Source organism: Chanos chanos, chromosome 1 (assembly GCF_902362185.1).
Source record: "Chanos chanos chromosome 1, fChaCha1.1, whole genome shotgun sequence".
Classification (NCBI taxonomy): Eukaryota; Metazoa; Chordata; class Actinopteri; order Gonorynchiformes; family Chanidae; genus Chanos; species Chanos chanos.
Window position 1 is genome coordinate 4,134,330 of NC_044495.1, and position 139,786 is coordinate 4,274,115.

A 139,786-nucleotide genomic window follows, 5' to 3' on the forward strand; every position below is an offset into this window, starting at 1 on the left:
TTGTCTGCTCGGTAAATGACTTCCTGAAAATCTCCTTAAATACTGTTGTGTCTGGGATAGCGTTCCCAGCCGAGGACATTTCTCCCGCTTCATGGCCAACACAACTCATGCGGCTCATTAGAATTCTCTGCCAGCTAGGCTCGGGTTAGTGGATGCACGTGCACTCACGCAGAGGTGCTGAGATAAACACAGGCCTCCATGATTCAGACGCTAGATTAGTTTAGTCAAACCCCCATTTGGTGCACAGTAGTCCGGAACTACTGAATTCGCCGAATTCGCGCATCGTGCACATTCCGTAATTAACTTGATAATTCGACAATGGAGTTAATTGAAGTAAGTCATCATTATGGGGCAAGACGATTACAGTGACCTCAAGCGTTACGCTAAAAACGCTTCTTTTTTTTGTTTGTTTGTGGTTTTGTTTTTTTGTGGGGTTTTTTCGGGGTTTTTTTTTATTGTTTTTTTCGTGGGTTTTTTTTCCCAAGCGGGTTCTTTTATTTCTTTCACGGGTCTCTGATGTCTGTTCTTTCTCCATCCCTGGCTGCAGTTTGATTTCTTTCTTTTATCTTTACCGCAGACAATGGACGCACTGTTTAATTTCAGCTCCAGGAATCATGGTTGTCTTTCAAGGTTTCCTGGAGTGCACACGGACACGATCTTTGGGAAATCAACAGGTGGCCCGGATACAAAAAAAGGCAAAAAAAAAAAAAAAAAAAAAAAAAGCCATGATTTATTTCAATAGAACATAAACACCGAATGCGACAAATCTGTTCATATCTTCTCAACTCTCGAGAAGGATCTGTTTCCACGAATCTCTCGAAAAGCCACAAAGGTCCATTTTGAATGTTTATTTGTACTCACAGCAACAAGGTTTCATGTTACGTAATTTAGAATTACAAGAATTATTTACTGACTCTGTAAGCTCTGTTGAGGTCATATGCAAAAAGTTAATATCTGATAAAGAGATTGAGAAAAATCAGGGGTTCTGTGATGCTCACATAGCGTCCACCGTATCAAACTGAGAGCTACTTAAAAGGTAAATCAGGACATGCGCGAGAACACACTCCAGGTATTGCACTTAATCTGAATAATCTGAACACAAACAAAAGCGAATGATACCGTTGTTTATTCTGAAGACGGGCAGAAGCGTTAATCTTAAAGAGGACTTTTGATACTCTAATCCCCCTTTGTGGAACTCCGGAAAAAAACGTTGAGCGTTCCACGTGAGATTAAATGAGAACTGGTTTAATATAAAACACGTTTAGCTGTTCTGTTAGTGCTCTCAGGCAGGCATTGAAAACCAAGGTAACATTACCTTTTGCAGTAGAGGATCTCGGAGACTCTATATTTTTCTCCCACTTTTACAAGCAATAGCAGCACTAACATTTAGTCCTTTTCATTACCCAAATTCTGCATCACCCAACAGATCTTAAAATTGTACCGCTTGACCTGTGCTAGTCCGCATAGCATACGGTAACTGGAGAATGTCATACAAGCACACAACACGCTGCGCAGTGATTTGCTGAGTAAAGGTATGTCGGATATTGACAGAAGAGAAGACCTGACCCTTGTGCCTCTGATGAGAAGTGAAACTGAAATTGCAGAACTTTTTCAACATGACAAAAAGTGGGGAGCAAAGGGGTTTTTTTTTTTTTCAGTTCGATGAATTGCAATGACGTCTTTTCAAAGTCTCACCGTGCCTTCAGCTTTCTTGCACTAGCACGAATGCGCCAAGGATAAAGCTCTTTTAGAATATTTTTTAGCTCTGTGTGCGCGCGCGTGTGTGTGTTAGGGTGTGTGTTTGTGGCTCTTCTCAAAGACGTCAGTAAAAACGTGGACGGCGAATTGCCACGCACTTGTGGTTAGGGGTAAAAGATGTTTTGTCCAGTGACTTTATGAAAATCCCTCCCACCCCAGCCTCCCGTTTCGGGGTTCGTTATTAATTGACTAGCATCAAATATTCTCTAATTATTCTAAGAACAGTTTCTTCAAAAGCACAAATTTCCATTGTGCTCCTGCCAAGGCAAACATGGGACCATCTTTTGGGAGAATAATACAGCTTTTCACATGGGGTACTTGCTTGTGAAACATTTTGTCAAGCTATCCAATTGAGTTAGCCGCGCTTTATCTCATTTGGACAATTCAGGCAAGTCAGTTATTCCCAAGCAGGGTACAGTGAGTTTGTGAGGTCAGAGGTGACAGCCCCAACGTGTGGCAGCATGCCCAGGTCAGCTGGGGACTAACCATTCGTTGGCTCATCGCCTGGAGGTGGAGCATGTTCTGCATCTAGTACTGGGTTTACCTAGCAATAGGATTGGAGATGCTTCTAATGACAGCTTATTTGGTTGTTTTTCTGTTTGTACAAAGTTTAGTTAGCACACCGTTTTACTGCTCACACCCTTATCCACATCCAATAGCACAAGAATATCAGTGCACACAAACAAACACACACACACACGTACTTCTATGCACACTTGCTTACTCACACACACTCATTTGCTCTCAACGTAACATGTCATGCTCCCCTCCCTACCATTCCACATCCCATCCCATCGCTCTCTCTATCTCTCTCTCTCTCTCTCTCTCTCTCCCTCTCTCCCCCACTCTCTCTCTCTCTCTCTCTCTCTCTCTCTCTTTCTCTGTCCCTCTCTCCCCTACTCTCTCTCTCTTTCTCTCTCTCTCTGTCTGTCCTGTCCCGTCCCATGTCTATTCCACAGCCATGTTGACATGTCGCTCACTGTGAGTCCGTGGTAAACATAGGCACGTGAGCTCCCCCTGGGGAATGACTCTGAAAGATAGAGGCAATGCCAGTTCCTCAGATCTGTTCTGTTCTCTCACAGCACGTGACAGTCATGTAACTGATATTTAAAGGTATTTATGCTATTAAAACTTCTGCCTGTCCGTTTTATTGTTGCTTTGAGAATCTTTGTATTAAGTTCTGCTTGACAAACTGTTTTTTGGGGGGGGGGGGGGGGGGGGGGGTTTGTGTGTGTGTTTTTAGATTTTTTTTTTCTGTTTGTTGCATTGCAGACTACCTTTTTACACACTGTGCTGCATTTGTTTGTTTGGTTTTTTTTTGTGTATGTGTGTGTGTGTGCAAAAAGAACTTTTTGAGCGCATCTGTTTATTACTTAATCCCTAAAAGGGGAAAATTCCGAGCAGTGGACACGGGACATGGTTTCAGAATGCTAACGTTATCAGGCCTCGGATCATCGGGGTGGCATTCTCCCTCTCTCATTTGCCTCATTCATTCCTGCCCAGAATGTTCTGTTCAAGGTTTTTGTCCTCCGCTAAGGTCTTTTCATCCCGTCCACGGACCAGGCAGATTTCAGCTCAATTCGGCCTCTGTTCGCTCGGCTCATTGATTCATTGAAATTCAGTTCACCGAAATCACCCTTAATTAATCCATTCACAAATGATGTTTCAATCCAAAAATCAAGCTGTAACGGATCGACCCCGACCACGCTCAGAGGAAAAAAAACTGTCACCTTTACAGACAGCAACCTGTTATTTGTCTCTCGTGGTTCTGGGTTTGAAGCGTCTTCTCTTTTTGTCTGTCCGTGTTTACCCATGTCTGACTCGTGACCCTGTGTCTCTAAGCATGTTACGCGTCCCGTTATCCAGTATGTCTGCGTTCGTCTCGGGTGGCACAGACAGAATGCCTGTCAGGGGCACTGAGCCTTTTTTTTTGTTTGTTTGTTTGTTTTTTCTTTTTGTCTTTCTAAGCCATTTTGCCAGATCTGTTATTGTTCATTACTGTGTAATAGTCCATGTACATTTCTAAGTATTGTAAATACCGCTTTGCATTTTAGCTGTGGCTCAATAACCAGAACTCAATGGAATATTGTACTGCTCTCTCCCAGGTTTGCGACAGTAGTTAGAGAAGTGGGCCCTGTTGTTTTGTCATCACTAAGTGCCTAATTTTGGGACTCATTAATACATTTTTCATGTGAACTGATGTGTGCGTGGGGTCAGTGTCCTTACTGGAGATCAGCTCGCGTTCAAATTTCAGCCTCACTGCGGAGAAAACCATCATTTTTTAAATTTTTTTTGTTTGGCTTTAAGAAAATCTCGCTTACCTCTGTAGTGGGTGTTTGTGGCCAAAGATCTCTATTTTCACTTCATCGCTGAGAACAGCCATAGGTTCAAATCCAAGTGTGGGGTCCGTTTAGGAAAATTTAAGTGTTTGCATTTGTTGATTGTTCTCAGAAAGGCGTTTTTGCTGGCAACCTTTCCAAATCGCCTTTTGGCATGAATGTTCCTTCTAATTGTAGATCTGTAGACCCATTGATCCCAAGATTCGACCAAGTTATATAATTCTCCAGCTGTGGCAAGAGAATTGTTTTTTTTGTTTTTTTTATATCCCCCTTTTCCTCACTCTGCACTGCAGCTAATTATGTCCGAGTCCATAGCAAGGTTTATAGGTTTTTAACTCCTTAATGATTTCATTCAGTCTTATGTTTGTTTAAGCTTTTCTTTCTGTGCACTGTGTCGGATTTATGGAAGCCAGTAAACATTTTATTGTCTTTCTCCGAGGTGAGGGCAGAGAGTCAGGTTACATATGCGTGCCCCTATGGTTTTAACCCGCGGTGCATACAGCTCCATACAGCTCCTTAAGACTTAGGTGAACTCGAATGTTAACACAGATTTTATTTCATTTTGATTTCATTCATGTAAAAAAAAATATTCCAACATGGTTCCCAAAATGGTGCAAACCACTCTGACACTGAAATTTCTCGGTATGAAGAGAAAGTGCAATGGTAAAAGAAATCAGAGATTATGGTCATTGTAATTATTTTAAACTTCTCATGTTCCTGTGGAGGACTGGATTGATACTGAGGTAAAGCAGTTCCTACACTGTTTTTGTGAAGTGCATGTAACATTTCTTTTAAACTACTGTATGTTTTCAATTACCTATTCGTTGTACCTGTGTATGGTGATTGTTTTGATTACATCTAGGCTTGGATTTGGTTTTAGATCTCTTAAACATTGACAAAGACATCATGACAAAAGTGAATGACTTCTTGCTGTTGTCCAGAGCCCATATCTGATGTAGCTTCGCTGAAGTTGAATGCATTAAGCTGTCATAGGTTTGTGATTCTTCCCTACAATTCGAGGGCTTTGCTTTTGGAGAAATATGTCAGTTTGAAATAACTAAACATACAGTACAGTTTCGTTTGGTGTTGAAAAGGGCCATTGTAGCTACAATGATCTGTCCTTTCATTGGCTGCCAGTCAGTTCTAGAATTTATTCTTGATTCTAGAACTGGTGTTAAAATGACTTAATCGATGTCCTGTCTGAGTATACGTCTAACATACACTTGTGGCATGCTCCTCAGGAACAGGTCTGTCAGTGTCTCTAGCGCCTAAGAGACTGAGGGGGAGGGGGCAGCTTCTGGTGTTTATGGTCCTTGGCTCTGGTACAGCCTTCCATAGGATCTGGGGCCATTGCATATCGATATGTTTAAGTGAACTCTTAAAACAAATCTTTTTGGCCTGGCATTTACAAAGGCTATTTTTAATATACTTTTAATTCATTTCCTTAAGATTTCTTGTTTTTTTTTACCTGTCCCCTTTAACTTGACATACACTGTTATATTTCATCTATCTGTCTATCTATCTATCTATCTATCTATCTATCTATCTATCTATCTATCTATCTATCTATCTATCTATCTATCTATTTTTTTCTTCCTTAAATCGTTATCTGTTAAGAAGCAGCATTTCGAATGACATGAGCTGAATCCGGTTTAAATCCAAAACAGCTGTATTTAACAGCCTGCTTTTGTATAATCTTAATGGCCTCACATTTTCAGGCTGTAACATTCAGGGTATTTCAGACACCTCCCCTACTAGAGTCACTGCCCTTACAAGCCTTCTGACCTGCCTTTTCTCCCCCCGCGGGGGCGTTTCCTCTGCCTGGACAGTACGAAGGATTGGTGCTAAGCTCTGAGTGCCTGTTCTGAGAGAGAGAGAGAGAGAGAGAGATGTTTTACTTAATCCATAACCCTCCGCTAGTACCAGGTCAAAGCCCATTAAACGAAACACTCCACATGCTCTCTGCTTTAGTGCAGATCAGCCCCTGCCCTGCCTGCTCTCTCCCTGGCTAAAGTGACATAAGGAACACTCAGCAAAAACGCCAAACAAAACATAATATTTCATCTGTTAATATCCCGAAATATGCTGATATCTGTCATCATACAAATGCTATAGTGCTGAGTATTATATGATCACAAATCCCTTTTAGTCTGGATTGTAATCTGCTCTCTTTCTTCCTGTATGCGAGAGAGAGAGAGAGAGAAAGAGAGAGAGCGAGAGAGAGAGAGAAAGAGAGAGAGAGAGAGAGAGAGAGAAAGAACGAGAGATAGAGGTAATGTTTCAGGACCTGGTGTCGTCTTTTCAGGATTTGGGTATTACTACATGGATTACGTTTACGCTGCAGGAAGTGGGCCATATTTATGCACATGTTATTATTGTTTTCCCATTAGACATTCTGGGACGTATTTTTAATGCACCCTGGCTGGCCTTTGAACTTGCATTTGAGCTACGGTGGAATTAAATGTCAGGCATGCCCCTTTACTCTTAGAACAGATTAAAACATAGTAAAGATTCATTCTCTTTCATTAGAGTAACACCACCAAACCTGCTCTCACTCTCTCTCTCTCTCTCTCTCTCTCTCTCTCTCAACAGACCTCATCCAACCCGCATTTAATATATAATCGTTTTGTCTTCAAAAAAAATCCAGTTCCCAAAAGTCTCAACCCACGCCCATGTGAGATGACACTCACGCTGAACTGTAGCCCACGTCTTTGATGCTGTATTAACGAAGATCCCTGCGGCGGAAACAGATGATGGTGGGATATAGCGTTGAAAAAAAAAAATGCCGTTCTTTTAAGTCCTTTGTGTTGAGACAGGAAGTAATCCATGAGAACCCTAAATGCTAAAGCGCTAAGTGGTTCAGTATTCATTTCCTCTTTGAGAACCTTCTGTAGGGATAGAGATCTCCAATCCAGTTACCGCAAAAAAGAGGGGGAAAAAAAAGCCGTGAAAAATGAAAACGTGCTTCGTTACCACATTTCACTGATTTCAGAACCCCCAGACATGTATGTGCCACTTGCATAGCATGGGGGATTTTTTTTGTTTGTTTGTTTTTTGTTTTTTTTTTTTGTTTTGTTTTGTTTTTTATGGTGCCATGTTTTGGAAGAGAATTTATGCTGTATTTTGAAGAATTTGATGTACCCACCTTCCCAGCTAGAAAAATAAAAGTCAAATTATAATAAGTAAAAAAAAAAAAATCATAGAATTCATAGTTGTGTTCTGTGTCTGTTTTTAAAATATTCATTGTCTATAAGTTTCATTTTCATTCATTTTAGAGAGTGTCTTTTGCCCGATCGTATAGTGCAATCATGGCTTTCAGGAGGGAAATATACTATGTTTGCACCCAAGTTATTTCACTCTGAATTCAAAGCCAAAAAAACAGGAGCTTGTGAAGTCCTCTTCCTCCTGGACGTACGTTTGGTTTTCCTGGGAATATGATTGGATAGGTCTTGATGAACTTAGCACGCCATTGTGTTGATGCTTAACACGTTCTGGGCAGTTTCTACTCTGCATTAGATATGTTTCAAAACAGTGTCCCGACTTTTTCACCTTCGTGTCGGTGAGGTGACGTCACTGAAGATGACACAGGCAGCCTGAATAAGAGAGTTAAACAAACTCTCCCTGCTGTCAGCCGGAAAATCTGACTGATCTCCCAAGAAAACCCAAACGTATTAAGTCATGGCCATTGTCCCTGACACGGTTCCTCAGGAAGCGTTTCTTCAGCTCTAAATTTATTAACCTTAAACGTAAAGACAGAGTCATGATCCTTCATACCAACTGCTTTACATTTCTCAGTTTCCTCAGATAAACCTGCAACTTCATCAGATGACCTGCTCCTCCACTGATTTTTACTCTGTAGACCGACACAATGTACCCCTCAGCATCAGGCAATGGTGTTTATTGTATATTTTTATCATAGCTGTATCATTCCTTATGTGCCTTAACGTAGTATTGTATTGATTATTGTGTCTCATTGTGTATCTGTTTTTGTCTCTCTCTAACTGTGCAGGCCGCAATGACAAATGAATGTTCCTTCCTAGGGACCAATGATGAGAATAAAACTTAACTGCAGGAGCGTCAACGCGGGATCAGATTTGAAAGACAGGCAGTTCTACAATCAGGTATGTTAGTCATCTGAAATTACCAAAGGGATTCATTGATTTAAGATTCAAAAATAATTTTTCATCCCTTCATAATGTACCGTTATCGTCCCTCAGACTGAAATAACTGACTGTACAATCTATGATTTAGTATTTGTGAATTTTATGAGAATTTCAGGGAAGATTACACAGAGCCCTCTAGTGGCCAAAGTGTTTTTTTCTGCACACTGGGACTGAGGAGAAAAAAAAACCCTTCAAGATAAAATAATGCTGTTATACATTTTGTTGTTGCTGCTGTTGTTGTTAACTTTTGATTTGTTAAATTACCCCATTTGTCGGTTATATAAATAAAAAAATTCTGACGTGATAAAATATGAAGGGCTAAACTTTTGTGACGATGCGAGGAAAGGGGACATTTCTGTGACTCTGTAAGCCACACTAAACTTGATTGCGGTTCTGTTTCTCACAGATATCATGAAACATCCTGATTTCATGGTGACAAAAATAGAAGTACGTGATAGAATGCCAAAAAGTTCTATTTTAGAATGCGCCAATGGCAACATGGGAAGTTTGTGGTGTTACATCACACACCAGCCCATTCCATGAACAGACCGCTCCTCTCTAATGAAATGAGTCTATTTCAGAAATTCTCCTCCCTCACAGACACTCTTCTACAAAAACCAGCCTTTCCTTTAAGTGGCCAAGACTGCAGTGTCTACAGTTTTTGTGTCACAGCTCCATGGTAAAAAACCCATCAGAGTTTTGATAAGAATTGTGTTTGTGGAGAGGAGCAGTGGCATAGAAGTCAGCTCAGTGTTTACAGTCAGCTGTGTTTGAGAGCATGAATACACATATCAGTCTAAGGCTTGTTTAATCAAGCAGTTTCATCAACAGTTGTCCAGTGAGAATTCATCAGGTTGGGATTGGGATGATACTTCATAAATGCCAGTTGTGAGTAAAGCAAAAAAAAAAAAAAAGAACCCCACACAGTTAGTGATCTACAGGACCATGGAAAAAAGTTGTGTGTGTGTGTGTGCGTGTGTGTGTGTGTGCGCGTGTGTGTGTCTGTGTGTGTGTGCGTGTGGCAGGGCTAAAGAAAATGACTGGCCTCAGGGCTTATTTACTGGGGGCTTTTTTACAGCTCTGTTGTGGTGTAGGGAGCATTCTCCCAGAATGATATAGATCCACTTAGTGGTTTTCAAGGGCTATGTAAAATGCCAATAAACACAAATCCATTCTGAGTGAACCCCCTTATCCTGTGATAAAGTATTTCTATCCAGATGGAAGTGCTGTCTTCTGTGAAGATGGAAGCCCCAGTATTCACAGGACACAAGTGGTCATTTGATGAGTATGGAAAAAAAATGTTGTAAACCACATAATCTCAACCTGTATTGAATAAATATCTTCTGGAATAGCGCCCCCCCCCCCCCCCTACTATGGCCCAAACATCCTGCAAGGACTGCGCAATATGCAGCAGAATGTAGCATACTCTAGTATTTAACCTGTCCATATTCTTGTATATACATTCTCACATACAGTTATTTTATTCTGTTTTATCTTATTTATTTTATTTCATTATTCTACTATATATATACATTCCTTTTATTGTTATTTCATTTTATGATGTTCTCTTTCTTTTTCTGACTTTTGCCTAATCCTAGTGTTCTGTTATGTTTTTCACTGCACTGTATCACCAAGTTAAATTCCTGTGTGCATTGTACATTTGACGAATAAAGCAATTCTGATTCTGATTCCGATTCCGATTCTGATCTCAGGTGGCTCTTTTCTACCCACATCAACAAAATATAACATTATGAGATTTCTTTTGGAAGAATGACATTGACATATTCTTTTCCAGGCACTTGCAGGCATCACTTCTGGCCTAAAACACTATTTATACTGTACTGTATAATGTACAGTGTGTTGGTGTTCCTTTTATTTTGGAAGTTATCAATAGTTGCAAAGGCCTTAAGCATCTGTTGAAGTGACTAAAAATAATCTCACCTACGTCACCATACATCTCAAACAGAACAAAAATATTTTGTGTCTCACTGTTAAAGCGCTAATACTTTTTTTTTTTTTTTTAGCAAACACACATTGACAATAAACTGAAGCAAATCTGCTGTTGGTTTTGGGCAGAAAATAGAAATCCACATATTTCTCTTTATTCATCCTCTATAGACGCTCATCACTTAAGCTGGGATAAAAGCCAATAAAATAAAAGCTAATGAACTTTGCCACAGACAAAAGAATGTTCAAATAGAATTTGTTCAGTTACAAACCGATAAAAATATTATCATAATTATTATTAATATTATTCTCCTGATGCTGACAGTAACAGAGAAATGAAATGGGAAAGAAAAAAAGATTTGTTATACATTCCAGAGTTCTACGGTTGCTAGGTAAGGTTCCTTTCTGTACACAGGGCCATTTTTGTACAAACAAATCTAGATATATAACACAAAAGAAAAACACAGAAAGCATTATGTACAATATTTAATATAGCCACATAGCACAGGTAACATATGAAAGGACACTTGTCATTGAACATTTTGGAGATCTTAAGTTGAGCTTTCAAAAAAAAAAGAAAATGAACGGTAATGCCAGATGAAAAGTCTGGTAAAAGAAAGAGAGGTAAAATGAGTGGAAAAATAATCCTAAAAATAAAATAAAATAAAATAATTATATTTTCTGTTCTTTTCATACAGGACTTACGTCTGTGTCTAAACAGCAGCAACACAATCAAGTTCAACAGTTTTCCAACACAAAAACAAAAACAAAAACAAAAAATTACAAGCTGATCAAATATATCTCTCTGTCACTATAGTGCCTACAGAAAGCTTTTTTTTTTCTGTATTTTTTTTTTTTTTTTCCAGAGGAAAAATAAGGATGAATATTTTTTTTTTTTGAGTGTATAGTGTATGTTTTTATGTGGTGGGGGAGCAGGTTTGTTAAAAAGGATTACATATTCTAGCAATAGCATTCCAGTATACATTAAGTCAATCATGGGACAAAGACAAAAAGAAAAGAAAAGAAAAGATAAGATATGGGAGTTCAAACAATGGAACAGAGGACAATATACACATGAGAGAAAGGGCAAACAATCCCCCCATTTCAACTAGATTCATGATCATACAAAGAATGACCACACATCAGCTTACTACTGACAACAGAACTGCTCCACTGAACCAAACGTGGCGAGACAGGCACACACACACACACACACCCAACACAAAAAACAGCTTTCAAGTTTTCAGGAAGTGCCTCTAGGTAATTTACCAACAGGCTTTTTATTTTATAATTGGAATTCATCCACCTAAGAGAGAGAGAGAGATAAAGAGAGAGAGAGAGAGAGAGAGAGAAAGAGAGAGAGAGAGAAAGAGAGAGAGAGAGAGAGAGAGAGATAAAGAGAGAAAGAGAACAAAGGAACAATCGCTATGTCATCTTCTCGCTGGTATGTCTGTAATGGACAGTGACCTCCTTCTTCATCATACCCAGTTGCAGTAGCGTGTACACCATCCGTTTTCATTGAAGTGCACCGAGATTAAGGGGACAAAAAGAAAAAAAAAAAAAAGAAAAAAGCCCCTCAAATGAAGCAGCGACAGTCACACTCATTCAGCACAGCGCATTCACAGCCGAGCCTTAAGCATCCGAGCCAATACAAAACCACACGATTCTGCACGCCAGCATCATAGGCACTCTTAATATTATTTTGGGAGCGAAAGAAAACAACACGACGGGGGGGGGGGGGGGTTTCTTTTTCCTTTTTTTTTTTTTGTTTTTAGCTTATTGACTGAAAATAAAAGTCTTTTCAGTCTTAGACAAAAGTGCTGATTGAGAGAGTCACAGAGAGAGAGAGAGAGAGAGAGAGAAAGAAAGATAGAGATACAACCTCAGTAAAGAAGCAGGGGGGAAAAAATCTCACAGACAATAACTCGAGGCTCTATGGATCACTGGCAGACAGCTGCGCAGTCGGTACTGGACCTTTTAAAAATGTTTCATTTGGGGGGAAAAAAAACAACCTGTGTCCCTCCAGACTGCTTTTCCTCGCTCCTCTTGCGTTCGTAAAAGAACTGGGCAAGCAGAATCCCTCTGGCAGCCACGTCGTAGAGACGGTCACAGAATGAGGCGAAGGTTTGTTTGGTGCGTTTTTGGTTTTTTTTTTAATCTTATGACTAATACCCATTTAGTCGTTTCAGGTCTGCTGGAGAGTCAGGGCCACGGCGGTGTGGCGACAGTCCCTAAGGGCTGTTCTAGGTTTTTTTTCTTTTTTCTTTCTTTTTTTTGACATCATCTTGTTATCTGGAACTGGTCTCGACTGTGAAAACAGGTGTTTGGAGCTTTTCTGCCAGACAATGAAATACAGTTGACAAAGAGGGCAGGGGGCTGAAGAATAGTTACCTCTCAGATTTGTGGACTGCTGGCTTCACTTCAGTAATTAGAATGAGTATTCAGAAAAAAAACCCCTAAAACTAACGATGACCTAATGCAGAGCTCTATGTATCAGATTTTCTCAGAATAAGACCCCTGGTCTTGAATCAGTTTTTGTCTTTTAACATTCTCATAAATAATATTATATGCACCTAGAGGAGCTGATCCCAGATCAGAAATTTTACTCTCGAGACACATAATACACATGGGCCCAGAACCGTTTTGTGATGAGGCTGTGAAAATGGTAGGAATGTGGTTGTCTTAAACAAACAAACAAAAAAAAATATAAAAAGAAACATTTATGAAGTTGATCTTAACAATAGCTGTTTTTGCTCTTTTAAAAATGGTACCATTGTTTGAACCATTAACGTTCCACAATAAAGAAGCCAGACAAGGGATCTAACGGTTAAATAAATGTGTGATTTTTTTTTTTTTTTTATGGCACAAAAATGACTTATGTAAGAAACATAATCCACCACAGAAATCAGTGTACTCAGATAGGCAAAGTTAAATATTAAACACAAAAAAAATATACACGGCCAAAGACAAGCCTTCCATACTTTGCTATATGTCCTCGTGACCAAACCTGTTCAACACGGATCAAATATTTCTACGGTAACAGATAAATTTCAAAGACAAAAAAAAAAAATAATAAAGTTGGCACTGGCAACTGTCCTTGTGACTGAGGAAAAGAAAGCACTACAAACAGCCTCAGGTCCCATAACTGTCTTCCTTTTGACAGGATGAATAGAAACCAAATACCCATCCCCTCTCTGCGCTGTCTGCTTCATTCGTTTCTTGGCTGATCCTTAATTGTCATACTGTAAAGAGCTACAGGAGCTTTCTGTCGTTGTTTTTGAGGAACAAACAGAGAGTTAAAAGAGGAAAGAAAGAAAAAAAACAAACAAAAAAACCCCCCAAACAAACAAATGAATGAAAAAAAAAAAAACCCCACACACACAGAAGACAAGAAGAAAACAGAAAAATATTCAAAGGACCAAATACTAAAAGTGCTTGTTCCGGCACCACCAAAATTAAAACCTGAGAAATTATCCAAACTCTACGAGCGGGAGGATAGACGTGGAAACCATGCTGTTCGTGGGCTGACTTCTTTTTGGGCGGAGTTACAGAAAGAAGAGGGAGGAGCTTCTGACGCCATCGGAAAAGGTCCATTGTCATGGGCAGAGCCATGTGGTGAAAAAGAGGGGGCCGAGAGACCTGTGTCTTGTGGGCGTGGGCCACAGAGGAACGAGAAAGGACTATTGGAAATGCTGTGACCAGGGGTTATAGCCCAAAGGAGGAAACTAATGGCTGTCGTGATTGGTGATCATGTCTTTTGCGCGCCGATGTGACTCCAAGGCTTTCACGGTATGAACATCCTGCGGTAACTCGGACTTGCGTCGCACCAGTGGACGATCTTTCCTCTGATCCTTCTGTATCTACCAGAGACACAAATACAGTACACGTGACACTTCAGAAGAAAATCAACATCCCTTAAAAGTTTAATCTGTCAAAACAAGTTCAGGTTAATGCTGCAAGTTTGGTGCTCTTTCTGTCAAATTATGCCACATCTCACTTTGGGACCTAAAAAGCTACTGGTTTAGCAAGCAAATAATTTGACGCAAACAGTTTTTTCAAAACACAAAGACATGTACACAGTCACCCACTTCTCACTATACTCTTACTTATGACAGCATGCAAAACAATGGGTGCAGTCACGTCAAGAAATTAAAAGCCTAACAAGACGGGACCAGGATCATGAGAACTTAAAAAATATGTCTAAAACCTCTATTCTGACATAGCGCAAAATCCAACTCTTTCTACTTCTTATACGAAATGGCAAAGGAATCCTTATCAAGTCAACAATTCTGCCTCCAACTAGCAGTTAGCGAAATCCTGACTTAGCGTGGATGAGAAAAGCTTTTAAACCCACAAGCGTCACGGAAAAAAAACGTCTACTGGCCTTGTCCATTTTCTCAGGGTCTCTTGAGAAAAATCCATATGAAGACCCAATTGCCCCCCCCCCCCCCCCCCCCCCCCATTCCAAACAAATAAATAAACATGCTGACTAAAACAAACTACTATGCTTATGACGCGATATTAGTGGAGATTAAGGAATGGTCACGTTAGCATGAGATATGCTAAAGCACACCATACATCTATAGAATGTACTCTCACCAAAGACAGTAAAATTAGAGTGTACAGGGGTTTTCGTCTTTCAGAAAAGGACTTTCTTCTCTTGGCTGCATTACCGGTAAGTCCTGAACCGTGCTACGCTCACTGGACTGTCCAGGAGTAACACGCAGACCGCAATTAATAAGACGCCTACTTACCTCTTATTAGCTACCTCGGAATGACTAGCCAATTCCGAATTTAACCAAACTCCAGAATAACACAGAGGGCAGTGGTGATGTAACTATGGGGTGTTGAGCAAGGATGTCCAGTTCAGAGAAGTGGCATGCAGACATGTTACAGTAAAATGCACAAGTGAAGGGGTGTAGAATGAGGAGAGAGGTGATTGGTAAGTGGGTCTGATGGAGGAGTAGTAGAGTATTTCTTTGCACAGGGCAAAATACCCTTAAATAGAGCCTAAGCAAGTGGACATACACACACACACACACAGCCCTTTTGCCATAGTGAGATGTGGAACAAAAAGACCTACTGTTTTTGGGTGTTTATGACTAAAGACATGCTAATTCCACCTATGGCACTACTGTAAGACAGAAAGAGAGAGAGAGAGAGAGAAGAGAAGAGGAAAACTGATTTGAAATTAAGCTTGAGGAAGACATAGCATGCACTGTTAGCTGATAATAACGTTGATAAGAAATCATCTAATATTGGTTAAAAAATCATGCCAATTCTATTATAAAAAAAAAAAACTCATGTCAGAAAAAAGAGACAGCTACACTTTCAGTGAGTTAATACGCTTGTCACAGACTCAAGCCCATAAGCTATGATTTGCCTTGCCACGCCTTCCAGGAGTAAAAACTAGTCAGTCCTATTTGATTGACAGACAGAAGTGGTGGTTACCTGTGTGGCTCCATCCTTTACTGTCTTTTTTAACATGTGAATATCTTCTATCAAATGACCATCGGTCTCCATTTCTACTGGACTATTGAGGCCAGAGGAATCAACAAACATATGGAACTAGTGCGACACAAGAGAGGAAAAGATTTGAAGTCAGAAAGAGAGTCAGTTTCAGACAGAGAAGACAGAATTTGACAAACAGACAGTGTTAGCGTACTATTAGTGACATTCTAATCATGTTAAAAGATGAGCATTCCATAAATGATAGCTTCTAAGTGGCATGCTGTGTCACTGGAAGGTTCCTTGGTTCCTTTTAGACACGTCACACATCACGGCATCACACCTCACACATGTCAGAAAATTGATCAGTTTATTATTGTGTTATTCAATGGAGACAAACTGAGATAACAGTAAACTAGAAAACAACCACACACACACACACACACATACACATATGCAAACATGCAGTCAAATTAGTTGTTTTGGGTTTTTTTTAACTATTTTAAATTTTACTGACTTTAAATTTACTGACTACATTTTTTATTCTGTATTGGAAGGGCACCTACATATGATTTAATGAATACCTGAAACAAACCAATCCTACTTTACTGACTAAAAAATCTCTAGTCACACTTATTATTCTAATAAAACTTTATTTATGACATAAATGTAACGGAGGATCATTTCAATTTTTCTGAAAAAAAAAAAACTGTGGCATTTGGTGTAAATATATTCACTGAATACAGCATGGACTGTGGAACACAAAGCAACATTAGTCAGTAAAAAACAAACTAAAAATAAACATACACAAGCTTGCAGTTTACACTGAAATGAACACTTGGTGTTGACAAACGCTGTGTTAGCATTGCACTGCGGTGAAACCCACTGCTACCAGTGAGAGTGAAATAACCCGAATCATTTGCGATATGAACACACTACACTGTACATGCCGAAAATGTTTTACAGGAGGCAAAGAAGAGAGCTTACCTGTGGGTTTGATTTAGCGAGATTCTCAATCTTTAGCCAGGCCTCTTCCCTTTCTTTTAACTTTGCCTTCTCCCTGTTTTTTTTTTTTTTTTGGTGGGGTTGGGGTAAAGAATATTTGAATCACATTCAGTTCACCTTCCAGAGAGTTCTATGTAAGGTAAATTCACGTAAATGCACAGGAAACGCACGGGGCAGCGCTTCACGTGCCGTTCACTCACTTGTTTTTCTCCGCCTTGAACTGCTGTGTGCAGTCATCAAAGAGTTTCTGGTTCATCTCCATAAAGAGCTTCAGCGCATTATAAATCAAACCGTGAATCGTCCTGCGCAGAAAATAAAGACAGAGAGAGAGAGAGAGAGCACTTAAGGGTGCACTTTTAAAAATAAGACTCAATGACAGGAGACAACCTGCATCACATGATCAAAGCAACTCTGGGGAGATTATGGTGCATGTAAACTGAATTTTTCAGTCACTGTCAGTGTAAACGATTTCAAGTGATTTTCTTTACTTTTGCATGGGGGCCGGAGGGGGGTTTAGTTTTTTGTGTTTTACAGTTTTTAGTTTTTTGTGTGTGTGTTTTTTTCAGAGATCGAATTGCCCTTTAATACATATAGGAATCTGCAATGTTAATCTCTGATATTCTATTCGTAATGAGTGCAGAGGGCCACGCTGTGTCTTACTTGTTCCAGTGGGTCTTTGAGTTACGGTACAGGGCTGGAAACATGATGGGGAGAATCGTGGCCGCGTTGTCACTAATCAGACTCATGACGTATTCGTTATTCCAGTAATACAGCGCTCTCTCTGCCACCTACAACAGATTTAAAAACACACACACACAACATCTTCATGCATTCAGGAAACAAGAACCACAGGAGAGCATAAATACTAAAGACAGAATTAACAGGACAGAACCCCAAACTGAAAACAGAACAAAACCAGTAGAAATAAAAAAGAAAGTTTCCAATATTTCGTAAGTAATCATATCTTGAGGAGCATGGTTAAGGTTTTTTGTTTTGTTTTGTTTTGTTTTAAGCTATGTAGTACCTCAGCTATGTACTGTACATGAGCAACTGCATCCAATATGTTAGGAGTACTCTATCACACCACAGTAAAACAAGCTCTCAGAAAAAATCCCACAGATTCATTATTATGATGATGTAGGAGCATTAGGCTAATGATGGTGTATTTTGCTGCCTTTCTGGGCGGTTACCTGAAAGTGTGGGCTGGACACACACTTGGCCAGCTGGCGAAAGAGGGGCTCCATGACCTTGACGAACTCGGACGGCTCAATGACGTCCAGAATCTCTTCCAGCTCGTTGAGGAACATGACTTCCTTTGGGCTGTGCGTCTTTGGCCAGTACTTAAGAAGGGCCATCACTACCTGTCCGCAGGGGAAAAAAACCCAAAACAAAACAAAACAAAAAAAACACGAGGTTTCTTCTTTGAATGTGGGTTTCTGCATAGAATTCAGTTTGATTACGCTCAGACCTGCTCTTGTCTCTGGATTACGGCTAAATGCGAATGTAAAAATGACTGTCGTCTTATCTGATCTGCATAAGTCCTCTCTGATTAGACCGTGAGTACATGGATATGGAGAACTTTGAGTGCCGAAACCGATGAATAAGAAAAGGGAGATACCGGTCAAAGTCAAACGAGGTTTCTTAATGATAGAGTAGAAATAAAATAAAGTTATAAGATACACGATATTTATTCATACGTTTGTCTCTTGACCTTTTTTTATTTAAACTATTTAAACTCTTTTTTTTTTTAAATTACCTGATTTATTCCTTTGTTTTGGGACTCTGAGTCCTCTAAGATTAACATCACATTCAAAGCATTCTAGGCCTCAGTGTATATGATAACAGTCATTTTATCAGAACGGAATTTCTTACTGGTTCAGTGAGTGTGCTGTCCTTCTCTAGGAATTGCACCACACAGTACGCCAACTGCAAACAGAAAGCAACGAGTTGAGAACAGTGTTTGACGTGGAGACGAATGAAATGCTGACATGCACACAATCATGCAGGTACTGGCTACAACACATGACAAACCTGTCTGCCGAGAAGAACGCCAAACAAAACTAATCTGTTTTCTGTTTCATGAGGGGGGGCGGACCCCACTTTTCTTTAACTGCTTTTTTTTTTGAGTGCAAATGGGGGACACAGCCAGAACTGCGGAGTTTGACAGCGATCACCATTACTTAGGACACGGGGGATTAGAGTGGGCGACCCTGACACTGGAGCTTTCTCTACCTGTTAGACTAAGAACACTGAACCGCCGCAAACATGCCACAGGCACCAGAAGGCCTCAATAATTAAACCGGGTTGTCGGCGTCAACCGTGACAAGGACACACCATCTCTGTCATTCCGTGCATGGCGCGGAGCGATACATGAAAGTCTGACTCACCTGAGGATGATAGACACTGAGTGACTTGACTTTGTGCAATGGCAATAAAACCTTCAGCAGAAAAATCTTGTGCTCTTCTTTTAATGGTAAGGCAAAACCATTGATTATACTGGGAGAAAAGAGTAAAAAAAAAAAAAAAAAAAAAGGACAGTCAAACGTCTGTGGAACATGAACCAGTTGACCTGGAAAGTTCAATTATCATCCAGTTTATATTACACCCGTCACGACTGTGACTGTAGTTTAAGGAAATGACTGTCAAACAGTGACACAACCCACGCACAGTACATGACGTCAGTCCAAAATAGGACATATGCAAAGATTTTACACGTAAAATCAGAAATTCTTTTTGGCTGTACCTTCCAAGTATTTCCAGTAATTCGGCTATTCCATTGTGATGCTCTGTCTCATAAATAAATCTGTAGAACAAAAAAAAAAATTACTAATGTGCAATACACAGAAAGAAAGTGTTTTGTATTCAAAAAAAAAATTGGAATTTTATGGTCAGTGGCCACATCAATAGACTTCAAACGGAAGAAAACCAGGAAGAACGATGTAATCAATTAACATTTCAATGTACTCTCACCTATAAAATATATTATTGATCTGTTTTCTGATGTAAGCCCTCAGTCCAAGGAATTTTCCATATATTCTGTGCAGGGTAGTCTTTAGGAAGTCTCTCTCTCGGGGGTCTTCACTATCAAACAGTTCCAAAAGCTGCAATTTAAAGACCAAAGAGCCCATCAACCACCACACACACCTGGCCGTAGAAACTTCGATGCAGAACAGAAAATATACAATGAAAGAAACAGCGCGTCTGACCTGCATCACAAACTTCTGGTCAATGTATTTCTTCGCTATGTTGGGCTGGAAATCAGGGGATTCAAGAAATCTAAGGAAAAATTCATAAACGAGCTAGAGAGAGAAAAAGAGAGAGAGAAAGAGGGGAGAGAGAGAAAGAGAGAGAGTGAGAGACATAAAATTGAAGCTGAAAAGTCTCAGACAATCCATTTCCAGGGAGGATCGATGATAATACACTTAAAATGATTGGCAACAAATACAAAACACATGGATGAGTGGGGTTTGTCTTTCTCAGTAGATCTCTGTATATTCATTTCTTCTTTCTCTCTCCTTAGTGAGAACTGAGAAACACAGAAAGGTCATTTTTCCTTTATCTCAATATCACTGACAGAAAAAAATAAGGAATATGGAAATAAGTCTCGTTTTTCCATTTTTGTCATTTTCTGAATATGAACTGGATTCCAGTTTGTAAGCTGCACAGGCAGGAGAGAAAAGCATAACCATGGATCAGTGGGCCCCAGATCTTCCAGGGACACTGTGAAGAATTGAATTTTGCAGCGGACAAAAGATTCACACTTCCATTTGATCCGCCGGTCAAGAAACATTAGGGGAACTTTTGCTCATCGCACGACCAAAACAGCTTCTTGTTTTGATCAATTGTTTTGTTCCCTTGTGAATAAAAGCTTAAGTCAAACTGTATCACATTAAACATCCAGGTATTTTAATATCGTAATTAAATCAAATCAAAGATTAAGATTCGTCTTCTTAACAAAGGAGTTTTGAAACATTTCGCTTGTTTAAAGCATTATTGAGAAACTGCTTCAACAAAGTTTCAGCAGTGTTCTTCAGGGCAAGGAACGGAAGCCGTGAGGCCGAATTGCTATATCGAGGATTAAGGGCCGTCTACTGTGATTAGGGTTAGAATCAGAAAACCTGATCCAAGAAGAGCACAACAAAATCTCTATCACTTTGCTTTTTTATCTACAATAAGAAAAAAAAAAAAACCCATCTCAGCTGATTTCTATTTAAAGGGAAACTCAAAGAAACCAATTTGTTTTTCTCTGGGTCATAGGATGTTCACGGCCGCATTGCTCCAAGTCAAAAAGGCAATTTCCAAAAAAGGAGGACTAACAACACTCAGTCATGAGTTCTTATGCCCCCCCCCACCCCCTCTCCAGCACCACAGTCATACCTGGAGGTGTGGCCAAGCTGCTTCCAGCGTCGGTTCATCCTCCTCGGGATCAAACTCCGCCCCCGTGGGGTTGGAGGAAGGCGGTAGCGTCCGAAACATGTTGATGGCAAACTGGGGAACGGGTGAAAGGGAGAGGGATCCGTCATTAACGTCGTGACAAAGGTTTGAACGGCCATAAGACGAAACATCACGATTTTACAAAGCGTATGAAATTCTTTGCATACAGATGGTTACGCAACAACATAAATGTGTGTGGTCCTGAGATTTGTAAATGGAATATAGATTAAGAAAAAGTACAGGGTATTAACCCTACATGTTCTATTTAAAAAAAACAACAACAAAAATACCCAGAATGAAAACACTTATCTAAAGAATAGGCTCACAACAGACTGCCAGCTAGAAATTATCATTATAATACGTCTATTAGCATTTCCGCCAGTCGCAGGTGCTTTGATGAAGGAACCGAAGAACATCAAAGTCAATATGTGCTTTAAAAAGGAGAAGGAGATACTAAAAATGAAATCCAGCATTTCTGGATGCATTCCCATTTAAATTCATCAAATCGTTTTTTTTTTTTTTTTCTTTTTTCCCTTTCTCTCTCTCTCTCTCTGTATTGATCCAATGACTCTCTTTCTGTTGGGTGAAAGCCCAGGAGCGCAGCGCCACAAAACAACAACAGATGTTCCTCACCATCGTTATTATCATTGTCCTTTACATGGAGCTCTCGAACATGGACATCGCTTAAATCAATTGTACTGTATACACTGATGCATATATGTGTACTATACGTAGCCTATATATCTATATATTTTTAGATACTCCTTTCTGGGCATCACATGCAAAAATATCCTTAAGGCAGCACTGTTGTTTCTGAGGACACCTAACGACACATCCTGTACAGTAGGCACTCCCTGCCGGTTTAAGTCAGTGTGCAGAATGCCTGTTGGGAGAGTCACATGTGTTCATTTATATCACATATTTTAGCTCCTGTGAGGAGCAGTGTCTCCTACTGAACACAGATGTGTGGATTTCCACTTCTGCTTAGATGCTACTGCATTTCATCGGCGTTGTACCTGTACTCTGCACAATGACAATAAAGTTGAATCTAATCTGATCTAATCTAATTCTTCTATAAGTACAAATGAGGTGCAAGTTCACCGTTTGGTGTGACTTAAATGTCGTACTGAACGATCTAACGACAGAATCCGTTTTTTTAGGGGGGGAGGGGGGCGTAAACCACAGTTCGTCCCTGTGTTGTTTCGGATGATTCTGTCCTCCCACGTTTCCTTGTGTTTGCTTACATATTCGTAATAATATGTCTTTGTGCGTCATCCTTACAGCTGTCACTCACGGCTGCTTTTGACTCACCGACAGCTCATCAGTGCGTTTTCCGCGTTTGTGTTCAGAAAATCCGACTGCTCCCTAGAAGAGTTAACATCTTACGGTTACGAAACTGCCTAAACGCCTCTCTGTCTCTCTGTTTGGCAGCACAACAACTGGGGCTTTTATGAAACGATCTGATGCCGAAGCCCCTTAGGCGTAAACCCAGGTTCAACTGAAGACACCTAAACAGGAGGAAAATCTTCAGAGATATCTCTCTCTCTCTCTCTCTCTCTCTTTGTAGATCTCCTCCTGACCAGAGAAGGAGAAAAACAAAAAGGATGGGGCCCTTCCACCCCGCACCTCCCTGGCGTTCTCCGTGACCTACCATGTGCACCACCTCGGGGTAGATGGGTTCGGTGATGACGTTCCTGTTGTGTGTGATGTGTTCGACCATCTCACTGAGGGCAGCCCGCTTCACCTCCTTCCATTTCAGGTCACTTAGCGGGTCGGACACGAAGTCGAAAAGAACGCAACACTGCCTCAGCTTCTGAATAAACAGCCGCTCCTGTTCGGCCGGCGCCACATCTGCATCGGAACGAACACAACGGAGAAGGGTTGAGCAAAGTCCCGCGACATCCGAACACAAAACACACACACACACACACTCACACACACACACACACAGATAGTCGAACAGTTTGAAATGTCAAACCGAAATATGAGAAGTAGATTTTACAAAATTTTACAAAGTCGTTAAAACTCATTCTTTGATCACTCAAAACAGATATGATCCAGACATGTAGCGTGGTCTTTTTTTTTTTTTTTTTTTTTACAAAAAGCATTGACTCTAAAGCAGTAATACAGAATCTCAAACCCAAGTCAACAAGCCCTCCACTCTCTCAACCTCTATAAAAAAACAACAACAAAGGGTCAAAGTTCAAAGTATTAAGGCAAAAACATGTGGTAATGTTGCTGAGAGCATTATGACTGTCCTCAAAACAACAAGGAGGTTTTTATTCAACGTCAAGTGTAGACCGGGATGTGAGACAGCTGACAATTTCACAGTTTAAAAATGTATGGAAACAAGATGAAGGGAGTTTTTTGAAGCCCCTGACAGGCTGCCGGGCGGTGAGGTGGATGCAGGAGGAGACAGGAGGTGGGAAATAAGGTAGAGGAGGTCGTCATATCATCTCCAGGAGAGCAGAGCAACAAACCGAAACACAGCACAATCACGGGGCCAGGTTAGAACACAGTTTAACAAGAGTTTCCTTTGTTTGGTGAGAGAGCAAGTGTGTGTGTGTGTGTATGCGCGTGCGTGTGTGTGTGAGTGTGTTTGTGTGCCGTCAAAAGCAGACAGCTGCGTGAGTGTATCTAGGCAACAGGAAGCACTGACACAATCCTGTTGGTCAGGTGAAATGGTGTTGACGCTGTGTGTGTATGTGTGTGTGTGTGAGAGAGAGAGAGAGAGAGAGAGAGAGAGATGGAGACCAAAAGGAACAAAGTGTATTCCTTTTGAAGTTTCCCAGAGAAGACCATAATATGTTGAAGTGTTTAATATGAAAGAAATGCCAGAACCGGGCCATTTGTTCTGAATATATATGATTTATCCTGCTATTTGACAAGCCGTCACTGTCAGGAGAACACTACTGAAATGCGCAGCGAAAGCCAACACATGGCTAACACATTGGCTTCCCACTGGTAAATATAAGCTTGAATCAAAGCCAGACATCTGTATAGAAAAAGCCCTATGTATTGAGACCATTTCACAGTGGTCTTTGTTGTTAATGCAATTAGGAAATTGACAAAAGGTGTTGTTCACGTAAAACTACAGAGAACACCTCAAGCCATCACAGCTGTCTATAAGGTGAGCGTAATGATTTAGTTTAAGTTCAGTTAGATATACAGAGAGCTGTTTCAACCTGAAAACCTTACCAGGCCGGGAATTCACCATGCTGTAGTTAATGAGTAAGTGTCCTGCAACTGACCCCCAACCTTTCCATCAAAGTCTAGCAAATATCTTGCCACAAACTGAGTTCAAAAAGCATGAAATGCATTAGACTTACATAAGACCTTTTTGCGAGAGCAAAATGAAAAAAAAAAAAAAGAAAGAACAAAAACAATTCAATCCCCAAGACAAAGGAACACAGAGAAGCAAGTTAGCCAGAGATGTGGCTGACTTTAGTATGTCGACCTTAGACAGCGCCATCGGATTCCATAAAGCCAAACTTTCGAGCTAACCAGAGATCAAAGTCAAATCAAAAGACAAGACTGTTCAACAGGACTGTTCCTTAACGGTTCTCTAACTGAAACATCGCCTCAGTGAATACCCACTGTATCTAAAAGATATCTGAATCCCTCGTATTGAAAAAAAGGGGGTTTTCTAAATGTTAGCCAAAGCTGACATCATCTGTGGAAATAGCTCGTCTTTCAGCCCCCACGAGCATTTTGATTGAATTGTATCACGATACGTACAGTATCGCGATATACATTTAGTGAGAGTTCAAATAACCCAAAGGATCTAATGAACTAACAACGCAGCACGCATGAGCTCTTTGGTTCGGTGTCCTTTAAATCCGATACCGACAGCTCTGCCTGCTGGTTTATGCCATGAGGAATTATTGATGAACGTGGAGATGAAAGTTGTGCCGGTCCTGCGGCGTACTGCTTGATAACACGGCGAGCCCCACGTCATGCGCTAGAATTAACACGTAAAACGAATTCCCACTCACAGGCCTGTGTTAGGGACCCAGACGCCGTGACATAGAAAAGGTCGTCATAACGTTCACATTCTATAAACTGTTATTTTTGGGAGCAGATTTCTATGATGAAAAATAGTAGTTAAATAAATGCATTTATTTACCCACTGCGGAAGCCTTACATTTATAGTCAAACCTAAGGTCACCGCCCACTGGGGCTGTAATGGTATACACGACTGCCAGTTTCATACATTACGTCGTTTTGGGGTCAGGATTGTTGTGTTTTTGGTACAGAGGGCTAAAAAAAAAACCCCATAATGGATATTTAATAAAATACATAAATAAATAAAAGCAGGAGGTGATTTAGAAAAGTAAATGCTGCTACGTAGCAACATCAACCAAGATGAGTTTGAACTTGTGATAATGAAGTGTTAACAGACTAGTGAGAGAGTCTAACCTGGACTACTTTTTTTGATGGCATTGGAGGAGTTGGTTGATTCTTTTCTTTCCTCCGAGAGCCGAGGGAGCACCCCGTTTCTGGCAGAGTGAGCGAGAATCAGAATCATCTCTACCTCGACACGGAATCCGAACATCAAGGGGTCAGATTTAAGGATTTTAGCCACAAGCTAACCGGGCATTTTAACAGGGTAAATGTTTGGGAACGATGCTTCGGGGGGTCTCGCAGCTCTGACCTGTCATCTCCGCTCTCCATCTCGGAGAACCTTCTGGCAGACCAACAAATGTCTAGGCTGTTCCCATAGTGAAATCAAGCAATGCATTGTAATCAGGATTTTGAGTAACGCTCAGCACGCATATTGTCATAGCTTGTTTAAGTAAAAAGAATGTATAGTTACGTGGTTTTAAGAGAGACTCGGGGTTTGGGATAGAAACATAATCGTTATGTCGTCACAGGCGGTTGTCCATGTGTAATGACTCAGAACACGTGCGTCGTTTTTTTATACAAGGCGTTAATCCTGCCCCACTGACTGTGAAATCGTTTCATTCTTTCTTTTAAAACGTGGGTGCAGTTCCGAGTGGATCGGCACCAAAACAAGAACCGTTACATGCCTGCGCACTCAGGTGTTGCGGCATCGCTCTAGTCAAGTATACTGAGAGCGACGTGTTGTTAAGAAAACAAAGTTTTATTAAAAACATTTTATGGCAGTTTACTGTTTGACAGTTCCACTCATTCACTTATCTCTAAACAGTCTCACCATCTCACTGACGGGGGTGCTGTAAGGGAGGGGGGGGGGGGTGTTAGTACGATTCCAAGGGCCCAACACTGACAGGGGGCCCTCCTAGAACACTATCAACAACACTATTAAGGTTTGGGGGGCCCAATGTTATATTCTTTCATAGGGCCCAAAATCTCTAGCACTGCCTCTGCTCACTGACAGTGCCATGATCAATTCATTGTCTCAAGTCAACTCAAATGCTTAAATTGGCACATAGGTTCCTCACCCAAATACCATCCAAATAACATGCAAAAGATGCCAGGGTCATCTCCTCTTTTTCTGATCACTGTAAAATTAGTGATCTCCTGCTCCTCCAGAGGCTTCCGAGGACAAAGAGAGGCATTAACTTGCCTTCCGTAATTTTTTGTGCAAGATGATGAGATGCATATCAAATTTACGGAAGAGCCATCAAAGTAAATTCCAGGCAATGCCAATCACAGAAACAAAAGCACCAGAGAGGCCTGAGAGCTGACTGGACGGTGCCTTTAAAGGCTCTCTCTCTCTCTCTCTCTCTCTCTCTCTCTTTCTCTCTCCCCCCCCCCCCCACCCCCGACAGACACACACACACACACACACACACACACACACACACACACACTGGAGAAAATAGGAGTGTGGCCTAATTCCATTAAATTCATACAAAGGTCAATCAATGCCAGAGGACCCACTGGAGAGAGAGTGAGGAGGAGACTGAGGTAAGGGGGAGCAGAGGAGAGGGATTTTTCATTTAGAAAGTACACTGAACAACCGCGCTCCTCTCCTCTCCTCTCCTCTCCTCTGCTCTGCTCCGCTCCGCTCAAGAAGCAAAAATCCGATGTCTCAGATTTTTTCTTCCTTTTTTTTTTGCCAACATCTCAATTTAAGTTTGTCACAGTTAACGACTGGGAAAGTGTCCAACTCATTCTATCAAATCCGTCCAAAGCTAGATACCCCCGGTTTCTCCCCGTATAGCACTCATGTGAGTTAACGGTGCTTCCTAACACAGAACTGAAAAGAAAAAGAACCTCCTCTGTGTATTTGGAGCGAATTTAGGGTGAAACATTCTTAAAAGACCAGAGACTCAGAACAATAAATGACACTTAAAAAAATGTACACCAACCTACAGTGTTAAATCTTTTTTTTATCTTGGCATGATATAAAACTCATTACTAATGAACTCACTACTATTGATAGTGGACATTAGAGTGGTGTACGAAATACATTAGTTTACACAATGAGGACAACTACAAAATTAATAATAATAATAATAATAATAATAATAATAATAATAATAATAATAATAATAATTGGTAATTGGTTAACAATATTATGAAATGTGCAGAAGAGGGGACATAAACTTCATCTGATGATATGACAATTCCAGTGACTAGCTCTGTCTGTTGTATAACCTCGTGTTGTAACTGTACCAAAATGTTTGTCTGAAGGACTTGACACTCCAGTAAAATGTTTCTGACTTTTTTGGTTACCCTCAGCTCACATTTCAAGTCATGTTTGGATGAAACGTAACAAAAGCAGGGTGTCAAGACGTCAAGTAATTAGAAACTGTCAAAACCTCTTTGCCGTGTCGGCACAAGAATCCCTGTCTGTCGGCTCCAAAGAAAAAACCCAAACCAAAACAAAACAGGAACTGGTTCACCATGCCCTACCTCCATCGTACAGCTGTGGGGGCCTTTGATCTTAGGAGGGAGTCATAAGCTGCCCCCCCAACCCCCACCCCCTCCCCCCACCACGTCAGTACGACCACCATTCCAGTTACATAACTGATAAAGTTTCTGTACATGCCTAAAATATTCCCACCAACAGAAAGAGAGAGAGAGAGAGAGAGAGAGAGAGAAAGCGAGAGAGTTGTGTAACAGATAAGGCTGTGTTTGGTTATGGCTGCAGTACGTACATTTGCAGACAACTCAGTCTTCCAAAATAGTAGTGGTCACACAGCGCTGTTCTTTTTTTGTGCTGCGAGCTACTGAAAGCAACCGTCAACTGATTTTTGTCCAACTTGTGGAACTACAATTGTACAAAACCAAAAACCAGCTCAGAGCATGAAAAGTATGTTATGTGGTGCTTATACCTCATGTTTTATCAAATTAAATCTCACTTATGAGTTGACTGGTTTCTGGGTGCTTGTTTGCTGAACATAAGCATTTGACTACAGTCAAACACTGATTCCCATGACCTCTAGAGCATGTAGGCTTTTTTTTTTTTTCCACGCTTCTTTCATGTCTGCGTTTGCGTGTTGACAACACACACGTACGAACAGCCGTGTGAATCAGAGGCCTGTTTGATGTCGCATGATCGATAGATCAGTCAATACGTGAATGAGGCCGAATGACCGCTATAGCAGAGCTTGCCGATTCATCTGTCCTCTGTTATTACTCAGCAGCTCACACACACACACACTCAGACTCACACACAAACACAAACACACACACACACTAACACACACACTCTCTCACACTCACACACACACACTCACACACACACTCTCTCTCTCTCACACACACACACACGAGACAAAAGCTTTTCCTGTTCTCCCTTCAGCCTAAATGGTGGAAGATCCTCTTTTAATGTTTTCCGCTTCTCTCTCTCTCTCTCTCTCTCTCTCTCTCTCATTGTTTCTTCCCCCTCTCTCTCTTCCTCCATCTCCTCTATTCTGTTACGTTCCCTTGTTTTCACCTCTCTCCTCTTGTCGTTCTTTCTCTGTACTGAAATAGTAGATTAGCAACAGAGGGGCTGCTACTATAAAAGCCAATTTTGCCCTGAACAGTTTGTGTGAGTATGTGTGTGTGTGAGAGAGAGAGAGAGAGGGAAAGAGAGGGAGAAAGAGAGAGAAAGAGGGGAATTTAAACAGTCTACACTTTTTTTCTTTTGTTATATTTACAAACACTGTGAATAAAAACCACATTTTAACACTACAACGACACACCACCCTTCCATGAGCTGTGATGTCACTTCCTCTGACATCACTGCTCTTGCTGTTAAGGGGGGGGGGGATGGGCAGAGAATAGTAAAACTAGCTTTTTGCACTCTCTTCTCTCTCTGCACTTAGTATGCAATACTTGAACGATAGGTTCTTACAACATTACCAAAAAACACCCTTTGAAAATCAAACAGACAAGGTGAACAATTGACAGAGGGTTTAGTTCTAAGCGCAAACCGAGACAGATTAGAAAAGGAGAGAAATATTCTCACTCTCTCCTTCAGAGCTGATAAAGGAAAAAAAGACTTCTTCACCTACCTCTGAAGTGCATTAGGGCCACCGGCTGAAAAGGCCCGTTACAATTGGGTGCATCTACGACCATCCTGTTCCCAGCTTTATTGCATGTCAACATTTACACTTGACCAGGAAGGCAATCGACTTAAGGCAAAGAACCAACCTCCATTTTAGCACAAAAGCAACACAGAAAATGAAGCTCCGTGCTCCTGGAGGGAACTGGCTAGCTGGTGATGTCATTGGGGAGGGAAATGCTGATTGGTCCACTAAATCCTCAGAGGCTGACATAATCAGACTCCATGTAGGGAAGGACCTCTATAGGCTGGGAAGAGAAGTAGGCGGGCTTTGGTCTCTTTGACTCCCCCTTCATTCATTTATGGCTGTCATGCTATAGCACCATTTGCAGACCAGCTCTGTGCTGTTTCAGCTAGGGAATAGTTTAAAGAGAGATTTCTGTGGGTGTTCCACTCCTACTATATTACAGCTCATCACAAATATGTCTGTAAGATGAATTGTAAACCACCTTAAAATTAAGTTTTTAAAGCTTACTACATAAACTCTAATATAAATTAAAAACCCATTCAATGAAAAAAGGAAAGAATTGCATACATTCAAAGGAATCAGTCAAAACTACAGAAACGTATTTTGGAACTGTTATTTAGCGCAAGCAAAAAAGATATAAAGTTTTTTTGTAGTGACCATCTCTGAATGACATGGTTTTGCTTTAGTTGTGTCATATGTCTTATTCATTCTGCCATTCTGTGCGATATTAGTTAACACACACACACACACACACACACACACACAATACAGAACAGTGACGAAAATAGACAGGAGTGAAAAACAAGAATATGTAGGAGGCTGAGTGAGGGAGCGTACTGCAGACAGAAAACAACAGTTCCCTCATTCATACTCTCTCTCTCCCTCTCTCTCACACACACAAACGCACACACACACGCACACACACACACACACACACACACACACATACTCTCTTGCTCTCTCTCTTTCCCTCTCTCACACACACACACACACACACACATACTCTCTCGCTCTCTCTACCCCCCCCCCCCCGCCTCTCTCTCTCTCTCTCTCTCTCTCTCACACAGTACAGAGAAACTGTAAAGAAACATTTTTAAGGCATTGCCCTGAGAGCTATAATTGTCATCTTCTAAGTGTTTATTACGTCTGAACTGTTTATTTCAACTGGAAAAAAAAGGAAAAGAGGGCTCCAGTGAGGGCAGTGTGAGGCATAATAAGTGCCAAGTGCCATTAACTAAAGTAATTAAAGAGACCTATTTGTACCTTAATGTGCAGTAACCAATGATACAATTTTAACAAAATGGGACCAGTACTTCTGTTTATCCTGCCGTTGTATTTGTCTGAATATACAGCATTAACGGTTCCCTAGCACCATTTACGCTAAATTATAATATTTAAAAAATTAAAAAAAAACGTATTGGGTTTTTTCCACAACAAATCTTTTTTTTTTCTCTGTAGGTAAATAAATGTGTTGATGAATTCAACTTTGTTGTAAGCTGAAATATTTCTGAAGTATGCAAACAGACCTATCGGTGGAGTCACCATGACCCCAGGACCTTTATCTGAATCCATCTCCATGGCAACAGTGTACCCAAGCTAAAGGTGTACACAGGAAGAGAAATGAGTCAAAATGTGGTGTTAGCGAAACATCTCATTGGATGATCTTGACTTTGATGGCCTACTTACTAAACCTGGTTATCCTGCTGATCGATTTACTCCTCTTATTCTCTCTGAATGTGTCACAACAACAAGCAGTGGCATTTACCATCTTAAATAATGCTATTTAAGGCTTACGTCCCTTACGTGAATGTCTTTTCCTGGAAATTGGCGAGTGCAGTGGTGAATATGCTCTAAATGTCCTCCAATGCTTCTGTTTGTGTAATCCACCAAAATGCTGCCTACTTATGTGCCCTGCATCATGAGTGATTTATAAGTCCCCGTTTATCAATACCACACCAACATTAACAATAACGCAGCAATTTTAGACTTATCTTTTTGAATATGCTAAACTTGGAAGTTTTTCGTCTGATACAAATTCCTTCCTGATCATTCAGAGGCACCAGAACATTTCCATTCTCTTTGTGCGTTTAATCCCAGCACTCGGGCGAGTCGAGCAGACCACATAAACGGGAAGATCCCTGTTCAGCTTCATCTGCTGTTTCACAGACGAGGGATGTGGGAATTTATCGGTGACGCAAGCGAGTTATTTTTTTTCCCCCCTACAGATATCACAGCAAATTCAACTTCTTTCTAGAACAATCTCTGCCACTGCCGAGCAGTAACACAGTGACCGTGACATCGAGCAGTCTTTAAACGCGTCTGATTCGTGATTTGTGCTCTGGCATTCATACCCTTTCACGCTCAGGAACTGTCAGGCTGCCTGTTCACCCCCCCCCCCCATTAAGATATATTTGGAAAAGAAAAGAAAGAAAAAAAAAAAAGAGAGGAACAGCTACTGCACAGCTTCTTGGCTGAAGCCTCAGTGTTCATTTGACATCTTCAGGTGAAAACAAACAAAAAACAAACAAATAAAAACAAAAAAACAAAAATGTCAGTTATGTACACAGGCAAGGTTGGGGGAGAACAGGAAATAATTCTTGCGGATACCATCTCAAGTAGGCGGCACAGAAAAGCATATCATAAATGATTGATACATGCTTGTAAACCTCATCCGTGATGTCTGTGCTAGCTGATAAGATCATAAGAACCATACAACGCTCTGCATTTAGCTTTGCTTCTTATCAAGCCAGTTTTCACTCTGGTCAGACCAGCTGAGACAAACGTCTTCGCAAAGAAAAGGCACGCGATGTCCAGATCACGACTTATAGAAAATAATGTTGGCTAAACAACAACATCAACAACAACAACAACAACAACAAACAGTCGAAATACCAGGCATAATTAAGAGTACTAGCATTAGGTACAATGGTGTAGGCATAATGGTAGACCTGTAATTGCTCTGTAATTTGTGTAGTGTTTTCAAGGAAAAAAAAAGTCAGTGATACTTGTCACTGAGATTCAGGATGACCGTTCATCGACATCCGCTAGGCCATAAATTATGCAGCGCGCTATCCCCTCAATTTAAAAACAAGCAAACGGGCAAACAAACAAACAAGGCTTCACGCGTACCCTTGATTATTAATGTAAAGCCTACGGGTGGCACTCAGAAGGTTATGATGTCACAGACTTAATCTAGTTGGCTCACTGAAGCTATATGATCAGTGAACTGTTGGTTAACATTCAAATACCATTGACTGAGGGTCTGAAGTTGTGAACTTGTGAATGGGATCTAAATGGGACACTGTTGTAATGAAAACAACCATAACAATTAAAGAGAAAAACCAGGCCTTACGTGAATGCGATGATATTATCTTTAATGCCTCTTGCATTCCAGAAAATGCTGTCTACATTAAAGTCTCTCCGTGACATACTGTACTCAAAAAGTCAGCCTTCACTTCTATAAAAGTAAAAAAACAAAACAAAACAAAAAAAAGTATTTGATGATGTTCCTCCTTCTAGATCCATACAAAGCATGTGGTATTTTGCATTGTATCTGAGAAAGACTGGTCTAAAAGAGATCTTTGTCTCCATATGTATACTACACACACACACACACACACACACACACACAAAAACCCAATGAACATAAGAGTCATTGCTGTTTTCCATGTATCTTGAGTCACTAGGGTTAGTAATCAGATCATCGTTAATAATAGTTTTTCATACAGTAGGTGATGATGCTAGGTGATGACGCTACCCCTCCTGGGTCAAACAGTCAGAAGATATAAACCTGTCAGTGAGGCATCACCTGGTTGGCCAACCACCATCTGGAACTAAGCTTATACAAATGTCTAAGCCTGATCTGTCTTCCTGCCAGCAAAACACTCCCCTTTGTCAAACTGCTGGTCTGCTCCTGACACCGACCAGCCTAAAAAAAATGCCCTTCACGACCAGTCACAGACAATTAGAACCTTCTGATTCTTTCAGTTACTCTCTGCTGTCCAGATTACTGGATCCAGAATGGAGCTGGTATACCAATAATCCAAAATATTCCCATTTCAGCAATCCACTCTAGACACTCCAGTGGCAATGAATTGTTGTAAGAATCTAAGAAATAAGATACACATCTGCACATTGACTCTGTGACCTCCTGACCAGATTCTGCAGCTGTAGCCCTAAAACCGTGAAATAAACTCGCTACTTCAGTTGTGACCATCCAGTCATTGTCTGCATTTCGATGCAGTCAAAATGCCTCGTTTTGAGGTCCTGTCTTTTTAAACTACACCTGGATTGGCATCAGGCTTGGGTAAATAAGCACTTGAGGTATTTGAATCACTGGGCCCTGTCCCAATACTTTATTGCAGCTCCATTACCTCAGGTCCTTTTCTACTAAGGTTGCTACCATTCTAACATGACAGGCAGACATCACAGTCTTCATCCAAAATTCTCTGTTTATCTTGTTAATGAGGAGAACAGAATCACAAGGAGAACAGAACACTGAAGACAGTTGGGAAACGGCCCAGTCATTCAAGCACTTAATTTAATTCGACTTCGTGTGACATCACAGCCTTCCCCTTTTGTCTCAGTCTCCAGTCCATGTACCTTTGAGCGGTGGGAGCTTGTGCAGCTCTCTGTTTTTGCTGAGGAGGAAGCAGGAAGCGCTCTGCCTTCTCTCTTTCTTCAGAGCGGCTTGTGAGTAGGGCTGCTTCACTCGCAACAGCTGGGTGGTAGGGGGCGAGCTGTCACTGCTCCCCCTGGTGGAACCCTGAGGAAACAAGCGTTAAGGAAAACCAGGTTACAGGTTACTAACTGGAAACTTCCTGCCTGAGGATGTTTTGGATCACCGTGACCCAAATTACTTTTGAACCTGGGGGAACTAATGGTGATGTGGCTCAGGGTCATGTTCCTCTGTCAGTAAGATCAGGTAAATCTGAGCAGTGGCTTTGAGCTGTGTGTGTGTGTGTGTGCGTGTGTGTGTATGTTACTGTGCCATCAGATCTGTGTGAGATGGATGGGTCCTTTATCCTTGACATGTAAATGATCCAGCCTTTGTAATGAAATCAGTAAAGCACCCAACCATCACCCCCACCTCCCCCACCCCCATCCGCTGTACCACTTCCACCTTGCCGTCTTGGAGGTGGACAGAGAGAGGCTTTGCTTTCACTTAATTGGAAAAAACAAACAAACAAACACGTTGCTTTCTGAGAGGCTATGCATTATTTACTGCGGAGTTAGACGAAGACAGCCATCATCATTAGACTGAAAAGATGGGAAGGCTTTGCATACAGCTAGTGTCCTTGATAATTTAATTAAAGCAGGAACAATAGGACAAAAAAAAAAAAAAATTAGCTTGGGAAAATAAAATGCAACGGGGTCTCACGGTAGTTTATTTGTGAAATTATTTGTGTGTTTTTGTTTGTTGTCTTTATTTAATTGCTGAACTGGTGCAAAGGGCTCAGGGCGTCATTCTGTTGTTCTTTTTTAAGGCTTTCTGAATATAGAACGGATATGCAGCTTGAAAGAGGATTTCAGTCACTGACATGTACTCTCTGCCTTTCTGTTCCGCCTTTCACCACAATTAACCTTAGATAAACAGTGTATTACACACAGGGCTACAATGTTCTGCTCTCAGATGACCCCCCTACAGAAATCAATCAAGTTTGAAATTGTCAGCAGTTTCAAGTCAAGCCACAGATACACACTGATATTAAACGAAACATTGCATTAAACAAATGTTGAGATGAATAGGAAGTTGAATGAGTCATGTTATGAAAATGAGAGGATTTAACTAAATATTTTTTTTCTAACAAGAAAATGACGTATTTTAAACCTGATCAACATATTTTAAGTCCAATCTGAGATGTACTTATTGTTTTATGAAAGAAATTATTAAAAAAATGTTGTATTCTGAATTCAGGTATATGTAAGACCTCTAAGAGGAGAAAGACACGCATGTCTCTAATGTTTCAATCTGATAGTTCATGTGAATATTGGTGACTTTTACCTCATTTTCAGAATTCTGATTTTCTTGGGCATTTTTGCTTCCACTTTTGCTAGACCTGCCAGACTTTGTGGAGTCCTAAAAAGATACAGAAACAGTTATGACAGCCAAGCAAAGAGATAGGGAAATAGATAGATAGATAGATAGATAGATAGACAGACAGACATAAACAGACAGATGTAATTATTCGCTCGGATAAACTTACCTTCTCTTTTCTCGACTTACTCGGCATTGTGTTGGGGGCACTTGTCTCGTTCAACGAATAACCCCCCGCAGCAAAATGCTACCTAAGTTACTCCCTTTATATACTGACGCTTCGCTCAGGATTCACATTGAGCACACGCCTCAGAAAACGCTGCCCTTGATTCGTTGTTGTTAATCACATGTCTTGGAACCCCTTTAGCGCATCACTGTCGTCAATCCGAAGACTAGGCGAAGCTACATAACATACATTTGTGGATCTTCTTTAAAAAAAAAAAACCCAGCTGAAATGATGACGTATTTTTGCATTAGTCTGTAAGCATATAGTCATCACGTCTAACGCAAGTTTCACCCTTCTACATGATATGGATGAAATTAATAAAGTACCCAACGGACAGGAACATATATGCGGTCCCACGAAAAAACAGCTGAATTGAATATTATTCAACCGCTTTTTTACAATCCCCCATGCGGACATACTTCTTTAGGCGTGTAATGCAATGGATATGAATCAGCTGCAGTAAAGATCCCTTGTTGCAAACGCATCTTTATTTAAATAATGCGATGAACGTGTATAAATCTCAAATATGATCATTTACAGTTGTCTGTCTGCTGGATTTTATTCATGTTTATGACATTCTTATGTATGTCCTATCAGGTAAAATATAATGATTTTTGTGTTTTGCTTTAGAGGGTACACACCTGAATAATTCCTTTTGACAGACTTTAGCCTGATATCGTGACAGATCATCAAGGCATCATCAAGGGTAGGGAGTGGCTAGTGTTTATAACTCACTTTGTTGGCGCATTGTCATTATGGGTAATGTAGTACTCAGTACAATAAGAGCCACTCATAAGTTTGCATTGTAAGACTACAATAACCACCAGCCCCTGTTCCCATAAATCCTCAGAGCTGTGTCACTTGACTAGCATCCGCAGTCTGCTCTTCTGACAGATTGTGGTGATGTGTCTGGAGCAGTGATAGTGCAGATTCTTCCTCGGTTGAATCTACTTCTATACTCTCTTCGTTATTTCTCACAATGTCTGACGGCGGAGGTGTCGACGACAGCACAGGCACTATGGAAGTGTCTGCTGCTGTCCAGACGGTTGCCGATACCTCGGTGCTGCAGAAGCATATTCGCAAACTTGTCCCTTTGCTGCTGGAAGATGGCGGCGAAACCCCGGCCTCTCTGGAAACCGCCCTAGAAGAAAAGAGTGCGGTTGAACAGATGAGGAAATTTCTGTCAGATCCTCAAGTGCACACCATCCTTGTAGAAAGGACCACACTCAAAGGTGGGTTTTATTCGGGTCGGAGATACAATAAAGATACATATTGGGATTAGAAACATTGGACAAAGAGTCAGTCAGACAATGATTCTGAATCATGCAGTGACATCGACGCCTGTCCAGTCCTATCTGTGGCTAGCAGTCTGGGATGATAAGCGAGCAAGTAGCAGATAGCTAACGGTTCTCTTTCGCTAAAATATCACGTAGCCGCTGGCAAGTACTACTACCTTTTTTTTTGTTAAAGTCTTCCTACATTTTTAACGGTAGCTTTGCCCTCTCGCTGTTAATGACAATAGACGTCAGCTAGTGTTGAATTAGCTTGTTCCAGACCCAAAATAGCATGCTAATTTCTGACCAGCGAAGTTGCCAATTTAGACGCTACCATCAGTAGTGCAAGAATCCGTGCAGAGAAATTTCGTTATGAACTTGACGTTCCCCTCGAATCTCAATCGTCCGCCTAAGGCGATGAATCATAAGGGAATGTTGTTGCCAGTGTGATCGGGCTGTCACACCCAAAACAGACAGTTCCTTTGGTTCTCCTGCAGTAAGTCAAACAACATTAGATTTACAGCTTAATTACCTGTCCATGTAATAGCTAAAGAATCGTTTAAGTTCCCTTCTCTTGATGTGGAAATTGTTTGCAGATGTAGGGTGACATCATCTGATGAGGCAAACACAAGTCGAAGTACATGAGACAGCAAGTAATTGTAACAGTGCTCTATTCGCCACTGAAGCCGTTTTCGTCTCTTTTTTTGCCCTGATCCAGCAGGAACCATGCATAATAATACTACAATCATTCTACAGCAGTAGTGAGAAAATACTATAATTTCATCTGTATTTTAGTACAGCCATTAACAAGGGCTGCTCTTTTATGGTCTTGGTATGAATGAGAATCTAAAAATAATAAGCAGGAAAATCAGGACAGGACCTTTAAATAAATGCTGTTGAGGCAGGAAGAGTCTCCTAAAACATTAACTGTTTGAGCAGATCACCACCACATCAGTCTCTGAGAAAGTGATGGTAGATGTTAGCATCTTGCCTTGACTCAGCAATTTTTAAAATGTGGTGTTGTGGGGCATGTAGTTTTCTGCATGTCATCAGTCTGTCTTTCACCCCTCCTTTTTCTCCCTCATCCTTCCCTTTCACCAGCTGCACCATCTAGCTGTTAACTTCAACAGAAAATAAGATATAACTCACTGTAGACCCTAAAGTCACGCGCGTTACTGTACAGCGTATGATCAAAGCTCTTATTGTGCCATCGCCTTTGTTTTATGTCGCCATAAATTTCGGCTCTGGCAAGAGGACTGCAGAGACCTCTCAGTGAAGTTGGCCTCTGACTATGTAGTTTCAGTCTGCTACCACCAGATGTCATGTTGATTTAATAAGAGCGGAAAAAAAATTTTAAGAAAAGTCAGTCGGACTAATTTAGTCGCAAAAACTGAAATGAACACCATTCTATCGTAACGTATAACTGAAAACTGCTTAGAGGATTTTCAGTAACACAATAAGCATGCATGTTATAGACTTTGCATGTTATAGACCTTACAGACATTCAGATTATTTCTTCTGTGTTAATCTCTGCTTTGTATGTTACAGAGGATGTTGGAGATGAAGGTGAGGAGGAGAGAGAGTCAGTGTCCTACAACATCAGCACTGACATACGCTATGGGCTTAAATCGAACAGGTACGCTGAGTTCAAGACTTAGTAAGCAATGAAGTAGATACAAAGTCATTTTAAAAAGAAGTGAACATTTTGCAGTAATATGTATGTATATAATATGTATCATGTTCTTCAAGCACATTGATCAGCATTGGCTTTTTTGTGACACATAACCTCCCTCAGACATCATGCGTTCTATGCAGAACTTAAAATCCAGTACACACATATTGCTACTTTGTTTTTTTGTGTGTTTGTTTGTTTGTTTGTTTATGCTGGATAATGAGAACTCTCTCCGTCTCTCCCCCTGTGCGTTTCAGCCTTGCTTTCATTAAGAGAACCGGCGTCATCGACGCAGACAAACCGATATCGACACAAGTGCGGGTGCTGACCCTGAGTGAAGACTCTCCTTACGAGACCCTGCACTCGTTCATCAGCAATGCCGTCGCTCCCTTCTTCAAGTCCTACATACGGGAGTCTGGCAAAGCCGACAGGTTAGAACAGACTATCCATTACGCGGGATTATTGATTTGATCAAACTGGTCCCTTTGCAATCAGCCAGTACTGTGTGGGTGCGCCTAGCTCAAGCGTGTTCCGGAGGATCGAGTGAAAGTCTGCTGATTATTGCTTTCTCAGTGTTGATCATACAGATTTTGCATGTGAGGATTGAAATCCCAGAATCTTATCTCATGATTTTCCTCAGGTTTTACTGAGCAGAAGCCTTATATGCCAAGACTGTAATCTATTTTTAAGTCGTTTTGTAGAAATGCTCAGTCAATGAGTCAAACGTAATTGTTTGTGTGGAGGGGGTGGTGTCTCTCCTGACGACGTCTTTAAAAATACCCTGACGCCTCCGTTTTTCCTCACCCAGGGACGGAGACAAGATGGCTCCGTCGGTGGAGAAGAAAATAGCGGAGTTGGAGATGGGTTTGCTCCACCTGCAGCAGAACATCGAGATTCCGGAGATAAGTCTCCCCATTCACCCCATTATCACGAACATCGCCAAGCAGTGCTACGAACGCGGGGAGAAACCCAAAGTTACCGACTTCGGAGACAAAGTGGAAGATCCGACCTTCCTCAACCAGCTTCAGTCTGGAGTCAACCGCTGGATCCGGGAAATTCAGAAGGTAAAGGATTCCATCGTTTTTTCATCGTTTCACCTTTTGTTCTTTGAGTTTCGGCTATTAGATTAAAGATGCTCTGCGCGTGGAGACATTGATGGTTATCGTTTCTGTTTCTGTGTTTTCACTTACTCATTTAGCAAATGCTATTATCCAAAGCAACTTCAAAAGACAGGCAGAATACAAACCAAGCATTTAGCCGTTAAGGAGCTGTCTGTCCCATAAGTGCCACTGCTAAGTTCAGTATTAGATTGGATGCAAATGCACAAATTTTTATTGTATCATAGTAATTGTTATTTTATGATTATTATTATTTTCTTTTTTCTTATGTGTCAGACTATACTTTGTGACCATTTTGTAGTCTTTTTTTTTACAGCCTTGAAGCTTCTAGTTAGTTTGACCGGTTCCTTTTTGCTTTTTTAGGTGACCAAACTGGACCGTGACCCTGCCTCTGGGACCGCTCTGCAGGAGATCAGTTTCTGGCTGAATTTGGAGCGGGCCCTGAACCGTATCCAGGAGAAACGCGAGAGTCCGGAGGTTTTGCTGACTTTGGACATCCTCAAACACGGCAAGAGGTTTCACGCCACAGTCAGCTTTGACACAGACACTGGTAAGATCTGTTTTTGTCTCACCATTTTTCCAGGCTGTAGGAATAGAATTGTGTAACTGCTATTGTAGCACAATAATTTGTGTCTGCGTTTCTGACCCAACTATGTCACATACTAACCATCAACACGTACATGGAAGCCAGTTAAAATAATGCTTATTGACAAACACAAATAAAAGCAGATGTTATGTTAAATACATGTAACGCCAGTTTAAATGTGAGCTTTGCAAGTACCAGGAGAGCTTTAAAACAATTGAGAAGGTAATTTTTTTGGTCTTCCCTAACAGGTCTGAAGCAGGCAGTGGAGACGGTGAATGACTACAACCCTCTGATGAAGGACTTCCCCCTCAACGACCTGCTCTCTGCCACAGAGCTGGACAAGATCCGTCAGGCGCTGGTGGCTATTTTCACCCACCTGCGAAAGATTCGGAACACCAAATACCCCATCCAGCGTGCCCTGCGTCTGGTGGAAGCCATCTCACGAGACCTCAGCTCTCAGCTCCTCAAAGTCCTGGGCACGCGCAAACTCATGCATGTGGCCTATGAGGAATTCGAGAAGGTAGTGTGGATGTTTGTTTTTTTTTTTCTTTTCTGAAACAATAATCACTGTCTTGTAATGGTTGTTGCAAAAGATAAATGTACTCAAGTATGCATTGTAGAGCTAGCAGAAATAAATGATTTGGGCCCCATCCCAGTTCTATTGAGAACTCTTTTTCCATGAAACCTCAAGGGATAAATAGATGTTTTGATGAAGTCTCTGTAAGGCATTCATGTGATGTTTGTGTGGTATTAGCTCAACACGCTCTCAGAGCTCTAGTAGAAAAGGGCACGAGAACAAAGAGACCATGTAAGAGTGCTAGAACAAGGCCCTGTCATGCCAGTCCTTTAGATACTTAATTTACCACAGACTGGCGTATTACATGCTGTTGTATCAGTCACAATATGTCACGATGAAAGATGCTAAAAAATAAACCAGAACGTACAGAATTTTGTTTTGATGACGTTTCATTCGGGCTGTGTCCACAGGTGATGGTGGCGTGCTTCGAGGTGTTCCAGACCTGGGAGGACGAGTACGAGAAGCTGCAGGTGCTCCTGAGGGACATCGTGAAGAGGAAGAGGGAGGAGAATCTGAAGATGGTGTGGCGTCTAAGCCCCGCCCACAGGAAGCTGCAGGCACGCCTGGACCACATGAGGCGCTTCAGGAGGCAACACGAACAGCTTAGGGCTGTCATCGTCCGCGTCCTCAGACCTCAGGTATTGGCGCTGTTAAGACGCGAAGGCCGCTCTGCACCCCAGAGACGGCTAAAGTGCCAGTATGAAGAGGTAGAAACATAAAATTCCCACCGTGACTGAAGTTCAGGTGCTGCTGGAGCATTGGAAGGATCATTAGAAGGGTCAGGTTTCTGTAACCCGCTGTCGTCAGTGGCGCCTGCTAGTCACATGATTGAAAGATAAAAGGCCATCTCATCCACCTCTCTGTTTTAATAAAATTACACAGATTAACATGTTATACGCATATATCCATGCATTTATGTCTGTGTAAGCATAAATGTTTACAAAGTACCAGTCAAAAGTTTGGACACACTTTCCCATTCACTTGAATGGGAAAGTCTATCCAAACTTTTGACTGTTACTGTACATATCTGTGTATGTGTGTGTGTGTGTGTATATATATATATATATATATATATATATATATATATATATATATATATATATATATATATATATTATTTTTTTTTTTTTTTTTTTTTTTTTTCCATCTCCTCAATGCTGGTTTATACTACCTTATGTTCTTTTCACTGATGTACCTACTCACACAATAAAACATCACAGTTATTACAATTAACAGAGGTTACACTGAAATGTATCTATACATTGTAATTGGCATAGTGAGGACACAGTAAATTATATAAAAAGAAAATGAACAGAGAAAAAAGAAAAGCATATTCAGAAGACTAAGAGGATTCATTAGAGTTAATGCTCATGACCCGTCTGTTCTGTGTGGTTGTGTAGGTGTCCGCAGTCCCACAGCATGCCCCGGGCGAGACAGTGGAACCCCCAGACATGAAGGTGGCCGAGGTCCTGTTCGACGCAGCCGACGCCAACGCCATTGAGGAGGTGAACCTGGCCTACGAGAACGTGAAGGAGGTGGACGGTTTGGACGTGTCGAAGGAAGGCGTGGAGGCCTGGGAAGCCGCGATGAAACGCTACGACGAACGCATCGATCGCGTGGAGACCCGCATCACCGCCCGCCTCCGCGACCAGCTGGGCACCGCCAAGAACGCCAACGAGATGTTCCGCATCTTCTCCCGCTTCAACGCGCTCTTCGTGCGCCCGCACATCCGCGGCGCCATCCGCGAGTACCAGACGCAGCTCATCCAGCGCGTCAAGGACGACATCGAGTCTCTCCACGACAAGTTCAAAGTGCAGTACCCTCAGAGTCAGTCCTGTAAGATGAGCCACGTGCGTGACCTTCCGCCCGTCTCCGGCTCCATCATCTGGGCCAAGCAGATCGACAGGCAGTTGACGGCTTACATGAAGCGTGTGGAGGACGTCCTGGGGAAAGGTTGGGAGAACCATGTCGAAGGCCTGAAGCTGAAGCAGGACGGAGACAGCTTCCGGGCCAAGCTCAACACCCAGGAGATCTTCGACGACTGGGCCCGCAAGGTGCAGCAGCGCAACCTGGGCGTCTCGGGACGCATCTTCACCATTGAGAGCAGCCGCGCCCGCGGTCGCACCGGGAACATGCTGAAGCTCAAGGTCAACTTCCTGCCTGAGATCATCACCCTGTCCAAGGAAGTCCGCAACCTGAAGTGGCTGAGCTTCCGCGTGCCGCTGGCCATCGTGAACAAAGCCCACCAGGCCAACCAGCTCTACCCATTCGCCATCTCTCTCATCGAGAGTGTCCGCACCTACGAGAGGACCTGCGAGAAGGTGGAGGAGCGCGCCTCCATCTCTCTCCTGGTGGCCGGTTTGAAGAAGGAGGTGCAAGCCCTTGTCACCGAGGGTATCGCTCTGGTGTGGGAGTCCTACAAACTGGATCCGTATGTTCAGCGTCTGGCTGAAACGGTCTTCAACTTCCAAGAAAAGGTGGGTGCATCTTTCTAAGATCCTTCTGACCCTCTGTGAGTCAGGGCCTTCAGAGCTTTCTTGTGCGATCTTCGTTATCTTAACTATTTGTTCCTTATTCAGGTGGATGACCTTCTCCTGATCGAGGAGAAGATTGACCTTGAGGTCCGTTCTCTGGAGACCTGCATGTACGACCACAAGACCTTCGCAGAGATCCTCAACCGTATCCAGAAGGCTGTCGACGACCTCAACTTGCACTCTTACTCCAACCTGCCCATCTGGGTCAACAAACTGGACATCGAGGTTAATGCCTTGTTTAACTTGTTTTACCAATGTATTAACTACACAATGTCTTTGTTTTGTTATACAAGTTGTATACGCCTTCTTTTGCTGTTTTATGGTTATATGACCAATATGTTATGTGTATTTTGGACTTTAAATTGTTCTAAGGTTGGGAAAACAGGCTAAGCACTGAAAGGTATCAGTTTAAGACCAGTGGAGCAGTAAATGGAAGAAAAATCTTCAAATGAATTTTTCCTTCTAGAGATCTGCCATTGTGGCTTTGACATATTTGTGCTCAGTTTACACACATGGTCCTAATCATGGGCCTGACCTTGTAATGTGAGAATGTACAGATCTCCATTGCCTTAAAAACATCAGCGTGACACTTCATATGAATTAATTTGGATCTGCTGCCCTCTCTTTTTTTTTTTTTTTTTTTTTCCCAGATTGAGCGGATCCTTGGAGTCCGTTTGCAGGCTGGGCTGAGGGCCTGGACCCAGGTTCTGAGGGGTCAGATGGAGGACAAGGCCGACGTGGACATGGACACTGAGGCTCCACAAGTCAGCCACAAACCCGGAGGAGAACCAAAAATCAAGGTGAGGATATTTGAATGTTCTAGTTACCTGCACAGGTCCAGCTGTGGACTTGTCTTGCCAAGGCTGCTAGCAGGATACTTCTAATGTTGATTAACATGACTAGAAGAAGCAATAAGACAAAGTGCATTACACATGCTCAACATATTTTATGAACTCTCTTTTTCCCATAACAGAATATTGTGCACGAACTGAGGATCACAAACCAGGTGATCTACCTGAACCCTCCCATCGAAGACTGCCGCTACAAACTCTATCAGGAGATGTTCGCCTGGAAGATGGTGATCCTTTCCCTGCCCAGGATCCAGAGCCAGAGATACCAGGTGTGTAGAAGAGCTTTGGTACTCAAGGCATCATCTCTGAAATTAGTATTTTGTTTATTTATTTATTTATTTTTTTTATATTATGCTTTTTCATTTTGAAGCAGACGCTTGTTGAGTTTTGAGAAGTCATATAGGGAAAATGTCTGACCAAAACATGCTTGTCAACAGGTCGGTGTTCACTACGAGCTGTCTGAGGAAGAGAAGTTCTACAGGAACGCGCTGACCAGGATGCCAGATGGACCAGCAGCCTTAGAGGATGCCTACAATGCAGTGAAAGACACTGTTTCTGAAGTGGAGAAGTATGTCAAGGTACGGTTAACGCAAGCAGAAATCGTAAATATATCAGCGTCTCAGCTAACCGCCTGATTCACGTGTCTCCAGATTGGAATTTGTTTTTTGTGGCGTTTGGATGTATGAAAAAATTCCGGTATCAGAGCCCAGACATGGGCAGCTTTCGAGTGAATAGTGGTTTGAGAAGTGGGCTCATCTCAGTGTTTGTTTGTTTGTTTGTGTCCTGCTTCAGGTGTGGCTGCAGTATCAGTGCCTGTGGGACATGCAGGCTGAGAACATCTATAACCGACTGGGTGAGGATCTCAACAAATGGCAAGCCCTGCTGGTGCAGATCCGCAAAGCCAGAGGCACCTTCGACAACGCCGAGACCAGGAAGGAGTTCGGCCCGGTCGTAATCGACTACGGAAAGGTAAACTTCAACAAGCCGCACTCCGTTTTTTTTTCACTTCTAGTTTGGTGCCTATGAAGACTTGCTTCAATCAGTTGTTTCATCTATTAAGTGACATTTTGTTTCTTTTTGCTTCTTCTTGTTATGCAGTTTGTATTTATCTTTTTCTTTCTTTTTTTTTTTTTTTAAATTACAGGTTCAGTCCAAGGTGAACCTGAAGTATGACTCTTGGCACAAGGAGGTTCTTAGCAAGTTTGGACAGATGCTGGGCAACAACATGCAGGACTTCCACTCTCAGATCTCCAAGGTAAGTTCAAGAACCTCCTCAGAACTCCCTCAGAACAGAAGTCCCAGACCTCACCCACCCTCAGTCTGCCCGTCAATGACCTTGACCTCGTCACGGTTCTCGTTTAGTCTCGTCAAGAGCTGGAGCAGCACTCCGTGGACACGGCCAGTACCTCTGACGCCGTGACCTTCATCACCTACGTCCAGACCCTCAAGCGCAAGATCAAACAGTTCGAGAAACAAGTCGACGTAAGTTAACCCCCGAGCCCAGAATGTTATCGGTCTGACCCCACGCGCGTAACCGTTACGTCTGTGGGTTAAACAAACGTCTTCTGCTTCTGCTCGCTCAGCTCTTCCGCAATGGCCAAAGGCTCTTGGAGAAGCAGCGTTTCCAGTTCCCGCCCTCTTGGCTGTACATCGACAACATCGAGGGCGAGTGGGGAGCCTTCAGCGACATCATGAAGCGTAAGGACACGGCTATACAGCAGCAGGTGGCCAACCTGCAGATGAAGATCGTCCAGGAGGACAGGGCCGTGGAGAACCGCACAACTGACCTGCTCAACGACTGGGAAAAGACCAAACCAGTGGCTGTGAGTGCAACTCTGAAATCTCATGATCCTCACAGGTCACAGGCTGTTTTTTTTAATGGAGATCACTCACATGACCAAGTGATTTTTAAATTATGAAATAGTTTATTGTAGTGGAATCACAAATGGCTGTTTCTGTGGGCCAACTTCAGTATCAAAAAAACAACGCATCAAAAACTGTACTTTTAAGTGAGACTTATTGTCCACATATTACTACTACTGGTACTATTATTATTTTTATTATTAAGATCTCGCATGCTGCATAGATATGAACCTAGATCAAATCTATGATGTCACAAATGTTCTCATCTCCCAGAAGTTGTTCTCAAAATGTACATATCAAAATCACTATAGCTTGAGTAAGCCCTGGTCATTTGATAATCAAGTCTTATGCATAAGCATACTTGTCTGGTTTGGAAGCTGTTAGAGGAGCCTGGTTGACATGGTAACACATCTGTTGTGACGCTGATGGCTCTGGTGTCTTGCCGCTCCTGACGTGTAGGGGAGCCTGCGTCCCGAGGAGGCCCTCCAGTCGCTCACCATCTACGAGGGCAAGTTCGGGCGGCTGAAGGACGACAGGGAGAGGTGCGCCAAGGCTAAGGAGGCCCTGGAGCTGACCGACACGGGCCTGCTCAGCGGCAGCGAGGAGAGAGTACAGGTACGGACGTTTCCCATATATTTTTTTTTTTTTTTTTATAATGCCTGTGTTCAGTAACCTGGTCCCCTGTTCCCTGATTTGTTTTTTTTTTTTGTTTTTTGTTTTTTTCTCGTGGTTGCTGTTACTGTGTGGACCTGTAGGTGGCGCTAGAGGAGCTGCAGGATCTGAAGGGTGTGTGGTCTGAGCTGTCCAAGGTCTGGGAACAGATTGACCAGATGAAAGAACAACCATGGGTCTCAGTGCAGCCACGCAAGGTAAGACTTGCCCAGTGGGATGGCTTCTCATGTACATTACTAGCTGTGGGGTTTTTTTTTTTTTTTTTTGGAATTATGAAGTAATTCGTGCATGTGATGTTTGTTCTCTCTCTGTGTAGCTGCGTCAAAGTTTGGACGCCCTCCTGAATCAGCTGAAGAACTTCCCAGCTCGTCTCAGGCAGTACGCATCATACGAATACGTTCAGAGGCTTCTCAAAGGATACATGAAGGTTAGCGACTTTCTTACCTGTCCCAGCACACCGTCTTACTGGTTCCGTTACACATGGTCTTACCAGTCGGTATACATGCTCCCAAAGTTCTGCGCAGCTGTACAGAGTCAACTATTTAAAAAAAAAATTTAAATTTTTAAAAAAAAGCTATAGATATAATTGTGGACCTGCCTTGTAACTGGTAGGGAGAGCAGGTTAATGAAAATGTATTAAACTCAGTGACCTTGGCAGTGTTTTTTTGTAAGTGTGAGGGAATAAACCATTCCCTGAATTAAGCCGTGACATTTATACCACTGCCAGCTCCTTAGGGGCCACATGCTTGGATTGTGTTTTGCCTCATTCATAAGTCACTTTGCCTGTGCTAAATGAATAAATGTAAATTTTTTTGTTTTGTCAAAGCTCCTGGGGTGACTTTTTGTTTATCTCCGCCAGGTGAACATGCTGGTGATTGAGCTGAAGTCGGAGGCCCTGAAGGACCGGCACTGGAAACAGCTGATGAAGCGTCTCCATGTGAACTGGGTCCTGTCAGAACTGAGCCTGGGTCAGATCTGGGATGTGGACCTGCAGAAGAACGAGATGGTGGTTAAGGATGTCCTCTTGGTCGCCCAGGGAGAGATGGCCCTGGAGGAATTCCTCAAGCAGGTCAGTGGTCTACCTTCATCACTCGAGGGAGTGGAACCCACCTGACAAATTTAAGGTCGATAGGGAGGATTTTTTTTACTCAAAAGTTAAAATTCACTCATTATTTCTGTCAAATGCATTGGTTGATAACAGTGAGAGTCACATAGGCTCTGGAGGAAAAACTCCTTATGAAGACTAGGGTGTGGTCAAGAAGACATTGCCTCACTTTAGTGCATACCGTTCACATTTGGACCTTTTTCTCCTTAATCCAGATCCGAGAGGTGTGGAACTCGTACGAGCTGGACCTGGTGAATTACCAGAATAAGTGCCGTCTAATTCGTGGATGGGACGACCTGTTCAACAAGGTCAAAGAGCACATCAACAGCGTGTCGGCCATGAAGCTCTCCCCGTACTACAAGGTAGGGGCCGTCATATTTTCTAAAACAACACAAAAAGAGATTGAAAAAAGTCTTAAGGCACAAAAATATTGTTATCCACAAATAGAATTTAATAAACATTAAATACTTCAGTAACACTTTTATAAACCAGTCAGTAAATTTCAGCTCAGTAATGATCATCAGTGTTTCTGTCACTGTGAATGTCTGGCACTCCCGTCTCTTCATGACTGCTCTCTCTCTCTCTCTCTCGCTCTCGCTCTCTCTCTCTCTCTCTCTCTGTAATGTCCAGGTGTTTGAGGAGGATGCTCTGAGCTGGGAGGACAAGCTGAACCGGATCATGGCTCTGTTCGACGTTTGGATTGACGTTCAGAGACGCTGGGTCTACCTGGAAGGCATCTTCACCGGCAGCGCTGACATCAAACACCTCCTCCCTGTGGAGACGCAGCGCTTCCAGAGGTTGGGACTAAACCCAAACACATGCCCGTTGGCCTAAATCTGCTTATCATGCAGTAGATAATACTTTAGGCAACTTAAAGTCAGTGCTTTAATTAAATTTTTTTCCTACTGCAGATGAATTTGAATACCAATGCAAGACGCAACATAATTTTTAAGGGATATTACTACCATGTGTGCCATTAAAACAGGGTTATTAATTACTTGGGTCCAGCACAAATGTTTTGTCCCTGGTCAAAGTTAACAGCTTTTAAGGGTAGAAAAGGAGGGAAAAACTATGGTGGTGTTCTAAATAATACCACAGCCTCAGAAAATATGCCATAGTTTACTTATATTTTACATAGTTTACTTAAGATATACCACGATTCTCCAGTTGAAAAAAAAAACAGGATAAGAAAAATCTGTGTTCCTGAAATTCATGTGGGTAATTGAATTATCAGGCCTGTTGTGCTGTTGTTTTGAATGGTTGGGAAGTTGAACAACATCTGTAACAGCAGCCTTGGTCCAGTAGCTTGTAGTCTATGCAGTGTTTAATCAGAGTTTTCTGAGAATCTTCTGTTTGTTCTGTTCATGCAGCATCAGCACAGAATTCCTGGCTCTGATGAAGAAAGTGACGAAGTCTCCGCTCGTCATGGACGTGCTGAACATCCAGGGCGTTCAGAGGTCTCTGGAACGCCTGGCCGACCTGCTCGGAAAGATCCAGAAAGCACTCGGAGAGTACCTGGAGAGAGAGCGATCCTCCTTCCCAAGGTCAGAGAAGATCCGTTTTAAAAATCCAAGAACTTTGCTGCCTCTCTTTTATTGAAAGTGGTTTGTCAGTAGACCAGGAGAGGCTCAGGAATCGTGTATGAATTTTGTCCTAATGGACAGGTTTATCTGTTATAGAAATCTCAGTAAGATCAGACTAAACCCAACACTGAGGGGTGGTTGTATTAAATGTGTACTCGCTACCTAAGTCATAATGGGTTCGTAGTATTTTGAATTTGGTTGCTTTTGAATAAATCCAGTTTAGATCATCCGTAATGAACTCCAGTGGGAATGTTGGGACTTATTTTTTTGGGGGGGAGCGGAAAGTCATTAGGAAAAACCCGGTTTCTCCCCAGGTTCTACTTTGTCGGTGACGAAGACCTGCTGGAGATCATCGGTAACAGCAAGAATGTGGCCAAACTGCAGAAGCACTTCAAGAAGATGTTCGCCGGCGTGTCCAGCATCCTGCTGAGCGAGGACAACACCGAGGTCCTCGGAATCTCCTCCCGCGAGGGAGAGGAGGTGAGAGACATGGTTTTTAACGCGTGTGTGTTATTAAATGTGGCGTCTCCTCCCGAGAGGGAGAGGAGGTGAGAGACATGGTTTTTAACGTGTGTGTGATTAAATGCGTGTTGAGTGAAGCTGCATTGTGTGTGATGTGCATGGTGTGGGATCAGTGCGGATCACAAGTAAACCGGAATACACAATTACGCTCCCCTTTTTGTCTTTTTGTTTTTGTTTCTTTCTTTTCTTTTCTTTTAAATATCAAATTCTACAGTCATCAGTGGAAAAAGGGCTATCTCTAAACCTGGTTGTCCACATTGTTCTGATTAGGTGATGTAGAGAAATGTAAGCTTGGCCTATCGAATTAGTCATACCAGTTTTAAGGCTGTTCTAACCCAAGAAACTGTCGACAGCCTAAACTGTCGTAATCTACACTGAGACACTGCGATGAGTCACGACGCTGAAGTGTCTTTGTCGCGTACGTCGCAGATTCTGTACAAGACGCCCGTGTCGATCACGGAACACCCCAAGATTAACGAGTGGCTGACCCTGGTGGAGAAGGAGATGAGGGTGACCTTGGCCAAGCTGCTGGCGGAGTCGGTCACCGAGGTCGGAGCCTTCAACAAGGGCACCGCCATCGACCTCGGCTCCTACATCGACTGGATCGACCGCTACCAGGTACCTGCTGGGAGAAACTTCTAGAGAAGTAGAGAAGGGGGGGGGGGGGGGGGGGGGGGTTTGATATTTTTTTTTTGTGATTGATTTTAAGACTTTATTTTAGAAATAAATCATTTATAGACTACAAACCAGTTGTTCAAAAATTTGTAGCCAATGGATTGTCCGAGGGGGGGGGAAAAAAAAATCGAAGTATTCGGAGTATTGAGTATTGCAGCTAAACTTTTTTTTGATGCAGTTAGCGTCCTCAAACTTTTCCAGGTGCTTAGGGTAAAATGTAACTCATTGCAGCGTGAACGCGTGAATTCATCGCCTCCTGTCGCGTTCCCAACCTGTCTTCCAGGCCCAGCTGGTCGTCTTGTCCGCCCAGATTAACTGGTCCGAGAACGTGGAGTCTGCCCTGACCACCATCTCGGGCAGCGGGGACATGGCTCCGCTGCAGAGCGTGCTGTCCAACGTGGAGGCCACTCTGAACCTGCTGGCCGACACCGTGCTGATGGAGCAGCCCCCCATCCGCAGGAAGAAACTCGAGCATCTGGTGAGCGGGAACAAAGCCACCGCGGGGGGGGGGGGGGGGGGCGATTTTTAACGACCTTATTCTAAAAACAAGTTTTTAATTTCTGATGACTCTCAGTGTCACAACTGTTAAATGAAAGTCCAGCAGAAAATACCTGTAGTGTCTTTACAGTGTGTTGGCTGCACAAGAATGTTTTTTTTTTTTTCTTTAATGTTCAGCTTTGGTGTGGATATTGAGGATCTTTCTCTTGCCTGTTCAGCCTTATTGTTACATCCATAGTGTTGTTGAAACGACTGAGTGGCCTTCCTCATCTTGATTTCTTGGGGGACTGTCATGTGTTAACTGCTCTAAACATATATCCATATAACCCCATCATTAATGTCTTTCTCTCTCTCTCTCTCTCTCTCTCTTTCTCTTTTTTTTTTTTTTTTCCCCCCTCCCTTGCCTTCCAGATCACGGAGCTCGTCCACCAGCGCGACGTCACCAGGACCCTGATCAGGAACAAAATCGACAACCCCAAGTCCTTCGAGTGGCTCAGTCAGATGCGTTTCTACTTCGACCCCAAACAGACCGACGTGCTCCAGCAGCTCTCCATCCAGATGGCCAACGCCAAGTTCAACTACGGCTTTGAGTACCTGGGCGTGCAGGACAAGCTGGTCCAGACCCCCCTGACGGACCGGTGCTATCTCACCATGACACAGGCTCTGGAGGCCAGGCTGGGCGGGTCCCCGTTCGGTGAGTCGCGCCTCAAAGACCAATGTTTCCTCTCTTTCTCTCTCTCTCTTTCTTTCTTATTAGTATAATGTGAAGTGCTGCTTTTTGTATTCCATCAGAGAGTGAATTTTATTTGTTTTGGGTTTTTTTTGTTTGGTTTTTTTTTTTTTTTTTAGCATAGATGAAGACACTTGTGGTGAGGCGTTTTGGGATGTGAACACCTTTTTAAAAATGTCTGTTGTGTTCTCTGTTGTGTCTTCCAGGTCCTGCTGGAACAGGAAAGACTGAGTCAGTCAAAGCGCTCGGCCATCAGCTGGGACGTTTCGTCTTGGTCTTCAACTGCGACGAGACCTTTGACTTCCAGGTACGCAGGGGAATGACACGGCCTGCTAACAAGAGCTTTGTGTGAAGACACTGGATTGAAAGTCACCTGCTGTTTTTGTACTGAGTTTAATATGTACTTGCAAATTATTAGAAGCCTCGAAAGGATTTGAAAAGATTTGCTGATCTTGATAGAAATTAAATAATGTCTAAGCACTGGTAACTCATTCTCACATATCAATATTGTCAACATTAATTATTATTATTATCATTAATTAAAAGTTTTTCTCTCTCCCACTCTCTCTCTCTCTCTCCCCCTCTCTCTCTCTCTCCCTCCTCTCTCTCGCCCCCCCCCTCCCTCTCTCTCTCTCTCTCTCTCTCTCTCTCTCTCTCTCTCTCTCTGCACGCGTGTGGTGTGTGCGTGTGCACAGGCAATGGGCCGTATTTTCGTGGGTCTGTGTCAGGTCGGGGCCTGGGGCTGCTTCGATGAGTTTAACCGTCTGGAGGAGAGGATGCTCTCTGCTGTCTCTCAGCAGGTGCAGTACATCCAGGTGGCCCTGAGAGAACACAGCAACCCCAACCGAGACAGGAGTACGTACCCCAAAAAACAAAACAGGCACCTCTTCACTCACACTACCGGGCACAGCACACGCTGTGTCATTCTGATGTGAATTATAACGGTATCTATGAAGTGTATTCTCTTCAGGTCTTTGTACAGTATACAGGTATTAAGGTGTGAGTGTCTAGTCCAAGCTAACCTAATAAATAAAGCTATGAAGCTTGAAATAATTATAGCTATATATGAAGCTATTAAGCTAATTGTGGCTGCCTAACTCTAATTGGCATTAATCCATCAGATTAAACATTTAGCTTCATCTTGTGTACAATCACACAGAGAGAATTACCTCATTATAGCTCATCTGACAATCAAATGAATCAGCCGTGTGCTCGCAGTGTTAGTGTGGACACGGAGCGGAAAAGATGTAGTAAGTTGTGCGATTTTTTTCCTGATTCAACCTCTGTCCTCTGTTTTCTCTCAGGTGTGCCAATCACCACGGAGCTGCTGAACAAGCAGGTGAAGGTGAGCCCTGAGATGGCCATCTTCATCACCATGAACCCCGGCTACGCCGGCCGCTCCAACCTGCCCGACAACCTGAAGAAGCTGTTCCGCAGCTTGGCCATGACCAAACCCGACCGCCAGCTCATCGCTCAGGTCATGCTCTACTCTCAGGGCTTCCGCACCGCCGAGACCCTCGCCAAAAAGATCGTCCCCTTCTTCAAGTACGATAACCTACGCTCGCTGGAGTTTATTTTGTTTTATTTTAATTTCTTTTATTAACAAGCTCTGATTGAGAGTGAGGCCTGATGTGGTGGGGTGCCACAGTCAACAAGGAGCAGATAGTTCATCTCTGTTTAGAGTAAATGTAAATCTCCGTGATTGCACACACACACTGTGAACAGTGAGCAGTGAATTTGTCTCTGCATTTAACCCATCCAACACACCAGTAGTGAACACACACACCAGACGCAGGAGCAGTGGGCAGCATTCCTTTGCGCCCGGGGAGCGTTAGGGTTAAGTGCCTTGCTCAAGGGCACACAGCCGTGGATGTTGGGCCTGGGCATCGAACCGGCAACCCTCCAGTCACGAGCCCGGTTCTCTAACCTTTAGACCACAGCTGCCCCGAAGACTATTTTTTATTAAGTTTATGAGTTTCTATTATGCAGTGTTTCTTATTAAATGTTGTATGTGTATCCAAGGCAAAAGCTTTTTTCTTTTAGATTTCTAGCAACCTGCTTTTTTTTTTTTTTGTAGGGCTGTGTCCCTGTCTGTGATGCCTGCAGTGCATAGCCTCAGACTCTAAACACATCACAGTGACAAGTCCAAGCTGTTTGAAAAATGTGTTTTTTTTTCTTAGCCTAAAGAAGTGTGTGTGTGTGTGTGTGTGTTGTCAGGTTGTGTGACGAGCAGTTGTCCTCCCAGAGTCACTACGATTTCGGTCTGCGTGCTCTGAAGAGTGTGCTCATTAGCGCTGGAAACGTGAAGCGCGAACGCATCCAGAAGATAAAACGGGAGAAGTGTGAACGTGGTGAGGATGTGGATGAGAACGAGATCGCCGAGAACCTTCCGGAACAGGAGGTAATTAAGTCTAATGAGCATAAATGAATATTAGTGCTGCTAGCACAGTTATCCATAACAGTTGGCATACAGAGAAAGGAGTTGATTGGTGTGCTAGTGCAATCGTAGTGAGGTAGGCTCTAGAGAAGATCAATTTTAATGATTTGTATACTGAATCTTGGTAGGACACAACTCCTCTGACTGACTAATGAGATTATCACACAGTTTATGCGCTAGACGTGAAACTAGATGACTGAGACTGATGCAAACCAAATGCATTGCTTTAAAACATAAATCATTATACAAATCCACACTGACACAAGGACCTCAGAATCAAGTCATTTTAAGCAGGTTCTTTGAGATCGGTCCTAACTCAAATTCAGGTTATTGGAGGACAAACTCTGATGCAGATCACGTGTCAAACCAGATTCTGATTCAGACTTAATGTGAATCTGATTTTGGTCTCGCTGTCAGACCGTGGTGTTTATGTAACACACGTCACCTTTAAACCTCCCCACGTGTTTTCGGTCTATTTGGCCTGACCTCCCTTTGTTCCTTTTTCCCCCCTGTTTGTTCGAATCCAGATCCTGATCCAGAGCGTGTGTGAAACCATGGTCCCGAAGCTGGTTGCCGAGGACATTCCCCTGTTGTTCAGCCTGCTGTCTGACGTGTTCCCTGGCGTGCAGTACATGCGCGGAGAGATGACGGCACTGCGGGAGGAGCTGAAGAAGGTGTGCACGGAGATGTACCTGACCTACGGCGACGGAGATGACGTCGGCAGCATGTGGGTGGAGAAGGTGAGAACGTTGTCCGGTCTTTTTTTTTTTTTTTTTTTTCTCTCCGAAAACAAGGTTTGGAAACCTCAGGAAAACTGTGTCGATCAGCCGTCAGTCGTCAGACTGTTTGGGGAATAAATAATGATTCTTGTTTGGACACGTTGCCTGCGGGGGGGGGGGGATACGGAATTGGCTTTTGTCTCGACGTAACTCTCCAAAGAAAGCAAACTTAGAAAACAAAATTCAGCTGAATCCAAGGTCAGGGTTCAACCCAAACAGAGATGAAATTTTTCCTCATTTTGTGGCCTCTATAGAGGCACACTCTCAAAGCCCCCCCCCCCCCCAACAACAAACCCTTTACGTTCACAATGTGCAGTCAAGTTTCACGTTTATTTATAGCCCAATATCACTGTTTACAGTCTCAGAGGGCTTTACAGGCCACAACAAAATCAAAACAGTCATTTGCAGTATTACAGTCTTTTTCTGTCTTGCTAAACTTTGCCCCTGTTGTAACCTACCAATGTTGATTATGCGTATTCAGACAAAATGTTTAATAAGCGTTAATTCTCTACTAACTATTGAGAATCACATTGGTGACTTGCTATCCCGTAGCGTTTCTATTCTCGTCTCCTTTAACTGGGTCCAGTTCTTAAGAAACAAACGAACAGCTAAATAACCCCCCCCCCCCCCCCCCCCCCGTCGTTCTGCCGTGTCCCCCACAGGTTCTCCAGCTGTACCAGATCACTCAGATCAACCACGGCCTGATGATGGTGGGTCCGTCCGGCAGCGGCAAAACCATGGCCTGGCGCGTTCTCCTCAAAGCTCTGGAGAGACTGGAGGGCGTGGAGGGTGTGGCCCACATCATCGACCCCAAAGCCATAAGCAAGGACCACCTGTACGGAACGCTGGACCCCAACACCCGAGAATGGACTGACGGTCTTTTCACACACGTGCTCAGAAAGTAAGAGTCGAAACCCTTTTTGCGCTGTGCTCGCAATGTACATGCCAGTGTCTTCACTCCGCTTGAGTGACCAGTCATCATACTGGAAATTAGAAATGGCTGCCTTCTGGCTTTTTCGTAAATGTTTTCACAGGGTTGAATTTTTTTTTTTTTTTTTTTTGTGCAGAAATGGTGTTGTCGTCCTAACAATTGGGTTCAGTAAGATCCCAGTTTACTCAGAAATTAAAATCTTGCTCGAGGCAGAGTTGAGAGCCCATTTCTCTCGCGCTCTCATTAAATTCATCTCTGACTTTAGTTGTTTTGTATGTACCCAACACTGGTATGTTCTTTTGTATGCTGTCGCATAGTTCACTGACACCTGATGTCAAAAACTGCTCTCTGGCAAGCCAAATAATGTTGTCAGTTATGTTTTGGAGGGTGTGGGGAACACTTGTGTTTGTGACTGACCCTGTTACCGTGTGTGTGTTTCTCAGGATCATTGACAACGTGCGTGGGGAGCTGCAGAAACGTCAGTGGATCATCTTCGACGGTGACGTCGATCCGGAATGGGTAGAGAACTTGAACTCTGTCCTGGACGACAACAAACTCCTCACCCTGCCCAACGGAGAGCGTCTCAGCTTGCCTCCAAATGTAGGACTCTTTTCTTTTTTTTTCCACTCTGTTTTTCTTTTTTCTTTCTCTCTCCCTCTCCTCTCCACGCTCTCACTTCAGCACCTCTCCACAAAGAGTATGACATCACAGCTGCTAGAGTTTGATAAGTTAGGGACAACCGTATAATTATCTTATAGTTTCCTTCATATAATGTCCAAGGTTATGGAAATTCAATGTACAATATCGTTCTGTTTTCCAAGCTTTCATATACATGGATATAAAATTTACACTGAAACATAAATCTCATGACCCTACACTTTGTGCATTTATTTGGTTTTAAAAACAGTGGCAGTACCTTCATTGTTTACGTCTGTGTTTGTTTGTCAGGTGCGAATCATGTTTGAGGTTCAGGATCTGAAGTACGCCACCCTGGCCACCGTGTCTCGCTGCGGCATGGTGTGGTTCAGCGAAGACGTCCTCAGCACCGACATGATCTTCAACAACTTCCTGTGCCGCCTGCGCAGCATCCCATTGGACGAGGGTGAGGACGAGGCCCAGCGCATGCGTAAGGGGACGGAGGACGAGGGAGAGGAAGCCGCCTCCCCTATGCTGCAGGTACGAATGAGACCCGACCACCAATCAGGTCGCTCGACTGACCATCAGTCAGGCCGCTCAGCTCTCAGTGGTAAATTGTTCATACACCGAACCGTAGACTCAGCGTCATCGACTTTCGGACTGTTCAGTTGTCTGGAGAAAAACCATTATATGGGGAAAAAAATAAAATTAAAATGAAAGTAATAGTAATGAAGAAATTTACATCAATTAAAAAAAACGTTATTTTGATGCCAAACATGGGACTGAGCATTAACAGTATATGCACATATGCCACTGGTCACGGGACACAGCACATAATGACAGCAGTAAACACGCAGTAGTACACATTCGTCTTACGGATGTGTGTAGATTAACTTGTTGTAAATTAAAAAAAGCTCAAATGCACTTGACATTGATAGGCTGATGTGGCCTTGTTATGTTCTTGAACTAATCCTCCATAAACAGTGATGGTGGTTGTTTTGAAAGCATTTCCAAAGTGTTGCGCCATTTCTACTGTCGCCTTTTGGCTTTTTGAGGGGTTTTAATCCAAAAAATCTTAGAAGTTGTGCTTTGATTCTTAGCTAAGGTGTATAGTGACTTTTATAAAGGTGTCAAATGATTTAGATAAATAAAGTTTATCAGATAAATCGCGCGCTAACCCAAATTCCGTCCTCGGTCTTTTCCGTGGGCCGTGGTTTCCGTCCCTGCAGATCCAGAGGGATGCGGCGGCGGTCCTGCAGCCCTACTTCACCTCCACGGGCCTGGTGATCAAGGCTCTGGAACACGCCTCTAAGATGGAGCACATCATGGACTTCACCCGCCTGCGCTGCATGGGCTCTCTCTTCTCCATGCTCCACCAGGCCTGCAGGAACGTAGCCCTCTACAACAACAACCACCCGGACTTCCCCATGCCCGTGGACCAGCTGGAGAAATACATGCAGGTGTGTGTGTGTGTGTGCATCTGTCTGTGTTTTTGAAGTGTGTTGGGTTCAGGAGCTTTTTGAGTTTGACTGAACTCAGTAGATTTGTTGAAATTAGACATATGTGCGGCGATGCATTAGTGTTTGTTAAAAAAGAAGATGATTCTCAACAGACGGATCTGGTAACAGTTATAGTTATGCTGCTCTGTTCTCTGCAGAAATATCTGATTTATGCCGTGCTGTGGTCCTTCTCTGGAGACGGAAGACTGAAGATGAGGGCGGAGCTTGGAGAGTACATCCGACGAATCACCACCATTCCCCTCCCCTCTGCACCCAACATACCAATCATCGACTACGAGGTGAGAATTTTCATTCTTGGCGCTGACAGACAACTCCTCCTGTCAACCTATTTAAATATTCAATATGGAGTCTTCAGTTGGAATTTTCCACCAGACATTTTTGCATTTTAGATTAGGTGTTTTTTTTTGTTTTTTTTACACGACTTTGGAAGAGGAAATGAATGGAAAAGAAACAGTTGTTTCTCAAAACTTATGATTTATTTTCATACCACCCACTCAGTGTTGGGCAAACGCAATCTATTTAACCAAGCCAGGAGCTGACAGGTTTCTTATATCCGTGTCTGTCAACGTGAATGAATTAAATACCCTCTCTCTGTGTGTGTGTGTGTGTGTGTGTGTGTGTGTGTGTGTGTGTGTTAGGTGTCTATCACCGGCGAGTGGCAGTCCTGGCAGGGCAAGGTGCCCCAGATCGAGGTGGAGACCCATAAAGTGGCCTCCCCTGACGTGGTGGTGCCCACGCTGGACACGGTCCGCCACGAGGCCCTGCTCTACACCTGGCTGGCAGAACACAAGCCCCTGGTTCTGTGCGGACCGCCTGGTTCTGGTAAAACCATGACCCTCTTCAGTGCCCTGCGAGCCCTGCCTGATATGGAGGTACTGTTTCAGATTTCGTTTCAAGCTTGTGTTCACTCAGAGTTCTGTTCTTGTATCTATAGTCTATTAAGTGCTAATGAATTTTAAGGGGTTTCATGAACTCTTTATGTAGTAGTCACTGGATTTCCACTGTTTGGATTTTATGGTTAATGATTAAAACTCGAGATTTGTTCAGTCACTGAGTTAGTGTAGGTGTCTAATTTTTGATCTGTGTTTGTGTGTACGTGCGTGCGCTTTTTTCTAGGTTGTGGGTCTGAACTTCTCCAGTGCTACGACCCCAGAGCTGCTGCTGAAGACCTTTGATCATTACTGTGAGTACAGGCGTACCCCTAACGGAGTGGTCCTGGCCCCCGTGCAGCTGGGCAAGTGGCTGGTTCTGTTCTGTGACGAGATCAACCTGCCTGACATGGACAAATACGGAACCCAGAGAGTCATCTCCTTCATCAGACAGGTACACGGTCCAGGAGCACGTGTTTGTGTGTGTGTGTGTGTGTGTGTGTGTGTGCGCGCGCGCGCGCGTGCATGTGTTTTCATGTGAACTTTGTGTGTGTGTGTGTGTGTGTGTGTGTGTGTGTGTGTCTGTGTCTGAAAATATCACATAACCAAAAGCTGCATGTGTCTGCGTTCAGATGGTGGAGCACGGAGGGTTCTATCGCACGTCGGACCAGACCTGGGTTAAACTGGAGAGGATCCAGTTTGTGGGCGCTTGCAACCCGCCCACTGACCCCGGCAGGAAGCCCCTGTCTCACAGGTGCCGGCCCTCAGCTCACTCCCAAATTCAACACTCAGAATAAATACTCGGACACTCGAATTCAGTTCACCCCTTAAACTGAAGCCATGGGCACATTCAGATAGTGCTACAAACCTATGGGTTCCTCCTGTTGTCCATAATGAAGAGGCCAGCTGTATGTTCAGATGTTGATTTGAATTACATGTAACTTGCCACACAGAAGGGGATGGATAGAATAGATGTATTTTGTTGTCATTTTTTCTGTCCCGTGTCCGTGTGCAGGTTCTTGCGTCATGTCCCGGTGGTGTACGTGGACTACCCCGGTCCCGCCTCTCTGACCCAGATCTACGGAACCTTCAACCGAGCCATGCTGAGGCTCATTCCCTCACTCCGCACCTACGCCGAACCACTCACTGCCGCCATGGTGGAGTTCTACACCATGTCGCAGGTCAGGACTACACGCACACAGCGAAGAACATGACCGTGTTTGTCTGTTCAGTGTTCAGGACATGTTTCAGCTTTAGAACAGGCCCAGGGAGTGAACCAAACACCTTGGTGTTTAGTCGTGGTGAATGTACTGTTTGTTTGACGTCAAACACAATTTTTTAACAATCGACTTACGATTATACAATTAGGTTCATTTGGTAGATGCTTTTGTTGAGCTACCGAGAGGTGCATTCATATAGAGTAGGAAATGAACGTGCCTCTGATGTTAAACCTTTATGACGAAAAACTGCCTCTAACTATCACTGTTTTCCAGTGTTCTGTGTGTAGGTATTGAAGTGTATATGTGTGTATGTCTATAGGGTGCTAAAAGATGAGGAATGAGTTGTTAGTGATGAGGGGTTGGGTTAGAGATGATGAGGTGATTTACGTGAGTGGACGTGACGTTCATGCTCGCTGCTCTCAGATATTCTCTTGCTCTTGCTCTTCTGCTGTCTCTCACTCTCTGTCTCTCCTGGACTAACTTTATCCATTTCTCTCCCCACACACACACACACACACACATACAGGAGCGTTTTACTCAGGACACCCAACCGCACTACATCTACTCCCCCAGAGAGATGACCCGCTGGGTCAGGGGAATCTTCGAGGCCCTGCGTCCCCTGGAGACGCTCCCTGTGGAGGGGCTGATCCGGATCTGGGCCCACGAGGCGCTCCGTCTCTTCCAGGACAGGTGGGCTGCACGGGCCTCCACACACACACACACACACACAATCTCAGAGTGTCCGCAGGCGTAGACTAACATGCCAGACAAGAATAGCAGCGTCTTGCTTTTATCCCTCTCTTGAACGTGCAGTAGGACCTCTTTGACTGGAACTGCTTAGTCACTTTTTTGTGACACTTGTTGCTGATAGTTTGTATTGTGGGGCTTTTTGACCCACTTATTGTCCATTCTCTTATTTTCCTTTGATATTCTTTCATTTGTATCTGGTCTATTACTGAACTTAGCAGTGGTACATATTGCACAGACAACTCCTTAATGGCTATATGCTGAATAAATGTAAGTGTAAGTATGTTTGATCTGAATACGGTGTCGGGCGTTATGTTGAGTCGAAGTCTTGATGAAAGTGGAGTGAAGTGATGTCACTTCCTCCTCAGGCTGGTGGAGGATGAGGAGCGGCGTTGGACAGACGAGAACATCGACACCGTGGCTCTGAAACACTTCCCGAACATCGACCGCGACAAGGCCCTGAACAGACCCATCCTCTACAGCAACTGGCTCTCAAAGGTGAGCGCTCGATCCCCCCCACCCCCCAAAAAAACCCAAATCCTGAGACGTCTCCTCTCTTCCTTTTGTCTTCTCATTCACTAATCCTATCCAAAATATGACTTAAAAAAAAAAATAAAGATAAAAATCGTTAGTGAATGAAAAGTCCTGTCTTCATCTCGGAAATGTTAGAGGTCATAAATGAAACTGAGAGGAGAAGAGCAGGTTTTGACTGAAGCGGCGTTGTCTCCCGCAGGACTACATCCCGGTGGAGCAGGAGGAGCTGAGGGATTACGTCAAAGCCCGTCTGAAGGTCTTCTACGAGGAGGAGCTGGACGTTCCGCTGGTGCTCTTCAACGAGGTCCTAGACCACGTGCTGAGGATCGACCGGTAGGAGGAGGACTCCCCGTCTCCCGGCTGGGAGCCATTGACACATACACGTCACTTGAACTTGTTTTTTTTCTACCATCGTAATCATCTGATTGGCAAATTTATTTAATCTTGTTTTCCAGAATCTTCCGTCAGCCTCAGGGCCATCTGCTCCTCATTGGTGTCAGTGGTGCCGGGAAGACAACGCTGTCCCGCTTCGTGGCGTGGATGAATGGTCTGAGTGTGTACCAGATCAAGGTGAGCTCAGTGGAGCTGGACCGAAATTAAATCAGCCGTCAACTGCCATGGACACACTTTCATTTCTCTCCTGTTTCTCAGGCCTTCCCAAAAGTCAATTATTTCAAGATGCTGAAAGTGTCTTTCACTCCTCTTTTTCTAGAGCTAGCTTAAGTGTCTTCTGCTTTATATTTTCAAAGTTCCTCAGTTCTCAGTGAAAAACAGAAAGACAAAGTTTGTCTCAATGACATTTAGAGGTCAAAATTTGGTTGGTCCAAGCTACAGTTGACCACGGTTGTCCCCACAAAACACGATTATCAGTTTGCCCACTGTGACGGGTGTGTTCCTCGCACGCTCAGTAACCATGGTAACGTCCTCCAGGTTCACAGGAAGTACACGGGCGAGGACTTCGACGAGGACCTGCGAACGGTGCTGCGTCGCTCGGGCTGTAAGAACGAGAAGATCGCCTTCATCATGGACGAGTCCAACGTCCTGGACTCGGGCTTCCTGGAGCGCATGAACACGCTGCTCGCCAACGGAGAGGTACCACACGCCCGTCCGTTTTTTCTCTCCCTCCCCAGTTCCCTGTTTTTCACTTAACTTTGGTTGTATTTTTTTTTCTTTAAGCCCTGTTTTCCCTGCGTTAACCTGCCCTGTCCGTGTCAGCGTCCGCCACTGCACGGTTTAGCTCTCTGTTTACTTTCACACGCCTGATGCAGCTGATCAGGGGGTTAGTAATTAACATGATGGGTTGAATTGGGCGTGTTACAACAGGGCAAGTTTATAAATGTGCAGTTCTGTGAGCCTCAGAGAACAAGAATTTACTGAACACTGTTGTATGATAATAACATTGTGGGGTTTTTTTTTTCCCCTTTAGTGTTAAAAATCGTTCTTTTAACTCTAATCTTTCCTCCAAGCCTTCAAGCATCATGAGAGGCTTGCTTATCACTTCTTTCTTTTTTTATTTTTCTTTCCTTATTTGGCACATTTTACCCTCTATCGCTTCCTCCCCTTACTCTCTCGTACACACAACTGATCTTAATTCTCAAACGTATCTCGTCTGGCGCATACGTCGGAGCTGACCGTCTGGTTTCTGTGTTGCGGTGGCGTCCAGGTCCCCGGTCTGTTTGAGGGAGACGAGTACGCCACTCTGATGACCCAGTGTAAGGAAGGCGCGCAGAAAGAGGGCCTGATGCTGGACACTCACGAGGAGCTGTACAAGTGGTTCACCAGTCAGGTCATCCGAAACCTGCACGTGGTCTTCACCATGAACCCGTCCTCCGAGGGCCTGAAGGACCGCGCCGCCACCTCCCCCGCCCTCTTCAACAGGTTCGGTTCTGTCCCGCGTCCGTCCGGTATCACCCCTCTCTCTCCTCACAGCACAGACCGAGATATGAAACACTTAAAACGTGGTCCGTTTCCAGGTTACAGAACAAAGTTTGAACCGTCCTAGGTTCTAAGACATTCATTGAAATGGACATTATGTTTTGCAGTTATTTTAATAAACAGGTTTGATATGATGTTCTATGTGAACAGTCATTATGTACTATGTGTTATTTGTTTGACTGTGTGACTAAGCTGCGTTACTCCCTTTTGGTGTGTCTGTGTATAGATGTGTGCTGAACTGGTTTGGAGACTGGTCCACCGAGGCCCTGTACCAAGTGGGCAAAGAGTTCACCAGTAAGATGGACCTGGAGAAGCCCAACTACAAAGTGCCCGACTACATGCCCATCGTCTATGAGAAACTGCCCCAGCCGCCGACACACCGTGAGGCCATCGTCAACAGCTGTGTGTTTGTTCACCAGACGCTGCACCAGGCAAGTGCTGCTCTTAGAGAGAGGTGGAAGTGAAATGTGTTTAAATGTGACCGTTTGATGAACCATGTGTTAAAGCCTATCATAAAAGCGGGGAGGGGCTGTATCTGACACAAATACTTGTTTGAAAATTGTAATGTGACTCACACAAATCGTTATGTTACATAAACAATAGTTAATTCTCCAAACAGTATATTTGAGGTGATAATGTGCATTGCTATCGCTGCCTTTCATGACTGCCTTTCATCTTCGGTCGTAGTTTTTTCTTTTAATGTGATGAATGTGGGACTTGAGTTATTGATTTAATTCCTCCTTGCACTACTAGGCAAATAACCGCCTGGCCAAACGCGGTGGCCGCACCATGGCCATCACCCCGCGTCACTACCTGGACTTCATCAACCACTACGCCAACCTGTTCAACGAGAAACGCAGCGAACTGGAGGAGCAGCAGATGCACCTCAACGTCGGCCTGCGCAAGATCAAAGAGACCGTGGATCAGGTCCGATCTAACGTCGTGAAATACGCCTTCATGTGTGATGTTTGCGTTTAAAACACACTCCATCCATCTCTTTTTCACACCGTAAATGTTTACCCTAAGAAAAAGAGTATTAAACCCTAAAATCAGAAACCTCAGTAAATCCACGGTGTATGAAGCTAAATACACGGTGTATGAAGCTGTTCTGGGGGATTACGGGAAATATAGAGGAGCTCCTCTCTCTCTATTGGCCGGTCTGAGTCACGTGACCCAGACACTCACGTTGTGCTGCTGTTCTTCAGGTTGAGGAGCTGCGCAGGGACCTAAGGATCAAGAGCCAGGAGCTGGAGCTGAAAAACGCAGCCGCCAACGACAAGCTGAAGAAGATGGTGAAAGACCAGCAGGAGGCAGAGAAGAAAAAGGTCAGGAGATGGCTCGGAGATTGAACCTGTCGCTTGATGTTGAACCCGATGCCGTGTTTTGCGGCCTGAGTGTTTTTTTTTTAATGAGTGCGCTGAATGTGCCGGTTGTCATGGTAACCGACAGGTGATGAGCCAGGAGATACAGGAAGCTGTTTATAAGCAGCAGGAAGTGATCAAGGACAAGCAGCTGAGGGTGAAACAGGATCTGGACCAAGTGGAACCGGCTGTGATTGAGGCCCAGAACGGTACAACCGTGTTGTTGTTGTTTTTTTTTTTTGTTTTTTTTTAAACGCAAGCTTCACTCTCGTCTAAAATTTGCTTTATGTATCAGATGAACTCATGGGGTCAGTCATTGTCCCCTTTTTTTAATTTATTTTTTTTTAATTGAAGTTATTTACTTTGATGTGCATGGCCGACTGCTTTAGTGTCAGTGTTCTTCAGCGTCAGTGTTCTACAGTTTTCTCCTTCCATCTCAAAAATTTTCCACTAAGGTCTCTGCTCTGTTCTCCTATTCTGCTTTTCAAGTGTAAATCTACTGTTGTCCCCTGTATTTCCTGTATTTCCTGATCTAATCTTTCTGCTTTTCTTCCTCTCTTCATGTCTTTTTCTTTTCTTTTCTTTTTTTTTTTTTAATTAAATTTTATGCCGTCATTCCTTGTGCGTCACACTGCCACCTGCTGGTTTCGGGGTGGGATTGTTTTAGCTGTTAAGTCCATTAAGAAGCAGCACCTGGTGGAGGTACGTTCCATGGCCAACCCGCCCGCGGCGGTGAAGCTGGCCCTGGAGTCCATCTGCCTTCTGCTCGGGGAGAGCACCACGGACTGGAAGCAGATCCGCTCCATCATTATGCGGGAGAACTTCATCCCAACCATTGTTAACTTTTCCGCTGAAGAGATCAGGTGACAGGAACATGTGGAGTGGAGCCGTGGCTGAAAGTGTCGGAGAGAGAGGGAGAGGGGTCATGGGTTGATGGGTTGGAGGTTTGACTCTCGTGGGTTGATGACAAAGCTCCTGGTCTTCTCCTAGTGCCGCACCAGTTGTTAAAGAGCTTTGTTATACCGTGGAAGTACAACTAGTAACGTAGCGCGCTTCCACTTTTGGCTGATCGAATCAGGTGTTGGCAAACAGTTGATTGAAGCATTAAAGGATCGGTGATGTGAAACGCTTCGATTCAGATCGATTTTAGTCAGTTATAATTACGCTCCACGAACGCACCTCTGCCTAGAACGAGAGTCCCTCCCTCACTCCCCTCCTCCTCGCTCTCTGACGCTATTGGCTGCTTTGCTCGCTCCCCCTCATCCCATTTGCCCTGCATGATCCTAAATCCCGCCTTCCCTCTCTCCCTCCCCTCCCTCCATAGCGGTCAGCTCTATTAAGAAGCAGCACCTTGTTGAGGTTCGAGCCATGGCTAACCCTCCTGCCGCAGTAAAGCTGGCACTGGAGTCTATCTGCCTCCTCCTGGGCGAGGAAACTAATGACTGGAAAAAGATCAGACAAGTTATTATCAGAGACAATTTCATCTCCAGCATAGTCAACTTTGTCTCTGAGGACATGAGGTATTTTCTGTCTCCTTTAAAAAAAAAAAACAAAAAAAAAACCACACTAAACCTACATGCATTTTTTTAAAAAAAAAAAAAATGTTTCTCTGTGTCTCTGGGCCGGCGGGTCACACCTTGACACGCTGGTGTGTTTCTTTTTTTGACAATCATCCTTCACCTTCCTGTGGCCACGTCAGTGAAGTTCACAGTTCATAATTTGCATGTCAACAATCAGGTTACCAATACCAAACTTTTTTTTTATTTTTTTTTTTTTTTTTAAACATGCAGGTGAGCTCTTTGAGTGTTAGTTTGTGTAGTTAGTGTAGTACTTTTATTTATGATTTAAAATATTGTGTCATACTAATTGTAATGACTAATTCTAAAATCCCGCTTCCTCTAATTCATTAACCTAATTCCCTAACCCCACCTCTTTGGCTCTAAACATGATATTTCAAACCAGGAGCATAAGACTGTAACCAGATGAGTTTTAACTGGTGTGTGTTTTATAATCGGGCTGCAGTGACTCCATCCGTGAGAAGATGAAGAAGAACTACATGTCCAACCCCAGCTACAACTACGAGCAGGTTAACAGGGCGTCTCTGGCATGCGGTCCTATGGTGAAATGGGCCATTGCTCAGGTAAGACCAGCTCAACCAATCAGGATCCAGCATTCATTCCATGCGCTATAACTCTGTCTTGCAGGTGTTTCAGGGGAAAACAAAGTCGAGTAAAACGATGTTCTTCAGTGTTTTTTAACGTAAAAATCTTTTTGGGTCATTGCAACACGAACAGTATATAGTGTCATTTGTGGACTTCAGGTTCACTTGAAATGTGTTCTAGGTCAAAATGAAATCCTTCTTGTGTCAGTTTATTAGTGTCAACAAAGTTGATTTTATGAGTGTTTATGGATGCGTGGTCACCGTGTCGCCCTCTGCTGGTTGTGTAGCTGAACTACGCTGACATGCTGAAGCGTGTGGAGCCTCTGCGTAATGAGCTGCAGAAGCTGGAGGACGACGCCAAGGACAATAAGACGAAGGCGGAGGAGGTGGAGCAGATGATCCGCGACCTGGAGGCCAGTATCGCTCGCTATAAGGAGGAGTACGCGGTGCTTATCTCGGAGGCCCAGGCCATTAAGGCCGACCTCGCCGCCGTGGAGGCTAAGGTTAGAGAGGATCTTCTCTCTCTCTCTCTCTCTCTCTCTCTCACACTCTCTCTCTCTCTCTCTCTCTCTCTCTCTCTCTCTGTGTGTCTCTTACTCTCTCTTTCTTTCTGTCTCTTACTCTCTTTCTCTCGTTCTTACTCTCTCTCTCCTCTCTAGATCTTTCTCTTTCCCTCTGTTTCACTCTTTTCCCCCCTTTGGCTCTCTCACTCTTCCTCTCCTTTTCTCTATATGTCTTTCCCTTTCTCTGCCTCTGTGTCTCTCTCTCTCTCTCCTTTCTTTCCTTTTCTCTGTGTCTGTCTGTCTCTTTTCCCTCATCTGTTTCTGCATGTGTGTCTCTCTCTCTCTCTCTCTCTCTCTCTCTCTCTCTCTCTTCCTCTCTCCCTGTTGTGCTCTCTCTCTTCTATACTCTCTCTTAGCAAACGCGTCATTTGGTGTAACTGTATATTGCATATGTACTAAGAGGCTGTGTTTAGACAGCTGAAGGCATCATTTCCCTCTTAACGGGTAGCCTGGATGTGTTTTTTTTTTTTTCTTCCTCACTCATTCTAACCCCCCTGTGTCTCGTCTTCTCCGTGTTCCTCGCAGGTGAACCGCAGCACAGCGCTGCTGAAGAGCTTGTCTGCCGAGAGGGAACGCTGGGAGAACACCAGCGAGACCTTTAAGAACCAGATGTCCACCATCGCCGGCGACTGCCTTCTGTCGGCGGCCTTCATCGCCTACGCCGGCTACTTCGACCAGCAGATGAGACAGAACCTCTTCACCACCTGGTCCCACCACCTGCAGCAGGCCAACATCATGGTACTCAAGCCAGTCAACTCCAGCAAACTCAACTTCAGCAGTTGGCGGAATAGTTTTGTAGGACTCTGTGGATTCAGTATTGTTTTTCCTCATCGTTCAGAATGGTATTGCTAAATCTCCCAGTTCTCTGAAGGTTTTTTCATGAATCACATAGAATGCCAAACTTTATCCCTAATCTGTTTTCCACTGCTACTTTAGGTTTTTTTTGTTTTGTTTGGGGTTTTTTTTGCTTTCAGTCTAGTTAGTGTTTAGATATATTAAAGTTCCCACTCGTCTGGTTCCAGACTGGCCAGTGAGTGTGAGATGGTGGTTTTGTGTCTTATGTCCTGGCCGTTCCTCATTTCGCTGTGCTCTGTTTGGCGTCGTGTCTCTTCTCCGTAGTTCCGCACTGACATCGCCCGTACCGAGTACCTGTCCAACGCGGACGAGAGGCTCCGCTGGCAGGCCAACTCGCTGCCCGCCGACGACCTCTGCACGGAGAACGCCATCATGCTCAAGAGGTTCAACAGGTCAGTGTCCCCCGTGGCAGTCATGTCCCGGACAGCCGTTTACAACGCCGTCACAAACTCAACACACAGCAGCACTGTCACGAACTCAACACACAGCAACGCTGTCACGAACTCAACACACAGCAACACTGTCAACCTCAACACACAGCAACACTGTCACGAGCTCAACACACAGCAACACTGTCACGAACTCAACACACAGCAACACTGTCAAACTCAACATAAAGACTAATGAAGGCGTGTTTCGGTCACACACAGCAGGACAGCTGGTGTCAAAACACAGTGTCAACAAAAAACACTTGTTTGATTTTGTCACTTATCGATTATGAATAAATCTCCGTAAAAATAAATCTGTAAATCTAAATGTTCGTGCACATCTGTAAATCTACAGTCCTTGCTGATTTGTGCAGAGTCATGCAATAATTAAGTAAATGTAATTAAATAAAATCATTAATTCTGTGAGCATAGCTATAAACGTGATTGTTAATAGCTGTACCCACAGAATTACTGAACTGGAAATGCCTTTTAGATGCATTTAATGTTTTGATGGAATCCCGTACACACAATGATATGATTGCAAGGGTCATATACATGTCATACAGTGTGGGGTTGTATGTGTGAAATGCAAATCTGACTGCATGTGCACATACAGAGAGAGAGATGCAGATCAGTACCCATGAAATCTCATTTCACCCTCTGAATATATTTATATTTTTTTCTTTTTCGGCAGGTACCCATTGATCATCGACCCATCCGGTCAGGCCACAGAGTTCATCATGAACGAATACAAGGACCGCAAGATCACCCGCACCAGCTTCCTGGACGACGCCTTCCGGAAGAATCTGGAGAGCGCCCTGAGGTTCGGAAACCCGCTGCTTGTGCAGGTACGAACACCCCCACCCACCCCCCACTCGCTGTCTGTGTTATGAACAGACGCTGTCGCTGACTCTGGCAGATTTAAAGCAGATTACGCACTTTCGCATGTTAATCTTCTAGAGGACATCTAAAAATTGTAATGTCCATTCAGAACAATCAGCACAGTCACTGACTTCTCAAATGCTGTTATGTGTGTTAACAAATGAAGGACGGTATCTACAGAACACCTGCAGGCTTCATGTTTTTTGTGTCTTAATCTATTGCACAGACACCCACCCCCCCCCCCCCCCCCCCCCATTGCATCCCTGTAAAAATGAATTCTGACACTCATTGAAATGTTATTTAAACGTGCCCTGAAATGCATTGCCCTGATGGTGTCGGTCCTCTGGTCAGGACGTGGAGAGTTACGACCCGATCCTGAACCCGGTGCTGAACAGAGAGGTCCGCAGGACCGGAGGCCGAGTCCTCATCACTCTGGGAGATCAGGACATCGACTTGTCTCCCTCGTTCGTCATCTTCCTCTCCACCAGAGATCCAACGGCAAGTTCCCTCTGCAAACATTTTGTTTGTTTGTTTGGGCTGGGGCGGGTTGTCCCTTGTGGATTTTGTCCCTTGGGGAATTTTTCTTACCTTTCACAGTAGAAATGTAGGCATACGTGCATGTTAACACAGCTCTAGTATATGATTCCAATAAGCTGTGATGTTGGATGTTGGTAAGGTGACGGGTGACTGTGTGGGAGTGGTATAGTCCGTCCCAGTGATCTGTATGGCAGGAGCCCACTTGGCACCATCAGTGGTCTGTGAGGAGCTGGTCGTGTGTGTGTGTGAGAGCCGACCACCAGTGCAGCTGACTTGATAATTCTAAAGGTTTTGAGACCAGTGACTTGATCTATAAACAAAACAGGTTCTTTTCGACTTGGTTTGTCTAATTTTACATGTGTGTGTGTGTGGTTTGTAGGTTGAGTTCCCTCCTGACCTGTGTTCTCGCGTGACCTTCGTGAACTTCACGGTGACACGCAGCAGTTTGCAGAGTCAGTGTCTGAACGAGGTGCTGAAGGCGGAGAGACCCGACGTTGACGAGAAACGCTCCGACCTCCTCAAACTGCAGGGTAAGACACGGGTCTGAACAGTCCTCAGTGCGTGAGGGGAACACAGAGACCTGAGCAGACCCTAAACAGACTAGATCACATGACCCTAAACAGACTAGATCACATGACCCTAAACGGACTAGATCACATGACCCTAAACGGACTAGATCACATGACCCTAAACGGACTAGATCACCTGACCCTAAACGGACTAGATCACACGACCCTAAACGGACTAGATCACACGACCCTAAACGGACTAGATCACACGACCCTAAACGGACTAGATCACACGACCCTAAACAGACTAGATCACACGACCCTAAACAGACTAGATCACACGACCCTAAACGGACTAGATCACACGACCCTAAACGGACTAGATCACATGACCCTAAACGGACTAGATCACATGACCCTAAACGGACTAGATCACCAGTTCCTAAACGGACTAGATCACACGACCCTAAACGGACTAGATCACCAGACCCTAAACGGACTAGATCACCAGACCCTAAACGGACTAGATCACACGACCCTAAACGGACTAGATCACACGACCCTAAACGGACTAGATCACACGACCCTAAACAGACTAGATCACACGACCCTAAACGGACTAGATCACCTGACCCTAAACAGACTAGATCACACGACCGTAAACGGACTAGATCACATGACCCTAAACAGACTAGATCACACGACCCTAAACAGACTAGATCACCTGACCAAACGGAGGCATAGCATCTTGCCGGTGGCTTCAGCTTTGAGGGAAATGCTTTAGTTACGGGAGTGCTGCAGGTACGATTGTTAGAGATGAATTAAGAAACACTTTGCTGTCCCTATGAGTGACTGGTTAAGGAGATTGACTCTTAGGTGGCCACTCTGAGTAAGGTGTGTGTATTTGCATAGGGAAAACAAATATTGCCAGGTGGAATCTGAGCACCATAGGACTTTAGATTTAAACAAAAAACGGCCCAGTGGATGACTCTCCGAGACCAGTTTCATAGCACTGTCTTTCACCCTAGCACTAGTGTATACTAGACATGGTGAGGGGATATTTTAGAAGTTTACTAAACAAATTCATCCAGCCAATGGCATTGCACGGCCTTAAGTAATAGAAGCTCCTTAGCGATAAGCACAAAGAAGGGTTTATGTTATAAATATGATGCTGAGTCTGAATTTTCCTCTGATCAGGTGAGTTTCAGCTGCGTCTGCGTCAGCTGGAAAAGTCGCTGTTGCAGGCCCTAAACGAGGTCAAGGGTCGTATCCTCGACGACGACACCATCATCACCACCCTGGAGAACCTGAAGAAGGAGGCGGCGGAGGTGACCCGGAAGGTGGAGGAGACAGACATAGTCATGCAGGAGGTGGAGACGGTCTCTCAGCAGTACCTGTCGCTGTCCTCCGCTTGCAGCAGCATCTACTTCACCATGGAGGCCCTCAACCAGGTGAGAGGAGGGGGGAGGAATTTAAAGTGAACCTGTCTAAGCTAAATAAACCTGTAAATAAATACACCTTAATCTTTGGATCAAAAAGTAGTCTGAGTTCCTAGAAAAAAAATAAATAATTTTTTTTTGTATAGCATGGCGAGTTCATAATTTATTTTATGAATGGAACTGAAGCGTTCTCAGTGGTTCTGAATATGTAGTTTAATATTTAAGAATTTAAGTTTCTGATCAAGTCATTTAGACTTTGACTCTCTGTGTCCTTTTGACTCTTTGACCTTTTTTTTTTTCCCCCCTCTCTGTAGATGCACTTCCTGTACCAGTACTCTCTGCACTTCTTCCTGGACATTTACCATACAGTTCTGTATGAGAACACCAACCTGAAGAGCATCAGCGACCACACGCAGCGCCTCTCGGTCATCACCAAGGACCTGTTCCAGGTACGCTGCTCCTCTCACGCGGCCTCGCTCCGAAACAGCCGCTTCAAGCACCTCCGTTCACCGCAGAATCCCACGACGGAAGTTCTCCTGCGTCCATCCCCAGCCTCTGTGGGTTAAATCCTCTTTATATTTTTTTTTGTTGTCTGATAGATCGCTTTTAACCGTGTGGCCCGGGGAATGCTGCACCAGGACCACATCACTTTTGCAGTGCTGTTGGCCAGGATCAATCTGAAGGGCATGACCAGGTAACCTGGACGGAGAAGAGCAGCGGCGGCGTTCGTCGCTGCGTTCTTCTGAGCCCACGCTGTCACGTTAATGATATAACTCTCCCATAACCTGTCACCCTGCTCACCGTTACTCTGCTGTTCAATCTAAAGAAACAGCAAATGCAAACCAGTGCTCTGCAATCAGAGGTTTAGTGTTATGAAGGCACTTATTGTCAAAACTTTTCAGCAGTCGTCTTGAACCCGCGTAAATCAGAAGTGCATGCTAACGATATTGTGGTAGAGACGAATCAGATCTTAAGAAGCAGTAGCCGTAACATAGGAAGGAAAGATGACGTGGACTTCTCATTGCTTTCGTTCCTAAATGTCCGACTCTCCCCCCCGGTCACCTCCAGCGAGCCGGCGTACGACGCCGAGTTCCAGCACTTCCTGCGCGGTAAAGAGATCGTGCTGACGGGGACCACGGTGCCGAAGGTGAAGGGTCTGAGCACAGAGCAGAGCGAGGCCATGGTGCGTCTCAGCCGACTCCCCGCCTTTAAGGACCTGGTCGCCAAAGTGCAGGCGGACGAGGTGAGAGCGCAGTCCCAACACAGACCTGGTACCGCAGGGTGGGAGGTGGGGGGGTGGGGGGGGTGCAGTAGGCGAGAAAGTGTGTGTGTGTGTGCGCGCGTGCGTTTGTGTGTGTGTGTGTGTATGAGTGAGAGAGAGAACATTACTTAATTGCTGTATGAGAGATGGAATGAATCAGCCAAACAAATGAACTAAAAAAAATACAATAGTAAGCGTTTATGGGCGAGAGAATGAGTTGTTTGGCTTGAAAAACAGTGATGTTAAAAGGTTAACGTGTAATTTTTTTTATTTTTTTGTTTTAATAGCAATTCTTCATGTGGCTGGAGAGTAACTCCCCGGAGCTCTCCGTGCCCTATCTCTGGGCAGAGGAGAAGACATCCAGTAAGTTTCCTTAAAAAAAACCAAACAAAAAACCTTCTGGATACTGGTGATCTAAAATATGATAACGAGAAGACTGATGAAATTTGAAATACGAGTGTCAGAGCTGTCTTCTGGTGCTTGTGTACCGCATTCATTTTTGTGTACTGAGTTTGCACCTTTCTTTCTCTCTCTCTCTCTCTCTCTCTCTTTCTCTCTCTCTCTCTCTCTCTCTCTCTCTCACTCTCTCTCTGCCTGTCTCTTCATTCTGTCCCTCTCTCGCATGGTCCTCTCGCATGGTCCTCTCTCTCTCTCTCTCTCTCTGTCTCTGTCTCTGTCTCTGTCTCTGTCTCTGTCTCTCTCTCTGTCTCTCTGTCTCTAGCTCCCATTGGTCAGGCGGTGCACCAGCTGTTGCTGATCCAGGCGTTCAGGCCTGACAGACTGTTGGCCATGTCTCATATCTTCGTGTCCAAGGTCTTGGGAGAGAGCTTCATGTCCATCATCGAACAGCCCCTTGACTTGGCCAACATTGTGGACAGCGAGGTATGTAGCCTATCAGACCTCAGTCATGCTTCGGTTGGCTTTATCAGACCTCAGTCATGCTTCGGTTGGCTTTATCAGACCTCAGTCACGCTTCGGTTGGCTTTATCAGACCTCAGTCACGCTTCTGTTGGCTTTAATGTGGCATCTGTGGATTGAGGGGGGGGGGGGTGTGTAAAAAAGTGTATTCCACTCCCACCTTGCTCAGTCCTGACCTTAAAGGAAGCACAACCAACAACACACAACAGATAATATAACGTCACATAGTTTTACAAACTACTTTTCAGGAACGTTAGTTGATAATTCTTATTTGTATAGCAGTTGACATATGATACAGTCATCCAACACCATTAAACCATTTAGAAGGCCACATACCTGCTATAGTCCGTATTTGCGTGAAGACTTTTGAAAGGTGTACTGAAGTCATATGGGATCTCCTGCAGGTGAAGCCAAGCACACCTGTGCTGATGTGCTCCGTGCCCGGTTACGATGCCAGCGGACTGGTCCGAGACCTCGCCGCCGAGCAGAACAAACACATCACGTCCATCTCCATCGGTAAGAACGGGTCACCAGGCCCCCCCCCCCCCCCCCCCCCCTTCCTGAGCAACGGAACTGTATGAGGAAAAGACGATGTGCTTGAATACGCTTGTTTCATCTGTTCCACACAGGATCAGCCGAAGGCTTCAACAAAGCCGACCGTGACATCAACACTGCAGTCAAATCCGGCAGGTGGGTGGGATTCGTTTTATGACTCATTCGTTTTAAACTGGGATTTGTGGATTTGCTGGAGGTTACATTGACATTAATAGCAATGTGAATGATCAAAATGATGATTCTGATAATAAAAGTCATTGTCCTAAGATGTAATATCAGTAGTAATATAGACCACATGGAAACCATATGTTCTCCTTTCAGCCAGAGTTTAGTTCTCGGGCTGTGACTAGCAGGTGTTGGGACCATTGCTGAGAGATTCATGACGACGATGATAATCGCTAACCCCAAGGGTCTCATTGTCTCCTGCTGTTATTTGGGGTCTGTTGTAGGTGGGTGATGTTGGAGAACGTCCACCTGGCTCCTGGTTGGTTGATGCAGCTGGAGAAGAAGCTTCACTCCATGCAGCCTCACGCCAGCTTCCGTCTCTTCCTCACCATGGAGATCAACCCCAAGGTCTCGGCTCCGCCCCCTTTAACAGCTTTTCTGTAAACTGCAGATCAGTGCCACAACTCCGTTCACGCCCACTGTCAAAAGCTATTACTCTGTCTCACATCTGAGGGTCTCTTGACTGAACAGGGGTGCGTCCCGCAAAGCGGGGTTTCTCAGTGAGCCGAAAGTCAAGACTGTCCAGTGGGATTGTCCCTTAGCTGTTCTCCTATTGGACAGCTTTGACTTTTGCCCTAAGACTGGACTGGCTAAGTCCAGCTTCATGGCTTACCCACTGAAGTCAGTCTTTCTCAAGTGATTTGTCAGCTCAGAATAGCTGTTGTTTAAGAACTTTCTTCCTCAAATATCATACTAGGTGACTGCTGCTACCTGTTTAACTCAGTATTTCAAAATGATCAGAGTGGTTTTCAAACAGAAACCTTTATCGTTTAGCGATCTGGCGAACTCCTGAATGTCTTGTTCAAACACCTACTGCTCAGCACGCGTAGTTGATCAGAGACAGGATAGTGTCTGGGTCTCACCGTAGGGTTCTCCGTGTGTTCTCTCAGGTTCCCGTGAACCTCCTGCGTGCCGGCCGGATCTTTGTGTTTGAGCCTCCTCCTGGTGTCAAGGCCAACATGCTCAGGACCTTCAGCAGCATCCCGGTGGCCCGCATGTGCAAGGTGAGACCAGACCTGAGCCACGGAGCTTCTCATCTCTCACCCGCGAGATGACTGCAGTGGTTCTGCCCACTGATGATCTCTAAGAGCAAGAACCATTTAAAGAGACGAGAGTCACGTCCCAATGAATGATTTTGATTGGTTGGTTTTATTGTGGTTGTCTGCTGCCTCTGCGACAAACTTGACTTGGGGTTTTTTTTTTGTTTGTTTGTTTGTTTTTGTTTTCTCTCCTGTAGGCTCCTAACGAACGTGCGCGTCTGTACTTCCTCCTGGCTTGGTTCCACGCCGTCATCCAGGAGCGTCTGCGCTACGCTCCTCTGGGCTGGTCCAAAAAGTACGAGTTCGGAGAGTCCGACCTGCGATCTGCCTGCGACACCGTGGACACCTGGTTGGACGACACCGCTAAGGTTTGAAACATGCTACAAATTATTCAGTTGCAAAAACATAACGACAAATTGTGCAAAAATCAGTTGTTTGGTCCTTTTTTTGATAACCTTTACTCTGGATCATGTTTTGGATAAAAGCATCTGCTAAATGAATAAATGTAAATGATAATGGACAATTGTTTGTTTGTTTGTTTGTTTTTGTTGTTTGTTTATTTTTGTCTGAAGACTGGAGTAGGTTTTTTTTTAAGTTTTGCAGCTCAAAATAGAATCTGATATCTCAGCTTTTTGTGCCGCGCTTAAGCTCCAGGGGGTTTCCTGCCGTGTTTTGCTGCTCTGACCTCCGTACGTGTCTGTGCCTGTGTCGGTTTGCAGGGTCGACAGAACATCTCTCCAGACAAGATTCCGTGGACGGCTCTGAAGACCCTGATGGCCCAGTCCATCTACGGCGGCCGTATCGATAACGAGTTCGACCAGCGGCTCCTCATCACCTTCCTGGAGCGCCTCTTCACCACGGGCAGCTTCGACAGCGAGTTTAAACTCGCCTTCAAAGTGGACGGGCACAAGGACATCAAGATGCCTGACGGCATTCGGTCAGTTTACACACACACACACACACACACACACACGCACACTTGTGTTTTTCCTTTTGGTCAGCATTTATTTTTCTCTAGATTCTGTCATGTTTGTTATTGAAGGTTAGATTATATTCAACTGCATTTTCAGATTTAAGGCCTTTTTTTGTGATTTTACGTGATGTTGCAGATTGAACTCAGTGAATCCTTTCATTTTCCAGGCGTGAGGAGTTTATGCACTGGGTTGAGCTGCTCCCGGACACCCAGACTCCATCCTGGCTGGGGTTGCCTAGCAACGCTGAGAGGGTCCTGCTTACAACTCAGGGTATGGTCATCTACTCGCCCCCCCCGCCCCTGCGGTGGCGGATTTCGGAACCATTGTTCATCCTCTGCCTCACCTCTTAACCCTGCGTCTTCACAGAGTTTTTTTTGCAGGATTTTCTCATCTCTCTAACGCGTTCTCTCAGTTTCCATGGTATTCTCATACTGTGATGAAGCTAACATTGTGTTGTATTAATTTTCTCAGTCTGTTCTGGGCAGAATACACTCTCCAATGTGAATGGTCACTTTGTGTGTAGCACAGTTGTTTTTCTTAACTGGTTATAGTCATGAGGCTGAAGTCTCACGGAAATGTCAGGTGTTTTTGAGTAGCATATATACTGCAGTCATTTGACCATACACATTGAACTGGGCGTGTCTGCAGAGAACAGAGCTTTGCCATATATGGTAATGGGCATATCCTGACAAGAGCAGGAATGCACCATATATGGCAGTGGGTGGGTCCTCTAGAAATGTGCTTTTTTTTCATGCTCTGTTGTGGACTTACATTCTGCCATGCACTGGAGCGGGTGTGGTCAACAGAAAGAGGGGCGTGTCCCGTTAGAGCAGGGGTGTATCCTCACCCTCCAGCAGCTGTATTTCACTGCCGTCATGTCTCGCTTACATTAGCTGCTACTTACGCCCCCTCCCCTCCCCTTCCCATTGGTTAAAATAACGTCAGATACTCACAACGATTCTGTGCTTTGTTTTGAACTCACTTTTATTTTCGTATTTTGTTATTTTTATCCTCCAACAAAAGTGCATGATCTCCTCCATTTTAATATTTAATTTGCACCATATCTCCCATACTACCTTTGTTTGTTTGTTTGTTTGTTTTTTTTTTAATTCAGTTCCAGTGCCCGTGTATATACCAGTGTTACTGTGCTTATGAGTTTGATGGTGTTTGTGTGTGCGCTAAAGTTTGGCTCTCCGGTTCCTCCAATAATTCCTCTCCTCCTCCCTCCTCCGTTCCTCCTCCTTCACTTCCGTTCCTCGGGTCGGTTCCTCCTTCCACCACCACCACCTCCTGCACCACCTCCACCTCCTCCTCTTCCTCCACCTCCCCCACGCCATTCCCTACTCCCCCCGCCGGACCGCGCCCCGCCCCGCCCCGCCCGCGCAGGCACGGACATGATGGGTAAGCTGCTGAAAATGCAGATGTTGGAGGATGAGGATGACCTGGCCTACGAGACGGAGAAGAAGCAGCGGACCAGCTCCTCGTCCGACGCCCAGCCCGCCTGGATGAGAACTCTCCACACCACCGCCTCCAACTGGCTGCAGCTCATCCCGCTGTCTGTCAGCCCCCTCAAACGCACCGTGGAGAACATCAAGGTAATGCCTGGGTGACGTTTGGTAGGGAGACGGAAGACCGCTACGCCGCTGCACCTCTGAGGAGAAAAGTGCTTTCTGCTGCTCTAGATTTGTAATGGTTAAAAACTGTTTGTCAGCGATTTTGGAGCTGGTTCCAACGCTGTAAAGGTTTTGAAGCTGCTTGTCATTCTCGATGGTCAACCAATGTCGTGGTGCTAGCCTTACCCTGGAGATTAATCTTGCATACTCTTAAAAGTTTTGGTTGACAACTTGGTTGTGCTTACGGTTTGAGTTGCAAAAAATGGACGTGACGTGATAATGGAGTAGTCGTCTCTTAGCTGCAGCTAAGGTTAGATAAAGCAGTGTGTCAGAGCGCAGCTGCCATCTTTAGCATAAGACTGGTGTTCAGCTCCTCTGGTGCTGTTACAGGGTGGATTTGGTGCTGTTACAGGGTAGATTTGGTGCTGTTACAGGGTGGATTTGGTGCTGTTACAGGGTGGATAGTATGCTGTGTTGTAGGGATGTGTGTGTGTGCGGTGTCTAATAAGAGTCCTTTGCGTAGGATCCCCTGTTCCGTTTCTTCGAGCGCGAGGTGAAAATGGGAGCTCGCATGCTTCAGGACGTGCGTCAGGACCTGACCGACGTGGTGCAGGTCTGCGAGGGCAAGAAGAAACAGACCAACGTCCTTCGCACGCTCATCAACGACCTTGTCAAAGGTTAGTCCCTGCGGCTCTGTGACGTCATCGCCTCAGTCCGCAACATCAAGACTGATCTTCCAAACCGCTTCGTCGATATTCTCATATACACGTATGTGTGCGTGTGTGTGTGTTTGTGCGCGTGTGTGTTTTCCAGGAATTCTCCCGCGTAGCTGGTGCCGCTACACTGTCCCTGCCTCCATGACTGTGATCCAGTGGGTGGCCGACTTTAGTGAGCGCATTAAACAGCTGCAGCAGATCTCTCAGGCAGCAGCCACCGGGGGCGCCAAAGAGCTGAAGGTGAGCTCCTCAGAATCATAACAAAAACATGTCACGTTTACCCAGTGCTTTACATACCGCACCGCAGAGTCTGACCTGTCTGAGACACTCAGGGAAAACACTCTCAGTCAGGCACGTTAAATCATTTAACTGTGCAGGAAGGCTTCAAGGGCTTGTGTTGAAAATGCCTGAGAAAGATGTCAAAACGTTTTTTTTTTTTCTTGTGGATATAAATAAAGTGTCAGGATGTGTCCTTGTATGTCATTGTGTGTCTTGTTTGTTGCATTTCACTGCCATAGAAAGTCGTTCCTATAAATGTTTTAGCTGTGAAAGGGGTTGTGTTTTAACGAGCGCTGACGTCGTCCCTGTTTCCAGAACATCCACGTGTGTCTTGGCAGTCTCTTTGTGCCCGAGGCTTACATCACAGCCACGCGTCAGTATGTGGCCCAGGCCAACAGCTGGTCTCTGGAGGAGCTCTGCCTGGAAGTCAACGTGACCACCTCCCAGGGCGCCGCGCTCGACGCCTGCAGCTTCGGCATCAAAGGTGCGGGGGCGGGTGGGAGGGAAGGGAAGGGGGGGGGGGGGGGAGTTGGTGGTGAAGGGAACAGCAGAGGGACGACCTGAGCAGAGAGCCAGTGTTCCTTACAAATGTGTTATTTCGCTCTCAAGCACTTTGCGGTCTTGTTCGAAGTGAATGAAGGCTCGTAGGAGTTCATTTCATCGCAAAAGAAACAAGACGGCTTTCTCGACTCCCCAAAAATAAGTTCACGAATTCCTCTCCTTCAGACAGTTTTGTGTTTTGAGTTTGATGGTTTCAGCCATTGTTTTGTTTGTTTGTTTCTCTCTCTCTGTGCGTGTGCGTGTGTGTGTGTGTGTGTGTGTGTGTGTGTGTGTGTGTGTGTGTGTGTGTGTGTGAGACAGGTCTGAAGCTTCAGGGAGCCACATGCACCAATAACAAGCTCTCCCTGTCCACGGCCATCTCCACCGAGCTGCCCCTGACCCAGCTCCGCTGGATGAAACAGGGCAACGCTGAGAAGAGGAACATGGTCTGTCACAGCAATGCTACTCCTTCACTTAGCATAGCCCATACATTGATGACTAGGGTTGTTAGCCTTGTGAGCCCTTTGAAAGACACTAGATTAGAGCAGATCGTTGGTTTTATGTAAACAGCAGCTATCAGCTAATGCTAACTGTCAATGCAAATATCAGTTATTGCCATTAATAAGACTACTGATAATACTTGTGATAATAGTACATATGGCCCGCAGAAGAGTAGGTTATATAGATCAATATTTTCTTTCACTTAAAGTCTGTGTTCGTTTCCACCATGTTGATCTTGCCAGTTAGTCATTTTGGCAGAGTTTTGTTTTTTTTCTAACTCCGCTCTTTTTTTTTTTTTTTTTTCCATCGTTCTTTCATCAACAGGTCACTCTGCCCGTATATCTCAACTTCACCCGCGCTGATCTCATCTTCACGGTGGACTTTGACATCGCCACTAAAGAAGACCCGCATAACTTCTACGAGCGCGGTGTGGCCATCCTCTGCACCGAGTGAACAGGACTCCTCTGATCTCAGCTCCACTATAATAAACCATTCCTCATTAACCTTAATCTTTCCTTTAGTTAGTGTGTGCTTTCATTATAGACTAAAAACAAACCAAAACGCGCAGTAGATGTAGTAGAAGCAAGCTTGCATTTTAAAAACATAATTGTTTTTGTGGGAAGGAATTCATAAGGTGAAAGGCATGTTGGTTGATGGCTTGTGTATGGAGTAAGGAAAGGCCTGAGAAAAGGATGTGAGCATTTTAAAAGAGGGAATCTGTGTTTTAAGAAGGATTAAAAAAAATGTATGTTGAGTAAGGTCATGCATAAAGATGGTGTGCATTAATCATTCTGTGTTGTCTCTGATTGATTTTGGACCAGCCTGTTGTGATACTGTGTGATGAGTTTACTAGCTGTCATTCAAAAGGTTTAAGCCAATTTTTTTTTTTTTTATCGCCTGTTACACACATTCAGGGGTAAACAAGGTTTTAATCTGATGTAGGCGCCAGCACAGAAACACAGCGGAGAAAATGAAAGTTAAAAAGAAAAATATAAATGAAGGAACGATATTCAAATAGAACTTTGAAGATAACCAACCATAATGATGACTGGCATTATGAGACCTGCTCAAGTCCTACGCAAAAGAATTGACATGGTTTGTTACAAAATCCTTTATTGTCAAGAATTTCACAGCGGGGTGTCCCTGCTCTGTAACCATGAATTAGTCAACTGAACAATCTGTAAAGCAGTGCCATTTTGGCTTCTGTTGAAAGTCTACCACAAACACAGAGGGATCCTAAGAGAATGGAAAACACTGACTTCCCCATATCAAGTTCTTATACTGCTACATCACTTTCAGTAGATATTTTTCAAGATGTTAACAACTCAGGGTTTTCTCATCCAGGGCTTCTTTGTTTGAATGAACCGATTCATATTTTAATGAGACTACAATGAACAGTTTACCCTTCACGTAACAGAAATTGAACTACTGGGTGAAACTCTTGTGCTTATGAGTTTGATGGTGTTTGTGAAACTCACAGAGGCGGGGGGGGGGGGGCAATGGAACTGCAGGGTTTGTTTATTTATTCTCCTGACATACAAAACACACCAGAAAGGTGCAGCTATTTAAAGTGCTTTTTAATGCTGAGGGATTAGTATTCAGTGCTCAAAAAAAAAACAAAACCACAGGAAGGTGCTTCAGTGCCCATCACTGAACATGTACTCTCGCCATGTCAGCCTCCTGCTGGATCAGATCTTAGGCTTTCCCCTGCACAGAGCAAAAAAAGACAGCTTGAGTTCACGCCGTTTATTTCTTCTTCAAGCTGTGTTGTGAGCTTTGTTTTCACTGGGAAGAGACATGTTTTCAGAACTGAAGTTGAGAACAGATGACAAAAAAACCCCCCAAAAACACACACAGTCAATAGACAGCTAGAGGCCACAGAAACTGCTACAATGCTACTCACTGATCACGTGTTACTTTTGAAGCAATTACCCTGCCATGACATGGGCATTATTTTGGTGTCAGCAAAAATATGGGGTAAAAAAAAACTTAAGACTGGTATGCATTCATGGTGGTTTATGCCAGTTTGAAACACAAGAGACCAAACCATTTGGATGCTTAAAATGAACGCTGTATGTAATGGCCTTCAGTAAAACAAACAAAAAAAAAACAAAAAAAAAAACCAAGAAGCAGTCAAAGCAAATGCACAATTTTTTCTATATATAACTCACCTCAGAACAAACATAGTCCTCCTCCATTTTAGTCACACACTGCCTCTTCCTCTTTCTGTATTCTTCTATATCACCCCACGAGTATATCAGCTTCCTTTTAAAAAATGACACAGGAAGGGAGGGCCTGTCAGGAGACCTGGGGCTCGAAGGCCCTGAATGTGTTTTTTTGGTGGAGCCATCTGTCAGCTGACACGCTGTCACATCAGTGCAGGACAGAGAAGCATCGGAGTGAAGAGGCGAATTAGTGTTTGCGCCAGAGTCTTCGGACTCGGCCGTGAAGCCCTTCAAAGCTCGGCAGGGAGACAGGGCCTTCGGGTTAGACGTCCTCATTTCGGAATCGCTCGAGGACCTCATCTGGACGTCTCCTTGATGTGGCTCGTGCAGGATGTCTCTTGTCTCGCCCCTCCTCGTGTCTTTTGGGTTGAGGGCAGCTCTGCGCCCCCTTGCCCTCAGCCTGTAGCTTCCCTGTCTCAGGCGCTTACGACCGTTGGCCGAGGAACTGGAGTCTTCTGAGCTTCCGTCATAAGGGTCCAGACACTGAAGTCAAAGCAAAAAACCAGTTCAGCGATGCCATGCCAAAACGGAAAAAAAATAAAGAGCGTCATATGAATGTCTGGTCGTAATTCAGAAAACCATTATTTGAAAAACAGTATTTGATCCAGTGTCTGAAAAAAAATGTTTAGCTGGGAAACTTTTGATACAGTCAATTATTATGTGTAAATACGGTACATAAATACATTTCACTTCACGTGAAATACAGTATGCAAATGTTTTGAACTCTGAATTTTAAACTCAAGTAGACCACCCAAGTCCTGTGTTCACTCCAAACACCTCCACATAATGCTTCCTATTGCTTTTTCTGTGTTAATATGTCATGTACATAGGTCCAACTACAGCAGCTGTTGCTAGTTAGTGTGTGGCTGACACAACCTATCTTTGGCTTTTTCAATATATTAACCATGATCTGCTCCAACTCACCAGTAAGTTATGGCGTCCAGCTGGTTTTTGAATGAGTGTTGGCATCTTCTGATTGGCTGTGGTCTCCGGTCCACTATTGGCACAGCCCTAAGTGAAAAGTGTCAGCAGATAACAGTCATGTGAGAAAGCGTAAGGGTGAATTCTTCAGAAAGTCAACAGGACTGTTTTACACACACCACCTTTAGACTTAAGTGTTCTGACGAATGTTTTATGCTTTCAGAATACATGTCAGTCAGTTATGACAACCTTGCTGCTTGCATCAGACCACCTCGGGCTTGTGTCGGACTCAGAGTCTGTGCTTGAATCCACTTTATACATCTCCTGACACAAAACAGCAGCAGACCAGACAAAGATGAACTGATTTGACTGATGCATGAATGTATGTATGTTGGGAAACTGGTCATGCAATAGAGGGGGGGGGGGGGGGAAATATCATCACACCTTCTGGGTTAACTTACCATGTAGAATGCCAACCTATCCACGGTGTCTGGACCTTTTGCAACAAATCTCTTATCACAAAATCCTGTGGAAAACACACACACACACACACAGAGAAAGAGACAGAGTGAGAAGGACAGAAAGGGAGACAAATGATTGCATTATTGCTTCGGTTTGTATGAGTAATCCTCAGCAGCTAGGCCTGCTCCTCAACCTCAATGTGCTATTTGATTTGCATCCGTATAAACGAGGCATTTCAAAGAGATGAGAAGGATGCATTCGTTGTTAAAAATGTAAGTAATAGTTTGCCTTTGGAATGTTTTAAGCCAGCCGCTTAAGGTAAACTTCGATAACTGTTTCAAAATATCTTAGAGCGTCAGCTGACACACAGAGAGGGGGGGAAAAGCACATCAGCTACCTCTAGCTGCATGTCTTCGCCTAAGTTGCTTGGTCGACATTGTTGCATGCAGCCTTTGTCGACCTCTTCAGACAATCTTAAGACGGTGCACGTGCAAAAACGTACACAGGCGTCCGATCTCATTGCCAACCCCAGTAAATCAGAAATATGAAAGCTATTTCCTGAAGAAAAGAAAAGAAAAGGAAAGAAAAGAAAAGAGTTCGAACGAGCAGTCACTGATTCAATTAACACAATCGTCAGTGTAAACCGTAAGACTGGCGTACACCCTTTTAACAGTTTACTTAAAAACAATACCAAAATTGTGATGAACTTGACTTAAAAAAACAGATACTTGTGATAATATCTGCCACCTCGTGATTCGTCGTTTGTAATTTAAGCTGAAAAACTGCATCATGTGAGAGAAATGTGCGATAGTGCAAAGTGTTTAGTCATTGTGATTTTTGTGACTCAGTACCTTGCCTTTTCAATCATTGGCAATATCCCAAGTTATAACTGCCTTTCCATAGTGCGATAGCTGGGATGTGCGCATGCTCCACGCGTAAGATCCGGGCTCGAGGAAGGATGAATGCAAATTTCAAAGATGGCGGCGGAGGGAGGAGGGAAGGAGATGAACGAAATTAAAACTCAGTTTACCACCCGAGAAGGCGTTTATAAACTCCTTACCCACTCCGAATACAGCCGACCCAACCGGGTGCCTTTCAATTCTCAAGGGTCTAACCCCGTCAAAGTCTGCTTCGTCAACGTCAATGACCAGTCTGGTAACGGCGACAGAATCTGTTTCAATGTGGGCCGGGAGCTGTACTTCTATATCTACAAAGGCGTCAAAAAGGTAAACACGATGTTTTAACGACTGCAGATTAATAGGCCAATTATCAGTCAGTGCCCGCTTAATCTCAGACTGTGCTGACGTAAACTAAGCCATCGTTGTTGTCTGAAGTTAGTTTATTCTGTGAGGTTTTACCTAACAACATGCTAGCTAGTTACCTTACCAGCTAGCAGTGGCACTGTTGTGGTATGCACCACAGCTAGCCTGCAAGCCAACTAGCTCGGGAGCTAACTTGCTATCCCAGCTAATCAAGAAACTGAAAGCTGACAGTTTGGGCCTCGGAACACCTGCCACAGTGACACATCTGAAGGAATCGCTGTGTTCCAGGTGTCTGGTTTGAATAATAAATGTTACAGGTTTTGCTTAATGACCTTCGTAGTTCGTCAGGATATGACATTAGCTTGCAAAGTACACTGGCGGACAGCTAACAAGCTGCGTTTTCTCGCATACAAGTATTACTGTTGTGACCTGAGGAGGCTAAGTAGCCCTAACTAAATGTATAAGTTAACTTTGCTAACATTGTTAACTGGGCGAAGTGGTGGAGTGAGGAGTTCTGCGCAATACAAGTAATTGGTAATCCTATGAGCTAGTTTGGGGAAGCCGATGACTTCGCCGAAATTGGCAAATGTCAGTCATGTTTTCCTTAGATTTTCAGAATGTCGTGCAGTGATAGGTGTCGCAAAGAACGAAAACAAACCTCATTTTTAGCGAAGTTCACTGCCAGTTAGCTGATTCATTTAATGATTCTTAGGGCTGTTTAAGAGTGTTTAAGTTAACAACTGTTTATTTAAGAGTTTTAATCCTTGTCTACATAGATGAATGTTTCAGTGTGCTTTGGCTGGTAACGCTATTTCCGTAACTGACGTGCCTGAATGAGATGCGTTGCAAGCATGAATCGCAGGTCTGATGAATAGTATTGGTTAGTAGTGGTTGTTTGTACGGTTTGACCTTTGAATCTCACTTCTAATTTATGGATGCAGAGTTTTAGGTCCAGGGCGTATGTGAGGGCTTGCGACTTTCACGCTGCATCCCTCGCCAGCTGCCCCCACCCCCCGCCCCGTTCTGGGCTAAGGAGATTCGTTTAGCCTGTTGCACTGTCTCATCGGGTCGAAAAGCTGGTACGAATTGAATGAGAACGGAGGAGTGTATTTTTTCAGTGTTTTAGCTCGTGTCATGTGTTGCGCTAACACATTTAGAGCGCTGAATTAGAGCACACTGAATTGTTGTATGAACACTTATGTATCTAACCGTCCCCGTCTCATGCCCTTCCCAGAGTTTTTACATTGAATAAGCGATGAACGATGTACAATGTAGTCACCGTCACATGCTTTCCAATTGAACACAAACCGGACGTTGTGCCTTGCTAAGCGCATAAGTAAACCCAGCGACGCTTACCCCCCCCCCCCCCCTTTTAAATAGATCCATAGTTTTGTTGCAATACTTAGCATTTAGGTCTATGTTATAATGCTGTTAAGAGGGAGGCGTACGTTATTGGGAGAGGGTCAGAGAAGAGAACATCCAGAAGTCCAATCCAATTTCCTTCCGTCTCCTTAAAATTAGTTAATGGTTCACTAATTCGGTTTCTCTAGGCGCCACCTAACGCGCCCGAGTATTACTGTAGATCTATGTAAGAATTACATGTAACTGTTATGTGTACAGGTTTGTTTTCTGACTTGTTTTTCTGTTTTAAATCGAATTCATGAGTTTTGACCATTATGCACTGAGAGGAGCACGGTTTCTGTCACTGCTATGTTGTTAGCGTAATAAAACACCATCTTTAGTCTTAGCCGAACTTTGAGTTAAGCTGCACTTCAGGTTTCAGTACATACATACAAATCAGTGTTTACATATGTACCACAGGTTTTAGGGAATTATAGTGAATGGAGGAGTGAGGTTTTTTTTTTTTTTTTTGGCGCACACCTGTTGAATTGCCCTTTCAAAACGAGGAAGTGCTGAGTCCGTATCAGAGTCACGGTGTCGTCACTCAAGGCATCCAGCTGTACACGCGTGATTGACTTTTTTTTCTTTTTTTCTTTTCCTTTTTTCTCTTCGCGCACACAGGCCGCTGACCTGAGCAAGCCCATAGACAAGCGGATATACAAGGGAACACAGCCCACCTGTCACGACTTCAACCACCTCACTGCCACAGCGGAGAGTGTGTCTCTGCTGGTAGGGTTCTCCGCTGGCCAGGTCCAGCTCATCGATCCCATCAAAAAGGAGACTAGCAAGCTCTTCAATGAAGAAGTAAGCCTGGCTTTGCTTGTTCGCCGTTTCATTTTTCAGGGTCTGTTTAAAAATGTGTCGGTAATTTTGGAGAGGGGATGGGCTTGGGGTTGTAACTTGAATTTTAACCTGGGAGTGATATTTTTTCGTAACAAGTTTAGGATATTTGATTTATCCAGAAATTCTACATCGTACGACAGTGTGAAAATACAAGTGAGTGTAAAACTTCATCCCATGGAGTTTTTTTTTGTGTGCACAGTTTGCAGTTTAGTCTGTTGGTTTAAGCAGCTTTGTCACTTCCCGTCAGATTCAAACGTCCAGGGTCAAGACTGAACAAACCCAAAAAACAACAGTTACTGTAATTGCTAATGTTGTAACACATCTCGTCTCTCTTTTTCCTCCCTCCCTCCCTCCCTTCCCTCGTCTTTCCCGTTTTTTTTTTTCTTTCATTTCCCCCCCCCCCCCCCCCCCCCCCAAATCCCTCAGAGACTAATTGATAAAACACGAGTGACTTGTGTGAAATGGGTTCCGGGCTCCGAGAGCCTGTTCCTAGTGGCGCACTCCAGCGGGAACATGTACTTGTATAACGTGGAGCACACGTGCGGCACCACGGCCCCACACTACCAGTTGCTGAAACAGGGCGAGAATTACGCCGTCCACACGTGTAAGAGCAAGTCCACCCGCAACCCCCTGCTCAAGTGGATGGTGGGAGAGGGCTCCCTTAACGAGTTCGCCTTCTCCCCGGACGGCAAGTACTTGGCCTGCGTTAGCCAGGATGGCTTCCTGCGGGTTTTTAACTTCGATGCAGTGGAGCTGCACGGGACCATGAAAAGCTACTTCGGGGGGCTCCTGTGCGTGTGCTGGAGCCCCGACGGAAAGTACATAGTCGCTGGCGGCGAAGACGACCTGGTGACCGTCTGGTCGTTCGTAGACTGCCGCGTGATCGCGCGCGGCCACGGACACAAGTCGTGGGTGAGCGTGGTGGCGTTTGACCACTACACGACCAGCGTGGAGGAGTGCGACCCCATGGAGTTTAGCGGGAGCGACGAGGACTTCCAGGACCAGCTCCACTTCGGACGGGACCGGGCCAACAGCACGCAGTCGCGGCTCTCCAAGCGCAACTCCACGGACAGCCGGCCCGTCAGCGTGACGTACCGGTTCGGCTCGGTGGGTCAGGACACCCAGCTCTGCCTGTGGGACCTGACGGAGGACATCCTGTTCCCGCACCTGCCCCTGTCCCGAACCAGGACGCACACCAACGTGATGAACGCGACCAGCCCCCCGGCCGGAGGAGGAGGTGGAGGAGGAGGTGGAGGTGGAGGAGGAGGAGGAGGGGGGAGCGGAGGAGGAGGGGGTGGCGGCACGGTCATCACGACCGCCAACAACCCCAGCACGAACGGCAACAACAGCGGCGCCAATACGCCCGGCAACTCTCTCCCGATCCCCCTCCCCCGATCCAACAGCCTCCCGCACGCGGCCGCCGCCGCCGCCAGCACCCCCAACAGCAAGGGCGGCGGCGTCATGGACACGGCCATCGCCTCGGGCGTCAGCAAGTTCGCCACGCTGTCGCTCCACGACCGCAAAGAACGCCATCACGAAAAGGACCATAAACGCAACCACAGCATGGGCCACATTAGCAGCAAGAGCAGCGACAAGCTGAACATGCTCACCAAAACCAAAACGGACCCTGCCAAGACGCTGGGCACGCTGCTGTGCCCGCGCATGGAGGACGTGCCCCTTCTCGAACCCCTCATCTGTAAAAAGATAGCACACGAGAGACTCACTGTGTTGATATTTCTAGAGGACTGTATAGTTACCGCCTGTCAGGAGGGATTTATTTGCACATGGGCAAGACCAGGCAAAGGGGTAAGTGCTTTTTGAGTCGAGGTGCAGACAGACTATCCCCAACCCCACCCCTTTTTACATTTAAGTTACCGTCACTTAATCGTTTCAGACGTTTTCTCCATTAGCTGATTCAGGCTCGCCCACCTCCTCTTGCTTAGCCAAAAAAAAAAAAAAAAAAAAGAAAGAAAAAGAAAAAAAAAAGAAAATCTGAAAGTGGTATTGTTCTCAAGAACGATGTCAAAGATGCAAGTCAGGCAGTGTCCTTGCATTAAACGCTTTAGCACATGACTACAGGGATTGTGGTTGTGCTTGCTGTTTAACATCTCTCAGACTTGGTTGAGCGTGACATGTGATAGCCTCATGTTTTGTACGGTACGGGTCAGTTTTTAGGTGGGCTTACGCACCTTATTATCGTAACTGTTTTATCATTACCGTTAGAGCACTGGAATTGTTCCTATTGCTAAATTCATCTTCTCACTGTGCCATTGTAGATCTGAGACGTGTCAGTTCACCTTAAACATGCATTATCAGCATCACTGTCACGGTGTCATTTTCTCCATGCAGTGTAGCATGCCATAAGTGTCTAGTATTAAATGCTACAGAGATATATATAAATATATATATATATATAAATGCTATGACACTCATGTGACAGACAGATGTAGTGGTATAGAACCACTTCCCTCTGTATGTGTGACACCATCCACTGCACAGGTGTCTGCTCTCTGCCGGTAAGGTGGCAGAAGAGAGATTGGCAAACGCAGCGTGAGGGTGAATGAGTCTGTGAACTTTGTGAACGAAACCTGTCTCCTTGTTTTCCTTTCCAGGGTTTATTGTCGTCCCAAAACCAAGCCAACTCTCCCAGTGGAACTGTAGTATAGTCACGATATTTCTGCTGCTAAGAACCCTCCTTCACAGAGATGCAAATGCGTTTAGAGCCAGCCGCCGCTCCACACCCTCAAAGCATTGCCACTTTGATTTCTCCTCCTCTTCTTCTTCTTCTTTTTTGTCCCTCTCTTCCTTAAATCTTGATTTCTTTTCTTTTTTCTTTTTTTTTGTTTGGTTGACACTCATGGCCTGAAGCATGGTGGACATAGATACAGTGCACAAACGGAAAAGGGTGCGGTGCAATTTTGGACTGTGGCCAATGCTTTCACAGAATTTTAAACCCATGTATTTATTTTTACTTTTCTTTTGTTTTTGGTTTTTTTTTTTCTTTCTTTTTTTTTTTTTTGGTCTGTTGTTCAACCTCTCCCGAACACTCACGCACAGAAACAAACACACACACACACACACACACACACACACACACACAGGCAGACACACACACACTCTCTCTCTCTCATGCTCATACTCACACACATACACCCCTGGCTTTAGTTCCCTTCCCTAACGCTGGAACTTGGCTGCAGAGCAAGGCAAGCGGCTGATCCTCTGTTGTCGAATGTGGTAAAATCCTGACCTGCCTGCTCCGTTTAGACGGACGAGGTCGTTAGTCATCTGAGGACTTGCTTCCATCCAAGTTCCACACCCCTCCCCCCCCCTCCTCCCCCCCCAATAGGATCTCTGCATTGCATTGAGAACTCTGCACTGATTTTTTTTTTTTTTTGTCATCTTTTTGGTTCTTTATTTTTTAACTACTATAAAGGAATTGAAAAAAAATAAAAACAAATAAACAAACATACAAACAAACAAACAAACAAACAAATCCCACAGAGAAACAGGAAGGAAAGGTTTGGGGGATGGCCTAGATGCACTTGGCTTTAAAATCCTCGGTCTTGAAAATTTTGAATCTGAAAAAGCTGAATGCTGCAATCATAGTTTTTTAAAAGAAAAAAAAAATTGTTTGCACTTAATAGTTTATTAGAAAAGAATGGCTTTACATTTTTTTGTGTGTGTGCAAAGACTCACGGACAGGTATAAGGTGGAGAAATGATTAAAACTTTGTATCTATTGAACATTTATTTTAATATTGTTTCAGATTAAAATCTGCTCTTTGTATTATATGTATAGTATTGTAATTGAGTGATTGATGGGGGAGAATAAGCATATGATCAGTACTCTAGTGGACGTTTTTGTCATCATTAAAGGAAATAGTGATATTTCTAAAGCAGAAAAATATACATATTAATAATATTAAAATAATATTGAATATGCAGGTTTCTGTTTTTGGTTTTTTTTTCTTTACTCTTGTACAAAATTCATCCAGATGTATTTTGATATAGGAGATTTATGCTCTTATCTCTGAGCTGAAATGCTTATTGTTACAAAATTCATAAAAAAAAAAAAGTAGTTTGGCAGGGCGTCGTTTACGCCTCTGCAAAATATATGAAGCTCAGGAAACCTGACAGTAAAAAAAAAAAAACAAAAAAAAAAAAAGAAAGGAAAAAAACGAGAGAAGATTAGAGAGTTAATATTTTGCTTACCAACAGCAAACTACGCTATTTTATGTAATAGGAAGAAATAACATCCACTAGAAACAGCTTGGTCTGGATTGGAGCAGTTGGACCCAGTCTTTGTGACACTATTTAATGTAATAATGTTTTTTGTTTTGTTTTTCTTTTTTCTCCTTTTTTTTTTCTTTTTTTTTTTTTTGGTGACAACTCAATCATTGTTGTTGTTGTTAAACAGACATTGACACTCTACACTAACTGGGAAAGGCTAGGATGATGAAGTGGTCTTTTTTTTTTTTGTTTGTGTTTTTTTTTTCGGTTAATGTGGCTAACATTTTACATTTCACATTTTTTTCTTCATTAAAAAAAAAAACAAAAGTATACGGATATTTGGCCTCATGCTTGCATTGTTATAGAAGACATATGAAGCTCAGTGTCATAGACACAATAAAAAGAATCAGGGTTTTTTTTCCCCCCTTACATTCAACCTCAGGCATGTACAGAGCAAAAGCTTTTTATTTCAGCAGAAATACACCTTCAGCCAACTTGTCTGAAGGAAGAAAAAAAAAGAAAGACCGCATTAAAGGCCTCTGTGTACTGTTGGTTTTTCCCCAGGGAAATCAAAACCTCAGTATCCCTCACCGTCTGTAAGAAAAAAACAACTAAAAAAAAACCCCGCCCCAAACAAGGTATTTTAATAGCACTTGTTTTGGTAATCTGGTATGGTTTGGGAGAGAGATTTCTGACAGGATATTGGAGGTGATGTGTTCCGGAACGACAGAAACTGCTTTTTAAACAGGAGGTGTTTTTTTTTTTTTTTTTTTGATTTGTTTTTTTTTTGACAAACAGTAACACTGTGGATAGTAGGATTTTAACAGCAGCTCTCTGCATCGGTGACAAATTGAGCACAGTGGACCATCTTTACCGTGAGCCGTGAAACCTCTCTTCAGTTCTGTTCAGTGTTTCCACTTCAGCGTTTTCTCTCTGCGCCCCCCCCCCCCCCCTCCCCCCAAGTGAATTTGTTCATTTAATTTATGTATTCACTTAGTGTAATGTGATCTTGACAAAACCTTTCACTGACCCTTCACCCTTACTGACATATCGAGGACCTCACCGCTCATTATGACCTTAACCCCCTGACAAACACCCCCCCCCCACACACACACACAGGTTTTTTGATTGATCGCTTTTTTACCTTTTTTTTTTTTTTTTTTACAGAATTCTTTTTTGTTCTTACAAACACACACTACAATGACCTTTCATGGCACTGTGTTCATTTTGCATTTCTAAATGACTAATATTTTAAAATGTCAAGTAAGAACAAAAACATGAAAAATGATTTTTTTTTTTTCTTCATTTAGTCAGCCTGCAAAATAAAAATATCATCATGTCAAAATGTAAACAACAACAACAGGAAACAATTGGTAAATGTTTTTTTTTCCCCTTTAAATAATGAATTAGAAAAATCATGAGCACAATTTGATAATGGGTTCAGATGTGAAGGGTGTGAACATTCTCTTAGAAGTTGGAGACACAATATCCATCTGCCGGTGCCGACGAAAAAGCTTATAAATGGGGCAACTGTACAAAGTGCTAAGGCGATAAAAACAAATAAAAAGACAGAGTGCGTCTTTGATTCCACGGTTTAAGAGCTGATGCGTCAGAATTCTCTCCGTTTTTCCCGACGTGGGTGAAAACAAACGTTTCCCGCTGGACACGTCGGGCGTGCGTTAAAATTCTGCTCAAATCACAGTGACCTGTGCGATCGACAGTGGCCTGAGGCCGGCGTTGGGAAACAATTCATAACTGTTTACGAGACAGAAAAGCAAACGGAAGAAAATGGATGGTATAGCCAAGACTGGTTTGGAGGAGGGGACAAACTTTAATCATTTCCCCTGTGGAAAGTCTCTCTCACAGTTGCTTCTTTGTTACCAAAACCGTTGCGTTTGTTAGGTGGTGTCATATAATACTCTTAGTGTCGAACTTCCTGAAATGTTATTCGAAGTAAAACTGAGGTTGTGCAGTGATTAGGGTTTGTGGTGGACGAGCAGTCCTTCTGCACTCCACAGGGGATCAGTAACCCCCGTGTTTCCTCTCCAAGGGGGGCATGTAGTAACTCTTAAAAGTCGAGTGATGTGTTTCTTCCCTGGGCTTCTGGGAACACAAAACACAGGCGTCAGACAACAAGATCCACCCGACAGGTTTGAATATTCTCAACTACAGTCAGTGGAACTGTGTCACTCAGAACATAAAGAGTGGAAAAATACTTTGGGTACCAGTTAAAACAGTTCAAACAAACATATTAAAAACAGCAGTAAGTCACTGAGTGTGGAGGGACATTTCATCACTCCTTCAGTTTAGTCTGTGAAAAGCATCACATCTCCAATGTTTAAATGTTTGTGCACTTGACAGTTGTGGTCTCCCTGTAGAACTCAATACAACATCCCACAGAACTGAATCCATACTGAATTATCAGAAAAGTCTAATACAAATACATCTGCGTTAAAATATGTTGGCAGAAGGCAGAGCACTGTGCCTTCAGCGTGTTTACCTTTGTGAAGTGTGAGTGGCACTTTTTGGGCGTGATGGCTGGGAGCGACCCCCTGTGTGTGACGGGGAGCGCCGGCAGGCTTGGGACGGGGTAAGGTATTTTTGGGGTGGGGAGAACCACGTTCAGCTTGGGCAGCTCCACGGGGCAGTGGGTGGGGTTGCGTCTGCTGAGTGGGTCCGCCACGTGCTTTAGGTGATGCTGCAAAGAAAGTGGCGAATTGAGACGGATGAAGCGTCGAAGAGGAACGTCCTCTGTCTCTTTAATACGAGGGGAAAAACGCTGGATTAACTCACAACAAAAGAATCTTATGGATAAAACCTTTTAAATGTCGCACCGATTTCATACCCAGTGGACGTAAGCAAAAAACTTGACATTCAAGTCTAGCATAAGTGGTACTCATACTGTGACAATCGAAAGCGATTTCTTTTTTCTTTTTTTTTCTTTTCTGAGTGTGTGTCATGGTTTGAGCTCCAGCATTACCAGCAGACTCAACGTTAAATGAACTGTCGTCTGGGAGGGTCTTCTTCACTGATTCAACACTTCATTTGGGGGGGGGGGGGGGGGGGGGGGGGTATTAATCCCCTCTTAAACGCTGCTACCTAGGCTACAGCTTTGTAGGTCTTGGTATGAATACATCAGATCACTAGCGAGGCCAGACATCCCAAATTTAGAACGTCCCCGAAAGCACAGAGAATTCCCGCGGATTAAGGCGAGATTAAGACATCAATTACGCAATGTTTGTGTGATGAGCAGATGAGAGTTCTGGAGGGTGTGATTTCATTAAGTCCTCCTGTGACCCAGACGGGTTTTAACTTCTCTGGTCCGGTCCAAATTCAATGTCTGCTCGCAGTTATACGCACAGTGAAGAAGTCTGGTGAGATTTGAAGAGAAACTCTGAATATTTTCAAATCCCTAAAAACATGTTGTTTACTGATGTGGGCCAGGGTCCACTCCAACAGTCCAATGGACATCCAAATATATATTGAATAAGTATTATTACATTTTAGCGTAATAAACTCCCTCATCCATTTCTGTATTTCAATAACCTATTGGGGGGAAAAATGGTTTACTTCCAGATTTATTTTTTCAGGTTTATGAATTTTTATTTATGCTTTCGAGTTAATATTTATTTATTTATTTGTTCCCCATAGAGTCAGTTTTGGATTTTCAAGAATTTGATCTGCTTTTGTAGTGTTTCTATTCAGTTTCAGTTTCCTTTTAATGTATATATGATAACTATAAACATAAATCTTTCAGGATGTCCCTTCGATTGTTCTCCAGTGTCAAAGTGTGAAGTCTACATTTACAGACAAATAACTTCTGTCACATTTCGTTTCCATTAGTAACCTATCTGTACGTTCAATGACAAGTCCAGACATTGGAGAAACATTAGTCGTCAGGTTTTTGGGGGGGTGGGGGGGTCATCTCTACCTGTCTGCGGCCCTGTCGACCGATGCGCCACAGGTTGTCCACGGAGCTGACCGTGGCCGCACCGCCCGTGTCCGCTGTCCCGCTCACCCTGCGCAGGGTGGAGGCTCTCTTCTCCGCCAGCCTGACCGAAAACACACAAAGAATGCCCCTGAACACGTTTCACTGCTGTAAGATAACATTCCATCATTATTCGTCTCCAAAAGGGAGTTGGGAGCATAATCATACAGGACAGACTTAAAGATTATATCATTATATCATTGCATGCACACGCATACACATATATGTGTGGTGTGTATGCATGTATATATATTTACATATATACATACATATATGTACATACATACTTGTGTGTGTGTGTGTGTGTGTGTAGACTGACCTAATCTCTGTAAACTAGGAGTGCTGCTCTTTCTATGTGTGTGTGTGTGTGTGTGTGCGTGCGTGCGTGCGTGCATGTGTGTATTGTGTACTGTATGAGTATGTTGTCAGAGGGTGTTGTCTGAGTGTGTGTTTGTGTGGACTGACCTAATCTCTCTCAACTAGGAGTGCTGCTCTGTGTGTGTGTGGACTGACCTAATCTCTGTAAACTAGGAGTGCTGCTCTTTCTGTGTGTGTGTGTGTGTGTGTGTGTGTGTGTGCGTGCGTGCGTGCGTGCGTGCATGCATGTGTGTATTGTGCACTGTATGAGTATGTTGTCAGAGTGTGTGTGTGTGTGTGTGTGTGGACTGACCTAATCTCTCTCAACTAGGAGTGCTGCAGTGCTGGTCTGTGTTTGTGTGTGTGTGTGTGTGTTGTGTACTGTATGAGTGTGTTGTCTGAGTGTGTGTGCTGTGTAAGTGTGTGTGTGTGTGTGTGGACTGACCTAATCTCTCTAAAGCAGGAGTGCTGCAGTCCTGCTCTGTGTGTGTGTGTGTGTGTGTGTGTGTGTGTGTACTGTATGAGTGTGTTGCCTGAGTGTGTGTGTGTGTGTGTGTGTTGTGTACTGTATGAGTGTGTTGCCTGAGTGTGTGTGTGTGTGTGTGTGTACTGTATGAGTGTGTTGCCTGAGTGTGTGTGTGTGTTGTGTACTGTATGAGTGTGTTGCCTGAGTGTGTGTGTGTGTGTGTGTGTACTGTATGAGTGTGTTGCCTGAGTGTGTGTGTGTGTTGTGTACTGTATGAGTGTGTTGCTTGAGTGTGTGTGTTGTGTACTGTATGAGTGTGTTGCCTGAGTGTGTGTGTGTGTTGTGTACTGTATGAGTGTGTTGTTTGAGTGTGTGTTTGTGTGGACTGACCTAATCTCTCTAAAGCAGGAGTGTTGCAGTGCTGCTCTGGCACTAATGCGTTCCTCAGGGTCGTATTTAAGCATCTGATACATGAGTGACAGGTTGGGGGCGGAGCAATGCGGGATAAGCTGTGAAATTCCACACCCTTTCCGCGGAGGGAAATCGAAACGCATCACACGCGATCTACACAGACAGAGAGGCGGAAGCGTGAAGAGTCAGAACACGGCAGAGAGAACACAGTTACTTAAGACCAGAGAGGGCGCGGTTCACGTTTGTTAACGCTTACGGTTTGAACCTCTGCAGGACAGAACGGTCAGGAGTGCCCAGAACGTCATGGATCTTGGTCACCTGGTCCAACTCATTACTTCCAGGGAAGAGAGGAGTAAGACTGGAAAACAATCACAATAAAACCACCTCAGACATAGGACATTGTCTGTTATATTCTAAAAATACCGTCTAATACACTGATGTTAGAAGTGTGTTGTCAAAACAACAGGAGAGGTAAGTGTCAACAGTGCGGCCTGCCCTGGTGCCGTGTCACATCGCTGAAAACTATCAACATTTGAACATGTCCCAGTGAATGTATCTACCTCCCCTTACTCTTCCCATTTCTCAACCCACAAGTCATAGAGCACTTAATCAGTCAGCGCATTATAGTTCTTTTGGTCTTTGTGGGTTTTTTTGCAAACAAACTGCTTTCTCTGGTCCTTTTCTTTTTTTTTTTTTAAACTGATTCAGAGCTTAAACCTCGAAACAGAGACAAAGCGATAAGGGAGAGAAACAGTTGGATGAAAACACAGATTTCACTCAGCTCTGTGATGTGTTTGTATATGACATAAGACGGTAATGTGTTTGTATATGACATAAGACGGTAATGTGTTTGTATATGACATAAGACGGTAATGTGTTTATATATGACGTAAGACATAAGGCTGAAACCTCATAATTTCGAAGAAGACGCATCCCGCGCTCCACATGTCCATTTTCAGGCTGTAGTACCCGTCTGTGAGGAGACACTCCGGGGCCCTGTACCAGCGGGTGGAGATGTACTCCGTGTGGGGGGGTTTGGAATACACACTCCGGCACGAGCCGAAGTCGGCCAGCTTCAGCACGTCATGCTGGAGAGAAAAAAGAATTCCGGCTGAGGTTTTGACCGGGCTTTTTTTTTTTTATTATTTATTTACGTTTCAAGAAAAGTACAAATACAAGCATTAATGTTATTTGAATGTTTGTGGAGGTTGGAGTGGAGCGGTAGGTCTGGGCATGAGGGAGCTGCTCCTTCTGCCTGGTTCCTGCAGACGCTCTGAATCAGGAATCACGAACCGTGCGTATTCCACTTACTTTAATCAAAATGTTTTCTGGTTTCACGTCCCTGTGGAAAATCCCATTGCTGTGGAAAAAAAAACCAACAAAAAAAAAAACAAACCCAAAACAACATTATACAGCTCATTTACCACTATAGAGGCGGTTAGATAAGCCATTCCATTAGAAGCAAACAAAGTTAAATAGAGGGTTCAAGCCTTTTCCTGAAATTGCTCTAGACATCCCCCCCCCCCCCCCCCCCCCAGGGAATACTATCCTCTGATTATTTGGTTTCGGTCAGGAGTAAGTAACTGGACTAGCTCCGTTTGGCTGCCTACCTGTGCATATGGTCCAGAGATTTACAAAGCTGGTACATGTACTGTTTGACTTTCCCCTCCGGCAAAGGGCATTGTCTGCCTACGCCAAAATAAAAGCACAACACCTCCCGTTAATACATGCGTTCGATGTAATTGACAGATTATGACTCATGTACAAGGTCATATAAAGTTCTAGATTATTGATATGGATACAGTACCTCTAATCAACTCATAAATGTTCATTTCCATAAGTTCACATATCAAGTAGAGGATCCCGGTGTCCTGGTCACTAAGAAACATTTAGTAAACAGGAGTTAGATTTGTGAGCAGCTAAACTGCAAATTTCAAAAATGACATGGGGTCATGACATGGGTTCTTCCTTGTAAAAGGTGTTGGGCGTACTCACTAAATGAGCTCGTGGAGCTGCAGTATGTTGGTGTGAGGGCTGAGTCTCTTCATGGCCTGGACCTCTCTCAGGTTATGGGCCTGCTCCAGACTGGAGAATAAGGACAAAAAAAAAAGAATTTCTATCAACACATTTCTTTAACTAATAACTATAATGACTTAGAGGCTAATTTAGTAAACTCTTGATTTATTTATTTCCTTATTTTTTAATAGACTGTTGTGAAATCAATGCTATAGGCCGGCTGTAAAGCATAAGTCATTGGTCATGTTAATGGTATTTTGGATATGCAAATGCTGTTAACATATACAAACAATGTTAGTCAATCATGCCAAAAATTAAGATTATCAATAATATTAACTTCATACTACTAATATTACTTAATACTATCAAGTTAATCATAGTAACCAAAAGCGGTGATCAAAATATAAAGTTGCATTGATTCTGAGGTCTGTTAATACTGATTTGTAAATCTGTGTTTAAAATGAGTAGTTTTTTTTTTGTTTTTTTTAATCTAAAGAGATTAACTTTATGAATTTCAGACACTAAACACTGGAGAGTTTTCTAATGAAAGAGTAAGTTGGGTAAAGGGTTAAATGAACAAGGATCTTGATCCTGATCTGCGTTTCCACACAAGGTCATTAGCAGTGCATGGCGTCCCAGCGCAGCACTATGGGGGGTGGTTTGTGCAAAAACTCACTGGAAACAAACGCACGAAGCAAGGCTTGAAATGATCCTGTCAGGACACGTGAAAATCTGGCTTGAAGTTAAGTTTGAAATACACACTGGGAGACAAGCATGAATAACTATTAATGTCTAGATAAGAGATCTTCAACAGGGGGTCCGCGACCCTTAGGGGGTCCTAAGAGTTACTGCAGGGGGGCTGCCAAATTATTTGATCCCAAACTTTTTTTTTTTCTTCCAAAAATTAAAATATGTCCGAAAATATACATTATCATAAAAACGACCCATAAATCCAGTTTTTACAGAAAGGATGAGGAAGAAGGTGAGGGGTATCCTGGCAGATAGCTCCACCCACTCTTCAGCCAGTCTGAGCCTTTGAACTCTGGGAGGCGCTATAGAGTCCCTATGGCAACTGAAAATGTTTTTAACAAGTCCTTCATCCCAAACGCCATCAATATTCTTAACTCTACAAAATGACTGCTAAAAAATTAAGCCACAGACATTGACATGAACTTATTTATTTATTTAATTATTCATTTGTCTATTTATTTATTTTTTAAAAGTGAACTATAACCTTGTCTTCGTGTTTGTTTTTCTAACTGTTTGTATGTTTTTATGTTGTTGTTCTTATGTTTGATGAGTTGAAGATAAATTTCCACCCTGGTGGACAATAAAAATCTATTCTATTCTATTCTATTCTATTCTATAATAAGCAAAGATAAACAAGTCTGTACAAGTAATGTAAGTCAAAATTGTGCGTTCTTGATTTTCCTAAATAAAAAAAAAGAATTACAAAAAAAACATGTTCTATAAATATATGAATCTGTCAATAATTATTACTTTAATGGCTTAGCATTGTATACACCATTACAAAGTACTTCTATATGTGGTACTATAGGCCGCCCTACACATTATTGTCCGACAAATTGAATAAGCAACACAGTTTTATACGATATGTAATGGGGGGGTCCCTCCGCCATGTCTCTATCAGCCAAGGGGTCCTTGGCCCGAAAAACTCTGAAAACCTCTGGTCTAGATGAATACTGAGAGACCTAAACTTTACAGAAAACAGGTTCTGGAACACACATGCTAATATTTAGACAGATAATCTTTATACTTTGACTAACCTCTTTAAAGGACGCGCCTTCCCAAAAAAGTAAACAATTGTTACACATCATGGCCACTTGTTTTGATTACTTGTTGTTTTTAAATGATTTATTATTTCATCATTTTCATTTTATTTTGATTGTCTTCTGTTATCCATTCAGTTCAGTAATCTCATTGTGCTTTTTGCTTTCCTTTTGTTTTTATTTATTAATTATATAAACACCACTTAGTTCTGTTATAGTCAAAGCTCTACAGATAAATCATATCACACTGTAGAAGACAGCTGGTTTAAGAGCAGTTCATGTCTGTTAACCCTGTTCGCAGCTGTGAATGCCTACTCATGAATAAAATTTCTTATTTGTAATCCCAGTGTTCATTGTTAAACCATTTTCTTGTTTCCTGCTTGTTCTTTCAGTTGACTATAGTGATCCTTCAAACTTGACAGGGGTCTCTTTTTTCTCTTCCAGAGCTAAGTAAATAAAAGTTTAATAATACTATGGTTATGATCTGTGAAATGTGTGTGTGTGGGGGGGGGGGGTGTTACAATATTTAATAATAATAATAATAATAATAGAAATTCAAAAATTAATTGTCAATTTAACTTGAAGTTTACTGCGTCACTGACAAAAATATATAAATAAATACATACATACATACTAATAATAGTAATAATAAACTTCGGGCTGCCTCAAATGTTTACTGCCATTGAATTTTGGCACAAACTACCCCCCATATTGGACAACCCGTGTCAGGTCAAATTGCTCGCTGTGAACTTTACTAGACACTTCCGAGAAGACATCACGCTGCTCCAAGACGCCAACTTTCAGAATTTAATGCATTTACCTCCCAATGGTTTGTTTCATCTTTTTGCAGGCGTAGTATTTTCCATCCTTTAGATTTTGCACTTTCACTACTTCAGAAAATGTCCCTTCTCCAATTTTCGTGATGAATTTGTAATCTATGAAAAATAAAACAAAACACTGTAAACTGGCAGCTTTACAAATGCAGTAACTAATTCACCAGACACTGTCATTGTAAGACAGGTCACACTTGTATATGTAGCTTCTCACTGCTTCGCCTAGCTTTTGTTAAATTGTTGTTTAATAACCATTACTAGTTTACTTTGTCAGCCTTAGACATGATACATTTTTTAAACGATATATCGTGTCAGCTGAAAAACACAAAAATCAGAAAGATGGATGTTCGACTTATGTACTTTGCGAGAACAATTTCCCGTTTTCGTAAATAAAGTACTGATTTGGGTGTTGTGACTTACACTCCATTCCTCAGTATCTTCACAGTTTGTGAGACGATGGCCCACAAAACAGTAGGGACACTAAAAATGCTCATAGCGATGATTACATAGTCACTATAACGCTATTACTCAGTAAAGAAAACGCTTGCTTTGACGATCAAGGCGAGTTTCCACCTCTCGCCATGTTAACTAGGCTGCTACGATCTCCTTGGTAACCACGCACGCCTCAACTCTTGACCTGGGCTATATGCGAAACAAGAAACTTCACTAACGCAGGGCCAACACGGAGGAGCTGATATATGTTACAGTCAAGCGTATGTGCAGATACACACGCTTCCATTTATATTTCACGCTAAAAGACCAATTCCGCTTATCGAATAAACCAAATATTGTCAGCATATACAATTTTAAAGTGAATTAAACGGGAATTTCGTTCGTAAGGGCATAGCTGTCTGTGGTCCAGACTCACCTCTTTTGGCAAGATGACTCAGAACGAGCTCAGATCTACCCCGAATCGTTTTGTCGTCCATGAACCTCCGGTCTTATCAAAATATTTCAGTTGCAAAATTGCAAGTGTGGAACCAGCACTTATATTTATGCCATTATGCTCATTTTTTTTCACAAATTAAAAATGCATTTTCCCATGCATTCAACAGTCCGCGTGGTCATCCTCACGCACATTTCTAGGACGTCTAGTGTGGTCTTGGTAGCAGACAGCAAACAGTATCCCTCTTTATTCCAAATACTCACGAGAGGCACTTTAAATTTCATAATTAGGTATAAATATTGCAGCTACTACGTCCAATCTCAGACTGCACGTTTGAGCAATTTTCTGGCGACATACCACTTGTCTCCATTAACTGCCCACCTATCCTAACCATCGGGCTCGTTTTTCTCTAGGTTGTTAGGGTGTGTTAATTACGAATAGTCAATTTGTACAAAATACCAAACAGGCTTCCGTACTAGACGTACCGCATGCGCACTGTTCATGTAGCGTTGGCTGAGCGGTGTGTCCATTACATATGGCTTGAAACTTAGCGGTCTGTCACTCTTTTCTGATAACACCATGAAATCTAGATTTAATACAGTGGATATAATGGCAGTTATTGCCGAAATTAATGCCAAGTAAGTTTAAATTTACTGTCTTCCTAGGTCGCTTACGTGGGTTAGATCCTGTTGCAGTCTGTTAGCCTCAATGTTGTTATTCGCAAGCCAACAAGTAGCATGTTTAAACGTCAGCGTATTCTTGCTGAGGTTGAATTTAGCTACTACTGAAAAGCTAGTTGGCACAGAATAACCCGACAAATTAGCGTATTTAGTAATGCAGCAGGGATTGCCCACGTATTCGTTTCACTCGTTTTGTGGTTGTGATTAACACCTTCACTTTGGTCTCTGACTTGTCTTAAAACCTCATGTTTTGCAGCTATGTTGGTATGAGAGTATATAATATATACGACATCGACAACAAGACGTATCTAATTCGTCTGCAAAAGTAAGTGATGCGCTAAAATTTCATTCCTCTGTGAAGTGAATCTGTGGCAGAAAGAAATGCCCTTGCACTGCTCAAACCGCGGTGTTACTACCGGTTTAAGCAAGGAGTGCTATGAGAATCGTGTGCTATAAAATTAACGACTTGAACTTATGTTTCCAGGCCCGATACCAAGGCTGTCTTACTGATTGAGTCCGGCACACGCGTTCACTCGACTGAGTTCGAGTGGCCAAAAAACGTCATGCCCTCAGGTTTTGCCATGAAAGTAAGAATATTCTCTTTACTTTGCTCTCCGATGAACATTACCGCTTACTGTCTTATGTAGTGCAAAACAGGCGTTGTTTTTTTTTCTCTCTCTCTCTTAATATGCTCCCTAGTGCCGGAAGCACCTGAAATCCAGACGACTGGTTGAGGTGAAGCAGCTGGGTGTTGACAGAATAGTGGACATGCAGTTTGGATCGGACGAAGCTGCTTATCACCTTATCGTGGAGCTTTATGACAGGGTGAGACATCATATGGTGCTACACTCTACTAGCTCTGTCCATTCATGACTGCCCCTTATCCTTCTTTAGTTAGAGAACTTACAGTGTCATTCACCTGACAGTCATATACTCTGTAGACTCCAGGTGTGTCACAACTAAAGGAGAGAAGAAATTTCAGTTTCGTTCCATATTTACGGGCAGTTTCGAATGGCCAATGCTCATCATCATGGTCCTTTTAAGAAAGCTAGAGAAAGGAGTAGAATTTTTTTTTCTCATCTATGCGCATCCTGTGGTTATCCAAGCTGTAGAGTGTCATCAAATGTTAATAGAGTCCTCAGTCATCCTATCACCTCTAGCTGAAGCTGCAGCTTCCTGTCAGTGAAATTTATCAGTTTGTGAACGTTCTGGCTTATGTAACTGTCCACCCCTTCTTTGTGCTCTCCTTTAACTGTCAGCGTGTTTGCTTTTTCCAGGGCAACATCATCCTCGCGGATCACGAGTACACCATACTGAACCTGCTGCGATTCCGTACCGCCGAGACAGAGGATGTGAAGATCGCTGTGAGAGAGAGGTACCCCGTGGAGAACGCCAGGCCTCCTGAACCACTCATCAGTCTGGACAGGTAAAGCCCACTGTGTGTGTGTGTGTGTGTGTGTGTGTGTTGACTGAACCTCTCATCAGTCTGGACAGGTAAAACCCACTGTGTGTGTGTGTGTGTGTGTGTGTGTGTGTGAGTTGACTGAACCACTCATTAGTTTGGACAGGTAAAGCCCACTGTGTGTGTGTGTGTGTGTGTGTTGACTGAACCACTCATTAGTCTGGACAGGTAAAACCCACTCTGTCTCTGTGTGTGTGTGTGTGTGTGTGTGTGTGTGTGTGTGTGTGCGTGTGTGTGGACTGACCAAAGCTGAAACTGTCAAACTCAGTGGATAAAGAGAAGAGGGCAGGGGCGGGGGTGGGCGAGGGGGAGGTGAGACAGTTGGGTTATGAAAGAAAAGGAGAAATAAACACATGAAGGAACGTATGAAGATGTTGGTGTGAGATAGCTCACTCTTTTCCTTGAGTCAGTAACTCACTCTCACACTCACTCATTATCTAAGCTGCTTATCCTAATTAGGGTTGCAGGGGGGTGCTGGAGCCTATCCCAGCATTGACTGAGCGAAAGGCAGGAAACACCCTGGACAGGTTACCAGTCCATTGCAGTTGAGTCAGTAATTCTTGCTGGTCCTCATTTCTGTCAGCCCGTTCTACATCACTGTCTGGGAGGAGACTGTTTCCTTGTTAACAGTGAGGGCCTAAATGGGATGCGAAGACCAAAACTTTGGGTATCTGAGTGCTGAAGTAGCGAACCTCTGGACTGAGGAATATTTATATACCAGCTAATATTTCATTTACAGACGTTATTGTACAGACATGTTTACGAGTGAGAGGCAAGTAGGTCCAGTACTATTTTACACAGTTTAAGTCTAAGTCTCATTATATCCATGTGCTCCAAATGAAATGTGTTTTATTTATGTTTTCATGTCCAGACTCACAGAGGTGCTTTCCAAGGCTCCCAGTGGAGAGCAGGTGAAAAGGGTCCTGAATCCTCATCTACGTGAGTTGTTTTGATGCGGTCATTACAGTCTCCTTATTGGCTCTTACCTCTGTCTGTTCAGTGCTTTATTGGCTCTTACCTCTGTCCGTCCAGTGCTTTATTGGCTCTTACCTCTGTCCGTCCAGTGCTTTATTGGCTCTTACCTCTGTCCGTTCAGTGCTTTATTGGCTCTTACCTCTGTCCGTCCAGTGCTTTATTGGCTCTTACCTCTGTCCGTCCAGTGCTTTATTGGCTCTTACCTCTGTCCGTCCAGTGCTTTATTGGCTCTTACCTCTGTCCGTCCAGTGCTTTATTGGCTCTTACCTCTGTCTGTTCAGTGCTTTATTGGCTCTTACCTCTGTCCGTTCAGTGCTTTATTGGCTCTTACCTCTGTCCGTTCAGTGCTTTATTGGCTCTTACCTCTGTCCGTTCAGTGCTGACAGCTGACTCACTGCTGCTTGTCTCTGTTGTGTGCGTGTTCTCTCTCTCTCAGCGTATGGAGGCACTCTGATTGAACACTGCCTGATGGAGGTGGGACTCCCTGGGCTTATTAAAGTGGACAGTCAGTTCAACCTCACAGAGGGTAAGAGCGCCGTCCACGGGGTCCTCCGTACCGGCAGGTCCCCCTGAGGACCCGTTTTGACTTTTAGCTCAGAATTACGTGCCTCACCTGAGAAGTCCCGTTTTGTGTGGAAAGTATCTCTTCCCTGGGCCGTGTCGTGATGATGAACTTTAGATGAGACGACAACACTTCCAGTGGCTGAGATTGAAGTTTTTATAAATAAAATGTGTAGTCGTTGCTGTAGGGAGAACATAGTTGTGTGTTTTTACGTTGTTACCACAGCATTGAAATGATTGGCGTCTTTGTTCTCTGTAGCTGCTCCAAAGATTCTAGAGGCTCTTCAGATGGCAGAGGAGTATATGGCAAAGACAAAAACTTTTAACGGAAAGGTTGGCATTTATGTTGAATCAGTTTAACATCATGAATGTATTATGAATGCTTAATAATAATCCAGTTCTGTACTAATGATCTTTCTGTTGTTTTTGTGTGTTCAATTAAAGGGATACATCATTCAGAAGTGTGAGAAAAAGCCCAGTTTAACTCCAGATAAACCACACGAAGACTTGCTCACGTACGATCATCATCAGTTGTCTCTCTCTCTTGATAAGTTTCTGTTGATAAGTGTCTGTTGGCTGAATCTGAATGACAGATTCTCTGTCCATTTACCTTTTTTTTTTTTTTTTTAAATCAAGTTTCAGCTTTCTTTGAGTGTCTACATCTCTACAACTCCTTGGGTTTTAGGAATGACAGCTATTTTTATTTTCTTTCACAATCTGGTCTTCGCCACACACATACAGCAACATTTTTATTTCCATTTCCAACTGTTTGTGTTTTGACAGGTATGAGGAGTTTCACCCCTTCCTGTTCGCCCAGTACGCAAAGAGCCCGTACGTGGAGTTTGACTCTTTCGTAAAGGTCGGTCTGTCGCTTCAGTCTCCGTCCTCCGTACCTGTACCTGTTTCACTGTATCAGGGCCTGTTTGTTTTTTCACCGTACTCGTTCAATTACATGTTTGTTTTTTCTTTTCTTTTTTTTCTTTTTTTTTTTTTTTTTTGTTGTTGTTATCAGGCAGTTGATGAGTTTTTTTCAAAAATGGAGAGTCAGAAGATCGACATGAAGGCTTTGCAGCAGGAGAAGCAAGCACTGAAGAAGCTGGACAACGTCAAAAAGGATCACGAACAGCGATTAGAAGCTTTGCATCACGCTCAGGTTTCTGTCCGGACCAGCGGCAAAGACTAACCATTTTTATAGCTGTGTAATGTGACGTCAGTAAGAGCAGTGTCTGGTCAGGGTAGACTGAACTGTGAAAGAGGTTTTACTGTGCTGCAGCTGTATTTGTAGAGAGGGGTTCTTTTTAATTTCTTTGTACCCTAAGATATTACTGAACTGATGTCAAATGCGTATGTACTGTGGCAAGTGATTAACTAATGATATGTCCATCATGAGATTTGATTGGCTAATGCAGTGCTGAAAATTGATTGGCTGTTGGATGTGTTGAACAGGAAGTGGACAGACTGAAGGGTGAGCTGGTGGAGATGAACCTGCCAGTGGTGGAGCGTGCACTGCAGGTGGTGCGGAGCGCGCTGGCCAATCAGGTGGACTGGGCGGAGATAGGGCAGATAGTTAAGGAAGCGCAGGCAGCAGGGGACCCTGTGGCTTGTGCCATTAAGGAACTGAAGCTACAGACCAATCACATCACAATGCTTCTCAAGTAAGCCCCTCCCACGCAGCTACCCAGACACAGAAAACAATAACACTAATAACCATGACTATCTTAACACGATATAAGCTGTGTGGATTACCTGCTGCGTATTTGACACAATGTAGTGTGATACGTAGATAAAAAAAAAAAAGATGAAAAATGAAATTTTCACAAATGAAAACTTATGCGCTCTTTCATGCCCTTGAGTGTCCCAAATATTTTTTTTGTATCATTTTTGTATTGATTTAAAGCATTTTATTATTTATTATTATTATTATTATTATTGTTGTTGTTATTATTTATCAACTATTGTTTTATCATTGTTTTTATTACTTTTCACTGTCCTGCATGGTTATGTATGGGGAGAAATAATCCACAGTCTTTTCGTTGCAGGAATCCGTATCTGACCTCGGAGGAGGGCGATGTGGACGAGGAGAGTTCGCCCGACGCGACAGAAAGCTCGGAGACGCAGAAAGGGAAGAAGAACAAAAACAAGAACAAAGGTGAAAAGGCCAAGCTTCAGAAGAACAAGCCTGTCCTGGTGGACGTGGACCTCAGCTTGTCCGCCTACGCCAACGCTAAGAAGTGAGTCTTCCCTTTGGTCGCAGCATCCCGTCTGTGACCCCACAAACGGCACGGCCATGCGCAGCAACACGCATATGGTTTAGAGTTATCTCAGTAACCTGTCATGCCGGGAGACCTCCGAACCAGCGCTAATCACTTCAGTGCAGTTGGATACAAGTTCTTATCCATTCGGTTTGGTCACCTGTGCTGTTAATGCTTCGAGAACTACAGCGTGCATCAAATGTGTCCGTTCCCATTTACTGTTTATGGTGATTTGAGTCCTGAAACATGGCATGTCTCCTCAGGTACTATGACCACAAGAGAACTGCCGCCAAAAAAGAGCAGAAAACAGTCGAAGCTGCACAGAAGGTAAAATGGAATTTCCCACACTTCCCGTCTAGATGTTTGAGTTAGAACTATCCACAATCCCACTGCTCCAGTATGAATTTAACCACACTTCAGTGAGGAACCAGTTTATATTGACCATGCTTTTAGTAAGAAAGTCTCCACACAACACCATGTCAAACTTTGCTTGTTTCCCTCCAAGAACCATCCACTGCTAGTGTTGTTCTTAAAGGTGAGACCAATGTAAAAAATTTGGTGTTTAATATTTTGAGGATGTTTTTTTTTTTTTTACCCCTCACCTCAGGCCTTTAAGTCTGCGGAGAAGAAAACCAAACAAACCCTGAAAGAGGTACAGACCGTCACCACCATTCAGAAGGCGCGCAAAGTCTACTGGTGAGACGAACGGTTCTCCGTCCCAGACAGCTTGTCGCAGACCTCGTCTTTTTTTACGGTTTACCTCTCTGAGACGACGTATACAGCTTTGAAGAGGTGCAGAGATTTTTGGGGGAAGATTCAACTTTGAGAATTTTCTTTTTGTGTCGTCAGGTTTGAGAAGTTTCTCTGGTTTATCAGCTCAGAAAATTACCTCGTCATCGCCGGACGGGACCAGCAGCAGAACGAATTGATCGTGAAGCGTTATCTGAGAGCAGGTAAGGGCTATGGAATGTCGGGGAAGGACCTTTAAGAGACTCTTAACTTCTTAAAGCACAATGAAATCACGCTTGCATTAACGAATCTTGAGCCGTAATGGATTCCCGATAATGAAGTGCCCTGTAAATTCTTAAGTAGTCTTGAGCCGTAATGGACTCCCAATAATGAAGTGCCCTGTAAAATCTTGAGTAGTCTTGAGCCGTAATGGACTCCCCATAATGAAGTGCCCTGTAAAATCTTGAGTAGTCTTGAGCCGTAATGGACTCCCAATAATGAAGTGCCCTGTAAAATCCTGAGTAGTCTTGAGCCGTAATGGACTCCTGTGTTTCCTCATAGGGGACATTTACGTTCATGCCGACCTCCACGGAGCCACAAGCTGCGTCATCAAGAACCCGTCGGGTAAGATGATCGGAATTTTCCAAAATGGATGTTTGGACGTTTTTCCAGGTGCTGCTGATTTTGACTTCCCGTCTTTGGGCTCCGTGTCGCTCACGGTGGGATTCGGCGTTTCTGAAACTCAAAAACAACTGATCATTAAGCCTCTGGAAAAAAAACAAATCAGGACTTTTATCTGCAGAGTACAGACAACAACGGTTGTGTTGGTTGATATGTGTGATGCCAGCAGACAGTGCTGACACTGACGAGTAGAAAGCGTGTGATGACTAGAAAGTGAAGTTGTCGCCCCCTGCAGGTGAGCCCGTTCCTCCACGCACACTGACAGAAGCGGGCACCATGGCTGTGTGTTACAGCGCCGCCTGGGACGCCAAAATAGTGACCAGCGCCTGGTGGGTCCATCATAATCAGGTTGGTCTCTCTCTCTCCCTCACAAACACACCGACACACACACACACCCACACACGCACGTGCACTGTCCGCGCTCACTGTTGTTGATTTTGGAAATTGAGACCGTTTTCACCTGAATGTAATTCTGTGATCGTTCCTTTCTGGAAAGGTCTCTAAGACGGCACCGAGCGGAGAGTACCTGACCACGGGCAGTTTCATGATCAGAGGTATACGTCCAAAATTCAACTGTCTTTTCATAATAAATCAGATCAATTTTAATAATAATAATCAAATTAATGACGATCAAAATGATTTCCATCAAGGTTACCCATTACTTCTTGTACTCGTATGTAGCGCGTTGAGTTTCTTTGTTCTGTATTTAGCATCTTGGGCTTTTGGCACTGGTCTCTGCACAGCTGCATTGAGACAGTTTCTAACTGTAAAAAGTGCCATTCAAATAAACTGGAATTGAACTTGTCCTGGGGTGTAAACTGTATATTGGTAACTTGAGTCAGTATCATGGAGATTGAGGCAGAGAGGGGTTGTGGTTTAGATTTCTGTGGTATTACCGACCAATCTTTTCTCCTCAGGCAAGAAGAACTTTTTGCCGCCCTCCTACCTCATTATGGGCTTCAGTTTTCTCTTCAAGGTGAGACAGCCGTTGGCGTGATAAAGACTTAGAAAACCTGTCTACCGTAAACAGTGCAGCGGACATTTTTTTGTGTTCCTTTTCATCTCTGGGTGTGTCTCTCTTTTTGAAATGCTTTTTGTCTCTTGTAGCATTTCAGAATATGAACTGGAACATTTGAGTATATTTAAAAGTGTTTGTTTATCTGAACTGAAAGTGTGTGTGTGTGTGTGTGTGTGTCTGTGTGTGTGTTTTTGTCCATACGGTGTTGTGTTGTAAGGTGGACGAACCGTGTGTGTGGAGACACAAAGGTGAGAGGAAGGTCAAATCCCTGGAGGAGGAAGTGGATGAAGTGGCGTCCAGCACCGCCGACCTCCTGGAAGAAGGGGAGGAGCTTTTAGGTATTTTACCTGTGTGACTGAACACACACACACACACACACACACATACACACACACACACACACACACACACACATACACACACACGCACACACACACACACATACAGACACACACACACGCACACACGCACACACACACACACATACAGACACACACACACGCACACACACACGCGCACACACACACACAGACAGACACACACACACACTCACACTCACTCACACACACACACACATACACACACACACACACACTGCATGTGTATTTTAGCACTGAGAGTATTTTATGATTAACTATTGTCATAAGCTCTTAGGAAATAATTTCATGTCCATTGTATGGATGGACATATTATACATACCCACAATTAACTGCTGGTTTACCAGTTATTGTGTTTCATACAAATCAGACAAAATTAAAAGATTGTATTTTCGGAACTCCTGTGAATCAGTTTTCTGTCCTGTGCACATTAGTCAACAGTAAGTGTTTGGCATTAGGCTGATTTTCTGACATGACGTTCACACGCTCCAGGTGAGGACAGTGGGAACGAGGGAGAGGACAAAGAGGAGGACAGGATGGAGGAAGGAGAGAGGGAAGAGAGGGAGAAGAATGAGAGAGAGGAGGAGGAGGAGGAGGAACATGGAGAGATGAAGAGTGTGCCTGAGGAGTCAACAGAAGAACCAGAGGAGGTCCAAGCGGAGACATGGGAGGAGAAGTTGGACGGAGGTGATGAGGAGGTGAACCGAGGAGAGGAGGAACGAAATGGAGGAGAGGGAACGGATGAGGAGATGAAGAGCGAGGACGACCCTTCTGAGATCAGTTTCCCAGACACTACTATCTCCCTCACACACTTACAGTCCAACAGGTAACACTCCTCCCTCTCTCTCCCCATCTCTCTCTCTCTCTCCCCGTCTCTCTCTCCCCCCATCTCTCTCTCTCTCTCTCTCTCTCCCCCTGTCTCTCTCTCTCTCTCTCTCTCTCTCCGTCTCTCTCTCTCCCCCTGTCTCTCTCTCTCTCTCCGTCTCTCTCTCTTTCCCTGTCTCTCTCTCTCTTTCTCTCTCTCCCCGTCTCTCTCTCCCTGTCTCTCTCTCTCTCTATCTGTCGCTCTCCCTCACCCCGAATGATCAGTGTTTCTGTCCGAGCAAACCAAGCGACTTTGTGTGTCTGTGTGTGTGCTCTCACTTGATTGATTTTCTTTCTTATCCATGTATATTGGCATGTCCTTGTAAATCAGTGTAGGACAGGGTTCTCCAAAGGTCTGCTCCAATTTGCCTTCACTTCATACTCAGAGGCTTTATTTATTTATTTATTTTTACCGGGGGGAAAAGGTATGCACACTGTTCAACCAATCACAGAGCAGAGTGTGGGTGAACCTGCAGGTTTTTTTTTGTGAAGATTTGGATATCCCTAGTTTAGAAACATGCATTTACTTAAACATCTCGGCGGTGTTCAGGAGACTGGAACACAAACCGCACCTCAGTAAGCTTCTCTTTTTTCTCTCTTTTCTTCCTATAGGACGGTTCAGAATCCCGGTTTCAAGCGGGAGACATCCAATGAGGTACAAGACAAACCCAAAGTCACCATCTACTAGACTTATGTACTGAAGTAACAAAACCTGTCACCATTCCTCTGTGTGTGTGTGTGTGTGTGTTTTTTTCTTTAATATTTATCTTTTAACTAAATTTAGTGGTTATAAATACACCCCCCACGTAAAAGACCTGCTCCCCCCACAGGTGGACGCGGACACACAAGGGAAGAAACACCTGACTGCAAAACAGAGGAGGTAAGACTGAAACAAAACCGTTTGGCAGCACCATAGAGTAAACATCAGCTAGAGAGAGCACCCCCAAACCTCACATGTGATCACACTGGTCCTTGTGGAACGGTCAGCAGGGTGGAAAAGGATACTGTTCTTTATGGGGTTATATTAGTAAGTGTCAGTTGGTTTTAAGGTTTCTACAGACTGGTTGTCGTTAAGCCTGTGCACTGGTATCTGTAAATGCTGGAATGAATGCCGCACCATGGCAGGTCGTTTTACATCTCCCTGTTGTTTTATTTATTTTTATTGATTTATTTTCTACTTGTTAAGCCAACACTTTTAACTCATTTCACATAGTCAGCACCCTCGTCGTCCTGGTTTGTTTCGGTGTTCGGAAATGACTTTACTTGGTCTCAAACAATGCAGTTCCTCGTTCGATGATCCTGTCTTCCATTTGAAACGTGTAATTACTTCTCACACCACGGACAGCTTAGTCCGGGTGAGTAAGGCGGGTGTGTGTGTCCTTTGACACGTGTGAAGCCAATCCCAGCATGTTCTCACTCCGCTGTTGGCACGGAATCATCATATGATGTAATGAACATAGAGGAGAGCGATACTCCCTCCACTCTGCCTGTAGCAGACGAAAGACAAAAAACAAAGAACACATGACTGACAGTAACAGAGCTGGGTGACACGCCCGTCAAAGCTGGGACTGGTAACCCAAACTGAGTTTACTGTTCAACTGGGCCCGTGTTGTTTATTGTTCAAGTTTACAGTAGCACCAAAAAAAAAAGTAAATGCTAAAACTGAATGTAGTCACGGTTTGTTCTTCTAAAAACTGAATGTGGTGAGTTTGTTCTTCTGAAAACTGAATGTAGTCACGGTTTGTTCTTCTAAAAACTGAATGTGGTGAGTTTGTTCCTGTAAAAACTGAATGTGACGACAGTTTGTTCTTCTAAAAACTGAATGTGACGACAGTTTGTTCTTCTAAAAACTGAATGTGTTGACGGTTTGTCCTTCTAAAAACTGAATGTGTTGACGGTTTGTCCTTCTAAAAACTGAATGTGTTGATGATTTCTCCTTCTAAAAACTAACATTCAGTTTTTAGAAGGACAAACTATCACCACATTCAGTTTTTAGAAGGACAAACGGAGTTTGAATGTAGTGACGGTTTGTTCTTTTAAAGGGACATGAAGAAGAAAAAACAAAAACAGGACAACAGTGAAAACCAGGAGGAGCCGGACGCCAAGAGCGAGGACAGCTTCGGCCCGTCCCCAGACAACCAGAGGGCAAAGGGCACCGGCGCGGCCCAGCAGCCTCTCAAGAGAGGTCAAAAGGTCAGCATGAAGAAGCGAGAAACGCACCTTTTAGTCTTAGCTTAAAAAAAAAAGGGGGGGGGGGGGGGAGGGGGGGTTGTTAATCTACGTTTTTCGGGATAAGCTGCATTCTCTGGATGTCCTCAGTCTGTGCTATGAGGACGAACAAACATGAATGGAACAGAAAATATTTGAACTATTTGAATGACTAAGGACTATTCCAGTGTTCTCTTTACTTGTGAACTTGCTCTCATAATTCACAAGACTTTCTGTGATGTTTCTTTGAGTGTATCGCTTAAGCACAATCAGTTCTGTTACAGTTTTAGTCGCCTTTTGTAGTCAAGGACACCAGAGCCATGTGAGAGTACTGGGAAAAGGCCCAGTCATTCCAATGTCATTCAGATACTTGCAGAACCCCTCTGGTTAAAGAGAGATCCCGTTAGCAGGCTCAACCTACCCTCATGCTCCACTAACTCACTGTTCATCCACTGCTAGAACAAGCTGAAGAAAATCAAAGACAAGTACAAAGACCAAGATGAAGAGGACAGAGAGCTAATGATGAAACTGCTGGGAGTGAGTATCCAACCCGCCTGTCTTCACCTTGCGCTGTCTCTGTGGTTTTTTTCTCCCCAGAAGGACAGCCATGCACATATCATTTATTTTTCAACTTATTATTTATTTCTCATGGTCAGCTTTTGATCAGCGCTTTTCTGCCCACGATGTCCCAGGGCCAGCATACGCCTGCACTATGAGTTTTTCCGTCAGTCGCTGATTTGACGTCAGTGTCACGGGGGGGGGGGGGGGTACAAAAAAAACACAGACCTGTTTTCCTCGGCAGAATTCATTTCTTAATTAGATGGTTTATTGTCAAAACCAGCAAGGATACTGGCCCTTGAGGACCTGGGTTTACTGTACCTTCCAGAGTGTTGATTGTCAATATAAGTATCTCATGACAGTAACAGAAGAAAATCATTACTCATTTCTCGTTCCTCTCATCCCCGCAGTCTGCTGGCTCCGGTAAGGAAGAGAAAGGCAAGAAGGGAAAGAAAGGCAAGGGAAAAGAGGAGCCAGTCAAGAAAGGCCCTCAGAAACCTCTCCCAAGGCCCAGAGCGCCCGACGGCGCTGCCAAGAGACCAGAGCCGCGGGGCGAGGACGCGGCTCAGCCGGAGGGGGACGGGACCGCCCCGGAACAGGAGGACAAGGTGAGAGACCTCCAGTAAAAATGTCCTCCTTTTACAACCCCCCACACGAAACGTGACTCATGAGAATCCCCCGCACAGACTCATCAGAGGCAGTGTGTCATCACTGGGTGTAAGGGTCAGCAGTCTGATAACCCTAATCACGAACCGAACAGTTTTCCAATGGCCAAGAGGTTAAGGCTTTGTATACAGAGGCTTGTCTGTTGTTATGTCATTTTCGCGTGGACAATCAAAGTACAGTTGCCTTTCTTACACCGAGTGCCTCAACAACAGATGACAACATGTTCACACTTGTTATACAAGTTAAAGCAATTTATGTACCAAACATCAACACGTCAGAATTCCCTGCTCAAGACAAAATTTGATTTTGACAAAGCACACGTCCGCGTTGTCAGTCAGACAGAAAACTTGCGTTTTGTTTCTGTGCTGTGCAGCAAAAAGGCACTGACCTGCTGACCAAATACGACGGTTCATCCAAAACTGAGAGTTTGTTTTTTGTGTGCTTGTCTCATGCATTGCCAATTTGGACGTTCCCAAAGAGAAGAGTCTAGAATGACAGTGGCGAGTACCTGAGGTCAAAGATATGCGGTGAAAGATATGCAAAATACTCGTTTCAACACTGACCCGAGACTCTCTCTCTCTCTTTTAGGAAGCAGATGACTTGGACCAAGACAATCCTGGCACCGAGGTAAGATGGAGAAGAACACACTTTTCACTGCTGTCAGTGCCTCTGGATCCAGTGAAAAAGTGATGAGTTCACTGAGCGTTTGACCTGACCCCCTGGTGTCTTTAACTTTCGTCTCCATGGTTTCAGTCACAGTTTGGACAGAATAGACTCTTCAGTGTAGGGGCTGATTCAGTGTAGGGGGCTGATTCAGTGTAGGGGGCTGATTCAGGGTAGGGGCTGATTCAGTGTAGGGGCTGATTCAGTGTGGGGGCTCATGTCTTCTCTCTTCTCCTGTCCACCATCCTCATCTAATCCACCATCCTCATCCTCGTGAATAAAGTATTTCATATTCGTATTCGTATTCGTATCCATATTCATAATGCTCTTTCCCCCTTACTCCTCCGAATTAAGCATTTACATTACTTCCCTATGAGACATTTACAGTACGCTTCTGTTAAGCATGTACATCACCCCACTAATAAGTATTTAGTTTACTCCTCAGACACAGGTTTACAGTGCTCCTGTCTCATGTCTACATTACTCCTCTAATAAACATTTCCGTCACTCCTTGAATAAACATTTACATTAGCCCTGTGTCACGTTCTGTACATATTTCATTATAATGAAGCTGTCAGTTCAGCTTGTGTTTCGACGGCTCACAGTCCAGCGCAGGCCAGAGCAGTCGTCGGGATTGTGGGTGTGAATAATGAGTGTGAACCATGAGACCTAAAGTCATGTGACCTGCGCTGAACACTGAGGACAAGCTTGTGACTGCGCTGCTGTGCTGTGCTGTGTGTGTGTGTGTGTGTGTGTGTGTGTGTGTGTGTGTGTGTGTGTGTGTGTGTGTGTGTGTGTGTGTGTGTGCGTGCGTGTGTGTGTGTGTGTGTGTGTGTGTGCGTGCGTGTGTGTGCGTGTGTGTGTGTGTTTGTGCTCTGTGTGTGCGTGTGTGTGTGTGTTTGTGCGCTGTGCTGTGTGTGTGTGTGTGTGTGTGTGTGTGTGTGTGTGCGTGCGTGCGTGCGTGTGTGTGTGTGTGTGCGTGTGTGTGTGTGTGTTTGTGCTCTGTGCGTGCGTGTGTGTGTGTGTTTGTGCTCTGTGCGTGCGTGTGTGTGTGTGTGTGTGTTTGTGCTCTCTGTGTGTGTGCGTGTGTGCGTGTGTGTGTGTGTGTGTGTGCGTGCGTGTGCGTGCGTGTGTGTGTGTGCGTGCGTGTGCGTGTGTGTGTGTGTGTGCGCGCGTGTGGTTTCTGGGCTCTGCGGCAGGACGGGGAGAATCTGTTGGACTCTCTGACGGGCCAGCCTCACCCAGACGACGTGTTGCTGTTTGCAGTGCCAGTGTGCGCCCCCTACACAGCGCTCACCAACTACAAGTATGTTTCATCTCTCTCACGTTTGATCACCTGACCCTGATGACGTCAGACCCCGTCCGCTGGGATCACCTGCCCCAGAGCGTACAGTAGTTATAGCCTTGTGTCTGAACTGTTTTATCCACAGTCAGAGGTAACTGGTAACTGGCTGGTCAGTGAAGTAAGGTGTGGTAAGGCACAGGGCCACAGTTAGCATGTAGGTAAAGCCACTGTCCCCTGTGAAGTTTGTATGTATTATATATTCAATTCCAAATTCAATTCAAATGTATTTGTGTTGTGCTTTTTACAGTTAAAAATGATCTTAAGGCAGCGTAACAGAGATCAGTGCCTAAACCCCCACTGAGCAAAGCCTAAGGCGACTGTAGCAACGGAAAAACTCCCTATGTAAAATGAATATGTAAAACCTGATCGTAACGGGTTGTATATAAATAATTGTCCTATTAACCCTCTCAGGCACAAAGTGAAACTGACCCCTGGAACACAGAAGAAGGGAAAAGGTAAGGTCACGCCTCTTTTTTTTTTTTTTTTTTGACTGTTTTAGAAAAGCTGATGTGTGACCTGAAATGTGACCTTTTGGCTAATGACCTCTGACCCCTGTTTGTCCGTAGCCGCCCGCACCGCTGTCATGAGCTTCATGCGTGCCAAAGAATGCAGCACCAGAGAGAAAGACCTTTTCCGCAGCGTCAAGGTATCGGCCCCGCCCCACAAACTGTGCAAATGAAACCAAGACACACACAGCCTACTGATAAGATCATAGGTTTCCAGCTACTCCATTTACAGAAAAAAAAAAAAAAAAGTCATGCTTCCTCTTCTTTCAAGACCTTTAGCTGCAGCTGCTGTTGTTCCAGCTCAAACAAACCATTAATGTAGAATAAGTGCATATTTTTAAATATACAGCACATCAGCTCGGCTGAGTTGCCCTCATGGTGGCGCTAGGTTAAATCGTTGGGTTGCATATGCGTCAGGAACAATGTGATAGAAGAATGAGGCACTTTTTTATAGCAACGTCTTTTACCATGACACAGTGCTTGGTTATGATCTAATTACCGTTATGGACAGAAGACCTGAAGACGTGAACAGATCTTCATTACAAGATCTAGTAAAGAAAGAAAGAAAGAAAGAATGAAAGAAAGAAAGAAAAGAATTGTGACTTCACAGCCTGCCAATGCATCGACCTAAGCCATGTCACTGGTTCCCATCTCTTGTATACATTACAGTCAGTGGTCAAAGACTGTCCCGTGCCCACTGGTCAGAGAGTCGGGCACGTGTGCCGCGTAGGTTTCGGGCATATTTCACTGCTAAGTGACAGTTCCCTTTGCCACGGTGGGCGAGTGTGACAGGGCTGGCATTACAACTGTTCAAATCTCTGTGCACTTGTTGAGAAACAGCTTAACCCGGACGCACCACTCAGGCATTTCATTATGTTTTTCCTGCTGCCTCGTTTTTACTATGGTCTTATAATAAGTGCCTTCAGGCAGGGTTTTAAGGGCTGACACATCACACCGCACAATGAGAGGTACACTGCTCCTGGACTTTATCCTTAAGGGGCATAACTGAAATAACTTTAAAAAAAACAAAACCTCTTAGCCAACAACGTTAACGCGTAACGCGTGTTTTGTGTTGCAGGACACAGACTTGTCGAGGAACATGCCTGGCAAAGTGAAAGTGTCTGCGCCCAACCTGCTGGCCGTGAAGAAGAAATGAAATCCCCCAAAACCTCCTCACAGGGTTTTCCCCCCCGTCCCTGGGTTCGCCACACGGGGGCGGCGATAAAAGACCAAGACGCGGCTGGTTTGGACGCGCGCGCGCTGATCCGAGTCGGACCAGCGCAGATCCAGTTAACGGTGCCGTGTGTCAAAGTGACAGAAGTCGGAACGCTGTTTCCTGCTTCCCCGCTTTTCGCCTGGCACGTCGCTGCCAAAACGAAGAAAAGAAACAAACCGAACAAAAAATGAAATCTATTGCTCTGTTTATTTTCCTCTCTCACGAGACATTTTAATTCTTGTGTATTTTACTTGCGTTTTGTTTCTGTGCTGTGCAGCAAAAAGGCACTGACCTGCTGACCAAATACGACGGTTCATCCAAAACTGAGAGTTTGTTTTTTGTGTGCTTGTCTCATGCATTGCCAATTTGGACGTTCCCAAAGAGAAGAGTCTAGAATGACAGTGGCGAGTACCTGAGGTCAAAGATATGCGGTGAAAGATATGCAAAATACTCGTTTCAACACTGACCCGAGACTCTCTCTCTCTCTTTTAGGAAGCAGATGACTTGGACCAAGACAATCCTGGCACCGAGGTAAGATGGAGAAGAACACACTTTTCACTGCTGTCAGTGCCTCTGGATCCAGTGAAAAAGTGATGAGTTCACTGAGCGTTTGACCTGACCCCCTGGTGTCTTTAACTTTCGTCTCCATGGTTTCAGTCACAGTTTGGACAGAATAGACTCTTCAGTGTAGGGGCTGATTCAGTGTAGGGGGCTGATTCAGTGTAGGGGGCTGATTCAGGGTAGGGGCTGATTCAGTGTAGGGGCTGATTCAGTGTGGGGGCTCATGTCTTCTCTCTTCTCCTGTCCACCATCCTCATCTAATCCACCATCCTCATCCTCGTGAATAAAGTATTTCATATTCGTATTCGTATTCGTATCCATATTCATAATGCTCTTTCCCCCTTACTCCTCCGAATTAAGCATTTACATTACTTCCCTATGAGACATTTACAGTACGCTTCTGTTAAGCATGTACATCACCCCACTAATAAGTATTTAGTTTACTCCTCAGACACAGGTTTACAGTGCTCCTGTCTCATGTCTACATTACTCCTCTAATAAACATTTCCGTCACTCCTTGAATAAACATTTACATTAGCCCTGTGTCACGTTCTGTACATATTTCATTATAATGAAGCTGTCAGTTCAGCTTGTGTTTCGACGGCTCACAGTCCAGCGCAGGCCAGAGCAGTCGTCGGGATTGTGGGTGTGAATAATGAGTGTGAACCATGAGACCTAAAGTCATGTGACCTGCGCTGAACACTGAGGACAAGCTTGTGACTGCGCTGCTGTGCTGTGCTGTGTGTGTGTGTGTGTGTGTGTGTGTGTGTGTGTGTGTGTGTGTGTGTGTGTGTGTGTGTGTGTGTGTGCGTGCGTGTGTGTGTGTGTGTGTGTGTGTGTGCGTGCGTGTGTGTGCGTGTGTGTGTGTGTTTGTGCTCTGTGTGTGCGTGTGTGTGTGTGTTTGTGCGCTGTGCTGTGTGTGTGTGTGTGTGTGTGTGTGTGTGTGTGTGTGCGTGCGTGCGTGCGTGTGTGTGTGTGTGTGCGTGTGTGTGTGTGTGTTTGTGCTCTGTGCGTGCGTGTGTGTGTGTGTTTGTGCTCTGTGCGTGCGTGTGTGTGTGTGTGTGTGTTTGTGCTCTCTGTGTGTGTGCGTGTGTGCGTGTGTGTGTGTGTGTGTGTGCGTGCGTGTGCGTGCGTGTGTGTGTGTGCGTGCGTGTGCGTGTGTGTGTGTGTGTGCGCGCGTGTGGTTTCTGGGCTCTGCGGCAGGACGGGGAGAATCTGTTGGACTCTCTGACGGGCCAGCCTCACCCAGACGACGTGTTGCTGTTTGCAGTGCCAGTGTGCGCCCCCTACACAGCGCTCACCAACTACAAGTATGTTTCATCTCTCTCACGTTTGATCACCTGACCCTGATGACGTCAGACCCCGTCCGCTGGGATCACCTGCCCCAGAGCGTACAGTAGTTATAGCCTTGTGTCTGAACTGTTTTATCCACAGTCAGAGGTAACTGGTAACTGGCTGGTCAGTGAAGTAAGGTGTGGTAAGGCACAGGGCCACAGTTAGCATGTAGGTAAAGCCACTGTCCCCTGTGAAGTTTGTATGTATTATATATTCAATTCCAAATTCAATTCAAATGTATTTGTGTTGTGCTTTTTACAGTTAAAAATGATCTTAAGGCAGCGTAACAGAGATCAGTGCCTAAACCCCCACTGAGCAAAGCCTAAGGCGACTGTAGCAACGGAAAAAACTCCCTATGTAAAATGAATATGTAAAACCTGATCGTAACGGGTTGTATATAAATAATTGTCCTATTAACCCTCTCAGGCACAAAGTGAAACTGACCCCTGGAACACAGAAGAAGGGAAAAGGTAAGGTCACGCCTCTTTTTTTTTTTTTTTTTGACTGTTTTAGAAAAGCTGATGTGTGACCTGAAATGTGACCTTTTGGCTAATGACCTCTGACCCCTGTTTGTCCGTAGCCGCCCGCACCGCTGTCATGAGCTTCATGCGTGCCAAAGAATGCAGCACCAGAGAGAAAGACCTTTTCCGCAGCGTCAAGGTATCGGCCCCGCCCCACAAACTGTGCAAATGAAACCAAGACACACACAGCCTACTGATAAGATCATAGGTTTCCAGCTACTCCATTTACAGAAAAAAAAAAAAAAAAGTCATGCTTCCTCTTCTTTCAAGACCTTTAGCTGCAGCTGCTGTTGTTCCAGCTCAAACAAACCATTAATGTAGAATAAGTGCATATTTTTAAATATACAGCACATCAGCTCGGCTGAGTTGCCCTCATGGTGGCGCTAGGTTAAATCGTTGGGTTGCATATGCGTCAGGAACAATGTGATAGAAGAATGAGGCACTTTTTTATAGCAACGTCTTTTACCATGACACAGTGCTTGGTTATGATCTAATTACCGTTATGGACAGAAGACCTGAAGACGTGAACAGATCTTCATTACAAGATCTAGTAAAGAAAGAAAGAAAGAAAGAATGAAAGAAAGAAAGAAAAGAATTGTGACTTCACAGCCTGCCAATGCATCGACCTAAGCCATGTCACTGGTTCCCATCTCTTGTATACATTACAGTCAGTGGTCAAAGACTGTCCCGTGCCCACTGGTCAGAGAGTCGGGCACGTGTGCCGCGTAGGTTTCGGGCATATTTCACTGCTAAGTGACAGTTCCCTTTGCCACGGTGGGCGAGTGTGACAGGGCTGGCATTACAACTGTTCAAATCTCTGTGCACTTGTTGAGAAACAGCTTAACCCGGACGCACCACTCAGGCATTTCATTATGTTTTTCCTGCTGCCTCGTTTTTACTATGGTCTTATAATAAGTGCCTTCAGGCAGGGTTTTAAGGGCTGACACATCACACCGCACAATGAGAGGTACACTGCTCCTGGACTTTATCCTTAAGGGGCATAACTGAAATAACTTTAAAAAAAACAAAACCTCTTAGCCAACAACGTTAACGCGTAACGCGTGTTTTGTGTTGCAGGACACAGACTTGTCGAGGAACATGCCTGGCAAAGTGAAAGTGTCTGCGCCCAACCTGCTGGCCGTGAAGAAGAAATGAAATCCCCCAAAACCTCCTCACAGGGTTTTCCCCCCCGTCCCTGGGTTCGCCACACGGGGGCGGCGATAAAAGACCAAGACGCGGCTGGTTTGGACGCGCGCGCGCTGATCCGAGTCGGACCAGCGCAGATCCAGTTAACGGTGCCGTGTGTCAAAGTGACAGAAGTCGGAACGCTGTTTCCTGCTTCCCCGCTTTTCGCCTGGCACGTCGCTGCCAAAACGAAGAAAAGAAACAAACCGAACAAAAAATGAAATCTATTGCTCTGTTTATTTTCCTCTCTCACGAGACATTTTAATTCTTGTGTATTTTACATAAAATGTCCAACTCTACGTCTGATTGACGGCTCTTTTTCTTTTCTTTTCTTTTCTTTTTTTTTTTTTTTTTTTCCTTTGTGCAAATTAGATCAACAAATTAAACGTTTGGAAAACGAGCACCGAATAGCGGCCGTAAAGCATCTTGGTTCAGTTTCTGCTACTCAGTCTGATGACAAAGGCAAAAAGAAAAAAAAGGGAGCTTCTTACAACAGAGTACAAAAAAAAAAAAAAAAAAAAACACCATCAAATGCAGAATCTAATTTTAGAATAAACACATTCAACCACTTGCAAAGACATAACACAAACAAAAATATATATATATATATATATGCACTATTAAATATACACTTAATAAAACTCTGCATTCAACGCAAATTATTTACATATCTCTTCAGGAACAACGTCCTCGTTGCAGACGCGCTGGGCTTTGTAACCAAGGTCCAACCTCTCTTTTTTTTTTTTTTTCTCTCTCTGTCTTTTCACATTACTACGATAGCAGATCTGCTCTTTAAAAAACAAAAACTACGTCCTCCATTTTGGGCTGCAAACGTGTCGTTTCTCCCGTTTTCGACGAGCTACGGGCCCCCCCCCCGCCGGCTAACCGACCGCAGTCTGACGCGCGGTCCGTCCCGGGTGGGGAGGGGGGGGTTTTTTTTTTTTTTTTAGGACCCCCCCGTGTTACTGCTTGGCATTCTCTCCTTGAGGCTGTGCAGCAGGTGTTTGGGTAAGAAGTCCCACATTGGCTCCAACTGTGTCCTGTTCTGCACCACAACCTCCATACACGACCTGCAAACACACACACACACTCCAGTTACACGCCGGTCACGGAGAGAGACGAGACACGACCCAGTACAGCTGGGAGTGTTATGCTGAAGTGCATGTTGAGATACCATGCGCTCAGGTGATGATAAGCTAAAACGGTCAGTGGTAACGCTAACTGGTTTTAATGTTGATACCACGTGAGCTGTTTTGAGTGTTCGTTAGTCTGAGCTGATATGAAGGTTGTGTGTGTGTGTGTGTGTGTGTGTGTGTGTGTCAGAGGCTGTTCTGTAAATGTCCGCTCACCGTAGCAATGACCTGGGCTGAACAGCAAACACCAGAAGCTCATTGCTGTGCTCCTACAGAGGAGAGAGGGGAAAAACACATCAGTCATGCCTTAGATTAATACAGCAGGTTATCTGCAGGGAAGTGGGTTGTCGTAAATCTCTGGAAGGCTGTGTGTCGATGTTATGAAAGGATGCCCTGTTTCGGTCAGACAACCCGCTTTAACGGTTACACGTCTGCTTTTCTGAGTTACACGAGTCATAAACTTTTGTTTTGCATTGAACACGCACCCTCAACATGACCACACCCCACACGCTACCGTACAGAGGTCGGGGAGGTCAGGACGGGACGCGCTGTTCCGGCCGGTCATTATCCTGGTTGTTGTTTTTTTTTTTTTTTTTATGAATGCAGACTGAGAGGGAGATTATTGTTCTAGGCTTTGCTCTCTGTGGCTTTTTTCAGAGCTCAACACTCGCATTGTCTAAACAGACGCCTCACTGTGAGTCCACTGCTTTACCAGTCTCTGACTGCCTGGGACCAGAGAAAACACTGGCTGTTACTGAAGGCCTCTACAGACACTAATGCCCCGAATAAGGAATAAAAAATACAGAAAATGTGTGTTTAACAACACAGTTTTAGCAAAAGAAAGAAATAAAGTTAATGGATACAACCGCATGTTCTTTGTGCACATTTTGAGCCTTCAGTTCAAATCTATGTGTTAAAATGTGTGTGTGCGTTAAAAGAAATCTGCTGCTTCCAACATCCCAGCAGCCAATCACATGCCTCTTCAGCAGGACTACAGTTCCCATAGACTAGTGTGTACTTCAGGTTAGAGTGGACCATATTCAGCGAGATTACGATGACAGTTAGATCCTGCCCAGGCATCTGGTCCATCACTGGTCTTTGTGAGTGATGTAAAAAGGAAGAGAGAGTGAATGGAGAAATCTGATCTGAGCGTTTAGATGGAGGCCACGTGAACAATGAGTCTCTGATTATTGCCACGTATGAATATGGTCCAACACAGTTTGGACTGTGACCAACACAAGCCTCAAAAAAAAAAAAATCACTTCTGTTTGTGTAAATGCTAAACAGGCAAAATGTTTTCTTTCTTTAATAAAAAAAAATATATATAATAGCCTTCCCATGATGCGTATGGTGATGTTTTTTTCCCCCACACAGTACATTTAAAAAGCAGTATATTTAAAAATATACTCAGCAGAGAGTGACATGTAGAGAGTCTCTGTGCAGTGCAGGGAGAGAGAGAGAGAGAGAGAGATACAGAGAGTCGTGTAGGGTAGTGCAGGGGAGACAGAGGTGTGTTGAGTGTCTCTGTGCGGTGCAGTGGAGACAGAGGTGTGTTGACTGTCTCTGTGCGGTGTAGGGGAGACAGAGGTGTGTTGACTGTCTCTGTGAGGTGCAGGGGAGACAGAGGTGTGTTGAGTGTCTCTGTGCGGTGCAGGGGAGACAGAGGTGTGTTGAGTGTCTCTGTGCGGTGTAGGGGAGACAGAGGTGTGTTGAGTGTCTCTGTGCGGTGCAGGGGAGACAGAGGTGTGTTGAGTGTCTCTGTGCGGTGTAGTGGAGACAGAGGTGTGTTGAGTGTCTGTGCGGTGCAGGGGAGACAGAGGTGTGTTGAGTGTCTCTGTGCGGTGTAGGGGAGACAGAGGTGTGTTGAGTGTCTCTGTGCGGTGTAGGGGAGACAGAGGGAGACAGGGGAGGGGAGAGGTGGTTGCTGTGAAACTTACAGCTCTCTGTTGAGACAGAAGGTTATTGGCACAGCCTCCAAATACAAAGACCTCCCCATCTGGACCTCTGCATGCAGTGTGCCACAGCCTGAACACACACAAACACATACATACACACAAACACACACACAAATACACACATACACAAACACAAATACACATGCACGCCCACACACATACACACACACAAATACACGTGCACGCCCACACAAACACACACACAAATACACAAGCACACACAAGCACGTTCACACACACACACACGCACACAAATACACAAGCACGTGCACACACACACACGCACACGCACACACACACGCAAGCACGCACACACATACGGTTAGAAATCAGAGCATCTGAAATGAAATGGTTTTTCCAAATTAAAAGAAGGCCTGATTATGGCTCTTTTCTATAGGCTCTTTCTACTTTACATTCTTGATGTTTTTATGTATAATATGGCTCTGTTCTACCTGACGAGAGTCTAACAGATTGTAAAGTTCAGACAGCGGCCCCTGAGGGCCCCCGTACCTCGGGCTGTCTGTGTGGTTGTGTTTAAACGGTGCCCACTCGTTCCTGCTCACGCAGTACAACCACGCGTCACCTGAAAGACATTTTCAGAGATCAAGAGTGTTTTTTCCAAAAAAAAAAAGTTTACAAGCCACTCTGTTCACGTATGGGAGTGACTGACAAAGCAGGATTTCTCTGACGCCCCAAAATCAGGACCGTTCAACAGGCAACGCTCCTGATCTGGTCTGGAACAGTTTGGACTTTTAGCTTAAGAAATCTGACTGAGAAATTCTGTTTTGTGGAAGCCTCCTTCATCATCATCATCATCATCATCATTATTATTATTTGTTGTTGTTGTCGTCGTTGTTGATGTTGTTGTTGTTGTTTTGAGTCGCTGACTCACTCAGGGTCTCTCTGTTGGTGGTGAAGCCTCCGAAGAGAAAGATGTGGTCTGTGGAAACGGGGGTGAAAGCGTGCCAGGACCGCCCCACTGGGCCGTTCTGAGGGACACACCTGAGGAAAACCCCACCCCCCGAAAACATCTCTGAGCACAGACAGACCGATTCAAAAACTTCATTTACGACATCAAAACTTCATCCATATTTCTTACGTTATGTATGTATGTAAGTATTCTTTATCAATACGCATAGACACAAACAAACAAATAAATATGTACAGTGATAAATAAAGTGAGTGTGTGTGTGTTAATAGTTATATATGCGTACAACTTATATACAGTATTAGTGATGTAACATGATATCAGCATTACACTGAAACGTCTCTCTTCTCTGAGACTGTACTTCCCCACTGTGAACGACTCCATTCGCATAGCTGGTCAACGCACGACATTTGTCTCGTACCAACCTTCCACTGCGCGTCACCCTACACGTCTGTACCAGAGAGTTTTACTGTCAGAACTACTGAACGCTACCCAACACTTACATCTCACTCCACTCCCAGGTGTCCATGTTTATATAATACAGGTCGTTCAGCCGATAGTCCTGTTAGAAGACAAACGTGGCTTATCAATTCAAACCAGCTCTGCCTGATAAAACAAGCTTCTGTTACACAGTAACTGAATGGACAGCCATTACTCATGTTCCTCTTTCATCCTCCCCCCTCCCAGACCAATTATACACTTATGTCCAGTTGTGCAACGACATACCAAGAAACGTCCGCCAAACACATAGCCGCGGTTTTTCACTGTCGCGCAAGCATGAGCTGCCCGGGGAGATGGGCCGTTTCCCTGGAAACCACAAAAAAAAAAAAGGGAAGAAAGTAGTATTGCATTTATGAAGACTGAGACAAAATTTAAAAAAAAAAAAGACTGTTTTGGGGGGGGGGGGGGGTTTGTAAAGTATTAGTGAACGAACTCGCAAAAAATGGAAAAAGAAAACAAAAAACGAAAAACAAAAACAAACCAAAAAAAAAAACCAAAACACTTAGCACACTGTGACCACTGCTCAACTCTTTGAGAAACCACATTAAGTGAAAACTAATTAAAAGGAAGAGACCGTCGAGATGCCGGTTACCTTTGTGACTGGCTGACTCCAGGTCAGTGTTTCAAGATCCAGAATATGGATATGATTGTTCCAGCCTCGTCCTTGGTGGTTGCCCTGACGACACAGAGAAAGCCTTCTTTGAATTCAGTCAGTCTATCGACACACCAATGTCTGATATGCATATATATATATAAAAAAAGAGAATCAAATACAGTGTTTGCCTCAGACCGACCGGCCTTACCATGAATGAATTTTCATCTAATTCAAACCTCCCTCTGTGCTCAGGTTGTGCAATGTAACCATAGCCACCAAAGTACACCAGTCTGTGGAAAAAGCGACATTACCAGAGCAGTTGGACTCTCCAGCGCTTTCACAGTGGGGGGGGGGGGGGGGGGGACGAATACATCCAACACTGCTGACGTCCAACATCCAACACTGATCCCAGTTTGGGTAACTGGGTATCTTACCTGTTCTGGTACACCCAGCAGCCCAGCTTGTCTTTACAGGTGGGAGCCAGGCCAGACAGGGTCCTCATCCTCTCCCAGCGGAGGACAGATGATCTGAGAGGCAGGCGATAGACCTGGAGAGGACAAGCTCGTTAGCCCCGTGAGTGGTGACGTCGTCTGCGAACCCTGGTCGATGGCTGCTTTAAAGTCATCGTGCACTGTTTCTCCATAAATGTGTTTAGACTATTTAAAACTATCACAGACAACTCCGACACTAAGCTTTACCATGTGCTTGTCCAACTCACTGCATTGGAAACCACTACCCACAGCCGACGTGAAAAGAAGAGGAAAAAAAAAAAACCTGTATAGCACCGTTCCCCTTGCTCTCCCTTGCACACACACACATACACGCACACACACATAAACAGATACACACAAAAGACAAGTCTTACCTTGTTGGTGTTCCCCCTTGCATGGTGACCGCCAAACAAGTACAAGACACCATCCACACACACTCCACAGCTCCCTGACATCGCCGCTGGTAAGTCGCCCTCAGACAGCTGCATTCTCCTGCACATATAGAGACAGTGTGTGATTTTGTGTCACGGTCTGAAGCATTTAATGGCATGGCAACATGTTCAGTGGCAAGCAAAAAAAGTTCAGTGTTCAGTAATGGGAAGGTTTTGGGTCTGTGCCCAACGTGTGATGGCTGACGCCAGGCCTGCTCCTGAGTAAACATCCTGAGACCCTTAGGTTACTCCAAAACAAAACCCCTGAGACAGAAGCTAATAAGCTCAGACGGCAACAAAAAAATGAAAGACAATCACCATCTTCCTGTCTCCATGTTGTAGATCCAGACCTCGGCTTTCGGCAAGTACAAGTCAAACAGCCCAGCGGTCTCAGCGTTCTAATACAAAGAAACAACAACTCAGAAAACGGTCACGTTCTAAGCATTTCGATTTCTGAGACGTGTTTTTTATTTATTTGTTTGTTTTTAGAACAATAATTAGACTGACGATAAGACCTCAGCACGTCATGTCGCTTTGCTCACCTTGTATCCCCCCCAAACATACATGCAGTTCCCATCAACCACTGCAATGTGACCGCTTCTCTCCGCCGGCACTTCCAGAGACAAGGACCCAGACGTCTGTGTGGCCACTACAACCTCAGCATCTTCGACCCAGTCAAACTCTCTTCCCTCCTCGTGCTGCGCGATCCACTCGATCTCCTGCACGTCGTCCTCGTGTTCGGACTCTTCCTCGTCGTCTTGCAAGTCCGGATGGTCATCCGCATTCTCGGCCATATCAGCCAAACCTCACTGTGTACAATTTTAACAACAAAAAAAAATTTCGTCGCATACACACACACTGGTTATGCCTTGATCATATGCTCTCACAAAGCTAAACGTGATCCTCTACAAAGTGTTTTGATTTTACATTTCTGTTGCTAGTCAGCAGTAATTCATAACCTCTCTCATATCCAACAGTAAGATGCTTTCTGTGCAAATGACATAGACGAGAAGCGGACTAACGAATAGTTGACAGGCCATGGGGCTTCGGGACAGTAATGAAATGCATTTTGTACATTTCTCGGGACGACATGTCGCCCTTTAGGACACGCAAGATTAATTTACAGCTAGATTAACCACAAAACATTAAGCGCCACGCTCCTTGTGCGGTGAGTTGACAGCCGTGTTGAAACAACTGTGCAGCTAACTTGTAAACGATGTTAGGGTATCTTTCCACATTCAGCACAGTGTTTAATGGCAGTGAATGACGAAAACGAAACGGAGTGAGACGAAAGTCCAACTTATATATGTCAGTATTTCACAAGGTGTCGAAACTTCATGCTGCCACATGCTGGACAAACTTTAAATTCCCAAACAACTACATAAAAACCAATCCACCCCCCAAAAACTCACAAGCCTCGATCTGTGCGACGGAATTCCTACCATATCTTACTATGCTGTAACGAACGTAATTCGACCTGACAAGCACAAAACACTACGATTCAATCTCCATAATGCAAAGACATTGGTTAATAAAATGATACTTGCGTAATAAATTATTGATCAACAAATTCCCTGCTTTCGGATTTGTTTCTTCTAGAATCCACTTCCCACAGGAAGCACAACAATATGAAGTGGTGCCGTCGTCTTTATTTTGAACGGCCCAGCAGGAAGCGACCTCCAGCAACGTTGTTCCGCCATTTTTGTGAGGTCGCGTGAATGCAATTACAACAGAAACGGATGAGGCGCGAGGCGTTGCTTAACGCAGTTAACAAGACTGTGCTAAGTACACAAACAATCCAGACACAAGAAGATTTCGTCATTTCTTTAAAATACTTTAATGCCAATAGCGTAAAAGAAGACACCTTATTCATCAATTTAGATTATGTCACAGAGCTGATGTAAATCTATTACACAAACACAATATTGACACTGACAGACATATTGAACATAATATTTTACAAAACTACATGAGTCCTGTACACAGTGGATCTCAGCGTTTGTTGGCAGTACTCCATCCTCAAAGTCCTTGAAGTTTGCTGCAATTGTAAAAACAAATAAACAGGGGCAAGCTAGGTTTATTAAGTTCAGAGATTTTATGAGTATACTCATGCATTTTAGACTTCTTATGGAATAACAATGGCAGAAAATCAAACACAGAGAGCAAAGCTTGATATGAACATTAAATTATCATTAAATATATATAAATAAGCCCAGTCCTATGTTTGAAATAGAAATAGGAAAACAAACAAACAAACAAAAACCATACCTGTCCTCTACTGTTTTGTTGGATGGATAGTACACCTTAAATGTGAAACCGCTTCTCGGAAAAGAACCCTGTAAGAATAAAAATAAATGCTGATGAGACAAGTGTCACAATTTGTCACTCACAGACGTCCTGAATACCTGTTTAACAGCCGAGGCGGTGAAGACAGCTCTGGCACACAGACAACAAAACAGCTGCAGGCTGCGCATTTTCTGTTGTTGTTTTTCACTTCACATTAGAGACAGGCAAAACAGACCAAAGCACCGTCTAAGACGCTCAATGTACTACCTCAGCTTTTAGTAATCTAAAATTTATTCACTCATTTTTATTTATTTATTTATTTTTTTTTTTAAGAAAATTGCTTCCTGATGTACGTTTTGTTTGAAAATGGTATCGTTTAGAGACAATGTACAGACAGATTCAATGTCTAAATCATAATGAAGCCATAAAGCGTGTGCAGTACTGGGTTGATGCAGAGACAGCCCGTATTCGAGATGCTGAAGGGGTCGTATTTATCGGCGAAGACGATGACGTCGGGCACAGGGTACACCCTCAGGGCGTAGTCATACGCCCAGTAAACAGGGCTGACGTACAACGGCAGGGGAGTCAGGTGACCCTGGGCCAGGATGGTCTTCACAAACTGAGAGGACAAATAACAGAGGAAGACAAAACCCACACTTTATTATTACAGAATGATGTCAGAACATTCTATGAATATAAAAACTCATTGTTAATCACTGTGCTGCAGTTCACTTACATTACACATTTAAAAAAAACATAAAAACTTCAGTTGTGAAATATTTCCTCAGTTAGTCTTAGTTATTAGTCTTCATTTTATTATAAATTACACACACACACACACATATAAATATACATATATGTGTGTGTGTGTGTGTGTGTATATATGCATTAGTTGAACAGATTCAAAATGGTGGAGACGTGACTCACATGGTTGGGGATATCGAGATTCCCGCTCGGCATTCGAACACAGTTTCGGCACATCTTATTCACCAGATCCTCTCGAAACACCACAATCTCCTGACTACAGTACTGGATCCTGACATCAGGAACAACAGACTCAGTAAAAAAAATCAACTCACTCCGACCATGCTATTTTACAAAGATATTTCAATCCCAAAATACTAAAATAAATCATGAAGATTAGAACATTAAAGAAATGTGTGGAATGTGTTCAAATGTCTATAGTATGTTGGATAATCGAGCCTTGTGAGTGGCAAAGAGAAAATGTGTTTTAGAGTCAGCTTGTGAGAGAAAGATGCATTTTAGAGTCAGTTTGTGGTGGAGAGGAGATGTGTTTTAGAGTCAGTTTGTGGTAGACAGGGGATGTCTTTTAGAGTCAGTTTTTTGTATCACCTGCAGGGGTTGGTGGTGAAAACTGAGAAGGGCACTCGTTGTCTGAACTCCTCTGTGATGTGTTCTGCTAATGGAGGCCTATCAGTGAGAAATACATCAAAACAAGATACATCACTGAGACCCAGACCAAACAAACCCATCCGCACACAGTTTGGTAAACATATAAAATCTAATCCAATCTCAATACTCAGAATTCATAAATGTTTGCAGACAAAGTCAACAAACCCCTTTAACTGGTATTTTAAACTGAATAACACCAATTAGTTAAGAATGCAAAGACCCATAATGGCGAAATCCACAGGCATTTGCTGGCTCTGATCCAATCATCCTTGGTTTAAATTTAGCAGCAAAAATGTAAATGTTCCTGTAACGGTCCATTGTGTTTATAACACGGGCTTTACCTGGGCAGGATCGTGCTGGGCCCGGGATCCTCCGGTCCAGGGACAAACACAAACCGACTGCTACAGTGACACAGTAACACAACTCATCAGTTCAAGACTTGTCTTTTTTTTTCTTTTCAAATACACAACCCCCTAACATACTATACATACACACAGTAATGTTTCAGACAGACACAACCGCCAGCCAACACATGCCAAACAAATAAAAAACCGAGAGTGAGATGTCACGGGAAAGACTTGGACTTACTTGTTTTGGATATTGGGGTACTCGCAGATCACATCAGCTAGTGACCTCAAAGACTCTATACAGAGAGAATTACGTGTTTTTGCAACACAAATAAGAATGAAAATCAATTAAATAAATGCGATTTTTTTTTTTAATAGGAGGAAAATTCCATAAAACACTCAACAACATCTCTGACCTTTGAGCGATTTGATGTGGTTTTTTCCATAAGGGGTGGAAGAGAAGTTTCCACAGAAGATGAAGCAGGTGGGGGGCATGGCGGAGTATCCTATAGAGAACAGAGGTTTCACACTGTACACAGACAGACAGACAGACAGACCTACAGACAGACAGACCTACAGACCGACGAGAGCCGTGAACTGACTCACCAAAGGCAATCGGGACCGAGTTCTGACAAGACTCAAAACAAACGCACAAACAAACCCACACCCGTAACTCCGTGTTCCGACGAGTTCCCGGGAACAGAACATGAGTCGAACCTGAGAACATGGTGTGGAGTTTCTCCAGAACCTCAACGCTGTCCAGCCACAGGTCGGACACGACGACAAACATCGCCTCCTCGTTCTCTTCCTCCAGCTGCTTCAGTTTGTCCGAAGCCTTCACCGACGTCGCAGAGGGACCGCCGAAGAAGTTCAGGTTACCGTAGTACGCCCTACAGAACGATAAAAAAAAAAAACGAACTGTGTTCAGTTGGACTCGCCGTCTATAGGCAAGGACAGGCCGGATTCTCGAGGAGTCCATTGGCATGTGTACGTTTCTCACTGTCGCCTCAGTCTGACCTTGTGGTGGAAGACGGTTCTGTCGGCGGGAACCCAAAAGCATTGATGTGGAAAACCGAGTCCTCATACCAGCCTACGCAGACGGGGAGGAAAACCAGGATGAAGAATTGAATGACCAAACAGCAGGTTCACGTACAATATCGATGAGCGACATTTGTCATTTTCGTCACTTTTTCGGAAACGGAAACATTTCAGACAGGCCTCTTGGGAAGAAGGGGTATTTCACAAAGCAGGAATTCACAGTTAGTCAAGTAGGTTGAGCCAAAAGACAGGATTGTCCAATAGGAATGCCCTTCAGCTGTTGTGGTATTGGACAGATCGGTCATTTGGAACAACCTATCTGGCTAACTGTGAGTTCCTGCTTCCCCTGTCATTCGCTGATGAGTATAAAGTGAGATAAATGTATATTAAAACCCTGGTTCTCTCACCCTCTGCCAGAACAAAGCAGGACTCTGTGTAAAGGCCACTGTGGAACTGGTGAGCACACAGTTAAGGAACTTTTCCCCCCCCCCCCTTTAAAAATGTTTATCTGGACATCAGGATGTTTATCTTTTCCTGATCTTAAGTGGAAGGTCAGAAAAGGATATGGCTTTTGACAAATTCAGCTGTACTGTCCCACTGGGGTCCTCAAGGAAAAACTTCCCCTGAGAAAGAAAAGCGATTTTAATTTACTGACATGAAACTTCAGTACCATTTTTTTTTTTTAGATATGATCATGTTTAATGATTGGTCAGGTGAGGTGTTACTTTCACGTAATTACAGTCACATAACAGTTACCTCTTTAAGCTGTGTTATCATTCCCAGCACAATGACTTCTCCTACTTTAGCCGTACTTCCTAAGAGAGCTTCGACTGTTTTCAGCTGCAGACAAAACCAAAGAGGACAGATTGGTCACAAAGCCATTCTTATTGTTTAAAGTTTGGAAACATTAAACTGTAAAATAAAAAAATAAAAAATACCCTTATACTCGTGTATGGCATAAAATGGCTGAATTGACAAAATGTCTTGTCTTACTTGGAACTTATTCCTGCCCTCCCCTGGGTCTGAACCAACCACAGGAGGGGTGAAGAGCTCATGTCTGTGTGTTCGCTGTAACCATGGAGAACACGACAAGCACAGTTATAACGTTATAGTTATAATGTATGTATTATATGAATTAATAAGTACACAATAGCACATAAGAGGATATGAGGCACATTAAGTAGACAGAGGTGTGACATATTAAAAATAATCAGATTCATTCGGTGATTACTGTTCACTGAACTTGATTTTCCTGATAAGCGATGACATTTATTCGGCGTATTAGAAAAGTGGGATCCGTTCAGTGTGACTGTGTGAAGACGTGCGCTGACCTGCTGAAGGATGGTGTATCGCTCTCTGAAGAGTTCGGCTTTATCTCTGGCCTGTCCACACAGGCTGGGCTGTGGATGGTTAGTCATGCTGATACTGTGGGGACACAGTCTCGATTCTCAGTTTCAAAGCACGAGCAGACGCCATCATACACCAGTCATAATCAATCCAGTGAGTAAGAGAAATAATAATAATAACAACAACAACAATAATAATAACAACAACAGGGATAATAATAATAATAATAATAATAATAATAATAATAATAATAATACTATACTGATGTACAGTTCAATGTTATTTATTATGACATTAAAAAAAATGAATGAAAACAGACAAATAGTCCATTACAATCTACATGAAAATCTCTAACGGCACAGACACACTGATGAAAGCCAGCATCTGTAATTGAAAAACTTACGGTACAAATTTCTTCCTCTCTGTGCTGTAGATAAATCGCGGGACATCGAAAGCGCCGATGATGTTGAAGACATTGTCTCTGGAAAACAGGAGCGAGGGTGTGAACGATGGTGAGCCATATCCAGTACAGTGAGGGAGATGTGACTGGGAACCATTAACTCATAGACTTACATGGTGTCATCGCTGGACTGGCTGCAGTCCTGAACAGCTGTCTCTGCTACAGACAGCTCAATCATGCTGGAAGACACTGGAAATGAACAATCAAAGTCAACAAGTCAAGTATCAAACTTTTTTTTTTTAAATCTACAATCCTTATCTGTTTAGTCAGACAACTTCAATCAAAAGTCAAGACTGACCAGTAGGGATGTACCTCATCCCTTGTTAGACATCCCCTGTTGGACAAGACTGACCAATAGGGATGTACCTCATCCCTTGTTAGACATCCCCTGTTGGACAAGACTGACCAATAGGGATGTACCTCATCCCCTGTTAGCCATGTTTGATCTTTTGGCTTGAGTTACACAGCTAACAGTTCTGCCCTGCAGAATACTACCCTACGCTCACTCCTAAGAGCAAGTCCAAAACAGATGGCAGACTTATCATAGTTTTCAGACAAGACCAGCGGTGAAAAGCCCAGTATTGTGGAAATGTCTGTCTGTTTCAGTCCGAAGTCCTAAATCATGAATTTTTAGTCTTGACAATCAATCAATCTGTCTCATGAATTCATATTTTATAACTATACGAAACAAAATAATACTACTACTTCAGCCAACCGTTACTTAATTAATATGATGCACTTAACTGAATAATACTGTACAAGAATTTTTTACCGGATCACAGATAAAGCACTTACATGGTTGTTTTTCAACCGCGTCCAAGATCCGCTCAATAACATCATCTAATTCCAACTCGTTCACAGATTCCAAAACCTCCACCAAGTACCTGCAGGCATCGCTACAACGAGAAAACACAACAAAACGTCATCTCCTGAGTTTGAGCACTCATAAAATTAAACCTGGCATGCAACTTTATAACACCTATTCGCTGTCATCTTAAACTACTAACACATATGGATCATAATTTTGCAGAACAACGGATTATACTTCCTATTCGTGAGCGCCTGTAACTCTCTCACTGGCTCTCTTTATGCATAATGGATGTTTCTACTGCTGTACTTGCAGCAACTCGCTTAGGTTACGAAGCTTAGTCAATGTAACACCTGTCTTCAGAATACGTACAAATAGCGGGAACTACACGTTTTTGACATTCATTTGAAAAAGAACGTACGGTCGAAGCATTAGTCCTCGCATTTTGAAACCTGCGGATACTTTGGTCTTCACTTTTCGCACGTCCATCTTCAACTGTTGGCGCTAAACTTGACTTCCGCGCGTTTATGACGCATCTTCCCCCTAAAAAAGGTTCCACCCCCATCACTAATATAAACAGTAGAGATTTCCGTTAAAATACGAGCCAGAAAAGTTTATAAACTGGTTTACTATCTCATTATGAAAGTTACCATTCTTAATATATCTCAGTGTCTATATATTTGACAAAATTAAACTGAATGCGTTTAATTTGAGTTTGACAAATCCATTATGTATGAGATGGAAATGGGTTTTAACACACATAATCTTACAGAACATCTGCCCCGCATGTTTTTGTACTTTGAATAATTGGGTGATTTCAGATTAGAAGTTCTGTGAAATCAATATTAATTTTCAATTTGATAAATTTTCACAAAAACATTCGCAGATAATAGACCATTTTTATAATTGTTCTTCACGTTTTTCGATTTTAGAATCATAATTATTTGGCAAAACATCATAGTAAAACAAAAGTAAATAAAAAAAAGAGAGTTTAAAAAAGCAAAATCTCTGAACGCGAAAACGTATCTTGTCCCTTCTCACTCGCCGTCTGAGACTCCTAGAACCAGCTTGTCAGTCTAGTTAAACAAGTACACATTGCAAGCTTTCGTTAGAATATTTTTCTGTACTGTCAATAGCTGTCGTATGTTGTTACATTTTAATGGCCTCGGAACTTGTTGCTCGCGAACGGAGCGGGCACACGGCTGTAGTGGAAGGGAACGTATTATACGTTTGGGGTGGATATGTGGTAAGTTTATACTGGATCAGTTTACGAAACAGCACCGTTATCAAAAGCTCACAAGCAACATACCAAGATACAAATCTGTTATTTTGTTAAATTTATTTTCACTCTGAAAGACCTAGAGACTCACGATGAAGGAAGCAGTGCACCAAAGTATACTGAATTACAGACGTACGTGTACATGTTGTTGGTATTGATGCATATGGTTATCTTGGGTTTTCCTTGCTCTCTACAGTCAGTTGCTGATGACGAAGTTTTCCTACCAAATAATGAAATTTGGCTGTATGACCTGGTCAGTGGTATATGGTAAGATCGCTAATTAATTGTGTCATCTACACAACTGCAACCACAATATTCTCTCTCTCTCTCTCTCTCTCTTTATTTTTTTTCTAAAACGTTCTTCACGTTTAAGCTCTTGAATGATGCAAATGAGTTATGCAAACAGACCATATCTCGCATACATCCATGTGTTTTAAGGGAACGCCACGACATGACCGGAGATATTCCCCCGTCTATGTCTGGCAGCTGTGGGTGCACACTAAATGGAGACATGTACATATTTGGTGGGTGCTGTGACGACGGACAGACCAACAAGGTAAAGACCCGTTTCTGAAGATCAGCGACCCGTCTCCGATTCATTTACATATTAATCATTCTCGTGTCGTAGATGAACACTGACGACAGTGTGTTTGGTTTTAGTATTATTCAGTCAACCTCCGTGATGGAAATTACGCTTGGAGAGAGGTTAAACACGAGTCGGGGTGTAAACCCTCATCTCGAGATAAACTGTCCTGCTGGGTTTACAATGGGAGGTGAGAGACCGACAAATAAAATGATCAATGTCAAATGGATTATGGATTTATTAATCTTCATTCATGAAACAAGTGAGAGTGAATTGAGAATCTCCCTGTCTCTTTGCAGTCTTATTTACTTTGGTGGATACGGCCACAAACTTTTTAGTGAGATTAACGGTTCTGGAAGCTTCGTCATCGATGAGGCGTCATGGGTAACATATTATTGTGTTCACCGTTTTATGATTGTTTTGAAATCCAAAGATCAACTCACATGCGGCTGAGTTTCCCTTTGCTTTAAAAGGGAAACTCAGCCTGTTTGCTCACACAGATTTGTGTGTGTGTGTGTGTGTAAATGTATACATTTTACATAATGTTCAAAAATGCAGTAAAAGGCTATAAATGGATATATAAATTCACCATGTCATTAATGTGCCACCAAATAGGTAAACAACTGTTTGTTTTGTTTTTTGAACATTTAAAAAAAGACACAGTTCTAACCAGCATATAAATCCCTATTGTGTGTTACTTCATTCT

At 43.7% G+C, this 139,786-nt stretch overlaps 9 protein-coding genes across 23 annotated transcripts in view; 5 read left to right on the forward strand and 4 right to left on the reverse strand.

The window, feature by feature from the left end:
• Positions 1-12,222: 12,222 nt before the first annotated feature.
• ppp2r5ca (protein phosphatase 2, regulatory subunit B', gamma a) lies at positions 12,223-35,777 on the reverse strand. Of its 5 annotated transcripts, XM_030771201.1 has the most exons (17): positions 35,751-35,777; positions 35,549-35,623; positions 34,738-34,745; positions 34,147-34,289; positions 22,746-22,945; positions 21,038-21,148; positions 19,867-19,959; positions 19,631-19,761; positions 19,404-19,463; positions 19,048-19,156; positions 18,533-18,586; positions 17,851-18,021; positions 17,321-17,448; positions 16,861-16,962; positions 16,643-16,715; positions 15,659-15,775; positions 12,223-14,067 (listed from the first exon to the last, which is right to left on the reverse strand). In XM_030771201.1, the coding sequence occupies exons 1-17, from the start codon at positions 35,775-35,777 to the stop codon at positions 13,933-13,935; spliced, it is 1,737 nt and encodes a 578-aa protein (XP_030627061.1). In that variant the 3' UTR covers positions 12,223-13,932. The 5 variants fall into 5 exon arrangements, with proteins under 5 accessions (XP_030627061.1, XP_030627045.1, XP_030627052.1 ...); XM_030771185.1 differs by lacking the exon at positions 34,738-34,745 and having other exon boundaries at positions 34,147-34,309; XM_030771192.1 differs by lacking the exon at positions 34,738-34,745 and having other exon boundaries at positions 34,147-34,285; positions 35,534-35,623.
• Positions 35,778-36,720: 943 nt separating this feature from the next.
• dync1h1 (dynein, cytoplasmic 1, heavy chain 1) lies at positions 36,721-81,789 on the forward strand. 2 transcript variants are annotated; one of them, XM_030783577.1, is made up of 78 exons: positions 36,721-37,039; positions 38,630-38,717; positions 39,011-39,184; positions 39,562-39,817; positions 40,235-40,421; positions 40,706-40,977; positions 41,445-41,672; positions 42,435-43,511; positions 43,614-43,793; positions 44,219-44,368; positions 44,542-44,688; positions 44,857-44,997; positions 45,212-45,388; positions 45,564-45,674; positions 45,782-45,901; positions 46,003-46,242; positions 46,742-46,897; positions 47,038-47,151; positions 47,271-47,381; positions 47,814-48,023; positions 48,275-48,421; positions 48,690-48,856; positions 49,430-49,603; positions 49,957-50,122; positions 50,594-50,782; positions 51,123-51,317; positions 51,749-52,031; positions 52,274-52,374; positions 52,763-52,922; positions 53,372-53,612; positions 54,285-54,468; positions 55,032-55,244; positions 55,946-56,184; positions 56,658-56,814; positions 57,163-57,390; positions 58,080-58,310; positions 58,508-58,648; positions 59,009-59,242; positions 59,487-59,693; positions 59,872-59,993; positions 60,255-60,420; positions 60,986-61,149; positions 61,575-61,704; positions 61,940-62,073; positions 62,196-62,310; positions 62,671-62,832; positions 63,404-63,618; positions 63,902-64,106; positions 64,429-64,602; positions 64,881-65,000; positions 65,125-65,245; positions 65,704-65,899; positions 67,059-67,176; positions 67,485-67,700; positions 68,286-68,498; positions 68,880-69,007; positions 69,738-69,891; positions 70,277-70,423; positions 70,842-70,992; positions 72,169-72,422; positions 72,725-72,859; positions 73,010-73,104; positions 73,479-73,653; positions 73,959-74,034; positions 74,393-74,553; positions 74,994-75,105; positions 75,219-75,279; positions 75,594-75,717; positions 76,260-76,373; positions 76,607-76,777; positions 77,129-77,346; positions 77,550-77,653; positions 78,770-78,978; positions 79,520-79,673; positions 79,810-79,952; positions 80,307-80,475; positions 80,853-80,977; positions 81,357-81,789. In XM_030783577.1, exons 1-78 carry the CDS (start codon positions 36,787-36,789, stop codon positions 81,483-81,485), a joined length of 13,929 nt encoding a protein of 4,642 aa, XP_030639437.1. In that variant the 5' UTR covers positions 36,721-36,786; the 3' UTR covers positions 81,486-81,789. The 2 variants fall into 2 exon arrangements, with proteins under 2 accessions (XP_030639437.1, XP_030639444.1); XM_030783584.1 differs by lacking the exon at positions 65,704-65,899 and adding an exon at positions 66,361-66,556.
• A 3,813-nt stretch (positions 81,790-85,602) lies between these two features.
• On the forward strand, positions 85,603-91,095 carry wdr20a (WD repeat domain 20a). 10 transcript variants are annotated; one of them, XM_030772447.1, is made up of 5 exons: positions 85,603-85,866; positions 87,925-88,107; positions 88,573-89,395; positions 89,432-89,952; positions 90,759-91,095. In XM_030772447.1, exons 1-5 carry the CDS (start codon positions 85,603-85,605, stop codon positions 90,810-90,812), a joined length of 1,845 nt encoding a protein of 614 aa, XP_030628307.1. In that variant the 3' UTR covers positions 90,813-91,095. The 10 variants fall into 10 exon arrangements, with proteins under 10 accessions (XP_030628307.1, XP_030628315.1, XP_030628321.1 ...); XM_030772455.1 differs by having other exon boundaries at positions 88,573-89,383; XM_030772461.1 differs by having other exon boundaries at positions 88,573-89,383; positions 89,438-89,952.
• A 3,302-nt stretch (positions 91,096-94,397) lies between these two features.
• mok (MOK protein kinase) lies at positions 94,398-103,165 on the reverse strand. Its single transcript, XM_030785318.1, has 12 exons — positions 103,105-103,165; positions 102,224-102,338; positions 99,593-99,682; positions 99,405-99,475; positions 99,208-99,286; positions 98,909-98,957; positions 98,507-98,685; positions 97,854-97,955; positions 97,577-97,750; positions 96,307-96,427; positions 94,876-95,073; positions 94,398-94,475 (listed from the first exon to the last, which is right to left on the reverse strand). Exons 1-12 carry the CDS (start codon positions 103,163-103,165, stop codon positions 94,398-94,400), a joined length of 1,317 nt encoding a protein of 438 aa, XP_030641178.1.
• A 489-nt stretch (positions 103,166-103,654) lies between these two features.
• nemf (nuclear export mediator factor) lies at positions 103,655-120,059 on the forward strand. Its single transcript, XM_030780520.1, has 32 exons — positions 103,655-103,760; positions 104,059-104,127; positions 104,287-104,389; positions 104,502-104,627; positions 105,080-105,228; positions 106,136-106,203; positions 106,676-106,765; positions 107,060-107,133; positions 107,245-107,315; positions 107,584-107,659; positions 107,813-107,953; positions 108,247-108,455; positions 108,840-109,031; positions 109,316-109,379; positions 109,660-109,748; positions 109,902-110,005; positions 110,343-110,405; positions 110,698-110,810; positions 110,959-111,016; positions 111,380-111,438; positions 111,698-111,818; positions 112,350-112,683; positions 113,334-113,376; positions 113,552-113,601; positions 114,764-114,914; positions 115,389-115,466; positions 115,898-116,095; positions 116,742-116,780; positions 118,016-118,122; positions 118,573-118,616; positions 118,728-118,807; positions 119,746-120,059. The coding sequence occupies exons 1-32, from the start codon at positions 103,702-103,704 to the stop codon at positions 119,821-119,823; spliced, it is 3,300 nt and encodes a 1,099-aa protein (XP_030636380.1). The 5' UTR covers positions 103,655-103,701; the 3' UTR covers positions 119,824-120,059.
• A 219-nt stretch (positions 120,060-120,278) lies between these two features.
• LOC115821504 (nuclear export mediator factor NEMF-like) lies at positions 120,279-123,887 on the forward strand. The gene is made up of 6 exons (XM_030785328.1): positions 120,279-120,287; positions 120,376-120,414; positions 121,648-121,754; positions 122,206-122,249; positions 122,360-122,439; positions 123,378-123,887. Exons 1-6 carry the CDS (start codon positions 120,279-120,281, stop codon positions 123,453-123,455), a joined length of 357 nt encoding a protein of 118 aa, XP_030641188.1. The 3' UTR covers positions 123,456-123,887.
• A 544-nt stretch (positions 123,888-124,431) lies between these two features.
• klhdc2 (kelch domain containing 2) lies at positions 124,432-131,130 on the reverse strand. Its single transcript, XM_030782391.1, has 14 exons — positions 131,067-131,130; positions 130,062-130,328; positions 129,838-129,917; positions 129,463-129,580; positions 129,032-129,144; positions 128,806-128,887; positions 128,595-128,678; positions 128,228-128,308; positions 128,005-128,063; positions 127,466-127,575; positions 127,084-127,156; positions 126,556-126,643; positions 124,835-124,887; positions 124,432-124,555 (listed from the first exon to the last, which is right to left on the reverse strand). The coding sequence occupies exons 2-14, from the start codon at positions 130,311-130,313 to the stop codon at positions 124,432-124,434; spliced, it is 1,317 nt and encodes a 438-aa protein (XP_030638251.1). The 5' UTR covers positions 130,314-130,328; positions 131,067-131,130.
• A 408-nt stretch (positions 131,131-131,538) lies between these two features.
• Positions 131,539-137,707, reverse strand: pole2 (polymerase (DNA directed), epsilon 2). Its single transcript, XM_030781892.1, has 19 exons — positions 137,640-137,707; positions 137,206-137,306; positions 136,524-136,599; positions 136,354-136,431; positions 135,935-136,028; positions 135,597-135,671; positions 135,360-135,443; positions 135,170-135,226; positions 135,011-135,059; positions 134,583-134,655; positions 134,283-134,455; positions 133,982-134,071; positions 133,807-133,861; positions 133,560-133,619; positions 133,159-133,236; positions 132,733-132,841; positions 132,248-132,424; positions 131,788-131,855; positions 131,539-131,557 (listed from the first exon to the last, which is right to left on the reverse strand). Exons 1-19 carry the CDS (start codon positions 137,705-137,707, stop codon positions 131,539-131,541), a joined length of 1,584 nt encoding a protein of 527 aa, XP_030637752.1.
• Positions 137,708-138,324: 617 nt separating this feature from the next.
• LOC115819639 (kelch domain-containing protein 1) overlaps positions 138,325-139,786 on the forward strand; it is a 4,457-nt gene continuing 2,995 nt past the window's right edge. Inside the window, exons 1-5 of the mRNA XM_030783145.1 lie at positions 138,325-138,464; positions 138,694-138,764; positions 138,936-139,053; positions 139,158-139,270; positions 139,380-139,464. Coding sequence (XP_030639005.1) covers positions 138,378-138,464; positions 138,694-138,764; positions 138,936-139,053; positions 139,158-139,270; positions 139,380-139,464 — 474 coding nt within the window. The 5' untranslated portion in view covers positions 138,325-138,377. The remainder of the gene's footprint in view (positions 138,465-138,693; positions 138,765-138,935; positions 139,054-139,157; positions 139,271-139,379; positions 139,465-139,786) is intronic.

Coding starts and splice junctions, on each gene's coding strand:
- LOC115821504 (XM_030785328.1), top strand. Junction 120,415..121,647: donor AAGACAATCCTGGCACCGAG/GTAAGATGGAGA, acceptor GCTCTGCGGCAG/GACGGGGAGAATCTGTTGGA. Junction 122,440..123,377: donor ACCTTTTCCGCAGCGTCAAG/GTATCGGCCCCG, acceptor TTTGTGTTGCAG/GACACAGACTTGTCGAGGAA.
- wdr20a (XM_030772439.1), top strand. CDS start 85,618: ATGGCGGCGGAGGGAGGAGGGAAGGAGATGAACGAAATTAAAACTCAG. Junction 85,867..87,924: donor TCTACAAAGGCGTCAAAAAG/GTAAACACGATG, acceptor TCGCGCACACAG/GCCGCTGACCTGAGCAAGCC. Junction 89,953..90,758: donor GGGCAAGACCAGGCAAAGGG/GTAAGTGCTTTT, acceptor TTTCCTTTCCAG/GGTTTATTGTCGTCCCAAAA.
- dync1h1 (XM_030783577.1), top strand. CDS start 36,787: ATGTCTGACGGCGGAGGTGTCGACGACAGCACAGGCACTATGGAAGTG. Junction 67,701..68,285: donor TCGCCGCCGTGGAGGCTAAG/GTTAGAGAGGAT, acceptor TGTTCCTCGCAG/GTGAACCGCAGCACAGCGCT. Junction 73,654..73,958: donor CCAAAGTGCAGGCGGACGAG/GTGAGAGCGCAG, acceptor TTGTTTTAATAG/CAATTCTTCATGTGGCTGGA.
- mok (XM_030785318.1), bottom strand. CDS start 103,165: ATGGACGACAAAACGATTCGGGGTAGATCTGAGCTCGTTCTGAGTCAT. Junction 99,476..99,592: donor CAGCTCCACGAGCTCATTTA/GTGAGTACGCCC, acceptor AATGTTTCTTAG/TGACCAGGACACCGGGATCC. Junction 97,956..98,506: donor GTCTTCTTCGAAATTATGAG/GTTTCAGCCTTA, acceptor ATTGTTTTCCAG/TCTTACTCCTCTCTTCCCTG.
- klhdc2 (XM_030782391.1), bottom strand. CDS start 130,313: ATGGCCGAGAATGCGGATGACCATCCGGACTTGCAAGACGACGAGGAA. Junction 128,309..128,594: donor GGAGTCAGCCAGTCACAAAG/GTAACCGGCATC, acceptor TGTGGTTTCCAG/GGAAACGGCCCATCTCCCCG. Junction 124,888..126,555: donor TTCTGTCTCAACAGAGAGCT/GTAAGTTTCACA, acceptor TCTCCTCTGTAG/GAGCACAGCAATGAGCTTCT.
- nemf (XM_030780520.1), top strand. CDS start 103,702: ATGAAATCTAGATTTAATACAGTGGATATAATGGCAGTTATTGCCGAA. Junction 108,456..108,839: donor CACATCACAATGCTTCTCAA/GTAAGCCCCTCC, acceptor TTTTCGTTGCAG/GAATCCGTATCTGACCTCGG. Junction 118,617..118,727: donor AACACAGAAGAAGGGAAAAG/GTAAGGTCACGC, acceptor GTTTGTCCGTAG/CCGCCCGCACCGCTGTCATG.
- pole2 (XM_030781892.1), bottom strand. CDS start 137,707: ATGGACGTGCGAAAAGTGAAGACCAAAGTATCCGCAGGTTTCAAAATG. Junction 133,620..133,806: donor TACCCCAATATCCAAAACAA/GTAAGTCCAAGT, acceptor GTGTCACTGTAG/CAGTCGGTTTGTGTTTGTCC. Junction 131,856..132,247: donor GCTGTCTCTGCATCAACCCA/GTACTGCACACG, acceptor TTATTCTTACAG/GGTTCTTTTCCGAGAAGCGG.
- ppp2r5ca (XM_030771185.1), bottom strand. CDS start 35,777: ATGCCGAGTAAGTCGAGAAAAGAGAAG. Junction 21,149..22,745: donor ACCCCGAGGTGGTGCACATG/GTAGGTCACGGA, acceptor CCCGTTCCCCAG/TTTGCCATCAACATGTTTCG. Junction 14,068..15,658: donor TAAAGGATGGAGCCACACAG/GTAACCACCACT, acceptor TGTCTCTGGTAG/ATACAGAAGGATCAGAGGAA.